Source organism: Lynx rufus, unplaced genomic scaffold, assembly GCF_022079265.1.
Source record: "Lynx rufus isolate CCGP_SWC_20201006 ecotype Redwood Valley unplaced genomic scaffold, mLynRuf1.p SCAF_7, whole genome shotgun sequence".
Lineage (NCBI taxonomy): Eukaryota > Metazoa > Chordata > Mammalia > Carnivora > Felidae > Lynx > Lynx rufus.
Window position 1 is genome coordinate 49,888,516 of NW_025814889.1, and position 144,179 is coordinate 50,032,694.

The window sequence follows — 144,179 nt, forward strand, 5'->3', positions numbered from 1 at the left end:
TTTATTTTTCTGAACCCCAGGATTTTGTTTGTAAAATGGAGATAATAGTACTGTCCTCAGATTTGTTGAGAAGTTTAAATGATATGTTATATATATGAAGGAGCCTAGGACATGTTGGTTACAGAATAAATGTCAAATATATCAGAAATTTGAGATGCAATTGAAAGTTAAAAAGGGACTTTAAATCTTCAAAAGATCTAGGTTGAGTTAAAATGGAAAACAGAAGGATTTAGTTTTACTTACAATACATTTTATTATCTACTTGGAATTAATGAAAATTTGTTTAACCACATCAGCTCTCCCTTTAAAGTGTCAGGGAAGGAGAATCATGCAAACTACTTAATGTTTCACCTAGAAAAAGTCCTTGGAAAGTAGAACCCTCTTTTTAAAAAAGTGCTGTAGATACTTAGTTAATTCTTAGGATTCTATAGAGAGAGAAGGGGAGTGAAAATGAAATGAGTTTTTTTTTTTTTTTAATGGTAAGAAGCTGAAGCATAGAATGCTGTGCAAAATTGAGGCATGCTTTTGCACCATTAATCACACGACTGTGTCAAAGTCAAATTGAGGGAATGAAGTGCGGTAGAATTTATGAACGTTTGTTCTGGAACCACGGTCTGAAACGTCCAGAGAATACTATGGAACATCGGGAACTTTCCTCTCTGAACTGGGTTTGGAAAGGCTCCCCAACAAAGTCCCATTTCTCTAATTCCATTCTACCACCAGACTATTTTATTTTCGTTTAGGGAAAACAATAAAACTTGCTTGTAACTAAAGAGCAGTCCTGGCACACGGTTCCTGCTGAGAAAACAGTATCGGAGCTCATCTACTGGGAAACACTTTCTTGTGCTCACTTCCAACCAAGCACTGGCTACCAGGCTACTAATTAGGATTTCTCAAAGGAGGAAATGGACTCTTTTTTTTTTTTTTGGTTATATATTCTCTACAATAGTACCAGTGTTTCTATGTAGTTAAGCCAAAAAAAAAAAAAAAAAATCCAATAGTATTTCTGGCATTGGCAGCTTAAGTAAAAGTTATTTCAGAGATACTGTCTGATTTGAATGACTGAGAGTAAGATTCAAGGGCTTTTATTAACTTTGGCTTGGTTGAAAGTGCTTCTGAACTGCTGAGAGGTTCGCTAGTTCAGGAGTTAGGCGGATGAAGAAATACTACTACCCAGGGTTTACCGCCAAGATGTAACTTTGTAAATTGGCTTTGTTTAGCCCTTTGAGAGCTTTTACTGACCATATTTATAAAAATCCACCCACAATGTAACTATACGAGATGCTCAAGATCTTTGGACCTAAGCCCCAGACATGAATTAGCCAAGAACTGGGATAAGTCTTACTGATGGTTTTTTTCTTTTTTCTTTTTTGGAAACTATGTCTTGATTATTAGTTAGGCATTGTTACTCATTCACGAAACACCCATGGAAAAAAAATATTGCCCATTGTGAATAAAAATGATGGCCTTGAAATTAGTTTTCCAGTTGGGGTTATAAGCTTGAGGTAGTAAGTTTGGGTAATAATCTATCCAGACTGTTTCCTGTTTCCCCATATTGTTTAGCTGTTTGTAGCTGGGAATTTTTTTATTCAGCTGGAATGCTGACTAAATAAGGAAAGGATAGAAGTAGAACCGCGAAGCAAAGTTGGCTCTTCTCTCTGAGAACTGAACTGCAGTCTAATTAGCTCTAACTAGCTGAGCTAACCAATCATAGATGCCTAAACTAAGCTCGAACTTTTGTATGTATCAGAATCATCTAAGGAGCTGTTTAAAGTACAGCTTTGGGCATCATCCTTCAAAATTGTAATTCAGCGGATCTATGGTAGGACCTAAGAATCTGCATTTTTAGTAACTACCACTGGTGATTCATCCTCAGGTGGCTCTTGGGCCAAACTTCGAGGAACAATGATAAATCATACCCGAATCATTTGAATTCACTGGAAAACTAGTCAGGATGTAATAAAGAAACAAAGCTTTACCTTCCTCCTAAGAGAAGGGAGGTGATAAGGGACATGGCAACTGAGGGAGAAAGGGGGACACGGAGTTAAGGTAGTTGGTTAGATGTCTCTAGTATTGACTGTGAAAATCATACATCTTGGAAATGTATGACTTTCTATGGGGAATGACTACTACCCATTGTCTGGTTAGGACTGTGGACCACACATAGTTTGGATGGTAAAGGGGTCAAAGAGCATGAGCTCTGACACCAGCCTGTCTGAGTTTGACTCTTGGTTCTGCCACGTATTAGCTGTGTGACTTTGAGAAAGTTACTTACTCTCTTAATGTCTCCTTATCTGTAAAGTGGGAATAATAATATCTATGCCATAGAGCTGCTATGAGGAAGACATGGGAGAGTGTAAGTAAAAGTGTTCAGAACAGTGCCCAGAATTAAGGCCTGGCCCTTAGTCAGTGCCAGATAGAAGTTAGCTCTTACTACTCTTACTTCCAACTCAGTGCTTCTTTGGGAAGGAAAGGGGATGCAGGTGGAGCTGGGAAAATGAGGTTACTCAGAATAGAAGAAAAAAGTATAGAGCTTGTGAACTCTTAAATTGTGCCAAACCATTTTGTGACTAGATTTCAGTTATTTTAAGATATCTCTATCTTGTAAACGGTCTGTGTTTGAACTACATTTGAAGTATTTGGGTTTTTTAAATTTTTTATTTTGCTTCTTGGCAAAGTCCGGTATGAAATAATTTTAACATTGATGTAAAGAAATTGATGCCCTACAGCTTTAGTTCTTGGGCTTGAGGGGGTCTCTGAAGTAAAATTTTACCTATATGTACTTATATGCTTTGGTGGATTCCAGGTAAGAAATTTTCCCCTATCAAATTCAGGGAGAGTACTAGGATGCCAGAAAGATTAACAATAATCCTCTGAGAGTCAGCTTACCTGTGACTTCTTCCTCACCCCACTTTCTGTGACCCTAGATGAGTGGTTGTCAACCCAGGGTAGCTTTGCTCCCTCCGCCTGGTGGCAATATCTTGAGATAGTTTTGGTTTTACAAGTAGCGGGTGCTACTAGCCTGCAGTGGGTAGAGACCAGGGATGCTACAAAATATCCTAACTGAATAGGACAGCCACTCACAACAAAGAATTATCCAATCTGAAGTGTCAATAATGTCAAGGTTGAGAAACATTGTCTTAGAGTTAAGATCAACGGAAGCCCAGCTGGGGACTGGAGGCAGATCTGGTGGAGCTGGGTACTTAGTGAGAAGCAGCAGAGTTGAGGACAAGTTCCTTTCCTTTTGGACTGTTCCTTTAACAATAGTATGGGCTTCCTGTCAGCACAATGCTAGATGCCAATGGCAGCTAATATTTGTTTATGTATAGAATACTCCTGTCAACACTGTCTTTGGGTCTTCGGAGACTTGGTGCTATCGGGGTGCACTCCCGCCATGTTGTCTTACTGTTTACTCTGCTCATAGGTCAGGTGTTAGGATCACTAAAAATTTGGATGTTTGATTCAGAAGCAGGAAAGTTTAAATTTCTTTTTATAGCATGGATTTTATCAGGGGAGACATTTCCTCACTTGGGTAATGGAGTCCCTATAATAATTAGCACTAATTGAGATCCAGGTAGGAGCTTTAGTAGAAAGGCTGACAACTCAATCACTCATGGTGGTGACCTGGGGACTAGTCTCACAGGTCCTTGTTTAGTCTTATGAATGAAGAAGAGGGAGGCAGAATTGAATGAGATTATTATTAGTTTTCAGGAAGCATTACATTTGTTGTAAGCAGTTGGAAAACTATTTATCTGGGCTAAATGCCATGAGCCAAACACACACACACACACACACACACACTTAAGGAGAATCTGAGCTCTACCTAATTATACACAGAGATCAGAGGGTCAGCAGGATTATTCTTTGAATAATATATAGGTTCTGTTTAGTAGCCTGGGGACAAGATCACATGTGTCTCAGTTAGGTCCCTAGAGTATTTTTGTGTGACTCTTACTTAACTTTTCTTCAGTTTCTCCATTATTAAAATGACCTAAGCCTTTATTGTTTTCTGTTCTGTGAAAACTCTCCCATACCTCTGCAGAACTACATTTTGAGGGGAGGCTAACATTAGAGAGAACTGTGAAGTTTAAAGAGACATGAGTTCATTAGCTTTCTAGAGTTCTATCCTGGTTTTCTGGGGGAAATAAAGTATGAGAGAGAAAATCATTTAGATGATGAGAACATTCCTTTTAGATGGATCACAGATGAGGAAAAATTCAATGAAAAAAGCTTGAAAGAGCCAGGGTACCTGCTATGGAAAATAAGATGTAAGACTTTGGCTTTGTCATATAAAGCTAGGGAATAGATGCCAATCAAAGTTCACAGAATTTTGACAGTTTCTCTCTAACATTTCTCATGAGAGTACAGAATAAGAAGTCATCTGGATTGTATGAGGGCAATAATCCATAATCTGGGACATAATAATTCCATAATCTGGGACAAATGTGGTAGATGCCAAGGCTATAAGAGTGTCAGTAATCTTTGCCTTGTTGTTTTGTGATTTTTCCATGAGGAGACTAAAGAAAGAATTATCTGGATTCTAGCTCCAGCTTTGCCACTCTCTAGCTGGAAAAAAAAAAAAAAAAAAAGGTTCTTCATATGCCAGGAAGAATCCCAAACAACTTTCTGTGACCGAAATTTCTGTTAGAAATAGAGTAACATTTCTGTAATCCATACCTCTGGGACTCCCCAATTTTGAGCTTGGACCTTCTTTTGGCTGAATTCATCATCAGAATTAATCTACTGCTAGTGAGTTCCAAGCTTAAGTCCAAGCTGCTGTCACTCCAAGACAGTAGGACACATCCGCTCCTTTTGGCAAAACGTAGCCAGTGAGGTCACCCACTCATTAGAAGCCTATTTGCATAGAGACCTGTAAACTCTATGTATTCTCTGTCTAGGGAGAAAATTCTTGGAGAAGAGAGTTCTAGGCACCCACGCTTGTTTTATTAGCCTTGGTAGTTGAAAAGGTTTTGAGTACCTAATGGTGTTCATTATTTTTTCTCTTCTGTTCCCACTAACAACTCCATGAGAACTAAGAATGCCTGACTGCTCTGCTTTGGTATTTGTGTGGCAGAGTGTAACACAAAATGCGCAAGCCCTTTGGTAGGGAACTGAAGTGGGACTTCTGTGAATTGAGGGAGTCAGAATACAGGCTCTAGCAGAGTTACACTCTCAGGAGCTGTCAAGACACCCAGGGGCTCTGACAAGGGGATCTGGCAGTGGTGATACCTGGAGTGATCTTTGGTACTCTGGGAAGGAGGACCTTTGTGGTTGGTGGCCTCACTGTGGGTACATGCTGCAGCTGTGCCAGTGAAATCTTCTTGAGTGGCCTTTTAAGGAGTATGTGTGTATGGAAGAGATGTTACACAACAATGTGTACTCCACATAAGGTGGATAATCTGTGAGGCCCCTTGGCAGGGGGGACTTTGAATAGGGCAGAAGCTCCAACAATCACAGGTCCAGGGGGCGATTGGACAACCTGGTGTATAACTGTAAATGTGCCCCTCGTTTTCATTCTCCCTCCTTTCCCTCCAATAGCACCCCTCCACACCAGCCTCCTCCTTCTAACTACCTCCTATTCTCCGAGCTGAAAACCACTCGGTCGGAAGTCTGAAGAGAACCGACTTAAAGTAGTTGCATTGTTGGTTACTGCATGTATGAGGGCATTTCTTATATAATAGTGAGAAATAGAAATGCTTTTGGGGAGTATAAGATAATTTGATTGTAAGTTTTGGATGATAATGGTAGAATGCAGGGAGAATGCTAAAAGAAGCATCCAAATGGAATATCGTAGAATAGAACTTGTACACATCATAGCTTCTTGGAAAAGAACCATAATATGTGGTGTGCTATACAACCTTACCTGGTGGTCCTAGCTTGCAACAGAAAAATAATCAACCTAGGTTCTGTGACTTCCAGTTTCAAAATCAAGTATGGTTTCTTAACTGCACTGAGCTTTCTACACTGACATCCTAGATCAGGACCACTGGAATGGTCTCTGACCTTTATTTTATTTTTGCTTTCTTGAATCCATTTATCCTTCTTTTGGTGACCGTACCCCAATTTTCCTCTGACAGACTACTCTATTCCTGACTTTCTGTACATGTCCTTCATTCTAATTGAGTGGTCTCAATCTCCAGCTTCAGAGATGGGGAATGGGATAGAGCTCAGGTAATTAGACAATTGTATTACTCTAGTTGCAGTGATTGGCTCAGAAATGGGCATATGATCCAATGGAATCAATGAGATGTACTGAGAAAAATCATTGGCGTATTTGAGAAAGAACTCTATCTGGCTTGTTTTCTGCAGCCGTCTAGTAACCATCAATGAAATAAGAGCCTGGCTGAGAGTAAAGCCAACATGGGGGCAAGTAGAAGCAGATAATGGAAGAAGAGACATTGACTTTTGATGCTATCTTGAGCTTTCCATAGCATCATATCAAAGGACTAGGACTAATTTTATGGGCGTTTGTCCTGTGCAGGTGCACAGGGCCCCATGCTCAGAAGGATGATGAGCTTGATTTAATGCACTGCTGTTGCCTTGAAAAAATTCATTTTATTCTCGAACTTGTATTCTGTGAGTAAAGTCCAGTGGAACAATGGAACATGTGTGTGAACACAGGAGTGCTTGTACACCTGTCTGCTTCCCTTGCCCCCCACTTGCATACAGCATTCACGATGAGCCAGAAGCACAGAGTTCCAGTGAACTCCACAATGTGTAGAGGCTCAGTGAGACTCAAAGTGAGTACAAGGGAAGCCTGACATGTCTCTGACTGAGTAAGCAGGGGCGCTGACCATCTAGGGAGGCCATGTCTTCCCTCTGAATCAGAACTGGCTTGGAATGCAGAAAGTAAACAAGAGCATTCTAAAAAGAAAGAAATAAGGAAGGAAAAGAAAGAAAGAAAGAAAGAAAGAAAGAAAGAAAGAAAGAAAGAAAGAAAGAAAGAAAGAAAGAAAGAAAGAAAAGAAAAGAAAAAAACCACAAATGACCAAACGACTCCATCAGAAATTTTCTTGCTTGTGTTGTTACTTCCCCATATTAGTTAACCACTTTGAAAATAATCACTAGAAGGAAAGGGAAAGAAAGAGCAACTTTTAGTTGCTTTTCCTTTCAGTTCTTCCATACTTATCAATAAATGTAGGATAGAGTGTTGGTAGAATTTATGTGTCTCCAGAAGTGAAATAAAAACAGTTGAGTTAGTTTCTGTCATGTTTCCACTATTCTCCTAAGATTGATGTGTCTATGTGTGTATAGGCTACGAAATAGGAGTTGTGCAATTTTGGTGATCCTGCATGTGAGATAAGTGCTCTTACATTTGCATTTAAAACTGGCATTGCACAATACAGAGATGAATGGTAAAATTCATGCTAATAATTTAACATTTTGATTTTCCTCTGCTTAGAATTACTGAAATAGCAAAAAGTAGGAACAAAAATACCCCCAAAACCTAAACAACAAAATAACTATGCCAAGTCAGAGGGACACTAGAGAAGGGAAAAAAAGCCTCATGTTTAGTATCATTAGTGACACTTTTTTTTTCTTGCTGTTTGAACCGGGGGGCACCACATTTTCTTTTTTCACGAGGATTTGCAAATGATATATCCAGCCCTGCAAGAGACTGGTATTAGTTAGCTAGGGCTGCTGTAACAAAACACCGGATTTGGTGGCTTAAACTACAGAAATTATTTTCTTACAGTTCTGGAGTCTGAAAGTCCAAGGTCAAGGTGTTATTATGGTTGGTTTCCTCTGAGGCCTTTTCCCTTGGTTTGCAGATGGCCACCCTCTTGGTGCCTCTTCATGTGATTGGCCCTCTGTGCATGTGTTGTCCTGGTGTTTCTTTGTGTATCCAAATTTCCTCTTCTTACTGTTAAAAACTGAGAACAAACTGAGGGTTGATGGGGGGTGGGAGGGAGGGGAGGGTGGGTGATGGGTATTGAGGAGGGCACCTTTTGGGATGAGCACTGGGTGTTGTATGGAAACCAATTTGACAATAAACTTCATATATTGAAAAAAAAATTTCCTCTTCTTATAAAGACACCAGTCAAGTTGGATTAAGGCCCATTAACCTAATGACCTCATTTAACCTTAACGACCCCTGTAAAGCACCTCTCCAAATATAGTCACATTCTGAGATGCTGAGGGTCAAGGCTTCAGTGTATGAATTTTGAGAGGCTACAATTCAGTCCAGAGCTAGACTTTTCAATGGCATGAGCAATAAATTCCACCCCCCCTTTTTTTTTTGATGTCAAGTGTGCTGGAGGGTGTTTGGAGCCAGTATATTAAATTAAGAATATGTAGATTATGGCCTGCTGAATGAGGAGACATCGGCTTCACACATGGGGGTCTCAGGTAGCTTCCTCAGCATCTGAGCTCCCACTTAAGGGAAGTAAAAACCCCAGAGTCATTTTGATTAAAGGTGCAGTTTCAGTATACTCACTCAAAAGAAATTAAGTCACAAGATTTGTTATACAGAAATCCCAGAAGAGGAGCAGAGCGCAATGAGCCTGGGGAAGAGCAGGCCTCCATCCCAGGTCATGAGCAAGCAGGGGATAGAGAGCAGAGAAGCAAGCACCCATTACTTCTAAGGTGGTCAGGGCGGAGGTCAACTTTTCGTGGGCTCAACCATAGTGATTATTTGAACAGATGTCCTGGGAAAACCAAAGCAGGAACTTGTGGCGGGAATCCTAAGCTCAGATACTTATCCAAATGTCCAGAATCTGGGTGTGAGCTGGTCATACAGTAAATGCCAAGGCAGCACCTCAAAGTAGCTGTTTTCTCATCACATCAAGTTAGGTTTTGTTGTTGTTGTTGTTTTGTTTTGTTTTTTTTGGTCACTAAGAACTTACGAGAGCCTAATTGAGACTGCTTCCCAGTGTAAACTCTCGGGTCCTTCTCCTCAGTATTCTGTTCTCCGTGGACAAAATAATTTTAGTGTTCTTAAGGGACTTGGAAATGAGGGAGCAGAGACAGATAATGTTGCCATAAAATGCAACCAGCTGTTTATGAAAATACACCTTCACATTTTGTGCCTGAAGCCCAGAAAAGACTAATGGTAGTGGAGATCAGGTATCAGCTCCTTCATTTTCATAGATAGTAGAATCAGAGTTTGTGGAAGTCAAATTAAATCCAGATAGCTTGGTAAGCGAATACTAGAACCCACATCTCCTGATGCCTAGGTCAGGATTCTTTCCATCCTGCTCAGTGATACTCACCTTCAACGTCTATAAACAGAGATGAAGCATATAACTCTGATCCCTGCCTGAATTGGCTCACCTACTTGATAAAAACCTCACCTCCCAGGTGGCCTTTGGAAATTTTTAAAACAATCATTTGAATGAAAAAATGTGTCAAGTGTACAAAAATGTACCAAGATCTCCGGCTAGATTCTAACTAGCTAAATATGTGCAATAAAAGAGTGTTTTCTCATTTTTAAAAAAACAACTTCTTTTATAGAAGTAATGCAAATAAATGCATTTCTCATCGAGGAAAAATCACAAGTGCTACAATCTAAACTGAGATCTTTGTAGATGTGACTTCAATTACAGTATGTGCAAGGTAATCAATAATTATAGAAGGCAACTTCTCTAAGGCAATATTGGGCTTCAGAACTAGGATTGAGATTTGAAATTTAGAACACCCTCTACTCATCCCCTGGAGTTAATTCCACATGCAAGGCATAGACTTTGGTCTCAAGAACGAACAGGGAGCAGAAAAACACTATTTTACTTGCACAAGTTTTAAAGAGGAATCACGTACAGGGTGGATGGATATTTTTTATTTATTGAATGTTCTCAGCATTTCTCATTGGTGTCTCTAAGAAGCAGCACTTAGATCAATAGGAAGGCATAAAGTTGCAAGATGGGAATGAAAAATGAGATTAAGAGTAATGTTTGTAAAAATACTAAGATAGCTGCTTGAGAGACAGTGGAGGCTGCGTGACTGACTCTTTCAAGCTCCCTCACTTCTTGCATGATGGCACTAATGCTGTGGACTCCTTAAAGGAGCTCTTTCTAAAGTACAGAATAATATATGGCATTGTGGAAAGTGAGACAGTGATGGAATGCGATTTCAAGGGAAATGACCATTTGGTCAAAGTTGAGATATTTGTCACTGTCCTAAATACGTCTGACTATAAAGTAATCTTTTCTTTTTTTTTTTTTTTTTTGGCTTAGGTCTGGTTTTCCACAAATATGCTAATACATCCAAATTAATGTTTTCATTCAAAATAGTCACCTTAACAATGTGTGCATGATAACATAGTGGCCATTGCTTAAAACATCTTTGGGATTGTCTTTATTCCTTGAATATATTCAGAACTAATAAACATGTGTCTGTTGATTTCTGGAAACTGCCACAAGCTTACAAATGCCAAGTTTGGTGAATAAAGTCATGATTTAAGCAAATCATATTTTTTCTTGTTTTCTTTATTGTACAATTGCTAATTAAACATGGAAAGTCAATGTAAACTAATGGAATTGATATTCTTATATGGTTCACAAAACGATGCTGAAAGCTTAAGAAAGAGTTGAACACTGACAACAGCAAAAATAGAACTTCTGAAGGTGGCTATTATGAAGGGTCTAATATTCAAGTACATTTGGTTATTTTTGCAAACACACACATATATATACAAATACACACAGAGCTTGCATACAGGTTGTACTATTTTCAATTGTCTTAGTTGTGTAAAAAAATTTAAGTTTATATGATTCAACTAAATATACATTCAAGGACACCATTACTCCCTGGTTATAAACATTACAAGCTAAGTCAATTCTGAGTTTTCTCTATTTCTAGTCTAAGCGCCATCCAGTCATAATTTCTGTTTTTTCCTGGGGCTAATCTAAGCTGTGATGTTTCAACAGTCTGATAGCAATAGAGATGGTATTTACGTGTTGGTCTTTACCTGTCCTGCACTGGTCTCTCCTGAAATATGCAGTTGTCCTATTTGGTCTTCCATGCTGCTTCATACTTCTGTGCCCTACCATCAGACTGCAGGATCCATTTGGGGACACTTGTTCTCTCTCTTTCTCTCTCTCTCACACATTCTCTTCTCTCTTTCAGAGCTAACATCAGTATCCTGAAAAGGTAAGGAAGAAGCAAGAGTCAGTGTACCTCCCACACCTTTTGGAGTGTTGCAGACTTGGAGAAATCTGGGACCCTCTACCCCAGGCATCCCATGAAACCATTTAGCTCCACTGCTGTCTTGCTTTAGTGGTGTGTGGGAGGAAAAAGCCATATAAAGATGTGCCTGCCCCAAAACAAGGATCCCTATGAAACCACTGACTGAATGAATGCAGATGTTGTTTCCCAGAGTTCCAGAAGGGAAGTAGGGAATATGTTTTCTCTTCTTTTGGATTCCCCAAACTAAACACAGGTTCTACTCTTTTCTGCAATCTCTTTGTAACTATTTCTGAAATGGGAATAGAGGGAAGAGGATGAGGGCCCTTCTAAGAAACCTGGAAAGAATAATTCTAGATCTCCAAGGACTCTCTGGATCAATGTAGTCATTTGAGGAGGCTGCCAAGAGTCCCATCTTGTTTGCTTAAATGATACTTACCTTTTAAGGTCTAGATGAGGTCTATCCCTTAGTTCCCCTCTAGACTGTATGTTCCATGAGACTTTTCTGTTATTATCACCTTTGTATTACCAGGTACTGTACTTGGCATATGAGCAGCCAATACATATCTTTGAAATAATTAATGTAAATATGAATAACTGAACTATTTGAACCAGTATATTTGGATATTTCAGAGAGTTGGTGGTATTTTCTAGATTTGGTAGTTCAGTTATATAAGAAGACTGGAATTATTGTCTTAGTCCTGGCTACATCTTTGCAAATCTGGAGATAGTGGATTAAGAGGGAAGTGTTACTATTCCCAAGTTAATACCCCTTATTGAGCTCAAAACTCAGGGACATGATCCGGTTTTAAGATGCCATTTATTTAACTTTTCAGGTAGTTAGTTAACAAATTTATTTTTGCATACATTTAAGGTCTTATTAGAGTGCTCTGGGACAACTTGAGATCTGATAAAGTCAGTAATCATATGTAAATTTTTGGTTATATAACCAACAATCCATTTCTTACAGTCCAGATTCCTCAGTGACAATAAATGACTTTGAAAGGAAGAGTAATCCTCACCAACTAGTACAGGGAAATCTCCAATGGACACTTTGCACAGTGAAGATTAGGAATGGCTGGTAAATCTTTAATGGGCAATTGGCTGCGCTCTTCATGGGTTTATGAAGAACAGCTGCACCACGCTTACTAAATTGAAATGTTCTGCATTTTGCTAAGAAGGGTCAACTTTTGTCTTTCTTCCTTCCTTGGTTTCTTCTTTTCTTTCTCCTTCCCTCCTTTCCTCCCTCTAGTTTTTCTTTCATTTGTTCCTTTCTTCTTTATTTTTATTTTCCCTATCATACTTGTAGCCACTGTGTATTTAGCCTAGCTAACAAGATTTGCACAGAAGTAATTCTACGTGATTGGCATATGATGGGGGAGAGAATAGTGCTTATTTCCACTTGTTTAAACCACATCCATATTCAACTCAGCTATACATGGGAGCTAAATTTTTTTAAGGATAAAGATTATATTTCAAGGAAGATACCTGTTGTCTGGGAATTTCTTCCTTTTATCAGTTACCAAAGTCAGAGAGTTATTATGTATCCTCAGAGTGGGTCAATCACAATGACACAGCACAGTCAACATGAAGGATGGGAATTAGATGTCAGTCCTTTATCTTAGATTTGGGAAAGATTATTGAACTATAGTTTTGAAATCTGGAGCTTCTTTCACTGGGGCAGACATGCATTCAATTTTTTTTTTTTCTTATTTCTTTTCCCTTAGTTTTGACAGAGGATCTACCAAGGAGATGAAAAAAAAAACAAAACCTGGATTATCAAGAAGCACCTTTTAGGCTACTAATTATACATGTCGCTGACATACTGATAATATTTATAGCACACTTTAAACAAAAGTTTTAGTTTGGAATATTTTAAACATACACAAAAATAGCGAGGATGGTATAATGAACTCTTATGCACATAATCTCAGCTCCAATATATATCAACTGATAGCCAAATTTGATCGATCTAAATTCTCACCATTTCCCCTCACCTTAAGTTATTTTGAAGCAAATGCTAGACAATATGGCATTTCATCCATCTGTATTTCTATGTGGATGTTTAAAAAGATAAGAATTATTTTATAAAAATCACATCATGTCAATGTTATACCTAAAAATTAACAATATTTCTTATATTATCAAATATTGTCAGTGTTCAGTTTACCTCATTTCTTTATATTTGTGTATTGAATCGGGATCTAAGTAAGCGCAAACACTGGAATTGATTGATATGATTTTTAACTTTCTTTTTAAAACTTTTATTTTGTTGTAGTAAGAACACTAACACGGGACCTATCCTCTTAACAAATTAAGTGTACAATACATTATTGTTGATAATTGGTGCAGTGTTTGACAGCAGATCTCTAGAGAATATTCATCTGTTTAACTGAAATTTTATGCTGATTAATAACTCCCTGCTTCCACTTCCCTCCGTCCCTGGTAATCACCATTCCATTCTTTGTATTCTATGAGTTTGACTATTTTTGATACTCTATCCCATTCTGTAGGTTGCTTTTTCATTTTGTGTATAGTTTCCTTTGGTGTGTAGAAATTTAGTTTAATATGGTCCCGTTTGTTTATTTTTGTTTTTGTTACCTGTGTTTTTGATGTCATTTCCATAGAATTATTGCCAAAACAAATGTCATTAAACTGTTCCCATGTTTTTTCTTAGGATGTTTCACAGATAGAGGTCTTACATTTAAGTGTTTAATTCATTCTGAGTTGATTTTTGTGTTTACTGTAAGCTAAAAGTCCAACTTCATTCTTTTGCATGTGGATACCCATTTGTTGAAGAGACTATCCTTTTCTCATTGTTTGCTATTGGCACCCTCGTCAAGGATCAGCTGATCCTAGATGTGTGGATTTATTTCTGGGCACTGTACTCAATTTCATGGGTGGGAATACTGTGGTTTTGTGACATATTTTGAAACCAGGAAGTGTGATGCCTCCAGGTTTGTTCTTTCTTTAGTTGGATTTAGCTATTGATGGTATTTTGTGTTCCAGTAAATTTTAGATTTTTTTTTCTATTGCTGTAAAAATTGCTATTGGGATTTTGATAGGCATTACATTCAATAATATTAAGTTTTCCAATCCATGAATATGGTATTTCTTTCCATTTGTTTATTTTTTGTTTAATTTTTTCATCAATGTCTTGTTTTTAGTATACAAGTCTTTCCCTTCCTTAAGTTTATTACTGAAAGTATCTTATTCTTTTTTTGTTATTGTAAATGGGACTGTTTTTCAAATTTCCTTTTCAGATAGTTTGTTGTTAGCATATGGAAACAGAACTAATTTTTGTTTGTTGATTTTGTATCCTGCAAATTTATTGAATTGGTTTATTCTAAAAGTTTTTTTGTGGAGTCTTTGGGATTTTCCATATATAAGAGCATTCCATCTGTAAACAAAAACAGTTTTACATCTTCTTTTTTGATTTAGATAATTTTATTACTCATTCTTTCCTATTTGGTCTGGCTACAATTTCTAATATTACATTGAATAGAAATGGTGAAAGTGAGCATCCTTGTCTCATTCTTGATCTTAGAGGAAAAGTTTTCTGTGTTTCACCATGAATTGATGTTATCTGTGGACTTTTCATATATGGCTTTTATTTTGTTGAAGTAATTCCTTTCTATTCCTAGTTTGTTGAGAATTTTTATCATGAAAGGATGTTGAATTTTTTCAAATGCTTTTGCTGCTTCTTTTGAGACAATCATGTCATTTTCATCCTTTATTATGCTAATGTGATGTATCAAATTAATTCATTTTCATATGTTAAAGTATCCTTGTATCCCAGGGATAAATACCACTTTGTTATGGTGACCTTTTTAATGTTGCTCTTGGATTTGTCTTGCTAGTATTTTACTGAGGATTTTTGCATGTACATTTATTTGGAATATTGGCCCGTAAATTTCTTTTTCTGTGCTCTTTGGTTTTGTTGACAGGGTAATTTGGCTCCATGAAATGAGTTTGACGTATTCTCTCCTCTGCAAGTATTTGAAAGTATAAGAAGCATTGGTGTTAATTCTTTAAATGTTTGGTGGAATTCACCAGTGAAACCATCTGGTCCTGAGCTTTTCTTTGTTGGGAAATTTTTGATTACTGATTCAACCTCCATACCAGTTATAGGTCTCTTCAGACTTTCTGTTTCTGTATGACTTAGTCTTGGTGGGTTGTATGTTTCTAGAAATGTATCCATTTCCTCTAGGTCATCCAGTTTGTTGGTGCATAATTATACATGATAATCTCTTATTTTGCCTTTATTTATGTGACCCCATAGTAATGTGTCGGTGCATAATTATACATGATCATCTCTTATTTTGCCTTTATTTATGTGACCCCATAGTAATGTGTCTTCATTATTTTCCCTGGCAGAGGCATCTGCCTTACTGTAGGCAATTGTTGCTATGAATTCCCCTTTGTGCTGCTTTTGTTGCAATCCCTAAGTTTGGGTATGTTGTGTTTTTACTTTCATTTGTCTCGATATAGTTTCTAATTAAAATTTTTTTTCTTTGACCCAATGGTTGTTCAAGATTGTGTTGTTTGTATAACATGATGTATAAAATTGTCAAATCACTATGTTGCACACCTAAAATTAATGTAACATTGTGTGTCAACTATAGTTTAACAAAAAAAAGACCTTGTTGTTTAATTTTTACATGTTTGTGAGTTTTCCAGTTTTCCTTCAGCTATTGATATCTAGTTTAATTCCATGCAGTCAGAAAACATATGGCAAAACTGTAATCATTTTTAAATTTGTTAAGACTTATTTTGTGACCTAACATGTGATCTATCCTGTAAAAAGATCCACATGTGCACTTGAGAAAAATGTGTATTTTGCTGCTTTTGGGTTCAATGTTCTGTACAGGTCCAGTTAGTCAATAGGGTTACTCAACTACTTTGTTTCCTTATTGATCTTGTGTTTGGATATTCTATCCAGTATTGGAAGTAAGGTATTGAAGTATCCTACTATTATTTTATTGATGTCTGTTTTTCTTTTCAGTTCTGTCATTGTTTGTTTGATATATTTAAGTGCTTTGATGTTGGGTGCATATATATTTATAGTTGTTATATCTCTATGCTGAATTGACCCTTTTTTCACTATGAAATGTCATTCTTTGTTTCTTGCAACAGTTTTTGTCTTAAAATCTATTTTGACTGATATATGTATCGCCATCTCTGTTTTATTTTGCTTACCATTTGCATGTAATATCTTTTTCTAATAGACAGCATACAGTTGCATCTTGTTCTTTATCCATTCAGCTTCTCTATGTCTTCTGTTTGGGGAATTTAATCTATTTACATTTAAAGTAATTATTGAGTAGGAAGGATTTGTTACTGTCATTTTATTTTTTTTTTTCTGTCAGTCTTTTAGTTCTTTGTCTCCTTGTTCTTCTCCTGCCATATTCTTTTGTGTCTTGTTGATTTTTTTATATTGATATCTGTCTTTTGCACAGGACAAATAAGATAGTTGAATGAGGATGTGTTGGTAATCACCACACTGTGTCTTTCAAGTTCTTGATTGTGGCTCTAATTTCTTCAGTTCCTCCAGGAATGTAGTATTGCTTTTGGTTTACTATTTTCCTCCATAGAGGCCATTCTAATGGTTTCCACTTGGCATTTCTCACCATAAGAACCCTTTCTCTCCAAATCATAGACCTAATGTGGGCCTTATGCCAGCTGGTGAGTATGTCTTTTCCAATTATGCATTCTGGTACTGGAGAAATAACCACAGGATGGGCTTGGGGACTCACAGGACCCACTGTGAGATAGACCTGAATTAAAAGCTCCATTGATCATCTGGCATCTGTTAGTCCCTACTCTGTCTTGTGGGCCAAAGTGATATTTTGGGTCTCTTGGAGCAATCAATTCAAAGTCAGTATCCAGTAGTCCCCCTAGCGTGTGAGTATTTCCTTTTCCCCCATGTACAAGTACTCTGGTAAAAGGCAGTAGGTCCCTTTTTGGGAGAGCTGGAAGGGAGGAAAATTAACAGTGTTGCATTTCTGTAGTGTACTGTGGTTCTGTCTCAAGGGGACCTGGACTCCCCTTCATCCAAGTTCTTCTGAGTCCGTAAACTGGCTTAAGCCTGAAAACTGACTGAATGGCTGTGACTCTCTGTTTTACAATCCAGGTTAGATTTTTGTTCACTTGACCTAGAATTATAGAGGTTGAATATGTATTTGGTATTTAATGTATAAGAACATCATGAGATCAGTTACTCAGTGCCCCAATTGTTCAGGCTATTACGATTGTCACTTTGACTCTGCTGTCCGTTATGGTAACTATGCCCCTCTTGTCTTTGGTGGCTGAGTGCTGCCAGTTGGCCCCTGACATGCTGAAACCCAATCACTCCTATCACATTTAGGTTTCCCAATGACAGTTCTCACTGTAGATTTTTACCTCCTGAGAAGAGTGATCACAGAGCCCTTCAAGGATATGGGAGCTCCCTCATAAACTTATTTCTCATAGTATCGGTGAAAAGTATGTATCCTGGATCCTTCCACTGTGTGTGAGTTTGTCTTAAATGACAAATCCACATTAATATTGCAGTCTCCCTAAGCCTTTGAATCCCTTCTTACACATTAAGCCAAAGCAGGCTGTACTTCTCCGGTTTGTTCACTATGGGCCATATTTGGTTTGTGTTTCAGCCAACTAACTGAAGAAACTGTTATAAAGCCTTTTCTAACTTTCTGAGATGCAACTTTCTGAGATGCAACTTTCTGAGATGCATGCAGAATCTTGGCTGAGTGAACCCACATCAATAAATTCTACCTAACCTGACTTTATATTCCTTCTATAATTGTCTCATATCCTTAGTGTCCATAGCCACAGATGTGTCCTGATTTTCTGTCTGTATAAATTAGAAAACTCATGTAGTCCTTCTGGAATGTAGTGCATCTCTTCATGGGATACATATTGTACCTCATCTTAAGGGGTCTACTGGTACTTGATATGCTTATAGACTAGAAGTAGAGAGGGGCAGTAGGGCAGGTCTCGAGGATGCTCAGCATTAGCTTGCAAAGAAACTGCCTCAGGGGAGGCCATTGCAGTTTCTTCAGGCAATGCGGACTGAATGTGAAACGTCAATGCTCTTATGGGTGAAGAGGTTGATTCCACTGAGGGTGGGGAGAAGCCCTCTTCCACTGGCAAAGACTTCAGAATTTGTTTCAATGTCCCCAGTTTCATCAAAGTCTTCCCACATGTCCCCATTTCAGTCTACAGGATCTCATTCTTTCCCAATAAATGCCCTCACATTAATAGTAGACACCCTGTGAGGCTCTGAGTTCCACTTGCTTTGTAACTCAATCATCAAAATCACAGGATGATTCTGCATTTGATTTTCAGCAATTTCAGCTCTGCAGCTACAGAATATAGGGGACTCCTTTCGGGGACATAAAGAAACTCTTAGGTCATTTATTGGATTCTTTAATTGGGAATTCGAACCTCTTAGCTCATCTTTTTCTTGTACTACTTTGTCCAGCAACATTAGGAGTAACCAACCAACATCATTATATTCACTAGTTTTTCAAAAATACTAAAAAATATCGTTACAGAGTTACCTCGCTTCTTGATTCTTATAAGTGGTTGATTAGGTGTATCCTGTGCAGATGTTTTGGGTAGGTCATGCTGTGGACTATCAGTGTTCTCTTTACTATTGGAAACAGAGTCATTTGCATCTTTAAATCTAGTCAGGTTAGAGAGCCAATTCCAGAAAACCTGGGATCAATTCAAGAAACTCATTCTTAAAATTCTGTTTCTCTAGAATCACTTTCAGTACTAAAATCTTTATTAGTCAGAGTTCTGTCGAGAAACAGAGCCAATAAGATATACATATGGAGATTTGTTATGAAGAACTGGCTCGCACAATTATGGAGGCTGAGAAATCCCACAACCTGTTGTCTATAAGTTGGAGACCCATGAAAGCCAGTGGTGTGATTCCAGTCCAAGTCCAAAGGCCCAAGAACCGGAGGTGCAATGGTGTATATCTCAGTCTGAAGGCAGGACCAATGTTCCAGCTCAGTAGGCAAGTAGGAAGGGAAGGAATCCTCCCCTTCTCCTTTTGTGTTTAATGTAGGCCCTCGATGGATTGAATGATGGCTATTCACATCAGGGAAGACAATCTACTTTACTAAGTCCACTGGTTTAAATGTTAATCTCATCTGAAAACATTCTCATAGACACGCCTAGAAATAATGTTCAATCTGGGCATTTTGTGACCCAGTCAAGTTGACACATAAAATTAACCATCACAGTTTCTTTCCATCTTATATACTGATTATCTGTATGACATTCCAACTCCATTTATAATTCAATTATGAGTACTGAGGAAGTGAAGACATGTTAATTGTGTATCTGGAGAAATTCCAAATTCCATGCAGTCTTGTTATGATGAATCAACAGGGCCTTTTTGTTCTGATAAATGAGATTTCTACTTCTCCATCTCTTCTAGCTCCCAAGTTGGAAGAATTCAGGGTCTGGTATCAAGGTGATTGTATTAATAATTTTATTTTCAATAAAATAAATAGGAAAGGTGGAATCCTTTTAATTTTCCTGAAATAATAGTGAGGAATATCATATTAATTAATACATATCTGTGAATGGTTTGGGGAGTATAGGAGATGTCCAGTAAATAATTGCTGGTTAAAGAGGAGGAAAAAATAGTAGGTAACTAATTTTTATTAGTCATAGAAAGTATTGTGAAGTACTGTGAAGAATATGTTCTTACCCTATTATGCAGACGTAGAAGCTAAGGCTCAGGGAGATTAAATGACTTGTCAAAGGCTGCTCAGCTACTTGCATATGGATACTTAGTTCAATTCCAGTCCTAATTTCAAAGTCTATGTATTTTTTACCCTACCAGCATTTCCAATGTATAGAAAAGATCAGTGCTGAGAAGTGTTCTCTGAGTAACAGATTGTGTGGCTACATGAATTTAGAAAACTCTGGATAGAAAACTTGTTTCTTAGCAATTCCCAATGTGCATAATAACGCTTCTGAGAAGTCCTGAAGAAATCAAAGTAAATTGTTTGCTAAATCTAGCATTTGACAATGGACACTTTCGCTCTTTCATAATAATTCTTTGGGGATTCCATACTCTACTGAGCTAGACTGAGAGAAGTCATGGAAGCTTTATATCTATATCTATATCTATATCTATATCTATATCTATATCTATATCTATATCTATCTATATCTATATCATCTATATCTATATTCAATCTACATCATCTATATATCTACATCTATATCTATCTATATGTACATATATCTAGATATAATCTAGATATTATATCTATATATATTATAATTATACCTAGATATAATGTCTATCATCTATCATTTATCTATCATCTATCTATCATCTGTCTATCTCTACAGAGAGAGAGAGAGAATGGGAGAGAAAGAGAGAGTGTTCCAGCTAGCAGTTGATGCTGGCTACTGGCTAGGAGCCTCTGTTCCTCTCTATGTGGACTGTTTCATGCTGTCTCTCTACATGGGCTACTTTGGGCTTCTTTGGAGCTTTGTAGCTGATATCCAAAGGCAAGTATCCTCCCGTCCCAAAAAACAAAGCCAAACATAAATCCTATTGCCTTTTATGACCTAGCCTCAGGGACTACACAACATCACCTACACTGACTTTCTTTGTTGAGGATGTCAGAAAGTCCTGTCTATATTTAAAAAGAGAAGAAATAGGCTCCATCTCTTTATGAGAAGTAGCAAGATCCTAGAAATTCACCTGCAACCAAAAATGTTGTTGTGGACATTTTCGGTTTAAAGTTGAACAGATATGTTTTAGGCAAAGGGCGGTGGCAGGAGCATTTCTGGTAACATGAGAAAGTGGCACAAGAAAATTACTGAAGTGTGAAACAGCACAGCTTATTCTGAAAACTACAAGTAGTTTGGACTTTTGACTGGCACAGTTGTTTGACTGGAGTGCAAGATGCAAGGGCAGAATAATATGACAGATTTGTGATTCAAAAAGAATACTCAGTCAGAAATACAGAGGATAAACTGGTGAGAACTAGACGAGTTAGCCCAGATTGGACTATCTATATCTATACCTATATCTATCTATATTTATCTATATCATCAATTATAGATATACAGAGATAAATGCATATATATAGAAAGAGAGAAAGAGAAATATGTATATGTATAGAGAAAGAGAGATATGATATGCATATATATGTATATCATATATATGTCTGTCTGTCTGTATGTATATATGTGGAGATAATATAGCTCCACAAAAATCTCTGCCTTCATGGACCATATATTCCCCATAGCCTTGTGGCCGTGTATAGGAAATAAGGATATTATAGTAAAAGAGATGTCCTCAATGAAGCAAGAAGAGAGGAAAGTATCCTTTCACATAGATTTACTCATTAATGTGAAAAATCATTTACAGTTTAGCATGAATTAGAAGAGAAAGCTGGAAGGAGAGAAGCCCTTGGATTTTTTCCACCTGCTCATCTAGCCAGTGAACTTCATGGACAGTTATGCATTCAAGCTTCTTTGTAATTTAAGCCTTCTCTCGTGTGCTGCATATGGCGATCTGGGCTAGCCGTATGGGATGTGACTCCTGCTTCAAGAGTAATGCTGAAGTTTGTAGCACTCACTGCCGTTGTGGGAAGCAGACTGTTGTTGAAGTGTTATTATTAATGAGGATTACTGCTGGACAGCTTGAACTAGAGGATAATTTATTCTCCGTGAACTTCTAATTGCAGTAAAATGGTTCATTCACTGCCACACTTGTCCATCTTGTTTGTTCCTGTCTTTCAGGCACGGTTGGCTGCAATGAAATAAGGCAGAGCTGCACAGGCTGCACAAGAAACAAAAGTCTGCATTTCTGGAGACACTGTGGAAACTGGTCAGAGAGGCTTAGCTCATTTAAGAGAGGCATGGGAAAATGATGAAAGGCATGCTGGCATTCTCAAGGGGGTGATAATCAATTCCTGTGAACCAAGGCACCTACTATGTGCAATACATTATGCTAAAATGGGAAATGAGTTTCCAGATGGCCTTCCTCTGATCTCACTGTTGAAGCTCACACTTTCCCTCTGGCATTTCCAATCGAGAGCTCTTTCTCTTATTTTAAAATTTAGCATACCCTTTCCATTCTCTCATTTTGCTTCAAGAGATTGCTTTGGGAAAATGAAAACTGTCCATGATGATGACATGTGTACTTTCTTGGTAGTATCTTTGATGTTATGGTGACTTCCTCCTGATTTGTGCTGAATTTCTGCCTCTCACTGATTCCATTTTTTCTCCATCTTTTATCCCTGGTAGAACTATAGCCTTGCTCTTTGCATAAATGTTGTTAAATGTGCTCCTGGATTGCTGCTACCATGGTAATAGACACTTGTCGTAGACTCATTACTGTATTTATAAAAGATTTGGTCACTGGTGGTTTAGCATGCTTAAGAAACAACTGGATTCCCAGCCAGTAGAAGGAGTCAAACCTGTCTAAGATGGATGAAAGATTAGGGTTTGGGTGCTATTATTATTTTATAGTTAGCAAGCTCTCTGAGTGGACTAGTGACAGTGTATCACCTAGGGAAGTGATCTGGGCTGTCAAATAGCATCTATTCTACTGTAGGCAATCTTACTGGGACACTCAGCTAGAAAGAGACAGAAAAAGACAAGGAATAAGAGACAGAGAAAGACAGAGACAGAGATAGGTAGAGAAAGACAGAGAGATTGAGACTTGCCATCACTATCCTTGATTATCTTTGACAATTTCACACTTACTAGATAACAAGCCTGGAGGAATCCTCAAAATCTATACAGATGCTAAGGAAGTGGAGAGTCTAGTTGACCTCAGGTTCCAATCTTGACCTAGCAAGGGATGTTTTATGTGAGGAACAGATGGCTCACATGTGATTTAAGGATCACTGGGAAAGTAGCCATACAATAGTTATTAGATAGATGTACCAATCCACTGCCACAGTGCATGAAGTTCTTTTTTTTCTTTTTTTCTTTTTAATGTTTATTTATTTTGAGAGAGAGAGAGAGAGAGAGAGCATGCGTGTGCGTGCACAAGCAGGGGAGGGGCAGAGAGAGAGAGAATCCCAAGCAGGCTCCACGCTGACAGCAGGGAGCCTGACTTGGGGCTCGACCTCACCAACCATGAGATCATGACCTGAGTCAAAATCGAGAGTCGAACACTTAACCGACTAAGCCACCCAGTCTCAGTCCCCTAAAATTCTGCCCATAGAATCATGCCTTTGGGTTTAAGCAGAAGGCAGTAATTATTCACAGAGGGGGAGGATGAGAGCACAACTTAGGGGTGTTAAAATTTTCTCCTTAAGAATCAATCTGGCAATTACCTATGGAAGAAGTCATATTCTTATGTGTTGGGACAGAAAAGACTGAGATCCATTAGGCTAAGGCATTGCCTTCCCTGGAATCCCCTTGAGATTATTTAAAAATCTACTACAGACAACAGCTAAACTGAGAGGCAATATACAGAGAAGGCTAGACCCTGGATTTTGTAGCCAGACTCTCCAGGTCCAAATTTTTACTCTGTCCACAGTATATGTATAACCTTTGCAAAGTCATCACCTTCTCTATGCTTCCTATTTCTTATCTGTAAAATGGAGTTAATAATTGTACTTACCTCATAGAGTTATTGTGATGATTAAATGAACTAATATACCCAAAACACCTAGAACAGTGCCTTACCCTTAGCAAGTACTACCGGAGTCTTCACAATTATTAATAATATTTTTGGAGGTAAATTTGTTTTCCTCGAATTGTTTTCTAAGGCAGTTTGGAATGAATTGTAGCACATCCAGAGCATTTTGATGAAAGAAGGAAAGGATGTTTTTGAGCCCAAACCCCTGCCCTCATGGTCACTCTGGGTCTTTTCAGTGGGGTGCTTCTGACACCCTAAGCTCCACATGAAGACAACACATTGCTCCACAGAAGCTGAGTGAGGGGGAAGAGATGTTAGAAAGATTCCTGTTTTTTGTTAACCATTTTGTTAGGGTCTCTAACCCCGCCATGGTCTTTCCTTTCATTCTTGTTTCCTTTTAGATGATGTAGAGAAGTGTTTCGCCTAAGCGGTTGGGGATGTGCCAGTGTTGGTGACATTATGAGTGCTGTTTGTAGAAGGAACTGGCACTTTAGAGACAGATAGACGCAGGTTCAAGTTCTGACTGTGACATCTACTATCTCTGTGAGTCTGGATAAATTACTTAATGTCTCAGAGCTGCAATTTCTCATTTATAAAACAGGCATGCCAAAATGTGCCCACCTCCCAAAGGGGTGGCGCTAAGCAAATGTGATGATATGCGTGACACCAACCTATAAACTGTAAAGGGTGACATAGATGTGAGTTGTCATTAGTCGTGGTTCCTTTAATATCGCTGTTCTCTACAAGCAGACCTACATTTCACACCTGCATTTCAGGTGTGCTGTCATCGCTTGGCTGTTGATTTTATTTGAGGCCTTCACTCAAGTGAGTGAAGTGAGTCTGTGACTGGTAATTGTATGCAGCTTCTCTTGCAGTGGAGATGGTATATGCCCACTGCTGGACCCGTTCAGGGAACTAAGGCTGAAGCTCTGTGTCCATAAAACAATGAATCCTGACAGTGTTCAGAAGGGGTGCTTTTCTTTCCTCAATTTGTGAATCGCATGATATTGATAGGAAACTTTTTGGAATCATGAGCTGTTCTTTTTGGTGGTACTGTTACTCTGATGGTCGATAAAACAAGTTCAGAAACCAAGAGAATCAGAGGTTGGCCGGGGTGGAATGAATGCTATAAATCAACATTACCTGAGGGGATATGAGAGATAAGGGATTAAGTGGAGTAAAGAGATAACAAGGGGGAAATATCCAAGGAGCTTGGAAAAATTTAACAACTTGCAAGAGCAGATTTTTGGGTATTATTAAAAAAAGTCATTCTGGTGGAAACACTTTCACTAGCAAATTCGTGAACTAAGGATATGGTTTTCTTGATGTTGAGTTCAATGTAGTGGCTGCGTTGGACTGAAGTGCTACAAGAAAAAATGGAAGAGGAAAGAGATGTCACTGTTGTGGACAGAATCAGATGGGGTCAGACCTGTGCTCTGCGGGCCACAGAAAACATTTTCAAATACCTTGCCTTTCAGGTCTCACTCATGGACAAAAATAGAGCACAGAAGGTGCTTTTTAGGGAAGACTTCATTTTCTCAATCTTTCACAACTGAAAAATGGAGCAAATGAGTGTCTGGGTACAGACCCTTGGCACCAAGTGACTGGGAGTAAATGGAACACTGCAGGGACCCAGAACTTTGCCCGCCACTGAGCATATTATGGGAGAAATACAGTACAGACCCAGCAGGCTTCTGCAAACAACACATCCCTTTAAGTTAATTGGTGTTATATAGAAGCTGAAATGCTCCGCTTATTTACAAAGCTACAGATTTATGTAAAGCAAAACCAATTACACTTAATGCCTAAACTATTCCAGGTGCTCAATGATAATGTTGCTAGGCTCTAGAGAAGAAACTGCCGTGTGAATGTATCCTGTTCCGAATGGAAGCATGTGTAGTTACCGCAATTTAGCTAATCGCAAGTGTCAACCCCAATGTGAGAATTCTAAGCTCTTTTGGTGTTTGCTTTGGGTCAACTTTATAAGTCTGTAGATCTCTTTTCATCTCTAAGGAGGAGTGAAAGCGTAATGAGCACTTTTTTCTATTACCGTGTAGAAATTGGGGAAATGAAGGCAAATTTTTTGGGGGGGAAAAACACAACATAACAAAATAAAACAGACCCTTTTTTCTAATAGTGGGAGAGACTGCCAGAGCTACTCACTTTGTACTAAGGTGAGGTGTTCAAAGGTTTCTTGATATTTTGGATGTTCATTAAACCCAGATTGCAAACGTGACATTTAACCTTTGCAGCAAAAAAAACCTGTAAGACGTATCCAGGGGTTGGCGTCACTATTTTTTCAGATCACACACACACACACACACACACACACACAAATAGAGAGAGAGAGAGAGAGAGAGAGAGAGATTTGGAAAAGTTACAAGGCAAGAATTTATGTCTGCAAGAGCTAGTCGTTTTATTTGTCCTCCAAACAAACAAGCAAACAAAAAATTGAGTATGAGAAACACCTGGTGCTTTACAGCTGCTCTTTTGCAATTAAAAATGCATATCATATCTAATCAAGATGAATAAATCTTTTATTCTACAGATCTAAAATATTTTAGGTATACACAAGGGAAGGTGGTTAATTGCAGAGTCGTTTGCAATCAGCTGATAAACCCAGCTATCCTATCCGCTGTGAACTGTCCTAGAAAGCAGTGGCACTTATACTTCAGGGAGAATGAGAATGATTGGGGTGTGTTTGTTAAACCCACTGATTCCTGGAAAAAGATTTGGGTTAAAGCAGTCTTTGGTAGGAGCCAGAAAGATTCTCCTAAAGCAGGTGATCCTCAACCAAACTTTGACAAGCATTGCTACAAAGGTAGGGGGCATTAGTTTTGTTTGATATTGGTTTATTATTTTTTATATGAGTTTCCACATTTCTTTGTTTATTCAAAGGATAAATGTTATTTATGTCTTTTGGAAGACGATCTTCTGAATATATCTGAATTGGTAGCATTGAAGACCAAAAGGTGTCATTTGAGTTAGGGATCCTCTTTAAGCTTCTCTATTTGATTCATCAATTACTCTCTCAACACTCATTTAATCTTCCTCAATTTTCTTTTTTCCTTTAATCAGAATAATTCCATCACTTACCTTTATTTTATAATGTCTTCAGGATTGAATATTCTTTCTTTGTTAAGGGCCTCAGTTTTAGTTAACATTGCTTTTTAATTTCGAGAAAATTTCCTTTATATCTTGATAGGATAATATGAAGATCAAATATAGTAAAATCATATATAGATTTATTATTTAGTCAGATATAGATGGCATATGATCACAAGGTCTGGCACTGTAATAAGTGCTCAATAAATGTATAGAAAGGAGGAATGTTAACATACTATTATTTTGATTCTATTGGCACATTAAAACTAAAAATAGCATTTATATTGCTTTTAATGGCTGAACCACCATTGTAAAAAGTTATAAAATATAGTAATGTTTAGGACCTAATCATTTTGTTGTCATGGAGGCAACACAGACTTTGAAATTACTTTATCAATTGTAATGTATAATGTGTTAATGCAAAAGCATAATAGTTCACCAGAAGAGTCATGATTAGTCTTTATAAATAAAGTACACCGATAATATTCCTAAAGTCACTGCCATCCATATTAGTTCTTAAACTAAAATGCATAAGGTGTTCAGGTGAAGAAAACGTGAATACTTTGCTCATAGGATGGGTAGAGCCAAATGTAGTTTCATAGGGCTGTCTCCCAAAGATCAATACTTGAAGAAAATTCTTGTGTACTGCCATAAAATTTCTGAGACTTTTCATGGAGGAGAAGTGTTTCTTCAAGATTACTTCCACTGATGTTCTGGGCATTAAAATGATTTAGATTACAATACCTAAAAAAGAAAGAAAGAAAGCTTTTTTTAGGACCAGATGTAGATGACTTGATAAATCATTTGCTTTCTTCCTGTGCTGTCTACCTTTTATTACGGGTCCATAGATACTGGCACAACAGTGATGATTATTTAAGAGCACTGCGTACCAGAACAGTCTTTATAAAACGACAAAGGGAGTTTCAGGAGATGTTGTCTCATAAGGACCTTTAGATGGCGCTGTTTTACAACTTGCAATGACTCTGACGAGCGAGATGGGGGAAAGTCTGAAACCCTATCAACTTTACAGTTTTCATGGAGACCAGGACTCATGAAATACTTCAGATGCACAAGAGATTTGTAAATTCAGTGTTGAACCCACGTAGAAAACACTGTTGTCAAACAATCCATGAATACATTTCTAGAATGCATACCCTATACTCCTGACCCAAGGAACACGTGGCTTTCCTGAGTGTCTGTCTTCTAAGTGCCAGGCATCATGCTAGGGCACTATACCCACCCTCGCTTAGTGAATTCTCACTACAACCCTAGAAGGATGAAATCATCCCCATTTCACAGATAGGGAAACTAAAATTCTAAGAGGTTAAATGACTTCTTTGGGGTTCATATGAATAGTAGTTGACAGACCCTAGGCTGGGAACTCTCTTATTCAAAATTCTGGCCTTTTCTCCCTGTAGCACACTACTTTTAAAGACACATTATTTTCTTGGGGCACCTGAGTGGCTAAGTCAGTTAAGCGTACGACTCTTGATTTCGGCTCAGGTCACGCTCCCATGGTTTTTGAGTTCAAGCCCCACGTGAGGCTTTTTGCTGTCAGCACAGAGTCTGCTTTGGATCTTCTGTCCCCCCTCTGCTCCCCCCCTGCTCGTGCTCTCTCTCTCTCTTTCTCTTTCTTAAAAATAAATAAATAAACAAACATTACAAAAAAAGACAAACACTTCTGAGAAAGTTTTAGGAGGATAGGAATTTCAAACTGCTTTATTCACTGCTGTGTTCCTAGTGCCTGGTGCATAGCACATGCTCAAAAATATTTGTTAAATGAACGAGTGAATATGGGCTATAAGTTCGGTTTTATCAGATACATGTAAGCTTCTGAGGTCAAACATCTACTTCTGATTTGTGAAAGTTTCCAAAGTGAATTTTACCTGCTTTTCCCTCTCAATATATTGCTAAAAGTAACTGTAAGAGAAGAATAATGCTTGAATAAGTGGTCTTTTGTCTCTGATTTATGTTGCTTTCAATAATTATGACAAGTTATGCACAGAAGACTATGGTATCATTGACAAAGTTGGGGCAATGGTATCAACTTTAAGATGTGTTTTACAGAGGTGCCTTGGTGGCTCAGTTGGTTGAGTGTCTGACTTTGGCTCAGGTCATGATCTTGCAGTTTGTGAGTTTCAGCCCTGCATCAAGCTCTGTGCTAATAGCTCAGAGCCTGCACCCTGCTTTGGATTCTGTGTCTCCCTCTCTTTGCCCCTCCCCTGCTCTCTCTCTCTCTCTCTCTCTCTCTCTCTCTCTCTCTTTCTCTCTCTCTCTCTCAAAAATAAATAAACATTAAAATTTTTTTTTTAAAAGATGTGTTTTACCACACTGGAAGGACAGTGGTGTTGAGATAAAGACAAACACCCTTTTGCCCTCCCTCCCTAAAACATCTGTAATATCTTTTTATTTCAGCATCTAATGTGGGATATATATTTTTATCCAGCACTATAGAGATGTTTATGTAATACTTTTCAGCTAGGGAAAGACATTTCATCTACCTACATCCTTCACCCCCAACCTGAAGAGCCTCAGGTATGACATGTTACCATTCCTACTTTTAGATTTGATTGAGGACGACTCTAAGACAGACAGAGGCAGAGGGCTATTTTTTGTTTTGTTTTGTTTTGTTTTTTTACAAATGAAAAATAAATCTTGCCTGATATTCATATATAATTCCTAATGGTACTCAGGTGGTATCTGAGTGACCCTGGCAAGATTCTTTTTTTTCTAGGACTTAAACTCGGATTGTATCACACTAATATAAAAATCATGGTGGGGGTACCCTCAGGTGCCAACAGAGACCTAAGGTCAGCTGTGTGTTGGTGAAGATGCTGTTTCATAATTAATATGCTGTTCTCAAAACTTTAAGAACAAGAATAACTTGGGACTGTCTTGTTCTTGATAGATTTGTCACTGTTATCTGGCTCTGAACACCATTGGGTTTGGTAAAAATTGAATTGTGATGAAATGTTTATTGCAATCAAACACTGACTCCTAAATAATATGTTTCAATAATACTGTCTCTAGAACACCTGTGTTTTCTCCTGTTTCTTCACATACTTACTGTTTGTTAGTGTTTGACAATCACACAATCAGTATAGAACTAAATCAAAATCATTCATTCCTCACTAGAGACACTGATCTCCTACCATAAGTTCCATATAGTTTCTTGCCTAACTTCTGGCTTGGACCGTCCCACCCCAATGGGCAATAGATACCCAGGGTAATGTGTGACTTTGCACTAATGTAGTTGGTTTTAGCTGCTTGATCTCTGCTGGCAAATTTTCCACTCTCTTTTCTTCTGATATGTGACACCCATTCTTTCCCGGTGGAGTGGCTGATCGGCAGGTGATGGTGGGTATGGTTACTTTAACTGAAGGGATGGGTTTCTTCCCTACCCATCAGAGTCAAGGGGTTGTTATAGAGTAGGTAGAGAGCTCTTCTGTGGCACTTAGTATGCTGGTAGGAGAAAGTGTGTGAGCTTTATAAAGATACACACATGGGTTTGAATCCTAGGTGTGTGAACCTAGTCAATTTACTTACCTAGATTCTCACTTTAGTTTTCGTATTTATAAAAAGTGATAAGATTTCTGTAACAGGGAGGTGGTAGAGATTACATGAGGTTATGTGTGTGTGTGTGTTGCATACTGCCCAAGATAGGAGTGCTTAACACTTGGAAAATTAATTTCCTCCCTTCTTGCTTTGTTTTATCCTGTCTCTATTTTTCCCCCTGTCCTCAAAAAGTAAACAGAAAAAAAGGAAAAGAAAATGTAGGGAAATAGAGGATTTGCTAAGAATCAGATTTATTTCTCAATAAATCTTCTATTATCACTTAGTCCCTTCCCACTTTTGGTTCCTCCAATATTTGGTGCTTTGTACCATTTTATTCTTGTCTCCTTCTCTGCACCCCACTCCACCATCTGTCACTTCTTTGTAGTAACTCACTTGTTCAACAATCACAGAGAAAGAATCACACTTAAATAATTGAATTTGAGTACTAAATAGTAGCTCATATAGACTGGTACTTTGCTGTCTTCAGTTTTTTTTTTTCCTAGTGCCTGGAACAATGCTTAGTATATTGAATGAATGAGTGAATGAATGAATGAATGAATGAGTAAATCCCCGAGCTAATAGAGTCTGGTTCCAGTGCTAGTTCTTCCATGAATTCAGCCCATAATCCTGGTCATTTTTGCCACACCTCTGCATGAGTCTAGAAGAAGAATTAAAAAGGAGGAAGAAGGAGGCATAAGGCAAAGCATGAGGTCATTATTATTACTATTGCTAACACTTTTGAGCATTTACTCATCCTCACAACAATTTTACGGCACAATTGCTATTCTTACTGTTTTCACTTTACAAATGAAAAAAATGGGCTTAACAAAGTTAAATAGCTTGCTGAAGTTTCTACAGCCAAGTAGTGGAAGTGGATTCAACTGGGCTGACTAAAAAAATTACCTTTCAAACTACTTTATGAAAAGACAAAGGTCAGATCTTACAGTGGGAGAAGATGTAAGAAGTGCAGGGTTTATGAGAACTGGAAGATGAGCACCACTTATGTGTTTGGAGGCAACGAATGGAGGGGAAAGAGGCTTTGCCTTCACCTTCGGTTTTCATCGATGACTCTATTTTGCTCCAAAACTGAGGATATTCCCCTTGGATCCTTCTGCAAGACTCTTTGATATTCTAATTTGGCTTTCAATTCAAGAATGAGATAGGTATTTATATTGTGGAGGATCAATTCAACAACTTATATACTTTGGAAGGTAAGAAATATAAAAATTCAGGGAGCCATTAAAACTTTTGATTTTGTCATTAATTCTGCCTTGCATGAAATTTAAGTGCCTCTCTTTTATACTGAACCATAAGCTCCGTGAGAGCAGGAACATAATGGCACTAAACATTTATTGACTTACTGACTTTGTGTCCTTCTAGTTTACTATCACATGTAGTACCTACCGCATGACTGGTGTTCCAACAGAGATTTATTCAATGAATGAAAGAATGATTTAGGCAAGGGAGAAGTGACAGTGATGAGATAAAATATGACTAAATAGATAAGTGAATAGAGGGAAGTGAGAAAAATAAAGATCTCTGTAGTTGACACAACATGACAGGTACTGTGCTCAGCCCTTTACCAAAATTCATATGCCTAAAGCCCACAAGATGTTGGTTTTCTTGATTTTATTTTACAAATATAAGAACAGAGGCTCAGAGAAGTTATACAATTTGCTCAAAACTACACAGTCATCCAAAAATACATCAGTGAGAGAGAGAGGTGGGCTAGCAATGGATGGATGGTAGATGATACATAATAAGCCACTGACTGGTCTCAGGTGACTGACTAAATGATTTTGCAGTTTGTTATTGACCTTGAAATGGTCACTGCTGATTGAAAGGCCTGAATGGAATCCAAATCTTAAGCATCATTAGATTTCTAGCTATTTGTTTAATGATATTTGCTTTTAATGATAATGACTCATTCATTCTTATTATCAATATGGTTATTTCTAATTCTAAAGTGGTGCTATATAGTGGAGAAAACATATCTTCTTTCAGAACATGTTTTAGAATCGAGTAAAGCACTATTTTATTATAAGGATCAATGGCAAAAGTGAAGTCTAAATTGAAATTTCTTGCTCTGAATAATCTGTTAAATTTCTCTAATATGCTAATTTGTCCAGTCATGGCATACAGGATTCCCGTTGGCTCAGTGATAGTTCCCAGATCAATATTTCATGGACTCAGAAATTGCTCATCTTACCACAAACTTACCTTTGTGAAACACTCCAGAATCCCAGGACGTTCAACAACGTTAATGATGCCAAAAAGAAGAAGAAGCTTTCTAAATTGCCTTTGTTTAATGTGTTTGGAAACCAATTGCCTGTTTGGAACAAAAGTAATTGTTATTCAACTGCAGAGTTGTAAGTTTTTGTGAATATTTTATCATTCCACTATTCATAGAGATTTATTCGCTTCAATAATATCTACAAAGCAAAAAAGCTCATCTGAAACTCATTGTCAAGACTCGTTTAATTCTGTAATTAATGGTAAAATAACAAGCAAAGTACCACAAATATTTTGAAGGTCAAAAAAACCTTAATTTGTATAACGCAATATAGGTTCAGAAGAACTGAGCTATAAAAGTAACCCTGATTATGCTAACTTAACTGGAACCGTATACCTATCTTATTCATCCTTATATATCTAGTACCTAGAGTGCCTGACACATAGGAATTATTCAGTAAATATATATTGAATAAATGTAAAATATTTACCACAGCCAGTTCTAGCTGTAAGGTTAGTGACATAATAGACGTAGATGCCAGATGTTACATTATTTTGACATCTTAGATAAATCTAATATTACGTTATTATAATATCACAGAACCTATTTATCAAACTACTTGAAATCTCTAGTTGACATGAAAGTACTTTTTGACCTGATAAGTAATTCCTTCAAATTAATACTTCTAAATCAGATATCCCCCTCTTTCTTATGATGTCAAACTTCTATACACAAAACTATTACATCAGTATATATGAAACTATTTAGGATTCAAGGTAATTGCTCTTACTTTGCTCCTAAGTTTTAACTTTTGTTTTGGATCTTTGCTATAATTCTCTCTCTCTTTCTGTACCCAAATCCATATCTATATCTATATGCATTATCTCTATTTCTACACACACTCAATTTTCCTTCAGTGGGTTTTGATACATTATTATTTAATACATTATACGAAATAATGCATTATATATGCAGCACTTATTTTTTGCAGTACTTTTAAAACAACAATAGAATATTAGTATTAACAAATATGTTATAGATACATAGTATTACAGAATATTAAAAAGATTGTTCAAAAGGCAAAACCTATCACCATGGACAAAACTTAAATTCAGTGGGAGTTCTGAATGGGCAGAGTCTTCCCCCAAAAAGTTATACATTATGAGAACAGGAATTGATCTTCTTTGAGCAGTCAGATGCCAAGGTTTGGGTATTTTCTTGCTTTTTTATAGAAGTTCCTACAGTGGGTTGTAAAGAGAGGTGTGGGACGAGAGCAATCAGTCCATGTGCTGATACACTCGATCTTCAGTAACATCTTTGGCACATGGGTTGTGAGTTGCTTCCTGAGCTAGAAAATGGTTCTTGGCCTCTCCCTTGACAGTGCATACTTTTAAATGAGATTTGAATTAAATGTTCTGTTCAGGGTTGATAGTCAGCAAGTACATAAGTATGACAGCTGTGATTAATTGTGCCACTTCCCATTTAAAGCCGTTTCTCTTCTGTCATTTAACAATGACTATTATTACGGACCAACCATGAAAATTAGCTTGTGTCTTGGACCTATAATTGAAATCTGGTATTGAGTTTAAAGCTGTTTGGCAAGTTCTACTTCCCCATTTTATTAATTTGTGTTCCATTACAATAGAAATGCATGGTGTTATTGCTATATTGACATAATGCCTTCATCTGATAGGAGTAGTTTCACACAACGTTTCCGTCTGTGTCTGTCTATTGGGTATTGTGTAGCCCTCGTGTGTGTGTGTGTGTGTGTGTGTGTGTGTGTGTGTGTGTGTGTAGAAACCAAGCATTTGATTGTACTTGAACGGGGGTAGTTCGGGTGGAAGTCAAGGTAAGGTGAGATAACATCACACATATTTTCAGGAAGAACTAAACCACCCTGCTAACCTTATTCAAACAGTCCTATTTCCTTATTTCTCCTGAATTAATATCCCAATCATATTTCTGTCCTTTTCATTTCACATCAGCACTTTGCATGTGATGCGTTTAGACCATTTTATCACTGTGTTTCTCTGGCTAGAATGAGAGGAGTTTGTACAGAGTATGCGAAGCCTCAGAATTAACATGACATTAATTCTGCTTGGAGCATGAATTTTGGTCCATAATAAGTAATTGAAAAGGCTATCTTTATATTATAACAAAGTCAGATGAGGGAGAAGAATATAAATTTTGTAAGATCTTTAAAGGTAAAACATAACATTTCTAAAAAATTATGCAATTACAGCAAATACCAGCCTATCAGGATAGGCTCCAGCCCATCAGGATAGCACCAGCTCCCCCCGCATGTGCCATTGTATCTGTCACTGGGTAAGGGGAACAATCACCTGAATTGATAGCACAGGACACACACTAGCATCAAGTTGGACAGAGGGATACTTCATGAAATCTAAAATTTGTTTTATTTATATAGAGATTATCAGTCTATGTAAAGAGATAGCTTTGGGTGAAAGCTATCTCTTTACATAGACTGATAGAAAGAGAATGGGCTTGGGGGTGGAGAGATTTTGAAGTCAAATATTGTCTCTGTTATTTAATAGTTTTGTTTTTGGGCATTTGTCCAATTGAACCACTTCAGCCTCAGTTTCTCCTCTCTAAAATGACAGCAACACCTTTCTCACTGAGCTGTTATGAGAAGTAAGGATGTCAAGGGTTGGACACAGAGGAGGCACTCCATAAACTTTAGATTATCACTCCCACCCACACACACTTTAGAAGTAGCTCATACAAAATCATGTAGCCTGAACTTGATCTCGGGCCCATTTCCTGTCAGATATTTCTTCATGTTCTGTGTGCCACTTTTTTTTTTTTTTTATCATTATCCCAGGACTGGTTGTAAAATGTTCCATTTAACATTGTCAGTTGACTCAGCTCTTAGGTACTATAACTTTATTTTAGTAGCTTATAAACTTTTATTGTCGTAATTCACATTTGTGCCATTTTTCACCTGACATTTCTAGTAGCTGATTGAAATCTGGGGCATCCTTGCCAAAGGAGACAAAGAGAAGACTTTAGGTCTAAAATGGAACAAACTAAACTTCTCCAGATCTTAGCTTGGGAAGGTAAGGAAGTTTAACAACATGAGAAAAGAATGTGCTACATAAACAGTGGTAAGTGCCATATGTTAATGCTCACAGTGAACCCAAGTTAAGTACTTTAGTAGAATAACCAGCTAGTTAGTAATGAAAGTTAGACCACTCGGTAATAGAACAGTCACGAAGTATTTAGCATTGCTCAGAAGTTCTCCACATATTTCTTGTTCAGTTAGATTTATTCGTTCATTTGAAAATCATTTGTTAAGAAATTTTCATGTATCATAAAACGGGCATTTCAAGTTGCTTAAGAAAAAGAGCTCATAGATTTGTAGAAGAGACATGCAAATAGGTAATTACTCTGGAGTATTAGACCTTATAGACACTAAGTAAAATGTTTTTATTTATTTTAAATTATCATGGCCATTTTAGAGACAAAAGGACTATAGAATTATCTAGACTAGTTCTTGTATTTTACAGATTAAAGAGTGAAGGTGCAGAGAGGTATGTTGAGGCATTGCTCAGTAGAATCCTCATCTTACAAACTGCACTACTAAAGCCCCAATGATGCTAATAGAATTATGTTACTATAAACAGCACAAAGTCACTAATATGAAAGAAGAAAATGCTTTATTCTTGTCCCATATTATGCCTTGTATTGTAAAGCCCCAAATTTCATATGCTGTCTTTATGTCTTTGAGCCTCACAGGGCCCCAAAGGCCTAACCGCATAGTTCTTTGCCCTTTCAGACACACTCCTCACCCCAGGGGAAGGCCTCCCTCACCTGGTTAGTTCCCCTATTAGTCAGCCCAGCTGCCTGCTACTGGTATTCACCCTAAAGCTCTCACCTCCTTCTCAGACCTCAACATCAAGCAAACAGGAAGTCACATCCTCCTGTGGGATCCAGGAGTCACTCCCTGTTTTGTTACTACCAGGCTCGCCCTCCACAGACCTTTGTTGCTCTATTCTCAAGTTAGTCCCCATATGGCCCTGTGTGACACATTCTCCTCCCCTGACCTGTGAGTGTGTCTGACTAATAAGCTGCTGTCAGCCCATCTCTCCTGTGTCAGGTGTCATATTTTCAGCCACCTTATCCTATTTAGGTTAAGGACCCCTCCCACACTGACCAGGTGAAGAGGAGGTGATGAGAACATGCCCCTACACAGAAATCAAGGTCAGTTCTACACAGAATTCTAGTAGCTTCTGTGGCTCTGATGCATGATTACTGTTTTGGGGAGAAGAAGGAGCAGTTCCATATTCCATTCTAACCAGTACCCAGTACCAAGTAGCTCTGCTTCTAAACTACATCAGGCAATATGACTCCTTTAAAACAGAAGACAGAAAGTAGTGGGTGCATGGCAGTCAAGGCACATTGCTTTCAGGTAGCGTAGCTCCCAAAGAAAAGCATTATAGGTGAATGTGGGCTCTAGGGAGCACTCAATAGTCATGTATGCTTGAGACCAGTTTACAATCACATTATTTGATCAGATTATTGGACAATAAGAAAATGGTGTCAAATTCTCACTCCAGCCCAGCAGTTTGCTTATCACGATTACTTGGGTTTTAATGGGGGCACTTTCACAGAAAACTTCATTAAAAATATGGAAAGGGACATAGGCTAAGGGAATCCATACACATTCTTAGTTGGTAAATACTGCCTGTCAGTAAATTTCTCCTACTGAGGATGACTAAATACAAAAAAGGTCAAAATGAAGAAGGAAAAGGGACTGTATACATATTACAACTTTTGCTTATGAAAAAACACCCCTAACACACAACGACAAAAGTTCAAATAACAATAATGATAATAATAATAATAATATAGGATATCATAGGAAGAGACAAAAATTAAAAAATAAAAAAATACTAATTTCAGGCAAAGTTGAATTCAAAGGAAAAATAGTGTCAAAGAGACACTGAGGATTTTTTTCTATTTATAAAAAGCACAGTCCAAATTGAAGACAGGTCAATGAACATCCTTTAAGTAATGAAAATATAACAAGTCTGTTGGAAACTTGGATAAAAACAGGTAGATCAATTTTTGTGAATGACTGTCACATTTTGGTCAAGTTTTGATAGAAAAAGCAACAAAGAAAATGATGTAGAGGATTAGAATAATGTGATTGATAAGAGTTTAATAAAGATTATACTATTGTTTAGTAAAAAAATACTCTCTTATAGAAGTTTAAATAACATCAATAGCAAACCAAATCTCCTAGAAATTAAGATACTGCCCCTACATAATCATTTGGTCAAAGAGAAAAATGAAACCCACAACCACAAAGTATTTGAAAATGAAGTGATGAGGAAATTGCATTTATAAATTTAGGGATACAGATTTAAATTCTATTCAGAGGTACATTTAAAGGCACATATTTTTTCAGTTTGAAGGAATGCAAATAAATGAACTAAACATTCAGCACAAAAGAACCCTAGAAAATAAATAAGAATTATAAGGAAAGTCAACGAAAAAAATAAAGATGACAGCAGGAAATCAATATATTAAAGAATATTAGATTTAATAATTCTAAGGCCTGATTCATTGCAAGAAAATGTAACAACAACAGAAACCCTGACAAACCCAAAGAGAATAGATAACAAAAGAGGAGCCATAACAATATTTATTTATAAGTGTGCTATATTAGTTTCAAAAATCTTATGGAAGAAGGAAGGTGTGGTGTATACGTGTATGTGTATCTCATTATGTATATGATGGAATATTACTCAGCCATAAAAAAAGAATGAGGAGCACTTGGGTGTCTCAGTGGGTTAAGCATCCAACTTCGGCTCAGGTCATGATCTCACAGTTTGTGAATTTAATTAAGCCTCTGTGCTGACAGTGCGGAGCCTGGAGCCTGCTTTGAGTTCTGTGTCTCCCTTTCCCTCTGTTCCTCTCCCACTCACACTTGGTTTCTTTCTCTCTCTCTCTCTCTCAAAAATAAATAAACATGTTTTAAAAAATGAAATCTTGCCATCTGCCACAGCACGGGTCCATCTAGAGGGTCTAATGCTAAGTGAAATAAGTCAGCCAAAGAAAGACAAATAATATGATTTTACTCATATGTGGAATTTAAGAAACAAAACAAAGGAATAAGGAAAAAGAGAGACAAACTGAAAAACAGACTCCTAACTATAGAGAACAAATAGATGGTTCCCAGAAGGGAGGTCGGAGGGGGATTGGTGAAACAGTTGAAGGGGATTAAGACTACACTTGTCCTAATGAGCACTGAATAATGTATAGAATTGTTGAATCACTATATTGTACACCTAAAACTAATATAACACTGTATGTTAATATAATTGAATAAAAAAATAAAACTAAAAAAGTATATTATGGAAATGGGATGATTATCTAGGAAAACCTTAATTATCTAAATTGAACCAAGAAAAAAGAAAAAATCTTACTGGCAAGAAACAGTGGGGGAAAAGTTACCAGGAAGTATCTTCAAAAGAGATAATGCATCCTGAATGTACCTTTTAATTTTCATGGAAGAGATGACTCTTTCCCCTGGATCTTTCTAGAAAAGAAAAGAACCATCAAATATTGCTACTGCCAGCTGTTGTCTATCTCATGTATGTGAAGATGATTTAATATTGAAAAATCTATTAATTAAATATACTATAATATCAGGAATAGTAAGAAAATCGAGAGGTGATCTCAAGAGCTACTTAAGAAGCATTCAATAAAATTTACTCTGATTTGTTTAGATCTTAGAAAACAAGAAATAGAAATTTTCTTATGGTAAAGAATATCCTTTAACATTATAGACCTACAAATATGTTTAAAAAAATAGAGATTCAAATTAAGATTATGAACAGGGTAAAATGTGACTGTCGTCTGGTATTAACACTGTTCTGAAGTTCTTTGTCCTGATAAAGGTATAAAGCATCAGAGTTAATATTGGAAATAAGGATTTTTAAAAATTATATTTAAGATTAGATAATTTTTCTGTAAACTGAAAAAGATAAATACTCTCATAAATTTACTAAGAAAGTTTAAGAAGTTGGATGTAAGATATAGACATAAATATTAATACTCCCCTATATGATACATAATTATTATCTCAGTGAATTTGGAAGGAGGGAAAGGAGTCAGTTCATAACAGCAAAATGAGAAAGAGCATAAAATGCCTACAATAAGTCCAACAGAAATGTTCAAGACATGGATGAAGAAAAGAAAATCTAACTGAACTGAATTTTTTAACATTGAATAAATAAAAAAGTTATGTTATCTACTTAGAGGGAACACTAAATATTATAAAAGCATTTATTTATTTATTTATTTATTTATTTATTTATATTTATTTATTTTTAAAAAATCTTTTACTTCTTTTTGAGAGAGAGAGAGAGACAGAGTGTGAGCAGGGGAGGAACAGAGAGAGAGGGAGACACAGAATCTGAAGCAGGCTCCAGGCTCTGAGCTGTTAGCACAGAGCCGGACACAGGGACCATGAGATCATAACCTGAGCGGAAGTCAGAGGCTTAACCAACTGAGCCACTCAGGCACCTCGAAAAGCTTTATTGTTTTAATTAACAAGTAGTACTTATTTCATTACCATAAACACGAGATTTGGGGAAAATTGATAAAATGATTCTAAAATTCACCTGGAAATGTACACTATAGGAAATAAGAGCTTTACAAATGAAGAGTAAACCATAAGAAGTATGACTAGCAATAGCTGATATATATCATAAAGTCATAATAATTAAACAGAGGGTGATACTAAGCTAAAATCAAGAGGTAGCTGACAGGAACAAAATAGACAGCTCTAAAATAGCCCTACAATAGCCTAAGAACTAAGAATATATTAAAGTATATATTACTAACTGATTAGTTTCATTCCACTTATCCTATGGCTATGGGGTATTTATGGTTTAAGTAACTTTTTCACAACAAATATCAAGTTATGCTGTGAAATTTGGTTATTTGAAGGAAATGTGTATTTACCTAACATAAAAAAGTCCACATGGATAAAAATATGATTTTCAAAATAGCAAACTACTAAAATTTCCATAACCATAGATAAATGCAATGATATTGCATGTTCACAATGCATGAACATGTTATTCATGTTCACAATGAAAAAGGTTAATAGGTTTGATTACCTATATCAGCAAAACTTGTGCAGACCAAACTCATCTATGAAACTAAAATGTTGAGTTAAAATAGGAAAATATTAGCAATATATTTGACTAAGTGATAATATCCTTAAGGTTTTAAAAACATATAAATCAATAGGAAAAAATGACAAATAGACCAAAAGAAAAATGGGCAAAGAATATGATCAAGCATGTCATGAATGAGTAAAGATAAAAGTGTTCATACATTAAAAATTTCAATTTTCCATTCTGAAAAATACAAATTAAAGTAATAATGGAATATAATTTTTGCCAATCATATTCACAAAGATCAAAATACTATTATGCTCAGGGTTGCAATTAACATCTTGAGACAAGTATTATTCTATCACAATGGTGGTATAATTGATGCAGCCTTTTAGAAAACAATAGTCTTTAAAATATTTATCCTTATTGAATGAGTAATTCCATTCCCAGGATTCTGGAAATAAAAAGAGAGTCTTTTTGTTTGTTTGTTTTAGAAATTCAAATGACACGGAAAGATCCTCATGATATTTTCAAAGGAAAAAAAAGTGGGACTTGATATAATTTTTTATTGAGCATTCCTCAGGAGTTATTCAGACTACAATTTTGTTTAAAATATCTCTGTATATAATTTTTTTAAGTTTATTTCTTTTTGAGAGAGAAAGAGAGAGAGAGAGAGCAAGCAGAGGATGGGCAGCGAGAAGGGGACAGAGGATCTGAAGCAGGCTCTTGGTGGACAACAGTGAGCCTGATGCGGGGCTTAAACCCATGAACTGCAAGATCATGACCTGGCTGAAGTAGGACGCTTGACAAATTGAGCCACCCAGGCGTCCCTCTCTATATAAATTTAATACCCCCTCCCCACATGCACACAAATTAAAAAAAATTGGAAAAAATTTACCCCAATAATAATTGCCATCATCTTTTTGGCCTTTTCCCCTCCTCCTTTACAGTTTGGATTTATCTGGTCATACATTACCTTAGCAGCAAAAAATAATATTTTAAAATGATTTCCTCAAGCATACTTCGGGAAAACTCTGACTTCTAAAAATCATTTCTGGTTTATTATCAAACAACAGAAAAGGGTGGTTTTCTCTCACAACCTACTCTTCTTCAGCAATTGAAGTATTGAATAGCAGCCTGGATGTTGTAACTTGGAAGTTATATGCTATTTATAAAACTGTCCTAAGATATCATTTTGGAAATCATAGTATCCCAAGTAACAATAACCAGTCTATTCTGAAACCTAAGATTCACTCACTTCAGTGATCTGTCACTATATTCCCTACTGAAATCCTAGATTTACCAACTATCTCAAATATACATGGCATTATTTTAAGGGCTACGGCATGTTGCTTTTGATGAGAGGCAGATTTCTGCTATGTCTTTTTGGAGAAAGATTCAATATTTCCCCTTTTTACCAGCTACTGTTTTATTTTGAATGTAGTGGACCTTTGAAAATATTAAATGGTGCCTTTTGGAATCTCTTCAAATTAGAGTTGAGCACAGTAAGCAATTATTTTCCCTGAGACTTTGGCAATATATTTTTAAAGTTATTTTTTGTAACACTGGTGATGTGGTAAACCTCCAAAATTGTTGAGACAAAACTGAAATGGCTTTTATACCTAACTTTATCTTAGGCACATCTATCACTTCACTATGTGCGAAGAAGTATGTAATTAAAGACATGTAACAGTCATTCTCCAGGGTGGATGTACTTCTGTGCCACGGGAAATAAACCCTGTGCAGCAAAAAAGAGCTTGGGAATCAGGAATCCACCACTGTTGTAAGATTTGGACAACTTATATAACTTTCCGAGTTCATTTTCCTTTTACATGTGATGGGGCTACAAATATCCACCCCCAAAGAATTGTTGTGAAGATTTAATGAAATAATATCTTTGTGAAATACATATAGCAAGGTCTGCATATAACTGACACTTAATAAATGTTAATTTCTTTCCTTCCTCTATTCAGTAACCTGATTTAAATGCTTCATTTGAGATTCATAGCTCTCCTACCTGAGTTAATTTTTAAAACACATTAATTTTCATGATACCTGAAGGAAATAATATCTAACAACTATATTCTACTCTGGCTTTTCTACCACCTTTTCCTATTTGTCGAATAAGTACTCAAACTATTATTAGCTTCAATTTACAGACGAGGAAACAGAGGCATGGAGAGGCTAAAGTGTCTGCCTGAAGTCATGTAAAGGAGACAGAATAATTATTTGTTGATCGAATGGGTGAACTGAGGTTGGGCCCCAAATCTGCACGTACTCAGTTCCTGGCTCTCCTAACAATGTCTGCATGGAGACTTTAATTTGCATTTGTTCTTCCTGGGAATTGTGAATAAAAATGAAGTTAGGTTGCTGTTTCCAGGAAGGGATGCCGTGTCTTTCAAAATTGTAGAGAAAGCGCTATGTGCATTGTTCACCTGATCTGCAAAAAGAATGAGCATGGGATGATATTTGGGAAAACACGCTTTCTTATAAGGGTGAGTTCATTCTCTTGAAGAGCACTGGGAGGTAAAAACCCATCAAGATAGTGTGTTCTCATGATGATTTCAATGAATTATCATGGAAATGAGTTTTAGAAGAGAGGTAATGCTTTGTGATAATAGCCCGATAATGCCATTAGCTATGAACTGTAATTGTAATAGCATTAGTCAAATGAATATATCTGATATTAATTTGAGTGTCAAATATTTCTATAAGATTCTTCTTGTTAATTAAACATCAGCCGTGGTATTATTAATTCACTATCTAGCCAGTGCTCGCACATAGTAGGAACCCAATACGTATTTGTGAACTGAATTTATAAGTCAACCTCGAAGTGGAACTGTTTAAAATAGTAAAATACTGAATTTAAATAATATCATGGATATAGCAGGAACTGATTTTTCCCAATATCTGCTTATTTGTACAGTCTGTTCTCTATTGTAACTTCAGTTAGCTAATGATGTAGACTTGTTTATTTCAGAATTTGAAAAGATATCCACCCCCCTCTTGCATATTTGGAGGGAAATCACATGTGAGGTTTACTTCAAATTGCTTTAATTCAAGAGTACGGTTTGTGCCTTTCTTCCTCTCTTGTGGTTTTCAGACCATTTTAAAATCTACCAGACAGCTTCATAACTGCATTGGATACCTGACTATCACTGGACAAAATCATGCTTTAGGTAGTTTGGTATTGCTCTTTGTAATGACCAGTATCAACTGGGCCTTCAACACTGATGGCAATCCTAATTTTCTTCTTCTAAATCATCTCTCGCTCCTGTGACAACACGTTCTTAGCTCCCTGCTCTTCCTATTCCTCATTTTCATCCTAATCCCCCTTTGCTCTCATGAATGGCTTGCTGCATATGTCATAAAGAAAACTGAGAGCCTTGAACAGTAGGAGTCAGCATCTTTCCAATACCAGGACCACACCTCCCCATTCTCTCTTCTGTTTTAGTGCAGGAAAGAAGCATCCACCCTCCAGTAAGAAGTCAATCTCTCTTCTTTCTCTTGCATTTTTAGCTTCTCCATCTACACCAGATGTTCTTATCGGTTAAATATGGCCAAGTATCTCTGGAAATAAAAAAGTATCTTGAACTCACACCTAACGTCCCAGATAAAACACAGGACCCATCATTAAATTTGAATCTCAGAACAACAACGAGTTATTTTCTAGGGTCAGCTCTGTCATAAATATCGTACAAATAATTTTTTGGTGTAAAGTATGCTCACAGTATTGCGTGAGACATGCTTATACTAAAAGCGAAGTATTCATTGTTTACCTGAAAGTTCAAAAGACTCTGTGCTTTTATTTATTAAATCTGGCAAATCTACCCACATGCTCATCTAGCCACCACTTTATCTTTTAAATCTTCTTTAGTGCCAAGTTCCTCAAAAAGGTTGTTAGAATGTGATACCTTTAATGTTTCACTTACTAGATATTCTTCACCCTATTCCAAACTTGTCTTCATTTCCTTCTTACCACTGAAATGACTCTTATAAAGTTTTCAGTGATAATGATGTTGCCAAACCTGCAGATACTTTCCATTCTTCATTTTTATTTGATCTCACAGTAGGATTTTACCCAGTTTACCATTTCCTGTTTGAAACAATCCATATATATATATATATATATATATATATATATGCATATTTATTTATCTATGGTTATGGAAATTTTAGTAGTTTAATATTTTGAAAATATTAGAAATATTGAAGATACAGAACTCAGGAAGGGAGTAAAGAATTTAGCTGTTTGATTCCCATCAAGATCATTTTAAGTTAAAAATGTGATCTTTTAAAATTCTCATTTAAATATCTGTGATTATTGAGACCACTGACAGCCGTGTTGCCATGAAACTCTGAGTCGCTCGTGAAACAGGAATTTGTAGTTGCAGTAAACTTGAAAGAAAATATTTATGCATCTGGAAAACTATTTAACTGGATCCCATAAGTCCATGCCTATTTTCTTAAAGATATGTTTCTTCAAATTCATATCAGTGCCTCAGGTCCAGCTTCATCTGGGTTTTGAAATGAGATTTTTAGACCTAGGAAGGGAAAATGGCCTGCTACCTCATAATTTATCTTTAGCCAGGCCATTCTCTACTTGTCTGTCAACTGGTCTAGTGCCAGCGCTCCCATAGCTTACTTGGTGGGCCCACAATTCTCACAGGCAAATCGTGCTCATGGTGTTCAGTCAGAATTAGGTTCAGAATCCTCCTTGTACAATGGGGGTATGTATCTCAGATATAACTTGTTCTACATCCTCAACCTTTGGCTCCACAGAGACCTTTGAAGCTGCTCAGAGGTCTTAGAGTTCATAACAATATCAGGGCAGAGTTCAAAATATCTCTTAGACGATGGAAAGAACTATCCATTGTTATTGGCTCAAAAGAGATAGAAAGGGCAGATCTTTGAGTCAGACAAATCTGAAATTCAACTCAGTTCTTAATAAGCTGTGAGACCTTGAGCACAATACTTAACTTTTCTGAGTCTCAATTTCTCCTTCTCTAAAATGGTGTCACTAATAACTTAACTTCCAAGATTTCTATGAGAACTAGAGGAAATAGATGTAAAGCACCACACTGATAAAAGTACACAAAAGTAATGGTTTGTATTGTTATTGTACATCTACAATATACAATCAAACGGCTAAATTCCTTACTCCCTTCCTGAATTCTAAGAGGAAGGACTAACAGGGACAAGAAGATGTATTCCTTGACTTCTTGATTCTGTCCAATTATCCTTTTTCCCTTAGACGTTTTGCTTTGGATCTTTCAATCATCTTCACGTCCATAACTAAGATGTCACTTTTCACTGAATTCTATTTTGTTATTTTTTTTTTCAAAAGGTAAGCTTAGACTCATGAGTATGAGAAAATTGATCTGACTGCTAATGGCATATGGTGGAAATAAGCAGTTTGATTGACTTCTTCACTCCCTTATATTAGCATTGCTACTTTTAGATAAACTATTCCTGAAATGATTAGTGTAGGAGGATGGGTTTAGTCTTGTATCTTCTCCTTTAAAGCACTCAGAGTTAGAGATCCCAGAAGGATCAGTTTTCTCACTTGTACTGAAAATGTCACTCTAACAGTTATCTGTCTGCACAGTCAAGTTTTGAGAAATCTTTTGAATTTACCACATTCACACCATTCTCCATCATGGTGCTAAAAATGACTAATGCAGCTTGGAGACTGGGAGACTGTGATAGCTGATCGTCTCTTCCAATCATACACCAACACTCACACACACTCACATGCACACATGCTCAGCTGACATGAATCCTTAAAGGTTTAAAATATCTTATATGCTAAATGGAACGTGGAGGCATGTGGGATGCTTAAACACATAGTTACAGTGTTGGGGTCTTTATGGTCGGCTCTGTCATAAAAATTGGTCTGGCTGTTTGGCTAAAAGACTGATCTTGTTTTAACCAAACAGGCCATGACAACGTACGACTTCCTTTATATTTAAAGTAAGCTCTGGCATTAAAATTATCATCATCTCTGAGAAAAGTGGAGTGCAGCATTCCCTTTTTTAAATAAAGGGAAAGTCTTAGAGAAGATAATGACCTACCCAATGTCATCCATATAGGATCATTCTTTTTTAGGGGCCTTAATTGGTCACATAAGCCAATTTAGGGTCACAAGACCTAATCCTCTAAATAAACTTCACTTCCTTTCTTGATGAATGCTATTCTGATGGCTAAAGGGAGTGTCACAAACACAGATATATCCTGCTCCCAGAAAAACATATGACAGTCTCCTGTGACATCATTCAGGGAATGATGAAATGCATGGGCTGAATGATAGTAATTAGATGAAGTGGGAGCTGATTACATCCAAAAGAGGAAGATTAGTTGATAACTTGCAGTGAGATCTTTAGGAACTTTCCATAAGGTTCTATTTTTGGTCCTGTCCAATTCAACAATTTTTTCAATTACCTGGAAGAAGTCTAGGAACTTGCTTACTAAATTTGCAGATGACACAAAGCTAGTAGAAGAGTAAAGATTAGTAACTCACTGGGTGACAGAATCAAGTTTTAAAATGTCTGTTATTTAAGATGGTGAATTAACATTTATAAAGGATAAAGTCTTGAATTTAATTAGAAAAAAAAATTGTGATACGATGAGTGAAACCGAACTGAGAGCAACTGCTTAAAAAAACAAAACAAAACAAAACAAAACAAAAAAAACACCTCAGGTTTTAATTGACCATAAGCACAATGCAGCTACTAAAAAAGTCAATGCAATCTCTGTTGGCATTCAAAAAGAGAGAGGGTGAGAGAGTCACCAGGTTGATAAAAGTAACAACTTGAGTATTGTGTTTAATCCTAGAAACCGTAATACTAGACCATAACCATCTTTACTGAGCACATATTGTGTGTATTACGAACTTAACCCTGATAACAACACAATGAGCTATGTATTGTTGTTATTGATATGGAAACTGAGGACACATACCTAGATTGCCTGGATTTGAACATTGTACAGCATTATTTCTCCAAATCTTTATCAGATGTTGGAAGAGTTGATATGTGGATAGAAAATCACCTTTATTCTGTGGAACATAGTTGTCAGCAGATGGGCAGACTCAGGTTACATCTCAAAGCAGAGAATTTTTCTGGGTGTTAGATGACGCTGGTCCATTTAGTCTGGGGTACAATGTTAGACTAGATGGGCTCTGACATAATATCCAATTGTAAAATTCTAATTTATTGGGATAAGACTTGATGCAAAACAATATTATTATGAACAACAACAACAAAAACCTTTAAAGAAAAAGTAAATTGAATTAGTGGTAATTTAAATGGTGTTCTCTTGACTGTAAGTTTAGAGAGCACCCCACTCACATTTATGTGGCGAAGACGTCCTCACCATTTGTCCTTGGTAAACCTCCTTTCATGGGCACCAAACTCTGATAAATTTATATCAACTTGTATTTATTCATCTTTTGCTATGTCTAGAATATTATCAGTGATATCCTACATGTAGACCCTTATCCAAGGAGGTTGTATTGCAAAATAACAAATGTCTTTAAAAGGCTTTTACACTGGGTGACCCCTAATAGTTGTTTGGTGTATCAAAAGCAATGTTGATGTTGGTGTTAGAACGCTGAGAGGGTCAGATCTCTGTCATACTAGTTATGACCACTGAACCATTTTGCTTTCGTTTTTCTGTTTCAATTATTACATTTCAAAAATAAGGATAATAATATTGCCTTTATAAAATTCTTGCATTAAATACAATAATATACCATTCTATTCATATTCTCAACAGAAATTTAGGTTTTCAGTGAAATAGATTGCAAGAATAATGGTGTGTAATAAAGAGTTTGCCTGGCCTTTGTCCTCAATTCCTGGTTGGTAAACACCAAACCCTTTGAGTTTTCTGAGTAACTGGAATGTCTTTGTTATTCATGGTGGTTCCCCAGGAGCCCCACCTGAGAGCTTATGCTAATGAGCTGACACCTAAGGGGCCTGGCCAGCCAGGAAGACCCAGCACTGATTAGATGGTTGGGGCTTTGAGCCAAGTAAAAGCCCAACCTCTGGAGGGAAGAGAGGCAGGAGACTGTGTTTAATCATATGGCCAATGGCTCAATCAATCTTGCCTACATAAATAATAAAACTTCAATGAAAATTCTGCATACTGAAGTTTAAGTAAGCTTCCCTGGTTGGCTATATTCTGTATATTGTCACACTGGTGAGCCAGTTGGCCACTGCATCGCTGAGGATGAAGGTGCTTTCACTTTTGGAACCCTCTTAGACCCTGTCCTGATTTGTATTTTTTTTTCTATAATAAAGCTGTAATCATAAGTGTTGTGCTTTCCTGAGTTCTGTGAGTCTCTTTAGCAAACTGTCAAACTGGAGGGGATCTTGGGGACCTCGACATTTATTATAGCCAGCTTATCAGAAGCAATGGCAGTCCTGGGGACCTCTGAACTTGTGGCTGATGACTGAGGTTAGCACAGTCTTGTGAAGTTTGGCCTAACTGGGTAAGTTCCTCAAACATGCGTATGAAAAATGTAGATTTATGTAAAAGATAAACTGATAATAATATTTGACTTTGTAATTCTTCTAGAATATGTCAAGTGTGGTTTGATTATAGACCTTTTTTTAAATGTTTATTTGTTTATTTTGAGAGAGAGAGAGAAAGAGCTCAAGGAGGGGAGGGGCAGAGGGAGAGGAAGAGAGAGAAAGAATCCCAAGCAGGCTCTGTGGTGTCAGCACAGAACCCATGGTGGGGCTTGAATTCACAAACTGAGATCATGACCTGAGAGCCAAAATCAAGAGCTGGACGCTCCACCGACTGCGCCACCCAGGTGCCCCTGATTATAGACATTTTTTAAGCACATTTTCAGAGACATCTTCAATGAGTAATGCTGAAGAAAATAAATATATGCTGAACACATGTGTATGTAAAGATATAGGTAAGACTTTCTCAGGTTATCCTCTAAAACTCTAATACCAGTGCTTTGTTCTGTGTTTATATGTATAAAGAACCTAACCACCAGAGAGGTTAACAGCTTGCTGCCGTGTACACGTGTTGTTATGACTGGTTGGATTTTTGTCCTTTGAGAAATGGAACCAAATCTTTAACTCCATATAGCACAGAGCCTAACACACAGTAAGCATTCAACACACACTTGTTGAACTTTCTCAGTTAACTAAGAAAAAGGCAGGGTTTGATCTTATTAAGAACCAATCAAGGGTTGTACATTTGCTCCCTAGAACTCTACTATACCTATCATCAAATTTATCACTCTTCATTTTATTGCTTTGCTATACCCGTGGAAACACTGAGAATGTGGAAGTGTGTATTTCTTTGCCATGGTGTTCCCAGTGTTCAATATGATGTCTAGAACAGAGTGGGTCACCTATAAATATTTTTGAATAAAAATAGTGTTAAAAGGAGTTTTTCACTCATAGAAATTAATTTTTCCCTAGTTTGAAAGCAAGTAAATTAAATTTGTTTGTTGCAAGCCAATGCTTTCTTTTAAGTGCACAACTGTATTTTTCAAAGTAGAGAAGAATAAGCTTGTCAGATTTTCATAAAATAAGCAAAATTAATTTCAAAAAAAATGTGAAGCCGTATTAACATCTTAGAACAAATAAAGGAAAAAGTCTGTGGATTTAAAATACAGCCAGAGGTATTTCACCATGATATCTAATTACTGTTGTCATCCTGTTGATTTTTCTACCAGCACATATGAGTAGTACTTTTTTGTTGCACGTGAATTTTTCAGATGGGTTGTTTTTCCTAATCAATTTGTATGGGGAAAATTTTCCAAGACCATTTGCTATTCAATTTACAATTTCTCTTTGGTTGCGTAGACATGATTTCTGGCCAATCACAAGGAAAAAAGATCATCCAGATACTCCCCCTCCTCCTACATTTACATAGGACTCACCTTTTCTGAGGATTATGTATGCCAGCTGTGAGACATTATTGAATATGCCCTCATTGAAAGATCTAATAAGAATATAATGACCGATTTGTTTTAAAATACGCTAAAGAAAGACAGCAGAAAGGGTCTCATGAGAAGTGACATTCTGTAATTACCTCCTCCTATCAAAAGAAAAACAATTCCCAGAAATTAATGAATACAGCAAGAGTCTATTTCCTATCTTAATTCTATCTTAATTGCAAAAGTGGATCAATTAAAAAAAAGACTACCCTGGCAAAGCCCTTCTCTTAAGGTTTTGTCTCCCAATTCTCTAGTCATCAAATCAATATATATATATATATATATATATATATATATATATATATAAGCATACCGTGAATCTATTTTTACCTTCTGAGATGAGATATACCAACTCCACCAGCAGTGCCCCCATGAAACAACCAAATCCATTGAACAGTGTCAAAAGATTCATACAGGTTCCTCTGATGGTACTTGGAACAAATCTGTGTATTACAGAGACTGAGAGGAAAAGAGGTCAAAATTTAGAACATTCACTATAAAATACTTTCATAGATATTATTCAAATTCGTGTTGATCATACCTCAGAAAAAGTTTACTGATAAAGACAAAATTTGAGTTAGACTTTGTTAAAGTTACTATAGTAAGGCATTGTGATGTTAGAATTTACGTATGTCTAAAAGGAATAAAATATGGCAAAATATACTCTTGTACAGGTACATGGAAAATTTGATTACTTGGTGGTTTCAGTGTCCCAATATATTCACGCAAATTTTACTCCTTTTTGAATATTTCTTACTAATTTTAGATTGAGGTGAGGATTATACTAGGTAATATGACAATGTAATAATGAGGTCTACCACTCTGTGAGTGTATATACATCATTAGTTTCCGTGCAGAAAACTTGAATTTATCATATAAAATTAGCATGGAGATTAAGAGGATGGGTTCTGGAGTTAAACAAGATTATGCTAAAATCCTAGGTCAACTATTTACTACTTCTGTGATTTTAAGTATGTTACTCAAACTTTCTAAGCCTCAGTGTTCTTCTCTATAAAATGGGAATAATATCATCACCCACTTGCAGAGGTCCTGTGGCTCTTACTTGCTGTACTGTATGTATAATACTATATTAGTAGGAATGGAATCAGATTGGCTATTTTTTAACAGTATTAATCTTACCAAGTCAAATGTCCCGTACTTCCACAAAGCCCCTTACATGCATTTAAATTATCCTATTTAAGGAGAGGTTACCTAAAGAGAGACAATAGCTTAAACTTTGGGTCTCCAAAATGGTTATCTTTTTTCCCCACGTCATTGTTGGGGTAATGGTGGCGAGAGGTTTGGAAACAATCATGGAGAATTTTTTTTTTATTTCAATTACAAATAATATATTTTAACAGACTCTAATTCTAGAGAACACACTGATGGTTACAGAGGGGAGGAGGTGGGAGGTGGGTGAAATAGGTGATGGGGATTAAGAAGGGCACTTGCCATCATGAGCACAGGGTGATGTATGGAAGTGCTGAATCACTATATTGTACACCTGAAACTAATATAACACTGTATGTTAACTAACTGGAATTAAAAACTTAAAAAGCCCCCCCAGTTTTTTTCTGATATCAGAAATAGATGAAAATGAGTATATCTGATTTTGTACATACGATATTAACTATCTTAAAATATGCATCGCATCCTTAGGGATACATGCTAAAATATTTACAACATTTATCATAATAGGGTATCTGGGATTTGCGTCAAAATTATACAAAGAGGAGGAAGAGAGTGTGCAAGTGAGAGTAGAGATGAGACAGGTTTGGCTAGGAGTTGAAAATTATTAAAGCTAGAATGTGAATACAGCAGGAGTTCATTACACTAATCTCTCTCTTTTGCATATGTGTGGCAAAAAATTGGAAGGGAATACATTAAATAACGTGAGCAATGTTAGCTCTGAGTGGTTGAATTATCAGATTTTTAATTTTCCTTCTTCTTACTTTTTCTGTACTTTGCAAATTTTTCTGCAATGAGAGATCATAAATAAACATTAAAAGGAAAGTGGTTATAGAAAACCTATATACTGTAAAGGCTAAACCTTTAGTTTCCTTTTCTATAAAAAGAGATCTTATCATCTCTTCCCTTCTCTCTCAGGAAAATTTCACCCCTGATTTACTTGTACTTTAGCCCAGAAAAACTGTGCATTTGTTCAGCACTTTAAAAAAAATATTTTTGAGAGAGAGAGAGAGAGAGAGAAGGGGAGGGGCAGAGAGACAGGGACAGAGGACCCCAAGCAGACTTTGTGCAGACAGCAGACAGCCAGATGCGGGGCTCGAACACAGGAACCACAAGATCATGACCAGATCCAAAGTTCAACTGAGCCACCAACTGAGGCTGAGCCACCCAGGCAGTCCTTCCTGTTCAGCACTTTGAAATAAACTTACTAATACATAATGTAAATGTATTCATGCTCCTTCCTGCCATTCATTTAATATTTCTCTTTTGTTTTCTGCATGTTTTTATTTATCATCCAATAAACATTTAAACGAATCCCTATCTGTGGTCCAGGAAATGTGCTGAGTGTCGAAGGCATGAGTGGAAAAGGCGCCGGTGCATCTTTCCTAGATTTCCAACTCCAGGCAGGCAGAGAGCAGAGATGTGCACAACAGGAAGGGGAGTGCTAAACAGGCACTTAATACCAAAATACTTATTGGAGGTGAAGATAATGATGGTGATAAATAAAATACTGTGGAGAAGGGCTTCAAATGTTGGCTGCAAGGGGCCATATAGGTACCCTAGCTCTCTTGTGTAGTGCAAATCACCAGCAGGAGCCTGAGGCCAATCTCACAAGTTTCTTTCAGGACGATCCAGAGGAGAGTGGGAGCGAAATGCTGAAGAGGCTTTGGGAAGAAATGATTCACAGTTATAAAAAGGATTTGGCTTATGAACTTTCCTTTCTATAAATATGAGGAGACAAACAATGGGCAGAAAGACTAAGTAGGCCGATTTCTTTCACTGAGAAAAAGCAGAACGTACAAGCCCATTATTACTCTGCTAGTTAATTATTAATCCTATGCTTTTCTCTTGCTAGAACTTCTGGTGCGGTATATAATTCATGAGCACACTTTGCCAGCTCTCTGCCTGCTGGTTAATCTCTCTTTGGTGTCATTTTAGTCGTTTTGAAAGCCTCCGGTTCCCTTTTAGAGGACTTAGCTTTTCAAGCCCTCGGATCTCCATTTTCAGGCATCTTACTTGCATGTTCCGATCTCTTTCGACTTTAGTGATAATCAACCTGATTTTTTAGACTCTGTGGTACTTGTTTTAGCACATAATGGTATAGATAGTAGCAACAAGTCTGCCTCTATTCCAAAATTCTCATTTTACTATGAAGACACAGTAAAAAATATTCAGTGTATGTGAAAGCTGGTCTTGCCAAGGAGAGCTGAAATGTGCCTCCAGGTGGAGGCTGGTTAGTGTTTGCAAAGATGCCCCATCACAGCATCTGCGGAATCTACAAACCGTAGCGTTGTAATCCCCTTCCCGAGGCACCTGGTATTGGGGACTCATTGCTGGAAATTTCTTTTACTCCAATTGTTCTTAAACTGTTAAAGGTGCTTATTATGTCTGGGGAGAAGTTATTTTGTATATGTGCAGCGGAAGCTAGCACAGGGGAGAAGTTATTTTGAACATGTGTAAGAGAAGTACCATAGTCCTAGAAAATGGAACTTTATTCTATTACTGCTTTCAGATCATCATTCCTTCCACATACTGAAAAGCTTCAGCTTATTGTTTCTGATTATATCAAAGTTATCTGATTGTATCATCTAATACTTCTCTTTTGTGATGTCATCTATCAATCTCTAGGACATTTTCCTCTGTTATTCAAAGTCATCAACTCCTCTCTCCTGGTCCTCTGTCCACTTCTATTCCTGCCTTAGTTCCTGGCAATTTTACCATATACATAGATCATCCTTCCAACCTCCCTTCTTCCCAAATCTTGGTTTTTCAGTTCCTTTCTAATATCTAATGTCTCCTAACTCTACATTACCCACTCATACCCGTGGTCACACCCTGAACCTTGTCCCCCAGACCAGGAGTTGGTGAACTACCATTAGGTAAGGTTCAGCTTCCACCCATTTATAAATAAAGTTTTATTGGAACACAGCCACATCCATTCATTATATATACCTATGACTGCTCATACACCACAATGACAGAGTAGTTGTAAGAGAGACGGTATGAAAATCGTAACTATTTACTGTCTACCACTTTTTGGAAAAAGTTAACCCATACCTTAGACCAGTAATGGTAACCACTCCATAATCTCAACTTTGTGCATCCTCTGACTACCACCTTCTGTCTTCCCAGTTTACTGTGTGCTACTCAACCACAAAATGCTTATACTCCTTCAGGACCTCCACTCCATTGCTTTTTTCATTATTCCCACCTCTTTGATGCCCTTTATGTTCTTACGTCTCTTTTAGCCAAGTTCCATAGTCAATTGGTATGATCATATTCTTTTCTATACCTTCATCCCCTTGTCTTTCTCTTGCTTTTCTGGAAGTTCATTGGCCAAATAATTCACTCTCTGCCATCTCTGCTCTTAGATCCATGAAGCCTAGCGTTTCTGGAAGAAAACAGCAACCATGTTGACCAACTCCTTTGAAATTCCTGACCACAAACCTCAAATGGTCTCCTAATACTCCCTGCCATTATTCTATATCTCCTTAGTTCATTCACTCTCTCATCGTTTAGACAACGATTTCATACCTCTCCCCTCTCCTCAAACCCCCAAATATCCTGCTTCACCCTCACTCAGAGTCATGGCCTGGAATCCTACTTTACTGAAAAAAATCAATTACCATAAGAGAATTTCCACAGAAATCTCCACATCATATATATGCACCTATGAATTTCTGTACCCACATACTCAGATCTCTAAACTGTTACCATTGATGAATTATTCTTGCCACATTCTCAACTTGCAAATTAGATCTCAACCTCACTCCCTCCAGTATTTTCCACTCCCAAATACCATCAATTTTCCCTCTTTCGAGTCATTCCCACCAACATGCTATATGATGCCATTATCTTTCCCTCCTTAAATATATATAAACAACTCTTTCTTAGCCCCAGTCTTTTGTCAGCTACCGTCGTTCCATTTGTTTTATCTCTTTTGCAGCAAAATTCTTCAAGTGAATTATCTACAGTTCTCTTCCTATTATCCTTTATTCATTTTTTTTAGTTTATTTATTTAAATTCAAGTTAGTTAATATACAGCATAGTATTGATTTTAGTAGAGCCCAGTGATTTTCACTTAGATATAGCACCCTGTGCTCATCCCAACAAGTCCCCTCCTTAATGCCCATCACCCATTTAGCCCATCCCCCCTGAACTTTCCTCCAGCAACCCTCAGTTTGTTCTCTGTATTTAAGAGTCTCTTATGGTTTGCCTCCCTCTCTGTTTTTATCTTACTTTTGCTTTCCTTCCCCTATGTTCCTTTGTTGTGTCTCCTAAATTCCATATATGAGTGAAATCATATCATATTTCTTTGACTGACTTATTTGGCTTAGCATAATACACTCTAGTTCCATCCACGTTGTTGCAAATAGCAAGATTTCATTCTTTTTGATCACCTAGTAGCATTCCATTGCATGTATATACCACTCCTTTTTTTTTAATTTCATTTTTTTAAAATTTACATCCAAATTAGTTAGCATATAGTGCAACAATGATTTCAGTAGATTCGTTAATACCCCTTACCCATTTAGCCCATCCCCTCCAGTAACCCTCTGTTCTCCATATTTAAGAGTCTCTTATGTTTTGTCCCCCTCCCTGTTTTTATATTATTTTTGTTTCCTTTCCCTTCTGTTCATCTGTTTTCTCTCTTGAAGTCCTCATATGAGTGAAGTCATATGATATTTGTCTTTCTCTGACTAATTTCGCTTAGCATAATACCCCCTAGTTCCATCCATGTAGTTGTGAATGGCAAGATTTCAATCTTTTTGATTGCTGAGTAATACTCCATTGTATATGTATATACCCCATCTTCTTTATCCATTCATCCATCAATGGACATTTGGGCTCTTTCCATACTTTGGCTATTGTTGATAGTGCTGCTATACACATGGGGGTGCACGTGTCCCTTCAAAACAGCACACCTGTATCCCATGGATGAATGCCTAGTAGTGCAATTACTGGGTCGTAGGGTAGTTCTATTTTTAGTTTTTTGAGGAACCTCCATACTGTTTTCCAGAGTGGCTGCACCAGCTTGCATTCCCACCAGCAATGCAAAAGAGATGCTCTTTCTCCGCATCCTCGCCAACATCTGTTGTTGCCTGAGTCCTTAATGTTAGCCATTCTGACAGGTGTGAGGTGGTATCTCATTGTGATTTGATTTGTATTTCTTTGATGATAAGTGACGTCGAGCATATTTTCATGTGTCAGTTGGCCATCTGGATGTCTTCTTTGGGGAAGTGTCTATTCATGTCTTTTGCCCATTTCTTCACTGGATTATTTGTGCAGGGGTGCCGAAACGTCCAACTCTTGATCTCAGCTCAGGTCTTGATCTCAGGGTCATGAGTTCACGCGCCACATTAGGCTCCATGCTGGGTGTGGAGCCTACTTAAAAAAAAAAAAAAGAAACTACACGGACAGAAATTTTCATCTTTTTTTTTTTAATTGATGGATCTTAAGGTTCTAAGTAGTGTCAGGGATATTATAGGCATCCATGCAGTATTTTTTGAATAAATAAAACAAACACAGATTATGAGATAGCTGGCATATACATTGGTATAATCAAAACATAATTTGAAAAGTTTTCTATGTGTTTTTTCTTTCTTGTAGATCATCTCTAAGATATAACATGACTTAGTATGGGAAACAATGTCCACTGAAATTTGGAATGTAATCCACTGTGTTTCCTTGCTCAATGTCATCAATGTAAGACACTGACAGTAATTTGAATATGTTTTATTGTGCTCACATAGAAATAGCTATAGATTTTATTAATTCATTTGTTTATTCAAAATGTAATTACTAATCATCTGCTCTGTACATGCACTTTTAAGGAAGGAAGAACATTAGAACATAAGGATGGATAATGAGGATAAGAATCTTAACTTAAAGACTGCACATTCTTATGGTAAGAGGCAGGCAATAAAGATACACATATAAATAAGATACTTTAGATCCTGACAAGTGCTATTAGAAAAAATGGAACACGGTAATGGTATAAAAGTGATAGCATCACCAGAGAAGCCTCTCTGAAGAGATAATCTTTGAGAAAACTTGATGATGAAGTGAAGCCAGACACTTAAAAACAGAGGAAAGGGGATTCTAGGCAGAGAAAAGAGCAAATACAAAGGCCTTGGGACAAAAATAAGTTTGACACTTTAGAAACACAGAATGAAGGTCATCACATTTCTAGTGAAGTGGTCAAAGAGAAGAATGTTATAATATGTAGATGGAGCAGTACAAGAGGCCCAATCATGTGCAGTCTCATTCACCATTTAAGGAATTTGTCTTCAAAATCCTACTGTGAAATGGTAGAGGAATGGTAGGACTTCTTCTGGAAAGAGTATGATAGCTGTTTTGAAGAGAATGGACTCACGAGGCAAGAGAAGAAACAGCAAGACAAGTTAGGAAGCTCTGAAAGAAATGGCAGTAGAGACAATGGTGACAATGTAGACCAAGTGGGTAGCAAAGAAGATAATGAGACATGGCCAGATTTAGATTCTATTTCAGAGTAAAGACTAAATCTTGCTGTTGGATTAAAAGTGAGAAGTAAGGGCAAAAAAGGGATCTAGGATGATTCATGTGAGAAAGACACAATTTCATTCACACTACCAGATCCCTTGGTGTTCAAGTTGTGGTAGGTTTGGTAGAAAGAGATATGAGCAGGACATTGGTGCGTGAGTCCTGTCTTGCCCTATTAATTCATGTGAAATATTAGAATAATAATAATAGCAGCACACATTATAGCTGCTAATTTTTGAGTGCTGTCTTATACCAGATACCTTGCTTTTTCCTCTACATAAAACATTTCACTTAGTCCTTACAACAACCTTTCCCCAGCTTATAGATGATGAGAAAGGCTCAGAAATGCAGAATAATTGAGAGTCACACATTTAGTCAATGGAAGAACTGGGGTTTAAACTCAGATTTGTTTGATTTTAAGGCCATAGATATTAACCCCTATGCTGTACTGCCTCCTAAAAGAGTAGTTTTTTGTTTTTTTTTAAGTAATTATTGAATTTACAGTTCAAAATACCCTTTCACATGTTGTCATTTAATTCTCAAGGAGTAGTCCCCATTCCCATTGATTCTTACACTGATGTTGTGATATAAAGAAGACTTATAATTATTTCCATCTTAAAGTTCAGGAAGGTGCTTCAAGTTTACTTGAATTATCAAGGTCACAAATATAAATGACAAAGCTGGAAATCAAAACAAAATCTTCTTGTCCCTACCTTATGGTCTATGTAACAGATCATACCATTGACTTAGTTGGTTGTCAGTTTCCTTATCAGTAAATCAGGGAAGGGTAGATTGAGTGGTTTATATTACATGATCCACCTCTTTAATAGTCTGTTGTTTTAAGTAACTTTCTGGCTTTTACATAATGAACCACTATTGTTAAGTTGACTGGGAATTTCCTGACTGCATTCACTCATCATCCACATTCATTACCTTTTTTCACTTCTAACCTACAACATTTTGGCTACCTCCAACAATTTTCTGCCAACATCAGGGAAGTCACAAACGTTTGTGTAGTGGCATTTTTCTTCATGGTTCTTTTGTGTTTCGTATAGTGTCAAACAGTGATATCCACATCTTAGACTCTCATAAAGTAATTTGTTTATATAAAATGTATTGAATGGAATGATTTAAAATTATAAGAAGAAGTGTAATACACATATATGATTATAATTCCACTAACTTACTTACTTTCTTTTTTCTTTCTTTCTTTCTTTCTTTCTTTCTTTCTTTCTTTCTTTCAGGCAGATTACCACATGCAGTGCCTCATTTGGGTGTGTCTGGGGTCTTGGAAGCTTGACTACCCTAAATTCTCCTACAAACGGACCCTGAGACCTTGTTTGGAGGTTCTAGCAGGGGAATGCAGCTACTCATATACCCTTGACCAAAGAATGTCCCTCCTCTATAGGGAAAGTCATCTTCCTTGACCGAGTGTGCAGCTCTGAGAGAGAAGTACATGGAGCAGTGAGGGAGGAAGGGGACATATGCCTAGCCAGCCAGATCAGCTGAATGAACCCTGATGATCAATGGGGTGACACATGTCACAGCCAGATTATTTTCACATCCTACACAAACTTTATTAATTGACTTTATTTTTATTACCTTTTTCAGTGAATTGCTTTGGTATCACATATATATGTGTATGTGTGCATACATATGTATATCTTTATTAAATATGTATATTTAATGAATTTTGAATAACTGAAGATAATAGAATAATTAAAGACTTTAGACAAGTGAAATTATCAGAGATATCATTTAAGATGATTACCCTAAAGGTCATGTGTTGGTTGATTGAATGGGAGAGATAGCGGAGGTAGGAAAGTAGGAAGTTAAAAAAACTAATCTTTGTAAAGTATAATGGGTGTTTGAGTTATAATCATGGCTCCCACTGCAGGGAAATAAAAAGAAGGTAAAAAATAATTGCAATAGATTACACTGATAAATACACACACACACACACACACACACACACACACACTGCTGTATTGCAAGAAGTTACTGAAATAACTTGATGAATTTTAAAGTGGCTAGTTTAATTAATATCAGCAATCTAGATAATCCAGAAAACCCTTGATATTTAATAAAGTTACTCTGAACTCATCTTATGAAACACTAGTGATCACACTTAATTTAGTGAAACTTAATTTAAAGACATTGAGTTATCTGGAAAATTGGCTCAAATTTTCATTTCATTTGCATGTTTATACACTCTCAAAGTACATTATAAGTGTCATTTTTGGGAGGAGTGTATATATGTGAGTTTTCTATGAGTGAGAAGGGAGGAGGTGGGAAGAAGAAGAGGAGAGTTTTCATCTGAATATATTGGACTTCTAGGTTTTAGCAGTTTTTTTTACTCTTGTGTATCTGACCAAATAGTTACTGCCTTTAACAAATTCATAAATCTTTTATTCCATATACATTCAGGAAGAACTAATACTTGTTCTGTATCTGGCAGAGGAATGAAATGAAATTAAACACTTTTTTAAAACATGATAATAAAGGGTATGTGGTGGCTCAGTCGGTTAAATGTAGACTCTTGATTTTGACTCAGGTTACGATCTCCCAGGTCATGAGTTTTAGCCCCTTGTTGGGCTGTGCACTGACAGCCTGGAGCCTGCTTGGGATTCTCTTCTCTCTCTCTCTCTCTCTCTCTCTCTCTCTCTCTCCTTCCCCAGCTTGTGCTCTCTCTCTCTCTCAAAATAAATAAATTAACATTTTAAAAAGAACATTTGTTAAAAAAATGAGTGTAATTAATAGACTTGTCCTCAAGCATTATGGGAAATCTCCATGGAGTAAATAGGTTGCCAACCCCTTGAGGTGATGTGTTCTGTGTAAATACTCAGGGTATTCTTACATGAGGTGATGCAGTCTTTACTCACAGGCTGGGTTGACCAGTGTTTCAGCCACTCCAAGTAAAACGTACTGAAGAACCAGGTGGAAACAGGGCATGGAAGAAACGGTGAGAACTTTGCCTGAAAGAGGCTGCTCCATGGGAGGGAAGTGTTTTCTGTGTATTTCAAAGAAGCCAGCTACCATCACAGACAATGCAGCAGAAAGATTTCCAGTGACTGAAGGAAAATCAGGCAGGCAAAAAAAAAAAAAAAAAAAAAAAAAAAAAAAAGAATGAGTGAGCCCCCAAACCAGTGTATAGGCCATAGTATTTCTTACACATTGACACTAGGAGATGTTTCCTCAACATTTTTTGCCCTGGGAATATCCAGATGCCCACTAACTGTGTTGACTATACTGTGACTATACTCCAGTCTTTCAAAAATAGCTGCTCTGACTCGCTATTTCCTGACTTACTGCTTAGATGGCCTCTGGAAAGTTATTTAACCTCATTATCACTTTCCTCAGCTCTAATATGGGGTTAGTGATGCTGACTTTGTAGGGTGACAATGAGATTTAAAGCAGAGACTATATTGGTATTATTATAACAGTTCCTGGTAGCAATAGGAACCAATTATTAAAAATAAAGCAATAGTTTTGAATTTTTGTCCTCAGATAAGATAGATTGGTTTTGATGATTTTTAAAATTTATATGAATCAAAAATACTTTGGAGAAAATTTAAAATAAAATTATCTCTTCGTAAGGGTTGAATCATTTAAAAAATGGTTTTGAAATAATCTATAAGTATTTTCAGTCCTCAGTTTTCTGACATTTCTGTAATCTTTTCAGACAAAGTAAAGCAGCCATTAGAGAATTAAAATCTAGAAACTTTTGTTTAGAAAAAGAGATAGTAAAGGTGAATTAGCTAGTAAAGAGTGTAAATGGAGGCAATTACTCAAAAAGTAGCCTACCTCTTCTTTTCCTTTTACTCTTGAGGAATTAGCTACAGAAGTTTGGTTGAAAATGAGTAGGGATTTTGTTACAATTTTGTTACAGGTTATATCCACTGCAACCATTCCATTTCTCAATTTATCATTCATATTACTGGACTTAATCCCATCGTTAGAGCAGAGGCAGACTTTAGCTTGATGGAGTTTACTTGAAATTTAGAGATAGTCACATTTTGCTAACTTGCATAAAATTTCAGATAAGGCAAAGCTTTCAATTCAAAAAAATCAATCTAATGTTTAAATAGCTTAGTGTTTGTTTTGGTTGATAGAGAAACTGGTAGGTAAATTTTTTGATTATATCTCAGCATTTAAATGTATCCATAAAGTCTGCTCTTTACTGAGACCCTGAGAAATAGAAGGTGTAAAAGGGGGGGGGGGATCTGAATAACAAAATATTTGAGGAATTTTTAATTCATTTTTATTTTAAATTAGTTCCATAAAGGCCCATTCATAGTGAAGTAGAGATTTTGGTTCTTTAAACAGCTCATATAAAAAGTTTGAATTTCAGATCTACTTTTATACTTTTCAGATTATCTACTTTTCAGATCACATTCACCACACAATTGCATTTATTTAGGTTACTTGGCACATTACAGACTCATCAGAAAAAGAGCTAATATGTCAATTCAATTTAATATTTACTCTCTTCTTGCTATATGCAAGGCAGTATATTAGGCACAGCTGAGGATACAGGATGAGAAAATGTCTGTTCTTAGCCATTTCAGATTCATATTCAATTGGGGAATGTAGGAAAAACTTATTTCTAGTTGGGAAGGTGAGAGAAATAATTTTATGCTTTGAAGAAAGAAAGGCATCCATATGAAGAGGTGATGGCAGCATCATTGGCATGAGCAAAAGCACAGAGTTGTGAAGAGTCAGATTTTCAGAATAGTGAGAAACAAGTTATTTGGGAATCAAGGGACAAGATAGATTGAGGTCAGATCGTAAGAGGCATTAAATATATTTTAAAGGAATTTCTAAATTACTCTGAAGATAATGGAATCATTGAAGATATGAGACACAAGTGAAATGATTATAACTGTCATTTGGGATGATTACTCTAAAGGCTACATGCTAGTTCATAGGATGGGAGACAGAGTGGAGGCAGAAGACAGTTAGGAAGTTTAAAAAATAATCTTGATAAAGTATAGTAGGGGCTTGAGTTATAATCAGGGCTCCCACTTCCAGGAAACATTGCGAATAGAAACGTAAGAATCAGTAGATTCCACTGATAAAACCATAGCAAGAGCAAGAAAGAAGCAGATGTCAACGTTGAATATGAATCCAGTTGACTATAAAGATGATAGTGCCAATAATATAAATAAGATCCATGATAGATAGGCATAACATGAATTTGATTTTGAGTTGAGTTGGAGATACAAAGAAATAATTTAAAGAGGAGTGCTCAGAAAACAATTGAAAATGTGAATCATAGGTCAGAAGCCTGGTTGAGTCAAAAGATAAAGATTAATGAATCATCTACATGGAATTGAAATTTAAGGTCAGGTGAAATTAAAAAATGACTGGGGAGAGAAGAGAACATCTAAGCAATGCCTTCAGACATATTTGCATTTGGGGGCAAGAAAAAGAGCTAAAACCACTGAAAGAAAGGTCAGAAAGATGGGCAATCTCTAAAGGAAGTTTTCAAAGAAGAGGTTACACAAAACAGAACTTTTGATCTTTCCTTACTTCTTCATTCTTCCCCATCTCTTCCAGTACCTTCATGCACTCAAGGCAGAAATTTGGGATCCTCTGTCTTTCCCAAATATATTATTAAGTTATCCAGATTCTATTTGAAAATATACTGTGAATGAACCTGCTTCTCTTCATAGCTACTGTCATCATTGTAGTCCAAGTCATTATTATTTTGAAACCAGACTATGTGCAATAGCATGATTAATGGTCTTCCTATTTTCACTCTTGCCCACCTGTAATCTATTAAGCACCTAACATTCAGGGTGATCTTATATAAATGCAAATTCAATGTTACTCTTCTGCTTCAATTCCTTCTCTAGGTTTCCATACAGTTAAGATGAAATCCCAAATCTTTCACATGGTCTTTATGATCTTTCTTGTACTTATCGCTTCACTCTCATTGCTTGCTACTTTCTCCTCTCGGACCATTTTTCAGCCAATTTTTTTGTTCTTGACTATCTTAAACTCTTTGCCATCTTAGAGATTTTGCTTTGCTCTTCACTCTATCTGAAACATTTTGTCCTACTGTTTACTTTCCCAGTCTCACCATTGATATTCAGTATATTACTGAAAATCCTAGCCAAAACAATTAGGCAAAAAGAAGAAATAAGAGCCATTCAAAGCAGGAAAAAAGTAAACAATTTGTTTGATTTCATATGTAGAAAATACTAAAGAATACATACACACAAATTGTTAGAATTAATCAACAAGTTCAGTAAAGTTTCATGATACAAAATCAACATAAATATCACTTGTGTTTCTACACACTAACAATGAACTATTTGAAAAAGAAATTAAGTGGGGTGCTGGGTGGCTCAGAAGGTTGAACATCTAACTCTTGATTTGGGTTCAGATCATGAACCCAGGGTCGTGGAATTGAGCCTCATGTCAGGCTCTGTGCTGAGCATGGAACCTACTTGGGACTCTCTCTCTCTCTCTCTCTCTCTCTCTCTCTCTCTCTCTCTCCCTCTCTCCCCCCACCGTCCTTCTCCCCCACTCACACATTCTATTCTCTAAAATAAAAAAAAAGAAAGAAAGAAAAGAAATTAAGAGAATGATCCCATTTACAATAACAACAAAAAGAATAAAATACTTTGGAATAAATTTAACCAAAGTGACAAAAGACTTATACACTGAAAGCTCTAAAACATGGATCAAAAAAATTAGAGTTGGTATAAATAAATAGAAAGACATCATATGTTCATGGATTGGAAGAATTAATATTGTTAAAATATCCATATTACCTAAAGTGATCTACAAATTCAATTCAATCTTCATTAAAATCCCAATGACATTTTTTTATAGACACCAAAGTCAACAATTCTAAAATTCATATGTAACCACAAAAGACCCCAAATAGCCAAAGTAATTTTAAGCAAGAACTACCCTGGTGCCCTCACACTTCCTGATTTTGAAATATATTACAAATGTACAAAAATCAAAGCAATATGGTAGTGGTATAAAAACAGACATATAGACCAATGGAACAGAATAGAGAACCCAAAAATAAACCCATGCGTATGTGGTTATCTGATCTTTGACAAAGGTGCCAGAAATATACAATGGGGATAAGATAGTCTCATGTGGTATTGGGAAAACAGAATATCCACCTGCAGAAAAAATGAAATTTGACCTTTATCTTATATCACACAAAAAATTAAATGAAAATGGATTAGACTTAAACATAAGACCTGCAACTGTAAAACTCCTAGAAGAAAATATAGAGGAAAAGCAATGGTCTTGGTGATTTCTTTGACATGATACCAAAAGCACAAGGCACAAAAAAAAAAAAAAAAAAAGCAAAATTGACAAATGGGACTACATCAAAGTAAAAAGCTTTTTCATAACAAAGGAAACAAAATGAAAAGGAAATCTATGAAAAGGGTGAAAGTATTTGCAAACCGCATATCTGATAAAGAGTTAAAACCCAAAATATGTAGAGAACTTCTACAACTCAATGTCAAAAAACTCAAATAATCTGATTTAAAAATGGGCAAAGGAACTGATCAGACACTTATCCAAAGACAGAAAAAGTCAACAGGTATATGAAAAGGTACTCAACATCACTAATCATCAGACAAATGCAAATCAAAACTACAATGAGATATCAGCTTACACCAGTCAAGACAGCTATTATGAAAAACAGAAGATAACAAGTGTTGGTAAGGGTGTGGAGAATAAACTGGTATAGCCACTATGGAAAACAATATGGAGATTCACAAAAATTAAAAAAGGAACTACCGTATGATCTAGCAATCCCAACTCTGGGTATATATCCAAAGGAATTGAAATCAGAATCTTGAGATATCTCCATTTTCGTGTTCACTGCAGCATTATTCACAATAGTCAAGACACGGATGCAAACTAAATGTCCATGAATGGGCAAATGGATAAAGAAAATGTGTCATAGACATGCAACAAAATATTATTCAATCTTAAAAAAGAGAGAAATCCCACCATTTGTGTAATGTGAATGAACCTGGAGATTATTACACTATGTGAAATAAACCAGACACAGAATGACAAATACTACATAATATCACATATATGTGCAATATAAAATAATCATGCTATGAGCTTAAAGAGTCAGAGAGTAGAATGAAGTTGCCATGGTCTGGAATGAGGAAGATATGGGAAAGTATTTGTCAAAGGGTACAAAGTTTCAGTTATTCTAGGTGAGGAAGCCCTGGAGATCTATCATACAGCATAGTGCCTATAGTTTATAATACTCTGTTGCATACTTAAAATTTACTAAGAAGACAGAGCTTGTGTTCTTATCACACACACAAAATTATAATTAGTATCTATATTTTATTTTATAAATATAATTATATTTTATCACCTATAATAAATATTATACATAATAAATAATATATTTTAGAAGTCTAATATATGCTTTATATTATTATTACAAATTAATAAATAAAGAAGGCAGAAGGAAACTTTTAGAGATGATCTACATGTGTATGGCATAGATTATGTGATGGATTCATAGACGTATACTTATCTCCAAACTCATCAAACTGTAACCATTATATATGTACAGCTTCTGTGGGTCAATCGTACCTCAATAAAGTTTTTTTTTTAAAAGAGACTTATTGGATTATTTTAGGAGGATCCAACAATATTGTAATTAATAGGAGTTGAAAACAAAAATACAGAGAAAATGAAGGAGAAGAAATTCTATTTTAAAAATAAAAGAAAATTTCTCTGATTGAGAGAAGAATGAGAATACCTGGTGAATAGTGTGATGGTTGAAAAGACCTTTACCAGGGCACAATAACATGGCAACTTAGAATATCACTTATAGAACACTCCACTTAGGAAAAGAGGTCATAAACACAGGAAAGAGCATCGGAAGGGCACGAGGCCTTTCAACAGTCCTTCAGGTGTGTGGATCACAATAGAGCAATAGCTTTAAAATTCTGAAGAAGGGTGCCTGGGTGGCTCAGTCGGTTGAGCAGTCGACTCTTGATTTCAGCTCAGGTCATGGTCTCATAGTTTGCAGGTTCCAACCCCACATCTGGCTCTGTGCTGAGAGTGTGGAGCCTGCTTGGATTCTCTCTCTGTTGCTCTCTCTCTCCTCTCCCTGACTTTATTTCTCTCTCTGTCTCAAAATAAATAAGTAAACTTAAAAAAATTAAAAATAAATAAAATTTTGAAGAAAAATTCTTTTCAACCCACAATTCTATGTACAGTGAATTAATCAAGGGTAAGGGTAAAAAGAAGGCTTTTCAAGCCATATAAATTCTTGGAAAACTTGCTTCCCATATACCTTTCATAGGAAGTTGCTAAAAGATAAATGGTAATGAAAAAGGAAGTAAGTCAAGAAAGAGGAAGAGGTAATTAGAAATCTAACAAGAAAGAGCACCATGCTGCTGTTCCTAAGGGCCACAGTCAAGACAGAATGAGGACATAGAAGTCTGTGAGAAGATCACCAGAGGAAAAAGAGCCTTTAGTATATTATCTTATATGTTTTAGCACTGGGACAAAGCTGGTGATGGGATGATGAAATTGGTAGAGCAGTTTGAGAATTAACAAAACGATTTTGGGGGCACCTGGGTGGCTTACTCGGTTATGTGTCTGACTTCAGCTCAGGTCATGATCTTGTGGTTTGTGAGTTTGAACCCCATGTTGGGTTCTGTGCTGACAGCTAGGAGCCCAGAGCCTGTCCAGGCTGTTTAAAAAAACAAATAATTAAAAAATTTTTTTTGATGTGTTTTATTTTATTTTTAAGAGAGAGAGAGAGAGAGAGAGGGAGAGAGAGCATGAGCAGGGAAAGGGCAGAGAGAGAGGGAGACACAGGATCTGAAGCAGGTGCTTGACTCTGAACTGTCAGCACAGAGCCCCATGCAGGGCTCGACTCACAAACTGTGAGATCATGACCTGAGCTGAAGTTGGACGCTTAACCAACTGAGCCACCCAGGTGCCCCTCATATACTTTTTAAATATAGAAAATAAATGTTTATATAAGACAATTTAATTCTTTGATTTTGCCATGAGTGTGTGTGTGTGTGTGTGTGTGTGTGTGTAAAACTGATTGCTGATTTAAATAAAAATATTCTATAATCATATTATTTAGCAATATTAACTTATACAAACAACACATAAAGATCTGCCTCTGGGAACCTTGACTGGATGGTGGAGAAAGCCAGAGCTAGAGACCGGTACTTACTATTATAAGGCTTTCAGTATTATTTGTTTACTAACCTACACGTTTCCCTGAATCAAAGATAAATTCAACTCTAAGAAGAAACACTTTTTTATGTATCATTTAGATAGGAAGAAATGCTTATGTAACACAATTTCAGAGATGACTTTATACATATATATGGTATTGCCGTGGAGTGAATTATGTTCCTTCAAAATTCATTTATTGATGTCCTAACCTCCAATGTGACTATTTGAATACAGGTTTTTAGAGAGCTAATTAAGGTTAAAAGAAGTCAGAAGGGTGGGGCCCTAATCCAATAAAACTAGTGTCCTTAGAAGAAGAGGAAAAGACATGATGTCTGTGCATGAGTAGAGGAAAGGCCATATGAAGACATATCGAGAACAGGGCCATCTGCAAGCCAAGAATAGAGGCCTCAGGAAAAATCAAATCTTCCTACACTTTGATCTTGGACTTTTACCATCCAGAACTGTGAGAAAAAAATTTCTGTTAGTTAAGCCACCTTAATAAGCCACCTGTGGTATTTTGTTATGGCAGCTATAGCAAACTAATGCATGTATGTTCAGGCATTACATAAAAATTCAGTTGTTCAAATTGCACGAATTATATTGTCCATGATAATCATGTCAACTGTAAAGAAAGTGTTGAGGTAGGTAAGAATAAGTTTTCAAACTTTCTTGTTTTAGAATTTGAATTCTATGAGAATCTTCTATGATACCCTTCATCCTCACTAATTTAGGATCATCCGAGAAAAAAACATCATGTCCGCCCCCTCACTACTCTTTTTTTGGTTATCTCCTTGTACTATGTAAAAAAGGTTATATTTTATTCAGAAAAGTTTATAACATTAGAGGCAATAGCTTAGACAAGATATTAGCAATTTTTTTTCTCTAAAGGCTCAGTAATAAACATTTTAGATTTTGTAAGGCAAAGGGCAAAATTTTGGAGATACGTCTGCAACAAGAGATAGAATATGTTTCTACAAATTTTCTATTGATGAAATTCAAAGTAATAATTCTTTTGGGGAGGTGATGGAATTTCACTTAATTGGTGTTTAGTTATCATTTCTTAGGGCACCTTGTGACTTAGTCAGTTAAGCGTCTGACTCTTGATTTCAGCTCAGGTCACGATTTCATGGTTTGTGAGTTTGAGCCCTGCTTTGGGCTCTGTGTTGACAGCGTGAAGCCTGCTTGGGATCCTGTCTGTCTGTCTGTCTGTCTGTCTCTCTCTCTCTCTCTCTCTTTCTGCCCCTCCCCTGCTCTCTGTCTCTCTCTCACACAAAATAAATAAATAAACATTAAAATTTTTTTAAATGTTATTGTTTCTTTTCATGAGATGAATAGCAAATGTTCATCTGTGAAAATAATTCTTAGTTTGCAGGCAGTGTAAAAACAAATGGTGGGCCAGATTTGGCCCTGGATTAGTCATCAGCTTTTATTGTCTACTCTGGCCTGATGAGAAATTGGGGCAGTTTTCCCTGGGCTCCTGCTCCCTGTACACAGGCATGAAGCACGACAGAGTGGTCTTTTGGTCTCTTTCTCTGTCCTTGATACTCAAAGAGTAGTCTCTGGCCAGCAGCACTTGGTATTACTTGGGAACTTGCTAGACACACAGAATCTCCAGCTCCACCCTAGAAGGACTGAATCAGATCTGTGTTTAAATAAGAACCTCAGAGATGCCAGTACACATTAAATTTTGAGAAGTATGACTCTAGCATAAAGCACTATGAGACCTAATGTAGCAAAATCCAATGAAAGACGGTTCTCCAGACAATTTTGAGCAAAACACAAATATTTAACTCATTTACCCAGATATTTTAGGGCAAAGCATATTTTTACCTGAAGGATCTAGATAACTACATTTGCTTTTTATTTGCCACTGCTCTCTGATGCTAGTGAAAAATGACTTTCTTAAAATTCAAAACAAAGTTTGATTCTAACCTAAATTTAATCCATTCCATTTTATTCTTAACTTGTATGAGATCATAACTCGTCTGAAGCACAGTGCAGTTTATCAGAATGTACACATTTAAAACTTCTAGCAGATCTGTATTTACAAGATAAAGCACATGGTTCCAAAGGAGATATTATATGCAGATAAATAATGTATGTTTTAATATTGGCTGTGTGGTTGTAGACAAGTCCATAAGAGTCTTGAAGCTCTTATAGTTTATTCTATTATCCTGCCATGTAATAATTTTCCAAATTAGACAACAATGAAATAAAGGAAAGTCAGAATTTATTCAAACATTGCCATTTCACACTGAAGCAAAATCTAATACTAAAAAACAGATATGTTAAGTTTCTTCAGTTATTGGTTAAATTTACTGACTGAGGAAACTATGGGTGTTTTTTTATGGGTAGTCTGATATATGAGTCTCTGATATGTAACACAACTGTGTGTATGAAATTCTATTGAGCCTTGATCCATGATTTTGGCAAATTTCCAGAATAAGAAATTTGCTCATGTGAGGACATACTGGTGTCCATAAACCACTCTCACAGAGACAACTATAATTTTATTGTCATATGTATCTTTTGCCTTTGCAGAAGATATTACTTACCCACTGTAAGAATGGCATGTTTTTTACATTTATTGTTCCTATTACTGGTATGTTCCTATATTTGAATTGAGCTACTCATATTGTGTCTTTTGTTGCTCTGTAGACCACTGGAACTCAATTCAGGAGATTCAGCTTCAGTTTGTGTTTTAATTTCTAAGTATGGAGCAGGTAACTCATTATATAGAGATCAGATATACACATGTATCTATTAAGATATCAATTATCACTTCAGATGGTGTATTAGATGGTCTATGTTACCTCAAATATAATCCATTGTTGATGTCCACTCTAAAGGTAAGAACGTGAGAACATTAATGTGTGTTATTTTTTTTTTTAGAGAGAGAGAAAGAGAGCATGAGTGGGGAAGAGGGGCAGAGAATCTTAAGCAGGCTCCACACCTGATGTGGAGCTTGATCCCACGACCCTGGGTTATTTAAAAAAAAATTTTTTTTAATGTTTATTCATTTTTTGAGAGAGAGAGAGAGAGACAGAGCATGAGTGGGGGAGGGGCAGAGAGAGAGGGAGACACAGAATCTGAAGCAGGCTCCAGGCTCTGAGCTGTCAGCAGAGAGCCTGATGTGGAGCTCGAACTCATGAACCGTGAGATCATGACCTGGCCAAAGTCGGATGCTCAACTGACTGAGCCACCCATTTATGAAACAAATGAACAATCGAATGAATGAATTATTCAGGCTAGATATTTATACATTACTTCTTTTAGTATTTACAGTTCCTCTCATCAGGTATTTTCAATGAGTATGTACTGTGATTGTTTTGAAAAACATGCATCAGTTCTAAAACTACAACAACAAAAATGTGGTTTTGCTAAAATAATCCTACTTTCAATGAAGGTGATTGGACCCCGACTCAATTTTTAATTTATCAAGTGCTTTGGCTCCAGTCAAAAAAGGAGTCTTTTATCACTGCTAATTATTAGAACAAGTAGAGTCACTGGTTATGTAAAAAGTGACCAAAACCTTGGCTGTCCCTACATCATAAAGGACTTGGAGTTAATTTGAATTTTCAAGTTTTTATTTTAAGGAGCAAGGTCTGGGAGATATTTGAATATACTTCATCCACATTTCAAATTAAATGTTATTTAAAAGCCAAGATAATTGCTACCTACTGTGTTGCACACTTCTGCTTTATGTAAGACTTAATAACAATCTTAATTAGGCTAATTTTAGTCAGATTAATACTTGTGTATGTCAGCACTAACTACTAAATACCACATACTGCAGGATTTTAATTAATGCTAAGGAAAGGAAATACTCACAGTGTAAACATTTTTGAACTGAAAAAGGCTAAAATGAAGTACGTCCAATTATGACGAGGATAAATCACAATATCCCTGATTTTAGATTTTAGGTAAATTAAGGTTGACTTTTAAACAGATACATCTGCTCACATGTCGTGTTAGGAAGATACAGAGGAAGATATTAGGAAGATAAAACTCAGAGCATATCAAGCCTTTGCCTTTCACAGTTCCGGAAGGGTTGGAGATTTTTTTTTTTTTTAATTTTTTTTTTCAACGTGTATTTATTTTTGGGACAGAGAGAGACAGAGCATGAACGGGGGAGGGGCAGAGAGAGAGGGAGACACAGAATCGGAAACAGGCTCCAGGCTCTGAGCCATCAGCCCAGAGCCCGACGCGGGGCTCGAACTCACGGAGTGCGAGATCGTGACCTGGCTGAAGTCAGACGCTTAACCGACTGCGCCACCCAGGCGCCCCTGGAGATTTTTTTTATTGTTAGTACTGTGATATACTTTTTGATGGCTGTAGGTGATAAACTCAAGACTGTCGTATCTTGAATCAGAAACCCTTCTTTCGTTGCATTGTTTATGAGCTAGATAGAGAAAGTAAGTTTATTTTTTTCCTTTATTAAATTTCTAGCTTGACCAACTGAGATTTCCCCATCCCTCACCCTTGTCCTGGGCTGTGATGATCCACGTCAAACATGAGGCATCTGCACTGTCTGTACCATCTGCCTCCTTCAGTAGGACAGTCCTTTCAAGGGGAATGACTGGATGTGAAAGAGAGTGGGGTGTCTAAGCAGTAACTGCCCGTTGTAGTGATGAAAGGGTTTTTTTCATTCATATCATAGCCTTAATTAGAAATAGCAGTAAGGATTCCAAATTAACAATGGTAATGTAACTACTATAATCTAGCAGTCATTTATAGCTCGTAAGTAGAATAATAATAATAATAATAATAATAATAATGCAATGGCCTTAGAATTAGAAGACTTGAATTCAAATGGAACTTACTCTCTTTGAGACTCTTGATTTATTAAATGACGGTTTATCATGAGGCTAAATGGGATATGTATAGGAAGTGCCTAGGTTCAAATTAGGAACTCATACACATTTGTTCACAATGGATGTACTTATATATTTCACTCACATTTTCAAGGAACTTGGGTTTAAAGTGAAAGGAAATTTTAATATTAGACTAACTCAGTTATGTACATTACCACAAAAAAATGTACCCAAGACTTGTGCTTGTATGTCCTGATAAAACTTGTTAATCTTCCATAATCATAAGCAGAAATATGGAGAACTTCAGCAAACATCTAGTTTTAAAAATGCATATCATCACACTTTTTTTATACTCCCATAGCAAAATATTATGCAAATAAATGAACAAGTATGTAAATGAACAAATGAATGGAGCCTGGCTTAGAAACAACTGAATTCAGTATGCTGTACTCAAAGGAACATATCTTAGTTGTTTTTTTTTTTTTTTAATGAGTCTAGTTTTTCCTTTTTTCCCATCCAACAAGTCTGCTACCAATCTTGAAGGGGAATATTTAGTTCATATACATGAGATATGTTAGATAACTCTGCCTAACTTTCCTCCATCCATAAAAAACATACCCCTTTTAAAGAATAGACATGATTAAATATGCAAGAGTGGAGAATTGTCCAAGAGAAATTTGCTCATATTTAAAATGAATTTAAGATATCTTATTTTCAGGAAGGACTTCTAACGTAGTTCTTTCAGCCATGTTGCATAGCATATTTTCCTAAAATGGCCCAATTTTTTTTAATTAGTAATTAAGCATAATTTGGGAGCTCAGACTGGTTTTACGTTATACTAGACAAGACTGCCAAAGTTTTTGGCATTTTGCAATATAAATTTATCCCCATTTTGTCCTGTATTCATTCTGTTTTAATAGTGTACTTGCTGAAGGTATGTACAATCTCTTGTTTCTTGTTTTATCTTGAAATAGTGTTGGGCATTCACTAAATATTGGTTTTGGAATTTCTACATTGGCAAACCAAAAAGCACTTTTTAAGATTTAAGGATTGTCAAAACCTATTAAGATGTATAAATAATGTTGGGGTTAGCCTCTTAAGAACTAAATCAAAAAAAAGGTTATTTGCTAAAGGCCTCTATAACTGGAGATAACAAAATAAACCAAGGTAAATTACAAATCTACCTTGACATGTGATCTGAAGTGATCTTGTCGATGGCTTTGGTAAATAACAGGAAGCATGCTCCCTAAAAGTAACTTCTACAAACAGAGAAACAGCTGAAAAATATAGTAACGGATTACTAAAAGGCTGCATGGTCTCCACTGATCTCTAAAGAGGAAGAATTATTAATAAAAATAGGTTAACCAAGAGAAGAGAATCTTCTAGATGCCTGACCCTGAATAGTTCAATGGAGTTATTTCTTAAGTAGACACTGAAACATTAGGTTACCATCATATGATATTTCTTAAGAGTTTAAAGTGCCTTTGCTTTCTGTTTTTGCCCACCAATTAGGCCTGTCCCCTACACATGATGATTCAATACTAGTTAACATTTATAGAACTTTCACTATGTGTCAGGATATGCTTCAGGCACTGATGTCATTCAGAGTGATTCTGAAAGTCTTCCAGAACAAAGGGACCCCAAATTTATGGAGGATATGCCCCTCAGTGAACGAAAGAAGTAAACTAGAGGACAAGAAAGGTTAAGTGGATTTTCAAGGTCGCCCACGTCTAGCTTAGCCACAGAGCACAGGCTGAGACCCAGATCTCCTGTTCTGGGGTTCAGCCTGGTTTTGCTGTACCAATGCCTCTTCCTGTTTCATGGCAGTGCTTGAGGGACAGGAGCAAGGCAGAGGAGAGTGTGATCCGAACGGTCTTCATCTCCTTCTCTCCCACTGCAGTCGGAGAAATTTTGTTTTATGGTTCTACTGATTGTGTTCTGGGTAAGATAACCTAATTTTTTTTCACTTTAAAAAATGAGAGTAGAACTTTAATGTTCTCACCATAACAACAAGAAAGCAGCAGTAATGTGAGGTAAAGGATGAGTTAACTAACCTTATTGCGGTAAACGCTTTGCAATATATCGATGTATCAAATCATTACATTGCGCACCTCAAATTTACACAATCTTATATGTCAAGTGAGCTGGAAGATTAATAAAACTGGAAAAAATGTTTGAAAATTATTGCTATATACCTTACTATTTGAATAAGTGTTATGAGAAGCTGTGAGTCACAGTACTAATCTTTAGGAAATTTTGCTACTGGTTCACAGGCTAATGCCTCCCAAGTTCAGCCAGACATTATTTTTGGGTTTCATTACCTGTGTTATTTTTTTTAAAGCTTGTTTGTTAATTAATTAAATAATTTTAACTATTTAGTTTTGAGAGAGAGAGTGAGAGAGAGACAGCATGAATGAGCATGAGGGGGGAGGGGAATGAGAGAGGGAGACAGAAGACCCAAAGCAGGCTCTGTGCTGACAGCAGAGAGCCCAGTGCAGGGCTTGAACTCACAAACTGTGAGATCATGACCTGACCCAAAGTCAAGAGTTGCACACTTAACTGACTGAGCCACCCAGGCACCCCTTCCTGTGTTGAGTTTTAAAAACATAGTCAGCACTGATTTAGAAATAAAGACCGCCTCAATTGAGGAAAGATTGGCCATTCGGTGGTCTTGGAAGTTTCATCATGCCTTTATATCAGCTGTGTCCTCTGAGGAGGTATAAAAGGATGGGAAGAAAATGGGGCACTGATGTCCGCAGAGAGACTTGAGAAGCTGCATGTTATGACTCTTGCATTCACTTTCCTCCCAATTTGTCAAAATCAGTCTCTACTCCACAACATATAGCTAGCTTAGACCTTAGCAGAGTGTTGTTTATTTTACAAAGTTGCAAACAATTCACCTGAGATGGTCAGTTGTACTTACTAATGCATGCCAACAGAAATGATCCATCTCTCTTAGACGGAAAGAGGTAGGTACTGAAATACTCCATAAAAGGAGCCAGAACTAGTAGTGGGAGAATGCTGACGACATTCATTGCTGCAATTGGCAGGAGAAATCCATCCAAATTCAGGTTAGAATTCATGGTCTGCACATAATATCCTGAAGGAATCTGTATTTGAGGGGGAAAGGAACTGGCATCAAGATAGTGATTTAACTTTGCAGACAGCATCCTGCAGATGATGTCCCTGCCCCTTGCACATACTCTGGGGCAGATGAGCTGGATGTTCCCCAGATCTTCAACGTCCCAACTATGAGCTGAGAAAAGGCAGCATGAGTTCTATTTAGTCTTTGGCAATACCACTGATTCTTTATGGAGGAAGCTTTTGTCCTTCAGTCTAACTTCTTACTTCTCCTATGGAAAGTGCTTAGGATGACACATAAGAAATCAAATGACGTATAAAAAATATATAACTTTGCATATAAACAAATAGACTTTTTTTCCCAAACAACAAACTAAAAACCAGTAGAAAGTATTAAGGATGTTTCTTTTTAACCTGATGAAAAAAATTGGGGGCTAGAAAAAAAATCCTTCAAATAGCATGTAGTTTGGTGACAAAATAGATAGGAATGATTTTTACTAAGAAGAGGGGCCCAGGGTAGAAACACAGCACTCGTAGCAGGTTGTCTTTGTGGGTTCCTTGGATTGGTTTCACTTCTACAATGAGAAGAGAACACAAAAAAAAGAGAAAAAATATATACTTGTGTTTACACTCTCGTTTTAAACTAAGTATGTGACACTGGAGGACCACAAAGGGGGCTGCATGAAAAAGATCTGCATAATAAACTAGCAGATAAGAAATGAAAACACAAACAAAAACCCCCAAAAACCAAAAAGCAAAAACAAAGAAAACTTCTACCCCATCCCAAACACTCAGTGTAGTGTCCGAATTTCTTCATTTTTAAAATAACCCTGGGACACCTGGGTGGCTCAGTTGGTTAAGTGTCCGATTTCAGCTGGGGTCATGATCTCACGGTTCATGAGTTCGAGCCCCGCGTCGGACTCTGTGCTGGCAGCTCGGAGCCTGGAGCCTGCTTCGGATTCTGTGTCTCCCTCTCTCTCTGCCCCTCCCCTGCTCATGCTCTGTCTCTGTCTCTCTCTGAAAAATAAATAAACACTAAAAAAAATTTAAATAACCCTAATAATTTTCACTGAAAGCCTAACCCTAACTTGGAGCCTGTTCACGTGTTCCAAACCTCTTGTTAATAAGCACAGTGTCACAGGAAAGAGGGCGTCTCTTCACTTTTCTAGTTTGTGAACTTTGTTGCAATCACTCACTATTATCATTCATAGTGCATAGTATTTCTTTAATTCCCACTGGAACACAAAGCTGCTAAGTGGCTTGGAGAGGAAGTCACCCCAAATCTTGTCCTTAAGAAATGGATTCTCCAAACCTTTTTTCTGGCCGTGCATTCACTGCAGTAAGAGTTCTGCCTCATCGCTGTATTGGGAGAACAGCACTACTCAAATACCCGAATGATAACTTCCTGTTTGAAACTTTCACTGACTCCTTCTCTGTTATCAATTGCACTATTTCAGAGGGCAGAAGAGTCAGAGTCATAAGTGCAGCTGTTAACGAGCCCACCGCTTGTAAAATGAGCCTATTGCAACGTTAACTGCCTAAACCCAGGAATGGACCGTATTTTCAGGGACATTCTTTCTATCTCTATAAAATTTGTCCTGGTGATAATTTATCTTCCAATCTTTAATTTGACCTTTAGGATTATAAACAAAGATTGCTTTGGTTGAATTCAGATGGCAAGACTGAAGGGAAAAATTAGCTAGCTCTGCCCTAGTTTAATAAAATTATTAAGCACGTATCCCCCAATCAGAGGAAAATGAAAGATGTTTTTTAAAAAAAATGCTGGCAGCAGATCGGCTCTAAGACTGAAAGGCTCCCAGCATAACTTGGAAGTTTCTGTTACTGATTTCAAATGAGAATTATTGTTAATAGGAATAAAGTTATTATCGGCATGAATCACAGACACAGAAACCTGTTAACTTAATAATGTGGTGAATGTACTATTAATCTTTAGTGAAGCAATATTAATATATTGCCTAATTTAAGAAAAGGCTCCAGTGTCTTGAAAGCTTGAAATCATTTCTGCTTCTGCCTCAAGTTCTGAAATCATCCCCTTTTAAAATTTTAAATACTTTTATTTCATACAAGCCTCTGAGTATTCAGAAATAATTGCTGTCAATAGAGATTCATTTTCACCTTTGAGTGGCCAGTAATGTCAAATGGCAACATCATGAGCCTTAATATCAACATATTTTAAATGTATGTCTTGGAACTGAAGGTCAATAATGGCTACTAAATTTAAAATATGGAATTTGAGGATGTTTTATTCTTGGTGCTTTGATCGCCTTTATGCTGGTGATTATTTCATCTGAAGGTAAAAATCTAATTTCAGCCTGTCCCATTGGAAGTTTCCTCTGCCTCCCTTGAGAAATACATTCTAAACTTTTTTGAAAAAACTTTCTGGCATAATATTACTGTGTATAATTTTGGCACCTGTACGTCTGTGTCAGGGATTTTTAACCCGGCTGCAAGGGAGGCATTGTGGGGAACAGCAAAGCGTGGTTGTTGATCCCAGCCCTGAGTTGAAATGCCATTTTTAGTAGGGTGACTGTAAGCAAGGTGCAAGTTACTTAATGTCTCTGAGCCTCAGATTTAACATCATAATATCAGCCATCGTAAACTTGCTGTGGGAATTAAATGAGATACTATGATGTCATCTTTTAGGAGCTGTGACACATATAGGTGATCAATAACTGGGCCTCTAGATTTAGTAAGATAGTTAAAAGTTGGTTTATTGAAATATATGGTAATTTTTGTCAGATTAAAAAATTATGTCAGTTTGCAAAAAAGGCTTGAATTTAATAAAAAAAAATCAAGTGTCGCTGCGTTATGAAGATAAATTTGTGCTGATTGCATAGAAGGTTTGAGGCTAGCTATGGACCACTTAGTAATTTTGTACTTATTATTAATTTTATCATTTTAAGATGTATATGATATTAATGATCATTTATATTGGTAATATTTTTGTCTTTTTGTGCTAGTTCCTACTGTGGAGTCAGGAGGGAGGCTGAATCTACTAAATCAACTTAGCTTTCATGTATTGTTTACAGCAAGGGTTCTTGGGAAACTTTTTGCAAAGGGCCAGACAGAAAAAATTTCCACATACTGATTCTATTGAAACCACTGGACCCTGCTGCTTCATACATAAGGAGACATAGAATGGCTGTGTTCAAATAAAACTTTATTTATTGACCCTGAATCTTGAATTTGATAGAATTTTCATGAGCCATAAAATAGTTTTTTATTTTGATTTTTTTCAAGCATATGAAAATATAAAAACCATTTTATCTTGCATATAAAAAAATTTTATCTTGCAAAAAAAAAAAAAAGCGGTGGGCTGGATTTGGCCTGCAGGCAGTAATTTGCTGACCCCTAGTCTATTAGAGCAAGCATTATACTAAGAGCCAGCAGGTAGATTTGTTTTTCCTTTCATAATTGTGTGACTTAGCCATCCCTTCCAAAAATCGCTTAATTTTACTGAGCGTCAGTTTCTTCTTCAACAAACGAAGTAGTTGAGTAAATTAGTCTCTAAGTTTCTTTTCAGCTCTATTGCTCTAGGATTTATGAATATAACTCAGATCATTACCCATTTAAATTTCAAGTTGTGGGCTGACAGCAAATATAGTCCTGAATTTCTTCAAAGACTTTATAATCATTTATATTTCTTCCTAAGAAAGTTAGTCTTTGACCATTATCACATTGGAATTATTTTTTATCACATATATTTATAAAAGTTACTTTGGCCTTGCTGTTTTTCCCTTTCATTTCTCCACCGCATAGGGACTGAATCACCAAGGAACTAAGGGTGGGTGGGGAAAGAATCACTTGTTCATTAGCACATGTACTTAAGAGTACAGTGGAGGTGGTACTTCAATCAGTCAAGTTAGCTACATGTGAGTACTGGCTTTTAAAGGTTTAATGAAGGAGGAAGGCAAAACCTTTGGTTAAAAAAAGGTGGGGGAATTGCCCATAGATTTCATTTTTTCATGCATTGCTCTTATGCCTTGTGACTATGCACTCCGAAATATCGTCCACAATTTCTGGAAGACATTTCTAGTTTTACATACTAGGTTCTCCTCAGGTATACCTCTGCCTGACCCCACTTGTCTCTTCAAATTAGAGCCTGTAATGATGAGAAGCATTTATGCGATAACTGCCTGACAAAGTATATGAGAAGAGCTTGTTGGGATGAAAATAGTTACTGGTAAGGTTCACATGCAATCATTTTATTGTTTTGGGGGCAATATTAATTACCCCTCCTTACCTGCATGATGCATATTCTGTAAAGGAGCTGAAAAATGAGGAGAGGGAGACAGGTGAAGAAAAATTTTGTATCTTCCACGTGAAGCTCACTGTAGCAACCACCATTTTTTTTCTTGGCGTGGTCTAACCAGCTGGTCACATCTCTGGCAAGACGGCAATATTGCAGACAGCATGTTTTCAGTGCATTAACAAACACCCCAAAGGTTGTCAGGAGGGAGTAGCCTGCAATGAATTTGAAATGTTATGTATTAGTAAAGGAATTGTTCTTCAATTTTCCAAGATGTCAATCAGAAAGATGACAATTGCAAGGATGAAGGGCAGTAAAGTGAGCGAGAAGGTTTTAGCACTCAAGGGGCTGAATTCAAAGGAACAAGCTTCTGACAAGGGTTCTGGCATCCTGGTGACCAGCCCAAGGTGGTGCTTGACAGCTGATGTAAAAAATGAAAAAGGTAAGATCAATGGGAACATACTAAAAAGGGAAGAAAGGTGACAAAATAAAACACCAAAGTAAGAAATTCCACAATCTCTTAGAAGTCTAACTCATTAATGAATAAGACAACCAGAACTTTCTTTTACAGCCTTAACACAAAGAACTATTACTATTTTTTTAATATAAACTCTTATATAAATAATCCTCACTTGTCAGGTAGAGGGTGGTTTCTTATTTTGACATGGAAATGAAGCAAAATGTATTCTCTGCTTTGACTTTATCCTTGAATTTCAGATGTAAGGTTAAACTTTGAACCCTTCAAATGACTTTATACATGTTGATAGTGTCACTAAAAGTTCAGATTGGATTAGCTGGCTTTTGACTTTTCCAGTAGTTTCCTCTGGGTTTATATGGCTGTCACTTTGGCATCAGAAGCATTTTATTGCTTCAGATGTTAGCAGTCACTTACTGCTCGTGATTTGCAACCTCATTGTTGCTTTTTTTTTTTTTTATGATCTTTCAGATTCCACCTTTTCTTTGACTCCATTAGGACTTCCTGATACAAAACAGATAAGAGACTACTCCCCCTCCCCTCTGTTTAGTTAGCAATTCAGTGCGCCATCATAATTGTTACAATTTTTCATAGTACTCCCTTGACCAAATAAACCCTTCCACAAATTACATAGACACCAAACCATGGTTGAGCGATAAATGATATAATAAATGTAAAAATGTTTGAGTTTCTCCCAAGAAGTCCACTGTAAAAACTCAGAGTATAGTTTGATTGTCATTTTGTTTATGTTCAAGTTTCCCACAATGAAATGCTAGATGAAATACATTCTAACCAAATTCATTTAAATGCCATAGACTATTGGTTTTTACATTTAAATAAAGAATATTTATTAATATTTCTTTTTATGGTTATAGAGTGATTATATTGATTTGATCTCTTTTAAGAGTTGTAATAGACCTATTATGTCAGGCTTTGATTAATTGAGGAAGCTGGGGGCCTGGTAATTGAATATGGAACCTTTAACCTCTAAGTCACTGAATCAAATCCAGCCCAAATTGGTAGTGACCAAGAATGATTACAGCAGTGGCTCTATGGTGGCCTCTGTGAAGTGTGTTGAGGTCAAGTGGAAGTATGTCGGAATAATTGCATCTCCTATGAGCTCATATCTGTAGTCACTATTGCCAGACACAGATGAAAGCCCAGGGACTGAGAGGGCCAAGGGGACAGAAGCACCTGTGAGTGGTTGTGTCTCTTAGGAAAGAACAGGGACATCTTTTTATTATTGCAGGAAGAACTGCTCTATTATGAGACTTTCCTAGCTATTTCAATTAGTTGAGTTAAGATTTTAGTAAGACGAGAGCTGAGAATGTCTTGATGAACAGCCTGGAGACTGAATTTGAACAGTTCTGGGTGAGGAGGCTTAACTCCCTGACATTCCCTTGTGATCTCGCCTCTGTTGCTCATCAACCTGTTCTCTGCTCACCTTTTACAAAACAGTGCTGTGCAGATAGTAGGGTTATTACTGGCATTAATCCAACATGTTCTATGCTTTCAAATAGGCTTTATGATGAAATGATAACTATTCACAAGAAGAAAGAGTATTTCCAAAAATATTCTCCCTAATTTTCTATTTTTTAAATTCAGGAAATTACATTAAATACGTTTTGAACTCATTATTCCTTTTTTGCTTAAGTAAGTCACTATTTGTTGCAAGATAAGCTTGCATCTGCTCTTAATGCATGGTAAGTTGATACCTGCAGTATTATTAAACAGTTAAATATCTTTATCATTTCTATTTTTTTTCATTTTTAAGAGTTAGAGAGTGCAAGTGAGGGAAAGGCAGAAAAAGAGGGGAGCAGAGCATCTGAAGCAGGCTCTGTGCTGACAGCAGCCCTCCCGATGTGGGGCTTGAACTCATGAACTACAAGATCATGACCTGAGCTGAAGTCGAATGGTCAACCGATTGAGCCACCCAGGTACCCCGCATATTATTTCTAAGGAGAAGTAGTTTAGATTATTGCTTCTTAAACTAGTTGTGTTAAAAAAGGTTTTTAAAAAAAGTCTCAACTATTATGGTCAATACATTTTTAAAATATAATGAAATGGAATACCTAAAGAATAAAACAAAGACATATAAAATATAAATCCTGATATTTTTATTATTACCTTCAACAGACATAAAATCTAACTTTCTGTAAATATTCCTACATGTTTTCTCTCAGTGTCTATATTTATTTTGTTGCACTCCAGTAACAAACAGTTCATTGATCAGCACTTCTCCGCGGGCAAGGCTTTGAGTAGCACTGGCTTCAACTGAATACGCACTTTGAAAAATGAATTTATTTAAACAAGTAAAATTATATCTGATAGGGTGATATGAAACAACAAAAACAAAATGGTTAAGAACAAGAAATGACTGGGGCTCCCGGGTGACTCAGTTGGTTAAGCATCCAACTTTGGCTCCGGTCATGATCTCACAGTTTGTGGGTTCGAGCCCCGCGTCAGTCTCTGTGCTGACAGCTCAGAGCCTGGAGCCTGCTAGGGATTCTGTGTCTCCCTCTCTCTCTGCCCCTGCCCCGCTCATGCTCTGTCTCTGTCTCAAAAATAAATAAAACATTAAAAAATTAAAAAAAAAAAAGAACAAGAAATGATCGATAATGAATGAGGTCTAAAATTTTAGCTAGGTCAGCAAGGGCACATAATTGATTCCAAACAAATGTGAATGCAATAATTCATTCATTCAACATATTAAGTACCTACTATGTGCCCAGGGCTTTCATTCTTGAGAATATAGTGGTGAACAAGACTCACAAATCCCTCAGTTATCTTTCTGGTGGGGGAGACACTAGCCAAGCAGAAAAATATCAGGTGAATTCAATGATGAAACCAAAATGGACTGATAAGACAGACACTCATTATGAGATACAGAGACAACCAAAAGAGTGGAAATTTGAACTGAGGATTGAATGACTGGAAGTAGGGAAAAGACATGGAGGAAGCATATGCCAGGCATGTCATAGGGTAGAAATGAGCTAAGAGAGATTCAGGAATGGTACAGGTCGATGAGGCAATAGCTCAGTTAGTAAGAAGATTGGAAGGAAGTGAGGCCCAAGAGTTGGTCAGAGATCAGACTTTACAGGCTAAAGTATGGAGCTTGGAGTTTCCCCGCCTCAGTGTTATGAGAAACCATTAAGAAATTTTATGCAGAGAGGGGCGCCTGGGTGGCGCAGTCGGTTAAGCGTCCGACTTCAGCCAGGTCACGATCTCGCGGTCCGGGAGTTCGAGCCCCGCGTCGGGCTCTGGGCTGATGGCTCAGAGCCTGGAGCCTGTTTCCGATTCTGTGTCTCCCTCTCTCTCTGCCCCTCCCCAGTTCATGCTCTGTCTCTCTCTGTCCCAAAATGAATAAACGTTGAAAAAAAAATTAAAAAAAAAAAAAAGAGATTTTATGCAGAGAGATATTATAGGATGTGTACTTGGATAATACATTTTGGAAAACAAGAAGGGAAGCTGAGAGAGGGCGAGAGGTAGTGGTGACTTGGATGTAGTGATAGCAAAGAAGAGAAGCAGACAGAATAGGATGTATGTTTGAACAACTGGCAGTATTTTCTGATGTGGGGGGAGTTTGAACAAAAGAGAAAATTTGAGGATGACTACTTATTTTTCTCCTAAAAAACTGGGTGTGGGTGACTTACACTGAGACAGAGAACACAAGAAAGGGGCTCGGTTGCAGTTGAATGAATCAGGAGTTGAATTTTGGTCAGGTTAGTTAAGTTTGAGAGGGCCATTAAAAAAACAAGTTAAAATGTTGAGCCTTGTCTTCAAGAAATGTACGAAAATCTCTTATCTTCTAATGACTTATTTTCTATTCATTTTTGAGAGCTCATATCTTTTTGTTTCTGTATTTGATTTTATTATTATCTATTTTTATTTTTTTTAAGTAAGCTTCATGCCCAGAGTGGAGCCCAACACAGGGCTTGAACTCACAACCCTGAGATCAAAACCTGAGCTGAGATCAACAGTCGGATGCTTAACCATCTGAGCCACCCAGGAGCCCCCTTTGTATTTTTATTTTGATGAGGTTTTGAGAGATAGCAATAAATGCATGGTCAATCTACAATTTGATTAGAAGTCTTATTTCTGAATTTCACAATACATACATATGAATGGAAAAGGGAGAGAAACTGTGTAGGAATGTATTAAATTGAAAAAAAAAAAGTTTTCCACCATAAAAAAAAAGGTCAAATAGAAGTTGGATATGTGAGTTTCAAGGTGAGGTCAATATGAACTTGAGTGTTTTGGTGTATAGTTGGTATTACAAGCTGTGGGATTAGCGATCACTTAAGAAAAGAGTGTGGGAAGACATGGGGTCCCTGGAATGCATCCTAGGGCTCCACATCAGTTAGAAGACTATCATGGGAGAAAAGTTAGCCTAGGCAATCGAGAAGGAGTAGATAAGGTACTATACAGGTTTTAAGTCAGAGGGAAAGAAGGCAGGGATGTAGCAAGCCTAAATTGATCAGCTGGACTGGGAGGGAGTCACAAGGTAGCTAGAGAAGGCAAGGGAAGGAACTGTACAGCAATCTGTCTGCCCAAGGAGAGCAGCGGTTGTCCCATCAAACCGTGGAGTTATCCCCGAATGTTAGGGATATCCTGTTGAAAACATCTACGTCTAGATATCACACCATCTTCTTGGATTCATCCATTAGATTTAATAGAAAATTCAAGCCTTCTGTACAAATAATTTTGGGTGTCGTGTAGACTCAGCTTTTTAAAAAAATCCATTGTCATTATAATTTTCAAATTGCTTTTCTGCACCAGGAGCAGAAATGGGAAGTTGAAAAAAAAAACTGGAATGAAAATACAATGGAGACTTCAAGCTCTGGTTCAAATGTGCATGGCAAACACACCAGGCGTGCACATTTTAAAATAAAACAGATGAGCTATTTTAAATGTTTTATTGCAAAACTTAAAGATTGTAGCTATTACTATTTTAAAAAAACTTTAGAAAGCAATTTTTCTATTCTTTGTACCTTTAAGTCCTTGGCTCTGATGTTCTGCTCCTCTGACCTTGATCTAATCATGAATATCTATGCTACTTAATTATAATAAAAAAAGCCTACATTGCACTCTGATGGTAGATGCACATTTTTTCTTCTTTGGTCACCTGCCAGTTCTCAAAATTATAGCAGTGGGAAGAAATGCAAATGAAGGCCGTGCTTGACAGCTAAACATAATGGAATGCATGGTCCACATTTGAAAAGTTACCTTAAAATAAAAGGTAGCATATAAAAAATCATTTCTTTAAGGTCACCTATGGCTTTGAATTACAGCTTTGAGGAATTTCCAATTTAGTCATCAGAGAAGAAGAAGCCAAAATAAGGATTATATACTTTTCTAAGAGGGAAGACAGAGTTTTACCACATCATAGTTGGGTGATCTTATAACTCGAAAATAGAAAACAAAACAAAACTAAAAACAACGAGGTATTCACTTTATAGAGTATTGTGTAAAGTAAACTACCCGCGAACATTTTCTATTATACTTTTGGTTGCTGGTAATAAAATTTTTCCTTGTAAATTTCCAAAGAAGGGTTACTTTATCATATGTTAAAATATGTAACATATGGACTACAAATAGATTGGCGGTGAACAGTTGATTATATGTATCTGTTCTTACTTGAAGAATTGCATTTCTTAATTCAAATAAGTATATTCTCAAATAAGAAATCAGGAAGCAAATGGATGGATGGTGTATCGTTATTTAGAAAATTTTGAATCTAAAAATGTTATGTATAAATAAAGTTTTAAAAATTGTAAAGATATATATTCACAAAAATCCAGAAGTATTTGATAATTATTCCAAAAACGGCTAACATTGTCTTTCAATAAAACTCTATACTTTCCATTTTTCTCTTTTTTGCTATCTGGGGCTGACAAAGACTGTCTCTCAGCTTTTTTGCACATTGAACCCTTTCCACAGATCATTAGGAGGATGTGCACTGCTTAGCTGTGATCCACAGACCATAGGACTCTGACAAACAGGGGCAGGGGCTTCTGTGTATGATATTTTCCATGCTCCCATATGTAGTATACTAAAGTGGGCTCCGGTCTGAGAAAAATAAGCCTTGGGTTCTGGTTCCACTTCAGCTATTTTCCACGAGGTCCTTGGTAAGTCATTTTATTTAATTATGCCTCAGTTTCTGCACTCAGTTTAACGATAATAGACACTGAACATTTACCATATTCCAAGCATTTATCAGACACGGGAATACCCAATTATAATCATAAGTAGATAGTTTCAAAATAATATGGTAGATAGGGGCGCCTGGGTGGCTCAGTCGTTAGCCAACGTCCGCTCAGGTCGTGATCTCGCAGCCTGTGAGTTTGAGCCCCACTCGGGCTCTGTGTTGACAGCTCAGAGCCTGGAGCCTGCTTGGGATTCTGTGTGTGTCCCTCTCTCTGACCCTCCACCCACTCATGCTCTGTCTCTCTCTCGGTGTCAAAAATAAATAAACATTAGAAAAAATTTAAAAACAAAATAATATGGTAGATAAAATGGTAAAGATACGAAGAGGTGCCACTTCATATACTGCAGAGCAAAGCATATGGAGTCTGAGCTATGAGAGGATACATGGTACCCACTCTGCCCACGTCACAGGTATGGGGGAGGGGAGGATGAAGTAACATTGGTGAATGTATTTAATTTTTAAAAATACAACTCACTGCATCATTCTTAGTGATAGCAGCTGTATAGACAACTATACAGTAAAAAAAAATGTTAGAAATTAAGGCCACAGTTAGACAAGATAGATAAATAAATTGTCAGACTGACCAAAGGAACAGAATAGAAACTTCAGCAATGCAAGTGGCTGTATACAATGAAGGTGACATCTCAAATTAGTGGGGAAAATGTAGACTTTTAAATAAGTGAGGCTGGATAAATTGAGAGTTACAAAGAAAAGTGATAAAGTTGAGTTCACTCTTAAAACCTATTTTAATATACTTTGAAATGGGTCAGAGATACAAAGGTAAAAAAAAAAGAATATGAAAACTGAAATAAAACATGAGAGCATTTCTTTATAATCTGAAAGTAAGGAAAACTTTTCCAACATGATTCAAAATATAGAAGCAATTAGGGAGAAGATTGATAAATTTTGTTATAAACATAACCACTCCCCCCAAAGAAAAGACAAAACAGACTTAAAAATCTTGTGCATGGAAAATAACACAAGAATGAAAGTTAAAAGATATTTGATAAATGGGGAATAATATTTATAACTTTTATCATATACAAAGAGTTAACATCTCCACTATAGAAAAATCTTCTAAAAAATCAAAAGTGCACAATCCTATAGGAAAAAAAATGGACTAGATGTATGAAAAGATAGTTGACTGAAAGAAATACAAATTATTCTAAGCATTGAAAAGACGTTGGTTCAACTTTTCTCATAATAAAGGAAATGTCAATTAAGACTTTAGTGAGATACCATTTTCCACACTCAAATTAGTAAAAATTGAAGAGTTTGACATTACTCTGTTGTAGAGACTGTGGGGAAATGGGCATTCTCATGCATTTTGGTGGAAACACATATGGTACAACCACCATGGAAGGGAATTTGCCAAAATATAGCAAAATTGTATGTAAATTTACTTTTTTGGCTTAACAGTCCTTCTAAGTTAAGCTAGGGAACAAATGCAAAGAGAGGATTGCATCAAGCTATTCATTAGATTCTACTTAACAGCAAAAGCAAAAAAAAGAAACCAAAAACAACCCAATGTCCGTCAACATGAGATTGGTAAAATAAACAATGGCTTACTACACCATGGAGTGCCAGGCAGCTATAAAAAGGAATGGGGCATATTTTCATATACAATTATGACACGATCCCTAGGTCATATTAACTAAGAAATCAGATGAGAAAAGTGAGTAGTAATACACTACTGCTTATATAAAGAGGGGAAAATACATACATGGAGACATACACACGCATATAAAATTTTAATATTTTCCCTTATTGCAAAAATGGAGGATAATTCTTTTAAAATGTGTAAACAGGGGCACCTGGGTGGCTCAGTTGGTTAAGCGTGAGACTTTGGCTTAGGTCATTATCTCATGGCTCATGGGTTTGAGCCTGTGTTGGGCTCCGTGCTGACAGCTCAGAGCCTGGAGCCTGCTTCGGATTCTGTGTCTTCCTCTCTCTCTGCCCCTCCCCTGCTCCTGCTCTGTCTCTGTCTCTCAAAAATAAATACAAAAACATTAAAAAAATTTTTTTAAATGTAAACAAACACCTAAGGGAATAGGAAGGGATATAGGAATATAAATAGACCTTGTTTTGTACATGAATTTAAGATACATGAAACTATTTCCATGACTTAAAACAAAATTAAATTTCAAAAATATGTCTAAGTATGAAGAAAAATGGAACAAATACAGTTAATTGTGTATAAAGTTAGTGACATAACCAGATGGAGAGAAACTATAATAAGTAACTTTAAAAATAATAATTTTGGTGTACATTCCTAGGGTTTATAACAAAGAAAAAAACCTGCAAGAGTATTGAAACTGTTCTCAACAACCATACTGGTGGTGGTAGTGTCAGTCTAAGATTACTAAGGGGGCACCTGGGTGGCTCAGTTGGTTGAGCATCTGACTTCAGCTCAGGTCATGATCTCACCATTTGTCAGTCTGAACCCTGTGTCAGGCTCTGCGCTGACAGCTTGGAGCCTGGAGCCTCCCTTTGGATTCTCCCTTTCCCTCTCTCTGTCCTTTGGATTCTCCCTTTCCCTCTCTCTGTCCTTCCCCTTCTCTCTCTCTCCCTCTCTCTCTCTCTCTGTCTCTCTCTGTCTCTCTCTCAGAATAAATAAATAAACTTAAAAATAAAAACAACTAACAGATCACCTATGGAAGATATTGAAGCTCAACTCATTGATTTGAAAGTCTAAAAATAGAGGAAAAAATTGAACGTTTGCTTTCTTTTTCTTATATAAACTGTACTTATGTATAATTAGTTAATGAGGAGACATTTCTCTTTATAGAATTATTTCAGCTAATAAAGGAGGAAACAGAATATCACCACCTTGCAACCTACAGTGGAGTATGGACTTGAGCAGAAATTTTCAGTGGGGACTGTTACTGCAAAAGCAGAGATAATCAGACATCACGCCTCTTGGCCAAAGTACATAACACCATCTATGAAGGAATTTTGCCCCCACTCCCAAATCTTAATGTGATCAAGCATCTAGGTCTTTCAGACAATTTACAGGAAATAAGAAGGAGAAACGTCTGTGACATGTGGATGTAATGAGAGAAATCGAGACTATGAGAAATGCTCCGTGGAATGTTTAGATTTCTTTAATAAATTGAAAAGAGACAGAAATGAAAGAGGAAGAGACAAATGAAAGGTGATATAGTAGATTTAAGGAACGTATTTGCCATTTGGAATGTACAAACCTTATTTGGATTTGATTTGAACAAAACAAAATATAAACAAATTTTTAAAATGGAAACAGAGGGGTTCCTGGGGCTCAGTTGGTTAAGCGTCCAACTTTGGCTCAGCTCATGATCTCAAAGTTATCAAGTTCAAGTCCCGCATAGGCTCTGTGCTGACAGCTCAGAGCCTGGAGTCTGCTTCTGATTCTGTCTCCCTCTCTCTCTCTCTCTCTCTCTCTCTCTCTCTGCTCTTCCCCTGCTGTGTTCTGATTCTCTCTCTATCAAAAATAATTTAAAACATTTTAAAAAATGAAAAATAAATAAAAATTAAAAAATGACAACAGAGATTTTTAACAGTGACCAGATATTCAATGGTGTTAAATTCTTTCTGTGTGTCTTTTATTGTGTGTGTATGTAATAATGACATCGTGAATATTTTTTAAAGTATGTAATTTACACACATATGCACAAATGAAATGCTATAATGTTTCATTATTGCTTCAAAATTACCAGGAGGGATGGGGAAAAGAGTGAGTGGAGTTGATAATAATTGAAGCTGAGAGCTCAATAGAGTGGTTACATGATTTTTTTCTACTTTTGTTTATGTTTAAAAATAACCCATTAGTAAACCTTTTTTAACAAGGGAAAAGTAAAAGAAATTAGAGATTGTTGATATTCTTGGAGACTTTGTTGCTCTCAAGTGTAGTAATTGGTAGAATCTACAAATTCTGTGGTTGAAAGAGAAGTTACCGGGGATCAAAGAGGAAGAAATGAGTCGAGAAAACCATGAAAACCAAAAAATTAATGTAGAATGTGGTTTACTTACATTTTTCTGGCTGATGAATCAGGTTACAGTGCATCATATGAAGAGTTATCATAGCCATAAGTGTAGACATAGAAGGAATGAGTAAAACCAGGGTCCAGGCCCCTGAGTGCTGAATGTAAGATATTCCCAGAAAGACAATGGTTGCTTTCAGGTTCATGATCCAACAAAACCTGGGGTGCACAGATGGAATTAAGAATACCATTCAGTTACCTCAGACAACCATCACAAATTTTAATGCTTTTATATATATTTCTTTTTAATTTAACTTTTTATTTTTCTTAAATTTACTTCCAAATTAGTTAGCATACAGTGTAACAATGATTTCAGGAGTAGATTCCTTAGTGCCCCTTACCCATTTAGCCCATCCACCCTCCCACAACCCCTTCCGTAACCCTCAGTTTGTTCTCCATATTTATGAGTCTCTTCTGTTTTGTCCCCCTCCCTGTTTTTATATTATTTTTATTTCCCTTCCCTTATGTTCATCTGTTTTCTCCCTTAAAGTCCTCGTATGAGTGAAGTCATATGATTTTTGTCTTTCTTTGACTGACTAATTTCACTTAGCAAAAAACCCTCCAGATCCATCAATGTAGTTGCAAATGGCAAGACTTCATTCTTTTTGATTGCCGAGTAACACTCCATTGTATATATATACCACATCTTCTTTGTCCATTCATCCATCAATGGACATTTGGGCTCTTCCCATACTTTGACTATTGTTGATAGTGCTGCTATATACATGGCACACCTTTGAAACAGCACACCTGTATCCTGTGGATAAATGCCTAGTAGTGCAATTGCTGGGTCGTAGGGTAGTTCTATTTTTAGTTTTTTGAGGAAATTCCATATTGTTTTCCAGAGTGGCTGCACAAGCTTGCATTGCCACCAACAATGCAAAAGAGATGCTCTTTCTCTGCATCCTCGCCAACATCTGTTGTTGCCTGAGTTGTTAATGTTAGCCATTCTGACGGGTGTAAGGTGGTATCTCATTGTGGTTTTGATTTGTATTTCCCTGATGATGAGGGATGTTGAACATTTTTTCATGTGTCAGTTGACCATCTGGATGTCTTCTTGGAGAAGTGTCTATTCATGTCTTTCACCCATTTCTTCACTGGATTATGTTTTTTGGGTTCTGAGTTTGAGAAGTTCTTGATAGATTTTGGATACTAACCCTTTATCTGATATGTCATTTGCAAATATCTTGTCCCATTCCTTTGGTTGCCTTTTAGTTTTGCTGATTGTTTCTTCTGCTGTGCAGAAGCTTTTTATTTTGATGAGGTCCCAGTAGTTCATTTTTGCTTTTGTTTTCCTTGCCTCTGGAAACATGTTGAGTAAGAAGTTGCTGAGGCCAAGATCAAAGAGGTTTTTGCCTGCTTTCTCCTCAAGGATTTTGATGGCTTCCTGTCTTACATTGAGGTCTTTCATTCATTTTGAGTTTATTTTTGTGTATGGTGTAAGAAAGTGGTCCAGGTTCATTCTTCTGCATGTCGCTGTCCAGTTTTCCCAGCACCACTTACTGAAGAGACTATCTTTATTCCATTGGCTATTCTTTCCTGCTTTGTCAAAGATTAGTTGGCCATATGTTTGTGGGTCCATTTGTGTGTTCTCTATTCTGTTCCATTAATCTGAGTGTCTGTTCTTGTGCCAGTACCATACTGTCTTGATGATTACAGCTTTGTAGTATAGCTTGAAGTCTGGGATTGTGATGCCTCCTGCTTTGGTTTTCTTTTTCAAGATTGCTTTGGCTATTTGGGGTCTTTTCTGGTTTCATACAGATTTTAGGATTATTTGTTCTAGCTCTGTGAAGAATGCTGGTGTTAGTTTGATAGGGATTACATTGAATATGTAGATTGCTTTGGGTAATATCGACATTTTAACAATATTTGTTCTTCCTAACCAGGAGCATGGAATCTTTTTTCATTTTTTTTGGTGTGTGTCTTCTTCAATTTCTTTCATAAGCTTTCTATAGTTTTCAGTGTATAGATTTTTTACCTCTTTGGTTCGATTTATTCCTAGGTATTTTATGTTTTTTTGTGCAACTGTAAATGGGATCAATTGCTTGATTTCTCTTTCTGTTGCTTCATTGTTGGTGTATAGGAATGCAACGGATTTCTGTGTGTTGATTTTATATCCTACAACTTTGCTGAATTCATGAATCAATTCTAGCAGTTTTTTGGTGGAATCTTTTGGGTTTTCCATATAGACTATCATGTCATCTGTGAAGAGTGAAAGCTTGACCTCCTCCAGCCGATTTGGATGCCTTTTATTTCTTTGTGTTGTCTGATTGCAGAGGCTAAGACTTCCAATACTATGTTGAATAACAGTGGTGAGAGTGGACATCCCTGTCTTGTTCCTGACCATAGGGGGAAAGCTGTCAGTTTTTTCCCATTGAGGATGATATTAGCGTTGAGTCATTCACATATGGCTTTTATGATCTCGAGGTAAGCTCCTTCTATCCCTACTTCTTGAGGGTTTTTTCAAGAAAGGATGTGGTATTTTGTCAAATGTTTTCTCTGTATCTATTGAGAGGATCATATGGTTCTTGTCCTTTCTTTTATTGATGTGATGAATCACGTTAATTGTTTTGTGGGTATTGAACCAGCCCTGCATCCCAGGTATAAATCCCACTTGATCGTGGTGAATAATTTTCTTTCTCCAACAATACATTTATTGTTGGAGCCGGTTGGCTAATATCTTGTTAAGGATTTTTGCATCCATGTTCATCAGGGAAATTGGTCTATAGTTTTCCTTTTTAGTGGGGTCTCTGTCTGGTTTTGGAATCAAGGTAATGCTGGCTTCAAAGAAAGAGTTTGGAAGTTTTCCTTCCGTTTCTATTTTTGGAGTAGCTTCAAGAGAATAGGTGTTAACTCTTCCTTAAATGTTTGGTAGAATTCCCCTGGAAAGCCATCTGGCCCTGGACTCTTGTTTTTTGGCAGATTTTTGATTACTAATTCGATTTCCTTACTGGTTACGGGTCTGTTCAAATTTTCTATTTCTTCCTGTTTCAGTGTTGGTAGTGTATATGTCTCTAGGAACTTGTCCATTTCTTCCAGATTGCCCATTTCATTGGCATATAATTGCTCATAATATTCTGTTGTTATTGTTTTTATTTCTGCTGTGTTGTTTGTGATCTCTCCTCTTTCATTCTTGAATTTATTTATTTGGGTCCTTTCCTTTTTCTTTTTGATCAGACTGTCTAGTGCTTTATCAATTTTGTTAATTCTTTCAGAGAACAAGCTTCTGGTTTCATTGATCTTTTCTACTGTTTTGTTTTGTTTTTTTTTGGTTTTGATAGCATTAATTTCTGCTCTAATCTTTATTATTTCCTGTCTTCTGCTGGTTTGGGGTTTAATTTGCTGTTCTTTTTACGCCAGCTCCTTAAGGCATAAGGTTAGGTTGTGTATCTGAAATCTTTCTTCCTTCTTCAGGAAGGCCTGGATTGCTATATACTTTCCTTTTATGGCTGCCTTTGCTGCGTCCCAGAGGTTTTGGATTGTGGTGTTATCATTTTCATTGGCTTCCATATACTTTTTAACTTCCTCTTTAACTGCTTGTTTAGTCCATTCATTCTGTAGCAGGATGTTCTTCAGTCTGCAAGTATTTGTTACCTTTCTAAATTTTTTCTTGTGGTTGATTTCGAGTTTCATAGCATTGTGGTCTGAAAATATGCATGGTATGATCTCGATCTTTTTGTACTTACTTAGGGCTGATTTGTGTCCCAGTATATGGTCTATTCTGGAGAACGTTCCATGTGCACTGGAGAAGAATGTATATTCTGCTGCTTTAGGATGAAATGTTCTGAATATATCTGTTAAGTCCATCTGGTCCAGTGTGTCATTCAAAGCCATTGTTTCCTTGTTGATTTTTTGATTATGATCTGTCCATTGCTGTGAGTGGGGTGTTGAAGTCTCCTACTATTATGGTATTACTATCAATGAGTTTCTTTATGTTTGTGATTAATTGATTTATATATTTGGGTGCTTTCACATTTGGCACATAAATGTCTACAATTGTTAGGTCTTCTTGGTGGATAGACTCCTCGATTATGATATAATGCCTTTCTGCATCTCTTAATATGGTTTTTATTTTAAAGTCTAGATTGTCTGATATAAGTATGGCTACTCCAGCTTTCTTTTCTGGCCATTAGCATGATAGATGGTTCTCCATCCCCTTATTTTCAATCTGTAGGTGTCTTTAGGTCTAATGTGGGTCTCTTGTAAACAGCATATAGATGGATCTTGTTTTCTTATCCATTCTATTACCCTATGTGTTTTGATTGGAGCATTGAGTCTGTTGACATTTAGAGTGAATACTGAAAGATATGAATTTATTGCCATTATGATGCTTATAGAGTTGGAGTTTCTGATGGTGTTCTCTGGTCCTTTCTGATCTTTGTTGCTTTTGAGATATATATATATATATATTATATATATATAATATATATATTAAATATATATTTATATGTAATATAATATGTATAATATATATAATATATACTATAATATATATATTTATATAAATATATATATAAATTTTTTTTCATCTTTTCTCCCCTCATTGAGTCCCCCTTAAAATTTCTTGCAGGGCTGGTTTAGTGGTCACAAACTCCTTTAATTTTTGTTTGTCTGGGAAACTTTTATCTCTCGTTCATATTTTGAATGACAGCCTTGCTGGATAAAGAATTCTCGGCTGCATATTTTTCTGATTCAGCACATTGAATATATCCTGCCACTCCTTTCTGGCCTGCCAATTTTCTGTGCATAGGTCTGCTGCAAACCTGATCTGTCTTCCCTTGTAGGTTAGGGACTTTTTTTTCCTTGCTGCTTTCATGATTCTCTCCTTGCCTTAATATTTTGTGAATTTGACTATGATATGCCTTGTTGATGGTCTGTTTTTTTGAATCTAATCGGGGTCCTCTGTGATTCCTGGATTTTGATATCTGTGTCTTTCCCCAGGTTAGGAAACTTTTCCGCTATGATTTGCTCACATAACCCTTCTACCCCTATTTCTGTCTTTTCCTCTTCTGGGACCCCTATGATTCTGATGTTGTTCCCTTTTAATGAGTCACTGATTTCTCTAATTCTTAAATCGTGCTCTTTTGCCTTAATATCCCTCTGTTTTTCTGCTTCATTATTATCTATAAGTTTGTCCTTATATCGCTGATTCTCTGTTCTGCTCATCCATCCTTGCTGCCGCTGCATCCATCCGTAATTGCAGCTTAGTTATAGCATTTTTAATTTCATTCTTACTATTTTTTACTTCTTTTATCTCTGCAGAAATGGTTTCTGATCTATTTTCAACTCCAGCTAGTATTCTTATTATCGTGATTCTAAATTCTGGTTCAGACATCTTGCTTGTATCTGTGTTGGTTAAATCCCTGGCTGTCGTTCCTTTGTGCTCTTTCTTTTGGGGTGAATTCCTTCATTTGTCATTTTGAAGGGAGAAAAGGAATTAATGAGGTAGAAAAATTAAAATTAAAAAATTAAAATTAAAAAATATTAAAATTAAGTAATTAAACACACACACACAAATCGAATAAATGATGCTAGATCTTAGGTGTTTTTTTGTCTGGGTGTTGAAAGTGGTTTGACAGATTAGAGAAAAAAAGTGGGGCGGGGGGGAAGAAAGAGAAAAAAAAAAGGAAACCATTTGAGAATTTGAAAAAATGAATACACTGAAGTAGACTAAAATGAGAGAATGGAGGTAAAATAGCATTTGAAAAAATATGCACAGAAGTAGAGAATACATAGAAAAAAATTAAAGAAAAATATTTTTATCAAAAATTAAACATAAAAATAAAACAAAAAAATAAAAAGAAAAAAGAGAAAAAAGAAAAAAGAAAAAAAAGGAAAAAAAGAAATCGTTTGAAAATTTGAAAAAGTGAATACACTGTAGTAGACCAAAATAAAATGATGGAAGTAAAATAGAATTTTAAAAAAATTTACATAAAAGCAAAAAATATAGTAAAAAATTAAAAAATATTTTTAATAGAAATTGAAGGTAAAAATGAAGTTTTTCTCTTTCTGCATTCAAGCAAAAAAAAGGAAAGAAAAAGAGAAAAAAAGAAAAAGAAAAAAAGGCGATTGTTTGAAAATTTGAAAAGGTGAATAAGTGAAGTAGACTAAAATAAAATGATGGATTTAAAATAGAAATAAAAAAATTTATACAAAAGTAAAAAATATAGTAATGAAAATTAAAGAAAAATATCTTTAATAAAAATTGAAAATAAAAATGAATTTTTTCTCTTTCTGTTTTCAAGAAAAAGAAGTGTAAAGAGAAAAAAAAAAGAATGAAAATTGAATAGATGGACCTGCTAACAGATTTAAGTAGGACTGAAATTACTTATTTTTCCCCTAAAAGTCAGTCTAGGTATCGCTTTATAGTCCATATACTAAGTAGGTGGTGAGACTTGTGTTCTTGAAGAGCAAGGTTGGCCCAGTTGGGCGGGGCTCAGTGTAACGGCTCTGCTTTCCACTAGATGGCGCTGCTAGCCTACTGAGGTGGATTATTGAAGTGCCTGTAGGTGCGTATGTGCATGTGCCAGAGGGGTGAAAATGGTGCCACCCAGCTACCCAGTCTGTTCTCCCAGATCAGCAATCACGCACCTGTCATCTGTCTTCAGCTTTCGTCCACTCCCTGCTTTTTCACTCTCTGTGACCAGGCCCCAGGCAGTACCTCTCTCCAGAGTTTTGTCTCATATGTGGCTGCTTTCCCAAGCCCCCTACTTCTGAAGGACTGCAGCTTTGACCCATTCTGCCCCTCTGTGGAGGCTCTTACTGAGCAATGGCCAAATGAGCAATGGCCGAGTGTCAGCTGCACCCTGGAATGCTTGCTGGACCCTGCTGCTGCCAGTGCCCCGAGACTGCAGCCAGGTGCCAGCCTGACCCCAAAAATGTTCATGAGATGGTGTAGCAGCAGCTTTTCAGGGATTATGGAAGATCACAACACACATCTGGCACCAGGCTTCACCCTTAATGACATTGTTCCAGCACCAGAGAATGTGGCTGCCTTCTGGGGTCTGCTGGGACCAGGTGGCTTCAACAGTCTCTACCAAATGTCCTTCCAGCAGTGAACCATTTTTCCCCATGTGGCCCGAGATCCTCCTGGGTCCCACTCTGTTCCTGGTGATTCTCCCTTCCCACCAGAGCACCACCACGTATGGAGCTGTGGAGTTGCAGACTCTGCACTCCCCTTGTTTACAGTCTTAATGGAATTTAAACCTTCTCCTTTCTCCTTTTTTTAGTTTAGTCCCTGCAGCTGTTTCCAATTTTCTACTTTCTCTCCAGCTGCTTTGGGGAGGGGTGCTTTTCCCGTATTCTCGCCCCCCCCCAGTCTCCGTCCTCTCTCCACTGGCAAAAGCACCTCCCTTCCTGCGCCTCTCGCTCCCCATGTTCACTTCTCCGCGCCGTGTACCTACTGAATTCTGTGGTTCAGGTTGTGCAGATCGTTGTGTTAATCCTCCAGTCAGTTTTCTAGGTGTGTAGGATGGTTTAGTGTTGGTCTGGCTGTATTTCATGGATGCGAAACACACAAAAAACTTCCATGCTGTTCTGCCATCTTCACTCCTCCCACTTGTATATACATTTAAGCTATAAAATTGTGGCATGTTGGCTAAACTAGAATTTTCTTTTTTTTTTTTGAATTTTTTTTTTAACGTTTATTTACTTTTGAGACAGAGAGAGACAGAGGATGAACGGGGGAGGGTCAGAGAATGAGGGGAGACACAGAATCGGAAACAGGCTCCAGGCTCTGAGCTGTCTGCACAGAGCCCGATGCGGGGCTCGAACTCACGAGCCGTGAGATCATGACCTGAGTCGAAGTCGGACGCTTAACCCACTGAGCCACCCAGGCGCCCCTGAGCTAGAATTTTCAAATATTGTTTATCAGATTTCTTAGTAAGTGTATACATATCAGCTATGGAGTCTTAACCAATTTTGTCATCTGTGTTTCATTCCTTTTGAGATTACATGTGGAAAGAATGTGTTCTCTTATCTAAAGTAGAAGTTGACAAACTTTTTCTACAAAGGGCCTCATAGTAAATATTTTAGGCTTTGCAGGCCATATAGTCTCTACAGCAACCGCTCATCTATGTGTTGTGGTGTTAGAGAAGCCATACACAACACTTCACTGAATATGCCTAATGAATCCGGAAAAGGCTGCATGGTTAAAGAGTTGAATCTTCCTATTTATTCCACTTTTCAAAGTATGGGCAAACTCAGGTTATATCTGGACAATGCATTAAACCAAAGACACGACTGTCATTTGAATAAAAGTTTCGGTATTTCTTCCCAATGAATAGTATTACAAATAAGTACCTAAACTAGCAGTCTGGTTTGCTAGTTAATCTCTGCCTGTCAACCTTCCATTGGGTCTAATGAATTATTAGAATACATTGTTAGAATCACATTGAAGAGGGGGGGTCTTAACATTAAATTAAAACATTTACTGAGGTAGAATTAAATACAGTAAAATACCTGTTTAAATATATAGTTTTATGAGTTTGGGTAAATGTTTCAATTGGGCAAACACTAATAGATCTAAGTTTTAGAACACTTAACATTATCATTAAGATTTAAAGGGCCTCCCTGATTAGATCAGGCCTATGCAGGATTCCGGGATAATCTCTTCTTTGATTAATTTAAAATCAAATGATTAGAAACTTTAATTACACCACACAATCCCTTCACTTTTGCCATATAGCAACATAATCAAGGATTTATACCCTGTCATCTCTGCCATATTCTGTTGGGTGGAGTCAGGTCACAGGTTGTGCCCAAACTCTGGGGGATGGGTCTGTCAAGAGTATGACCACTATGGGTCATCCTTTGGCATTTCCTCTACTTGTTCTAATTGATCCACTCTTCCTTCCTTTTCCCTCCCTCCCTGTCTCCCTCCTGTTTTCCTCCCCTCCCCCCGCTCTTCCCTCGCCTCTCCTCTACTTCCTTTTTATCCCCTCTAAGTGAAAAGAGAGTCACCAGGCAGGACTGGCTACGGGAAAGGGATATTAAAGGTCTGAGGAGAAAGGAAAATGTTAGAACTAATCTAAAGGAGGAGGAGAGAGAGAAGACTGGATACTGGATACTTGCTATAGGTAATGCCAAGGGGGCCACACAGCTCTAGGCCCACAATAAAAGACTAGTAAATAAGTATTTGATGAATAACACAGCATCTCATAAAAAAATCAACTGATCAAACAACAACATAGAACAATAAACTGAATAATTGACCTGGGAAAGTAATCGAACATGAAACATGGCCATGCTGAGGAAACTGGTTCACTATCGTCCACTAATAGAAACTTGTCACGATGCAGGTGAGACACACAGAGTTTTGTAGGACAACTGAGGAGAGTCCCTAGGCTCAGCCTCCGGTCATCCTTTCACGCTGCACACTTGAGCTGTGGCTGTCAGCAACCGAGAGAAGCTGGAGCCGCAAGCAGTGTTATATTTCTTTCAATCTTTAGGAAACCCCCCCTTTTTTTAAATGTTAAATGTTGCTGAGAAAATCCAAGAAGACATCGTGTGGCTCTTCTAAACACCACATGGTGATGTAAACGAAATTACTCTAAAGAAGGTCAAAGAAAATTACAATTATTCCAAGACTTAAATCTTGTGAAAGGTAGTTAGAAACAAAAGAATTATAGTGCTGAATATCTAGGCATAGGAAGAGATTTCACATAAAGTACTCCATGTATTTTAACAGATGCCATCCGACCTATTTGATTGTGTAATTTTCTGAAAGAATTACCTAGTACAGGCATGTTTTATATATGTCTTTATTGATCCATGGACAGGATAAGCCATAGATAATTAAGGGGGAAATTGTATATGTATCAACTGTAAAAAAAATAAGAGAAATAAAAATCTACCGTCTTCAAACTCACCATTAAGACTCCTTTCATCTCATAGCTCACTAGCAAATTGAGTATATAAAGCACCTCTCACACAGAAAGTCAGAGAGCAAAGCACTAAAGCAAAATAAATACCAGTGATTAAGGAAAATTGAAAGCAGCAGTAAAAATATGTTTCTTTAGTCTACTTTTAAATACAGACTGGGAACTGCAAATAATGGGGAGTACGTAGAAATCTGATTTTTTTTGTCTTCATGATCCTATGGTATTGAATACAAATAAGGGGGGAAAAACTTGTTGCTAAAACTTCAGCAATCCTTTGGAGATTATTTCTTTTAAATATTTGCCTTACCTTATTTAGTAATCATTATTAGAGTCGCTCGAATATTTTGTCATGTCTTAGACGGACCAAGTTTCACCTACTTCAGAGTTATTGTAAGTGATTTTAGGGGAAATGGTTTGAAATGGTTTTTCTTAACCTGAGAATATACCAAGAGGGGAGGAAAGCTTTCAGGTGTTCATGGTGGTAGTGGACAATTTACGGAGTTCAGGGAGAACATTTTATTCTGTACTGAACAATATTGAGATAATTCACCAGGGGATTGGTGGCTCTTCAATGGGATAGAATTGAACTGTTCAGAAGCGTCAAGGAAACACTTGGGCACTGAAACCCTGGTGGATGGCTGTTGTCAAAGTTTGCTTCTTTTAGTAGAAACATTGGCCCATTGAAGTACTTCAGAGAACACTCTGGTAGCCATGAATTTGGGGAAAGAAGGATCAAATGGAATTTTTACAGGTCTTATTGTTTATCCATACTTTTTTTTCAACGCTGCAGTTAAAGAAGAGGAAATTTAATAAAGGAAGATATTGATTTTGGTGAAGAGATAGTATGATTAAAGTAAAAGGTATATTTTTAAATAAGAAATTTAGGAGAATATTTCACTCTTTCTCTCCCTGCCTCTCTTTCTTTTAACTTACTCTCATTCACAGTTGCTCCTGTGTATCATTTTCTTATTTCCTTAAAAACTTTAGACTATCGCATATTTACTGATGGAAATAAGTCCCTAGTCATGTACCTACTAATTTTAAATGCGACCACTCAGGCTTTAAGAGAAAGCAGGAGCAGTAAGTCATGTAAGAAATTTATCTTTCTTTTCCTCAATATTCTTTGGTTTCCACAATTGTATGTTGGAGAGGAATTCTGAGTGTATTTCCTGAAAGCTTACAACTTTGGCAAAGATAAAGGCTGTGCCTATTGTTATAAGAGTAGGTGGGTAGCATTTGTTAAACTTGAGTAGGACCCGTGCAAATAGAAGTTTGGAAGATTTCTTTTGTATATTTTTTAAAAACTTTATTTATTTATTTTGAGAGAGAGAGCATGCAAGTGTGCAGGGAAGGGTCAGAGAGAGAATCCCAAGCAGGCTCCACTCCGTCAGCGTGAAGCCTGATGCAGGGCTCAAACACAGGAGAACTGTGAGATCATGACTTGATCCAAAGCTGGATGCCTAACCAACTGAGCCATCCAGGCACCCAGTGATTCTCTTAAAGCTATTTACAGGCTATTTCTCAGTATGTAACTCACATGATATTTTGAATATTAATACAGTTATTCCACAAACTGCTTTGATTTTGATGGCTGAAATGTACTTCATAAATTATGATTTTACTACTGCAGAATTCAGTAGATTCATATTTTGTTCCTCTTCTCAAGGATCATGTGGATTTTCTCACTCAGATAGATTTTTAGGTGTGGTGAAAAATTGCTATGAATCATCAAAACTTTCCAAAGCCGCGTGGCATCCAGTGTGTGTGCTCAATGTTTAGTTTCATATCTTTGCAAGGTATCCCTAGACCACATTGGAATTCCTTTCCCTCAAACTTCTGGAATTGTTTTCACAATTCCGAAGCACTTGATAAATGTGTACATTCCCTAGCGATGCTTTCAGGAAATTCTGATCTAAGTGGTTGTGGGTGGGGTCTGGAAAACATTTTTAAATAAAGCCCTTAAGTGATTCTTAAAAGTAGGCAATTGCTTGAGAGCAGTTGTTCTTAAACCTGACTACTTAGGCAGCTTAAAAAAAAAAAAATTCTGGTCTCTCAGTCTCACCTCAAACCAATATATTTGTAACCTTTGATGTCAAGGCCCAGGAATCAGTATTTCTTTTTTTTTAAGTTTATTTTTGAGAGAGAGAGAGAGAGAGAGAGAGAGAGAGAGAGAGACAGAGTATGAGTGGGAGAGGGGCAGAGAGAGAGGGAGACACAGACTCCAGGCTCTGAGCTGATAGCACAGAACCCAATGTGGGGCTCAAACTGGTAACGGTGAGATCATGACCTAGGCTAACGTCAGAGACTTAACCAATTGAGCCACCCAGGCGCCCCAGGAATCAGTATTTTTAAGATTCCTCAGGTGACTTTTATGTACATCTAGGATTGAGAATCGCTGCTTTCAAACAACACTCAAGTAAATATTAAACAGCTTCCGAAAAAACATTCCGTGGGATAACAAATTTTTACCTCTGGTGTTTCCCTAAGATAAAAGTTATTAAATTCAAGTAAGTATTAACATCAGAATATTTTAGTGGGAAACAAATATTATATAGAATCAATTTGAGTACTAGATATTCAAAATTTCTGGGATGGAGTAAGTCAGTCTCTAGACTTTTTGAAGAACTCCACCAATATTCTATTTGGACTTTCAAATCATGTATAATTCACTCTGGTAACTGGTTAGCAACAGACTATGATATGCAGATAGGATGCAAATTATCAGGTGAAGTAACTAGAGAAATGTGGAAGCAAGATTTGAAGTTAATTGCAGTAGAATTTAAAATTATGGTTATAGACAGACTTAATTATCCACCTTTCTTTTTGCTTCCAGAAAAGATTCTGCACAGGTGTATTTACCTAGATGATCTCCAGTGTGGTAACTCTTAATTGCACACCTCAGATTTTGGAAAATGCTGGAAGAGCCAGGTTCTAATCTAGATAACAGCACAAGAATGTTGGCAGATTAGTATGCCTCTTGATTTCAGGGAGTTTAGCTATATTCTTTCAATAAGGTACATAGTTGAGGAAGATCCAGTACCAGATGGTGATGTTGGCTGGGAGTGGTTTTCTCACCTACACTTGGCAGCTCCACTCGGAAGTGGGGCTTTCAGTGCTCGAGACTTCCAGTCTATACTATTTAACATGATCATTGGGAAGCTTTAGGTGGTATAGATGCAATGACACGTCTCATTAAAGGTCCTGTAACTAGGAACATCTGACATCTGTGCTGAAAATAGAACTGGATGCAGCCTTCAAGTGGTTACAGATTCAAGTGGTATGCTGGTTTTTAAAGATACTACTGAAATTCATTATATTAACCAAGCTTGTAATTTCTCGACACACTTTTGACTTGGAGAAATAGATTTTAAATTAATGTGCTGCCCATTTAAAGATGGCCTCCTCCTAAACAGGTTCCCTCTTACCCAGAATTTAGACAACGATTTTAGCTGAGGACTTACTCGTCATTTAATTATAGTAACAGCTACCCTAATTTGAATACCTGTGATGTGCTAGGGTACTTTCTATCAAATAAGCTATAAAACAGCCCTCCAAGGTAACCCCATTTTGTGGATGAGGGACTGGTGCTCTGAGAGGTTAAGGGACCCGCTGAAAAGCATAAAACTCCTCTGACAGAGCCAGGATCCCATCAGTTTGCCGGCTGCCCAGTTGGATCCCTGTCCATCTTGCCACCAGCCCCCGCAGTATATACAGCAATAGAGTTAACATTCTTTTCTATGAATTACAAAAAGCAGTTGCTCCTAGTTTTCCCGTAGCTTGGTTTTAGGAACTTAAAACCAAAAAACTGAAACAACCAGATTCAGCCTTCAAGAAGCTTACCTTCCAGGGGGGTCCTTTATAACATGAAAGAGTAACACCTTGATTCCTCATGCACATTTCTAGGTGCTTTAACTTTAGGTTTTAAAGATTCTGCATGATTCTTTCTATTAGAGATTTTAGTGAAATTAGGAAATAATAAGAAGCCAAATTGAAATGTGTTCATCCTAAATTTGGCCTTGCTCCTCCCGGCTGCAGAAATTCATTTTCACCCTGCTCCCCATCCCCCTTTTAAAGGCCTAAAGTACAAACCCATTGGGAGTCCCCCCCTTTCCCAAAGGAAATATTTCATTCATATAATGTCTCCTTTGTAATCAACACTGAGAAATGTCACTTTGATTAAACACAACTCTGAATGACTAAGACCACAGTACAATAAATTCTCCAGAGCTATCTTTCAGAACAACTGATTGCTCTCCAGTCTTAATCCTCCAGAGTCTTATTTAATCAAAATGATGTTGCTAATTAAGGATTAAAACCTCCGAATAGAATAAAAAAGAAGGATTTTTCTTTCTCCTTTGGGCAGGTCAAGGAGGCAGAATTTGCTATAAGGAAGTAAAGAGTCCCTTCCACCCTTGGTAAAACTGCATTTTTTTCTGACGTTTGGACTGAATCCAAAACAGGCCTGAGTGCTTTGTAATATTAATATAACTGGGAAGAAAGAAAGAAAGAAAGAAAGAAAGAAAGAAAGAGGGAGGGAAGGAGGAAAGGAGGGAGGAGAAAGAGAGAAAGAAAGGAGGGAGAGAAAGAGAGGGAGGAAGGAAGGAAGAAACTGCCTTGGATAGTTACATGGTTGTATATACCTAGATTATTGATTCTAAATTTTTTCATTTAATGATTTTAATATGAATTTTCTTTAAATGTTTTGTCTGATTCTATCTGTACATTGCTTTTTCCCCTTGCTAACATTGATGGAAAGACAGAATATTTAGAAAAAATGTTGGCAAATCATTTCACAGAAACAGGAGAACAAAAGAATGTATCTCAGATCTACTTGATATTCCACTGATGAGTAATAATAACAACAAAATTTGCTAGTAAACGCTGAAATGCTCTACCTTAAGATCCAAATTTTATTTTTTTGAATCTGTATTCGATAACAAAAATTGATTCTAAAACCACATAAAGCTGTGTAAGAACTCACTGAAAGAGAAAAAGATTTACAGAAAGTAGTTAGATTTTCATGGAATCCAAACTCTTTTAGGTGTTAGGGGTGAAGTGGATGCAAGACAGAGGTACTGGTTGATGTTTCAACAAGTTGTAAAATATAATTCAACAAATTGTATTCAAATTGTGTTCAACACATTTAAAAAATTTACAATTTGTAAAATACAAAAATTGTAAACTGCAATTCAACAAATTGTAAAATACTTTTTATCTTCTCTGCACTAACCTGTGCATTTATAACCTCTGCCACATTAGTCTGCTACAGTGTAGACATAACTAACAACAGCTACCATTTATTGACCACCTATGATGTGCCAGGTTCTCTGCCCACAATGCACACATTATTACCTCTAATAAAAACCCAAGAAGAGGTATCATTATAACCCTCCATAAATGATTAAACTGAAACTTATAACGAATAAATGACTTGACCAAGGTCAGATAGCTTGTGTTAAGTAGAGTTGAGACTTCTACCCAGGCCTGTTTGGCTCCAAAGCCACCTTGTATTTAATATGATAAGCCACTTGTTTATTTGGAAGATTAATTTATCATTGCATTTCAGGAAGATGCTGGTAAGCTGTGGTGGTCTGTACCTGACTCATAGGCTCCCATAGTGCCTGGCTGAATCATTGTCACAGGCATTGTCACGTCCTCACTTACCCAACCCAGTCAATGACAAAACTGAATTACTACCATCAACAGGGTACCAGAGAGCAAACAATGAGAAATCCCAGGAGGGAGAGGAACATCATAAACCTTGTTTCTCTTCTAGCCAGTGCTACTTACCAGTTAAAAAAAGACATTTGTTTCTGGGATCCATACTCCTGAAGGCTATAAGCATCCGGGGGACAAATGATGGCTCGCATTGCTCCTGTGCCAAGGCAGATGAACAATAGTGCCATGTAAAACAGCCTGTTCTGCTCCTTTGTTGGTATATTGTTAATCATATGGTGTGTGCCTATATAGAAATCTTCCAAGGGAAAAGCAACCACAGATAATAAAACAGTGCCTGTAGAGAGAGAAAAAAGGAGAAAAAATATGGCACAGACCAACTGAATCACCAGACCATGTTATAAATAAGGCTTTAACTCTGAAAGTAGCATCATTATGTGATTGTCTTATCAAAATATTTGTTAGTCACTGCGATTCTGGAGATAGCATGATTTTTCTAAATGTGAAAACTCCCTTCAATATGTCTTTTAATGAATCCAGAGGCCTAGTTCTTTCCCCTCTCAAATTTGACGTATCTTTTCTCTCAGATGTATAAGCAAATCATGTCCATTTTAACAGAATTTGGAAATATGTCATATGAGAAGCTAGAGATGGCTGTAATCTCACGCCCCAGAGCCAACCACTGTTAGTAAGGGTTATTTGTTCTCGGTCACTAGAGTGATAGAAAACTCGAAGATCTCAGACATGTCAAAAGCCTGCTAAAGAAAATGTTTTAAGGAGAACATTATCAGAATTGTAAGAAGAACAGAGTCTTTTTTCCTTTTCTACTCTCTTTATCCTTTTAATGCCCTTAGGCAGCTGGGCAGAGCCATCTCGGCACACACAGAGAGGTAAGAAGGTGAGGTGGGTGAAGCAGTGCAAGCCTAGAGGAGGGAAAGACAGGAAGTGACAGGGCTGGGGGCCAGTCAAGCCTTCTCACTTCCATCTCTCAGGGACCACACTTGAGCACTTTCCTTGTTTGATAGAAATTTCATACTTTTGCTAAGCTCTTTAAATTCTGCAAAGCAATTATATGTATTATATTGTTTCATCCTGGAAAAGCTTTGTGATGTCAGAGGTAGATTTTCTCTTATTCCAATTTTTCAAAAAAAATAGATCAGATTTAGTGAGGTTAAGTGACTTGCCCAATGTTACAGAGTAACCGTGATGTTATCTGCCTCTTTTTGTAAGTGGTCAAATCATCTTATTTATTTATTCATTTACTTATCAATTTGATTAGTGAAAAATGCTTCTCCCTGTTACTTTTGTCTTCCATTTTTTAGATTAATTTGGCTTTCGTATTTTTGGTATAAATTTTTACATGGTGGTTTTGTGTGGTTAATTTTCTCAATTAGACTATAAGCTCCTAAAGGCAAAACTTAGGTCTAATATTTTATCTCCCTCTTACAATGGCTTTTATAATGTGAAGAAAAATGCACTCAATAGCTGCTTGGTAACAAATTGATTTATCATGAGAATGGGCCCTTTAGATTACTGAGGTTGAGATGTTTCCTGTCAAGTTTGGCCAGATGTGATACCAACTGCTTTTTCTCTGCCACTCAGTCCACTTGTCTCTGGAAGGGTGATGTGAGGCCTGGCTAGGCTAAGGGCACCCAAAGGGGATGGGCAGAGAAGTTACTTCTTGCAGCAACTATATATTTAAAGACAAACACTTTTAAAAATATACATTTGTTTACTTATTTTGAGAGAGAGAGAGAGCGAGAGAGCACTCACAAGCAGGGGAGGGGCAGAGAGAAAGGAGAGAGAGAATCCTATGCTGTCAGTGCAGAGCCTGACCCGGGGCTCAAGCTCACAAAGCATGAAATCATCGCCTGAACTGAAATCAAGAGTTGGATGCTTAGCCAACTGAGCCACCCAGGCGTCCCTAAAGACAAAACACTTTTACCTTTGTGTACATTAGAAAGATGCTTTGCTTCCATCTTTTGAGAAAATGTAATATGTTGATTTCATTGTATCAAAACTTTATTTTTATCTGTGGTAAAATTGATGTAATAAAAATACAAGTCTATTACACATATGATAGAAAGTCTCCTCTTTGATGTGTGCTATTGTGCACTACATAATCAGCACACATACTTCACAGGTCTTTGTAAAACACCAAGATGTGGTATCTCCTCTGCTAGGTCGTGGGGCCCCACTGGATTTCCTCTCCAGAAGCTAATGAGTCCATCAGAGAAGACAGACATACAGGTGGAAATTATATTATAATGTGCTAAATGAAATTATAGAGGTTTGATTAGAGTATGGGTGAGCACAGAGAAGTGAACAACATGGGTCTTGAAGGAAGGACAGGATTTTTCAAGTCTTGGATATGGGGCAGAAACATAAAGGAAGGTTGAAAATTTCAGACATACAAAAAAGCATATGTAAAATTTTTAAAGAAGGGTAGTAGACAAGAAGTTCAGCATGGTTGAGGTCACACATTGACACAAAAGCCTGGAGAGGTAAATTTGGGACAGATTGTAAAGGTTCTTTTGTACTAAGTTGGATTTTGTTTTTTTAGATAATACAGCCAATATATAGATTTATTGGCTGAGGAAGTCAATGTTGTTAGTAGAAAGGTATATGGATTGGAGTCATACTGATAGACCAGTAAGTAGGCCATTGTAATGATCAAGAAAAAGCAATCTACAGTTTTGAGCTAATGTTTAACATTGGAAATAAAAGACACATTTTTGATAGAACCTCTGATATTCAGTGACTGGTTGGAATTTGATGGCAGCTGTGAGTGGGGGCCGAGGAAATAGCTTTTAGTAAGAAAATGAATGGTTATGGAGTTGACGTAGGTCTTTTGTTGGTCAAAATCTAAAATTGGGACTTCAGTCCTAGTCTGATGGCTTACACAAGAATTTAGACTGATAGGAATTACCATGTTAAATAAGAAGTTACCAAAATCTATGGGTGTGGTCTCTTACCAAATTCAGAAGAGAAACCATTCAGATGCTTGCCTAAATGTCTCCTTATCAGAAAACATTCCCAGATACAGAATAGTAACCATGTCACTGTTTAGTCTCCCCTGTCCCCTTACTGAGCCATATTTTTCATCATAACAATACTGAGCACCTGGCATAATGTCATTTGCTTGTTTACATTTCTCTTTCTTTGGAAAGTCAACTCCAACAGAGAAGAGACTGCATTCCTCCTCTGTTGCATTCCCAGATCCTGGGACAATGCCTGGCACAAAGTGGTCACTGAGGAATGTTTATTGAATGTTGACTGAATATTTGCCATGCAGTGGCTTTGTTTTTATTTAACAAAACTGGAGAAGTGAAGAAGTTATGTTTAAATCACACTCTATTGGATGAATGGTGAAGGTAATTGATCACCTGCTGGAAATTGGGTGATATGTTGGATACCTGATATCTACCCCTTCCTCATTTATCTCCTCCCCTGTTCCCCCAAACCTGCATTTCTGCTACACTTCTCAGTAATGGTGAATTGCATACTACCTTCCTAAGTTCCTCAGCTCAGAAACTTGGAGTTAATGTTTGTTTTTCCATCATATTTGTTCTCTTATTTAGTAGCCAAGTTTTAATGTTTTTTTCCATGTTCTCTCCTGGATTGACACTTCTCCTAGACTGTCCTCTGAGGTGTTCTGGTCTCTCTGTATAAAACCTGTCACTGTGGTTGTCTATCCTTTTTATTGAAGAAAAACATTTCCCAACTGTTTTAATTATATTTTCAGTGACTCTGTTGTCCAGAAGAACAACATAACTTTCAGCCCCAAGTTCCAGACTGTTCATCAACTTATTCTCTATACCGTATCAAACAATCTTGATATCTCCCCAACATTTGTCACAATCTCTTGACTCCCAAACTTGTGTAGATTATTTATTTTTCTCTATATAAAGAAGCACAGTGTAGTGCTTGAATTCATTCATTTGTTTAGCATATAGCCATAGTTCATAATATAGAAATCATGCCTGCATATGCAATCTTAATTACTATATGGCTAATTAAAAACCACCTTTTGATGAAAACATCCTCAATTATTCTACGTGAACTTCAAAACCCTTCTTAGCACATTTCATTGTAGTTGTGAAGCAAGTGAACTTCAGGTTTCACATAGAATTTGTCACGAATTTGGGCTTGGGGCAGGAAGGGGGAAAGGAGCGCATTTGAAGCACAGAAGACAGACACATAAAGAGGTAATTATTATAAAAGATAATCAGTGCAACGATATAGGTATCAAAGCATCCACACATCCACACTCACACATACGCACAGATGTTTACTAGCATCCCTCAAATAATACAAAGAATAGTATAAATTGAAACAATACTCTTCATTTATCACATTTTAGGCTAACAGCAAGATAAGGATAATAGAAAGTGAAAACTCTACCAAAAAGCTATTCAATTAAGTTGCAAAACAATCCAGTCAGAAGAGGACACTCACCTAGAAAATGTAGACATAAGCAAACATATACCAGTTTGTTTCTTCTTAGACGGACATCAGCAAGCCATCCCACAAACACAGGGGTAAGTATTGAAGTTCCAATAAAACACAAGTTCAAAATGGCTGCCTGGTAATTGAGGTAGCCAAGCTTGACAGTGCAAAAGGGGATCATATTGCAGACGACTTCAAAGAAAATGAACCTCTCACACAGCTCCACCAGAAACAAACAGATTCTAACCCGAATTTTTTTCCCAGAGTATGATGAAGAGAAATAACCAATATGTCTTATAGTTTTCTCCTTCTCAGTGCGGTGATTTAAGGATATTTCTTCATCCGTTATTTCAAAGTCTGTAACAGGCATGACTACCCTCCTTGAATACAACTTTTGTTAGTGTTTTGAACTTGGTGATTTTTTTTTACTCCCAACCCTCTAATGAAAAAATAAATAAGATCTTTGCTTTGAATTTCACAACTCCACGCTGAAGTTTCATACTCTTTTTGCACATTAATGTTGTTCATTTTGATGATCCGGGAGCATGGGAGAGGAGACACAAGTATTTAAATGTTCATGGTAGACCAGCGTAGCCAAATCTGATTTGTTTGTCTAATTATTTAGAGGCTAATTAGGCTTTTCCTCCAAACTTATATTGTATGACATGAATCCTGTTGCATACATGTAGAAACTCATCTGCCTCACACTGATAAAGGTTTAAATACTGAGGCAAAAGAAGCAGTTTTTCAGGAGAATTTGAGTACTAGATCAAGAAATAATTTGAGTCTAATAATTTCTGATACTTTAATTAAACAAGCCAGAACAGCACCAAGAGATAAAGCGCGAAAGGAAATCTATTTTTGAGGGGGCAGAATACCTTATCATTATTACATTTCTTGTTATTTTTGGTTGAAATTCTGATAAGAAAGCTAATTAGGTAACAAAAGTGCTGGTACATTTAGGTAACAAGCAGAGTTTGCAAGAAAGTAATTTAAGTGCTCTAATGAAAGGAGAAAATATTAAACAAAAACCCTTTTCCTTTAAGTTGACCCCATGCTTGTAGAACAGCCTCTCGGAGGAAATCAGAATCAAAAGGTGCTTTTTGACTCCTTATTATTAGTCAGCAGCAGGGATACAGCAACCATCCTACACATGCTTTGGGGAATATTGGATCTGGTATCACCCTGACCCTCCTCCAGCTGGGTGAATGGATGTTAGCATTCTATGTTGGAAAGCAGGAGGGCACCAATTAAGCGAAAAAAGCAGCAGTAAAATAGAACACTTGAACATGTAGGGATTTAGCTGCAAGGACATAGGAAGACAAGGAGATGGAACTATTGGGTTAAAGTCATAATAATTCAACACATAGGCAATGAGTATAAGAATGTTAATTTTATGGTGGAGTCAGAAGCAAAAGACTGATAAGGGCTTTTGACTCTGATTCTTATCTTCCGACCTGAGAGATTGGGAGCAAACATTTTGCTTCAGCTCTTTCTAATAGTTTCATTCTAATGGTAACTATTTTCATCTGTTCAGCATCGCTTCGTCTTCTTTGGTAACAATGCCCTACTTTTCCTTTGTGTAGGGTGATCATGCAATTTATTATCCAAACTTGGCCTCTTCGGTGAGTGAAAATGAAGCTATTTATAGTTATTCCCCAAAACAGATATAAACTAGACCATCTAGGGCAAGGCCCAACATACATCTTACCTTTGGGAAATAGCTCCCATCTATTATGTGAGATCTGGTGGAGTTTTCTTCTGGCTAAAGGAATCAGCACATGGTCTCAGGCAGCCCTTTCATATTTTCCCCCCAAGAATTTTAATCACGAGTGAAATGACTGAAATTTGGACATGGAAGCTGAGTCATTCAGATGGCAGTTCTCAAAAAAAGGGATTGTTCAAGAGGTTCTGATGGAAAATTCAGGGCCATCCTGGTTGTTATCCTTCAGGAGGCATGATTAGCTTTTCTTCTGTAAAGGACTCACTTTCCAATCAATTTTGGTTGTTTGGTTCCTGTGGTTTACAAAGAACCCTGAGTGATCTTTATCTTTTTGTTTACCCCAGATGCAAGGGAAGAGTCTTTCCCCAGCCACTGGGTGTATATTTAACCAGCACCTGACAAAGGACTCCTGCAGGATTATATCATAAGAAGGGTAGCACTAATGATAATCATGTTTGAATTCTTTGGCTAAAATGTGTATCCTTGCCCCAAAACAGGCTACAGGTATTAGAAACCTGTGTTGCAGATGGTTGACTCAGGGAGAGCAACAGCATTTGCTGGCGAGAGTTAGAGCAATAGGAAAACACCTCTTTTTCGTTATTATTTCTCGATACCAAGCTCAGAGGGAGCTTAAAGGACAAGTACAAATTCCACTTGAGAATAACACTTGGCAGGGAATATTGAATGCCATCCTCTCTGTCAACAGACTTGAGCCCTTGAGTGGGGGCCGATGCATACTTGAGCTTCATTCAAATTTCCCCCCACCCAAACCTTGGGCTTGTTCTCTTTCTTCCCCCACCTCCCTTAATAACATGATATTTTCCCTCCATTTTAAGAGCAATGTGTGTACAGTGGATGCAATGTGGAAAATATCTAGAAATAGAAAAAAGTGAAAATTGATGCAGAATTTATTTTGCTGTTTTCCCTCATGACTATTTTTTATTAATAGGCTTTAAATATTTAAATTACATAATTATATACAACTACTGTATAATGCATTTTCCATTCCTTTTTTAGGTAATTTAACATTCCATTATGAAGTCTTTGTGAACATAAATTTTTATGGTTGTACTCATAGATACATCATTCCTTTAACTATTCCTCCAGTTTTGGTTAGTTACTTTTGTCTCAGATCAGTTATAAGCCAAATTTTCTTTAACTTTTGATTACAAATCCACATCTAAAAGAAAAAAACACCTTTATAAATAATGCTGGAATGATTATATATAAAAATTCCCTCAGTCCCACATTATATTATTTTTTAAGTTTTTATTTAAGGGACAACTGGGTGGCTCAGTTGGTCAAGCGTCCAACTCTTGATTTCAGCTCAGGTCATGATCTCGTGGTCATGACATGGAGCCCTCGGTTGGGCTCAGCACTGACAAGGTGGAGACTGCTTGCGATTTTCTCTCCTCTCTCTTTGCCCCTCTCCTGCTTGTGCACGCATGCACACACTCTCTTTCTCAAAATAAATAAGTAAACTTAAAAAGAAAGTTTTTATTTAAATTCCAGTTAGCATACAGTTAATATTCATTTCAGGTGTACAATTTAGTGTTTCAACCCTTACGTACAACACCCGGTGCTCATCACAAGTGCCCTCCTTTATCCCCATCCCCTATATAGCCCCTACCCATGCCCACCTCCCCTCTGGTAACCCTTAGTTTGTTCTCTATAGTTAAGAGCCTTTTCTTGGTTTTCATTCTCCCCCCGCCCCGATGATTGTTTTGTGAACAAAAGCCAAGTTATAGAAAGAGCCCAAATGTCCATCGACAGATGAATGTATAAAGAAGATATGCTGTATATATTACACACACACACACACACACACACACACACATGCACGCACACACACACAATGGAATATTAGTCATAAAAAAGAATGAAATCTTGCCATTTGCAACTATGTGGATGGAGCTACAGAGTATTATGCTAAATGAAATAAGCCCATCAAAGAAAGACAAATACCATATGATTTCACTCATATTTAAGAAACCCATGATATATTCTTAGACCAGTATTTAACAGTATTACTGAGTTAAAATGTGGGAAAATTTTCAGACATGTTGACATATGTCAAATTGCAGTACAAACTTCAGGCATTTTTTTTTAATTGAAAAGCCCATGTTGTTTTTGGAATGCAAAGACTATACTTAACACTAGAATTCTTCACTGGAAAAACAGAAGTCATAAGTCATTGTGTGGGGTAACAGTGTTGACCATACTTACAGGTATTGGAAAATGTATCTTACGTAAGATGGAATTAGTCAGAAGCTCATTTGAGGAACCAATGATCCTTCATGGTTTTTTTTTTCGTTTTTTATTTATTTTCCCTTCATGGTTTTTACTAAGCATCCAGGGCCTTAATGCATCAGATCTCATGAGGACTGCATTGGGAATGTACCAGAAACAGAAGCCCTGCTTTAAGGAGACTATTTTTAGCAATGCAAGATTATAAAGTATTTTTATAATCTCCAAGTTGATTATAAATTTTGAGAAAACTGTAGTATTTTCTAAAGTGGTTTTACAATGTGTTACTGTAACACTTTCAAATTTTATGTGCATTTGCAGAATGAGTTTTCATAGGTCTTCTACACTCTTAATAAGCATTTTTTAATGGAAGAGCTTTTCTAGCTCAATAATTGTCTGTATGTGGTAAGGACAAAGGCCATTTGAAGATATTTATTCTTTTAGGTCTATCAATTCTGCTTTATTTCATTGACTATGAAGTTTGGTATAAAACCTGGTTTGACCGTTATCAAGAACATAGAAGATTGGTCTTAAATATAATTTAATTACTAAAAATTGTGCACCAAAGACTTGTTGGAGTGAAATTTCTGCTCCATTGTTCAAGCTGTAAAGTGGAAATGGAAAGGGACGTATTGGGCTGTAGTTTTGTTTTGGGAAAGACATTCTCTGTATTAATCCTTACTACTCCATTATACAGAGGCTTTGGCAATTTGTATGTATTTCTATCCTGATCCTTCTGTCTAGTGTGAAGGAGAATTACTTCCAACTCCAGCAGGTAATAGCTCAAGTAGTCCCAAGAACACAGAAAATGTTCCATTCTTCTTTTTCTGAGGACAACTAAGAATGAAGGCCATTGCACTCCTAAGGGGATTTTCTTCCATACCACTAATGACTATTATGAATTTTGCTACTACATTGAGCTCTACATGCAAGATATATTTGTATAAAGTAAGACAAGAGTATGCACACACATACACTGTAATAATTTTGTGTGTCAACTTGGCTGGGCCACCGTGCCCAGATATTTGGCAAAACAATATTCTGGAATGTTTCTGTGAAGGCATTTTTGGATGAGATTTACATTTCAATCACTGACTTTGAGCAAAGCAGATTGCTTCATCCAATCAATTGAAAGCTAGAATAGAACAAAAAGCTCACTCCCCTGAGCAAAGGGGATCCTCTAACAGATTGCCTTTGGACCTACATCATCAGCTCTTCCTGGTTTTCCAGCAGACTGCCTTTGATCCAGAACTGTAACTCTTTCCTGAATCTTGAGCCTCCCAGCCTCCTTGATGAGATTTTGGACTCACAAAGCCTCCACAGTCAGGTGAGCCAATTCCTTAAAATAACTCTCTTACTGTATAAATCCATACCTTGTTGATTCTGTTTCTTTGGAGAATTCTGACTGATAGAGACACTATCTAAACCATCCCTATTTTTCTTTCTTTTCTTCCTGTTTCGTTCATGAAGGAAAAACAGACATGCTTAAGAACATGGAATTGAGACGTGCCTGGATGCCTCAGTTGGTTAAGCGCATGACTTCAGCTCATGTCATGATCTCGGAGTCCCTGAGTTTGAGCCCCATGTTGGGCTCTGTGCTGACAGCTCAGAGCCTGGAGCCTGTTTCAGATTCTGTGTTTCCCTCTCTCTCTGCCCCTTCCCCACTCATGTTCTGTCTCTCTCAAAAAAATAAATAAAACTTTTAAAAAATTAAAAAAATAATAAAAACATTAAGAAATTTTTTTTTAATTTAAAAAAGGAACATGGAATTAAAGATTGATAGCTTCCAAATCTCTATGTGTACCCAAGACATTTGTCCTGAGTTGCTGGTAAATTAATAGACATGTCCGTCTAGATTTTTACTGAAAAATTCAAACTCCTCACATCCTATGCTAACTCATTATCATCTTTCTGGGTCCTACTTCTCTTGCTCTACTTTCTTTAACATCACCATCTACCCAAATATTCAAACTAGAAAACTATGAGATATCTTAGACTTTTTCTTTGTTGTTTCCTTACCTGTTTTATTTACCTTTTCATAGAAAATATTTGTTGAGTTCTTACCACATGCCAGGTGCTATCCTAGATGTGGGGATCAAGGAAGTATTGTCAATTCAACCTTCTTAATATTTCATAAATCCTTTTCCTTCTTCACCTTTTCTACTCTGATCTTAATTTGAACTCTTAACCTTTCTCCCTTTCTCAATGCCTGCATCTAATATCGCTTCTTTTTATCTCAATCCTTCATATATATATTATTTTCACCGATTTGCCATACCTGTGTATTCTCTGAATTTTTTGAAGTTTTCATGTTATATTATTTCCTTAGGAGTATTGTTTAGAATAATTTGCTCTTTAAAGTCAAGTAAGTCTATTTAACAGGAAGTTTTTTTTTTAATGTTTATTTATTATTGAGAGACAGAGCATGAGCAGGGGAGGGGCAGAGAGAGGGGGAGACACAGACACAGCTCAGGCTCTGAGCTGTCAGCAGAGGGCCCGACATGGGGCTCGAACTCAGTAACTGTGAGATCATGACCTGAGCCGAAGTCGGAGGCTTAACTGACTGAGCCACCCAGATGCCCCTTAACAGGAAGTTTTAAATTATTACTATACGTGGTTTCATTTGCCATAATAGAAGGTAAAAAAAAGGGGGGGCACCTGGGTGGCTTAGTCATTAAAGTGTCTGACTTTTGATTTATGCTCAGGTCATGATCTCATGGTTCATGGGATAAAGCCCCTCATTGGGCTCTGCACTGACGGTAAAGAGCCTGCTTGAGTGTCTCTCTCTTCCTCTCTCTCTGCTTCTCCTCTGCTCGTGCACACTCTTTCTTTCTCTCAAAATAAGCAAATCAACTTTAAAAAAATCAGTATAATAATACTAGTTAAAAATAATAGCTAACATTTATTAAATGCTTTTCTGGTCAGGTTCTGTTCTAAAATTTAATTCATTTATCTTTGTAACCATCTGATGAGGTAGATACTATTTTTATGAACCTCATCTTACAGTTATGGAAACTCAGGCACAGACTACAAATAACTTATTCAAGATAATTAATAATAGAGCAAAGACTTAAACCTAGCTCTGACTCCAGAACCTACACTTAACAGATGCTTTTTCTTTTATTAATAAAAACATGGAAAGAGAATATGTAAAAAACAAACAAAGCAAAAACATCTCCCCCCCCAGAATTCTACATCATTCAATGCCCAAACTACATATCACTTGAAATAATTTCCAGTTCCAAGATATTGGGAAACACTCTTCTATTTAAGTCTCCTTAAACCTTCCAGAGACTTTTTTTTTAATTTGAATTTGATTAATTTACTCCCATGTTTAAAGTCTGTGAAAAACTCCTTTAGACTAAGAGATTAAATTAAAAATTCCTTGCTGGCACATAAGGCCTCTGATGATCAAGTTGCTGCCTTGTGACAAGAATCTTCCCTTGCCAGTCTGCCATGGGGCTGGTTAACACACTCACAGTTTCATGACTATGCTATGCTCTTTTATCTTTTCATGCTTTTCACATGCTATTGCTTCTGCCTGGAACCCTTTTGCACTCAGGGAGTCTTTTCTCATTCCTTAAAACTCCGCACAAGTATCACATCCTCAGTGAAGGCTCCTCTGATTCTCACATAGTCTTTTCTATGCTCTTAAAACACTATGTTTCTCTCTCTTTCTTTTAATACATATGCTATGTTATATTAATTAGTTTGCCTGACTGTTTTCCTCACGAACTATGAGATCTTGGAGAACAGGAGCAGTTTCCTACTTATCTTTATCCCCCCACTGCCTAGCACCCTGCCTGGAGTGTATTAGTTGTTTTGGTCTGTGTCTAGTGACTGAGGGTGGCTGTGCCACGTGCTATACTCAGTCATAAATAACATTTATTCAAAGTTCTGCAAGAAGTGCTATTTGTGTAGTTTTCCCCAATATGTTACCAGGATCTTGACTCTAATAACTGGGTAAAATCTACTTGATATCTATATATTAAAACATTTTAAATGGATAAATGGGTAGTTGACTTCCTGAATGAATAAATGAAAAAGATATGGTTTAAGATTAGGTGTTCTCAGGACATTATGAAGGAAACAAAAGCATTCATATGCACCAGTGGACTTTATCTGACTATGACCAAATATTTATTAAACACCTAGTAGAAGCCAGGCTCTGAGGATCCCGTAATGACAAAATACCAGCCTTGGCTTTCTGGGGCTTACAATGTGGTAAGGAATATCAACAATAAAGCAAGAGCTAAGGTCCAGTGAGCGATGCGCCATGATGGAAGAAGAAGAAAGTCCCTCAGAGCATACAGCAGTGCTTGTATCACAACCTCAGCAAGTTCACAAAAAGGTTTCCATTGAGGCAATAGCTATGCTTGGGTGTCCTTTACAGGGATAGAATTCAGCTTGGGGAGAATATGTAAGGTAAGCGGTGTTCCTAACAGAGAGCATATTCTCTGTCATATAGAACATTTACTCTTAAAGGACCGAAGATGTTGTTTTTAATGGTTCTATGCAGGAGCAGATTCAGCAGGTCTGGATCAGGGAGTGACAAGGATCTGGGGAGAAATGAGCACTGGCGGTGAAAAGATAAGAAAAAAACAGATCATAAATGACTTTATGAGACAGAATTTTGACCGTTTCTCAAAGTCATTTTTCTTCTATATGCCAGACTTATCTAAGTAGAATGAATTTCTACCATAAAGCAAAGTACAAAGGACTAGGTATTTTCATACCAAATCATTTTTTGTTCCTACTCAAGATCAGAGGTATGGGCATCAGTTAAGAGGTGCTGGCAAGACTCAGTAATTTCTAGCTACTTTTTTTCTCCATCACCACCGCCATCAAGGATGATGTGTAGGTTTCTAGTGTAGACATCTCAGTGGATAATGGTGTTATTCGGCACAAAGGAACAGCTCTGGGGTAAAGGAAGATAACTTTACAATGTGACAGACTGAGTTCGAGACACCAATGGCATATTCAATAGGTGAGGAAACAGGGGAGTCAAATTCCCTCTTTTGGGGGGTGTGGAAAGAGTCACTTCTTACTCTGAACTGAGGTGAAACATATCTTCCAATGAAACTTAGTGTAACAATATTAAACATTCCAGAAGCAAAGAAAGCTTAGAACATTGCTTACTATTTAAACCACCTCTACTGAATACCATTCAAATTTCATGAGAATTTATGGGGCACTATGCCATTCCTATGGCAAGTGCCTAGAGAAGGTGTAGGAGACTGCAGCCAATGCTAAATATAAACTGTAGAACAATCATCTTTTTTGAGAGAAAGTTTTTATTAAAATAGGAAAATGGGTATGCTTGTTTTAAAATTAATTACAAAATACAAATCTAATTTACTTTTAATACTTTGAGTGACTTCCTTTTATTTCTTGAGGTAATCTAAACAATGTGGATGTTATTTTAACACTAGATTATATTTCATTAAAAGAAAAATGCAAGCAGTTGGATCACATACTATGTTAATCAATAAGGAAGTAAAACTAATTCCCCGTCCTTGATCTCAGATTTGGGTTTTGCCTGCACCAATTTGGGGGAAAATATACAGGAAGAAATAATTAACCTCTATAGCACTGGTCTTGAAAACTTAAAATAATGATGAATGTTAAAGCCATCTATGCCCTTTTAAGCCAATCATTTGCTTAGGGACTCCTGGGTGGCTTTAGTCAGTTAAACATACAACTTCGGCTCAGGTCATGATCTTGAGGTTCCTGAGTTCCAGCCCCACATTGGGGTCTGTGCTGACAGCTTGGAGCCTGGAGCCTGCTTCAGATTCTGTGTCTCCCTCACTCTCTGCCCCTCCCCCACTCGACTTCTGTCTCTCTCTGTCTCTCTCAAAAATAAATAAACATTAAAAAAAGTGCTTTAAAAAACCAATCATTTGCTTAGAATATGAGCTTGGCCATAAGTTAACAGACATGTAAAGGAATGATGGCTCCTTTAAGGAAGATAACTTGCTATAGGGAGGGGGGAGGATTAGAGATTGTGGATACGCAGATAGGACTGGTGGTATATCATTTTAGAAACCCACAATTTTAGGGGTGCCTGTGTGGCTCAGTCAGTTAGGCATCTGACTCTTGATTTCAGCTCAGGTTATGATCTCATGAACCGTGAGATCAAGTCCTTTGTTGGTCTCTGTGCTGACAGCAGGAAGTCTGCTTGGGATTCTCGGTCTCCCTCTCTCCCTGCCCCTCCCCTGCTTATGTGTGCCCCTTCTCTCTCTGAAAATTAAATAAATAAACTAAAATATAAAAAGAAAAGAAACCCCATAATTTTAGACTATCCCCTAATTTCAAAATTGTATAATTTTAGATTTGGAAGAGGGTATTTTGGCTAAGCTCCTTGTTTTACAGTGTTTTACAACTGAAGGTCTGAGAGGTGAAATGACTGGTCTAAGCTATTTTAACTAACTAATAGCCTGTCCTGCCATAAATTCATGTCCTTTTGCTGCCAGTCTAATTGTATTTTTATAACATTGTATTTGGGTAAAGTTTTCCCTTAGAGCTTTGAAGTTTGAGTACTTTGAAAATTAGAAATTGACCTGGAACAATCAATAGAGCTTATGCTTAATCAAATCTATAATATTGTAGAAATGCTTTTAGACTCAGTTCTTCCACTATCTACACAAATTTGTACAATAAAATTTTTAGGGCCCCAGTTTTCTTAAACAGTGACTAAGGGCCTTGGATTAGATATTTAAGATCCTTTCTGGTTCTCTGATTCTCATTTCCCTTGTTAAAGACCTTGAAAATTTACAAGAAATATATCCCCTTCAGAATGGTAATAGAATTGTCTTCCTATAAATTTTTCTTTTTGTATATGTAAACTATGCAGAAGGCGTAAGTAAGATTTAACTATTTTAAAAGATGCAATTACCTTGGTTATGGCTAGATTTCTATCTTTGTAGTACAGTCCCTGTGGATCCAATTTGACAGGTGGGGAAGATGGAAAGCAAAGGAAGAGCTACTCCATCGCTCTCTTTCTCTGGACCCCAGAGTTAAAAATTATTATCCCTGCCCTTTCAAAATTTATACAGGAGAAAAAAACCCAGAAAATTTAAAAATATATAGCTATAAATAGCACTTGGGTCCTGATTTTATTGTTTTTTCAAACTCTGCAAATTTTATTCTGGGAACTTTATTTGAACACATGTAATTACCTAAGCTAAGCAGTTTTTCATACTTTGAAAGCTCTTGCATTATTGCACCTGTACGACGGCTTTATAATTCAGTAGTAATTGAACAGCAATTATTTTTCATGATGCATGTACGTTTTTATATCAGATTGTTGGCAGATATTCTTTATGATGATGTCGTTTTCACTAATGAGGAAATTAGAGCGAGTTATCTCATAGAGTGAAATGTCTTTCTCTGACTCATTTCCTAGCTCTTGATACGGATTTCAGAAAAGTTTTTGTATTGTAAAGCAGCATCCACAAATGGGAACAATGTTATCTTTGAATGCATGGAGGGCAGAGGGAGTGTTGAACTATTTTATAGGACTCGTGAGATCTTACCTGTCTTGTTCATGTGATGGACTCTGATACTGAACTTATATATGCAGCTATGTGTATATTTAGATTATAAAGTTCCAAAAGAACAAAGACCAAACCTTTTAAGGTTTTCACGGTATCTTGCCCAATTTTGGTCCTCAAATGACAGACTGACAGACGAACTTACTGATAGTTTGGCATAGAACAAAAGAGCAGAGGGCTGGCATGGTTTTCTAATGAATTCAGGCACCAAATCAACTCAATCTAGAGCATTTAGGACCAACAAAAAATTAACATTTGTTGAATACTTTTTGTATGTCAGGCATTTTTCTTGATGTTAGGCATTCAAAGGTGAATATGATCTGACGGTTAACTTTCAATTTCTTCCAATGAGTATATATTTTAGATATGACATATATACATATAACTATGACAAAATTACTTCATTCAACCAAGATATATTTACTTAATATTTGTCGTGTGCTAGAAAACTATAATAAGTAGAAAGGACCCAGGGGGGAAAAACATAGATCTGGCCTTCAAGGAATTCATAGTCTGATGGTACAGACTGAAATAAAAATAAAATTAGAAAACAGTGGCAATTGTTCTCAAAGAAGTGTGCACAGGACACTATGGGGTAACAAATAAAATACACCTTAACGAGACTATATAGAAAAAACTTTGTGGAAGAGGTAGGCTTGAATGAAATCTCAGTGAGGGGCAATGGGATATCCAGGCTAAGAAGGAAGGGAAGTGTATTCTGGGAGGAGGGAGGAGTGAGCCACAGGCAATGAATAGTATGTGAAACCAAACAGAGTGAGAACTGCAGGAATTTTGATAGTACGAGAGCACAATGTAAAGAGAAGGGGTGGTGAGAGATGAGTTAGATGAGGTGAAATTGTGGAAAGTCTTTTGTCATGATAAAGAGTATAGATTTTATTCGGAACTGCGTAAAATGCCATCAAAAGTGTCCACCTGTGGATTGAATGTAGTCAGAACTACATTCTAGGGAACAATGAGGATCACTTTTCTAGCAGCAACGGGGAGAATGGACAGGAGGCCATAGAAACTGGCTAGCATAGAAACAATCTGGGTGATAAGTAATGGGAGTGTTTAAGGGTTTTAAAAAAAAATCTTTTTATACCAAGATGCCTTTTATTTCAGCAAAGCAGTTTTATTCATCTGATATTAATATGTATAGTAATAGAAGTGGCTGGGTAGGGTTGGTGCATCCTGCGCTGCCCTTGACAGATGGCAGGGGGTGCGTGTCCAATCAAACACTGAATCCTGAACTCCCTGGTGCTGAGAGCCCAAAAGCCAACAGGTGACTGGCAAACTCACCATTACCGAGCTATATAGAGCACATGTGCATTCATGCAGGGGACTCCAGGGTGTGCTCAGTACAGAAAGAGCTTCATTTCCTCAGGACCTACCAGGGGGGTGCCGCAGTGGCTACTGGACAAGGTGAAGAAGCATCCAGTGTGGGAAATTCTCCCTGTCCCCATCCTAACCGATGGGAATGCTTCCTCCTCGTTGTTTTGAGGTTTCTAGGACTTTTTTGTTGTATTGAAGTATAATTAATGTACAGGTTTATATCGGTTTCAGGTGTACAGTATAATGATCCCACATTTCTGTACATTACTTGGGGCTCATCACCAGTGTACTCTTAATCTCCTTTATCTATTTCACCCATCCCCCCCCCCCACTCACCTCCCCTTTGATAACTACCAGTTTGTTCTCTGCATTTAAGAGTCTGGGTTTTTTTTGTTTGTTTCTTTCTTTCTTTCTTTCTTTCTTTCTTTCTTTCTTTCTTTTTTAAACACATGAGTGAAATCATATGGCATTTGTCTTTCTCTGTCTGACTTCTTTCACTTAACATTATACTCTTCAAGATCATCCATATTGTTACAAATGGCAAGGTCTCATTTTTTTTTTATGGCTAAGTAATAGTCCATTTCATATATGTGTGGTGTCTGTATCGTATAGTAATAGTCCATGATACATCTTCTTTATTCATTCAGAATAAAGGATGGATGGACAGTTGGGTTGCTTCCATATCTTGGCTGTTGCAAATAATGTTGCACTAACTATAGGGCAGCATATATCTTTTTAAATTAGTATTTTTGTTTTCTTGGGGTAAATAGTAGTAGAATTACAGATCATATGGTAATTCTATTTTTAATTTTTTAAGAAATCTTTATCTGTTTTCCAGAGTGGCTGCACCAATTTGCATTTCTACCAATGGTGCACAAGAGTTCCGTTTTCTCCACATCCTTGACAATACTTATTTGTCTTTTTTGATTTTAGCCATTCTGACAAGTGTAAGGTGATACCTCATTGTAGTTTTTATTTGCATTTCCCTGATGATTGGCGATGTTGAGCATCTTATCATGTGTCTATTTAAGAGTGGTTTTAAAAAAATTTTTTTTAATGTTTATTTTTGAGAGAGAGAGAGGCAGAGCATGAGCGGGGGAGGGGCAGAGAGAGAGGGAGACACAGAATCTGAAGCAGGCTCCAGGCTCTGAGCTGTCAGCACAGAACCCGACACAGGGCTCGAACTCACAAACCGTGAGATCATGACCCAAGCCGAAGCCAGACGCTTAACCAACTGAGCCATCCAGGCGCCCCTATTTAAGTGTTTTAATGAGAACAGAAAATGGGTTATAGATTAGTGAGTCATTAAAGAGGGAAAAGTTACAAATATTTTTGGCTGATTTAAATATTCGTACTAGGGGAGGAGAATTTGACTTCCAGGCTTCTGGCTGGAGAAATTTCACACTGATACTCCCTGAGACACAGGTTGGTGGAGGCAATTTGTGGTGGGAAACTTGATGGGATTGAGAAAGGTAGTGAACTAAATTTGTTATGATGCCTTTGGGAAGCCCATGGATCAGGCAGAAAGAGATATCCAGAATATTCTTATCTGAAGTTAAGAAGGCAAACAAGGACCAAAGATACAGATTGAGTCATCTACTTACTGATGCTAGATGGAAACATAAAAGTAGTTGAAGCCATTCAAGATGGGTGGGGAGAGAAAAACAAAGGCAATACAAAGCACCTTGGAGAATTCTAATATTTAAGACAGAAAAGGAGTTGTGTACGTGGAAATGTAGAAAGAAAATGGGAATAGCGGCAGGGGTGGAATTGCCCAGCAGATTTAGAAAGACATATGTCTTTTGAACGTCTCTTTGAATGACAAATGTCAAGTTAGATAAGAAATAAAATGTACCTATGTGACTTAATAATATCTTTGATAAGGGACAATTTCATGGTTACCATGAGTGCTATACTGCAGTTGTTTTCAAAATGCTCAAAGTATGTTGTTGATGCCTATATTAGGTGTTTCCATAAGGGGTGAGGTGAGGAGACGATTTGATGGTATTTGAGTTGGGCCTGAAGAAAGTGGGAACTTGCTTTGTGGGAAAAAAAATGGAAAAGAATTCTATTCAGAGTATGAGCAAAACCCTGAAGTCTGATAAACATGGAATATTTGGGTCCCCGTGTTTCTGGGAATAACCTGATCCTCCCTCTTCTCCAGGCTTCCAATCTTCTACATGTGACACTTACCTTGATCAGATTGAAGCAGAAGACAATTGGTAAGGAAGCTTCAGAAACAGACATTTCAGAGGGCAGTCCCCAGTGATGCAGAGCAAAGTAGACGAAAAGTTAGGAATGAGCGAGGAATAATAGAGATGGACAGAAAGAGAAACTCAAAAGGTATGTCTTAGGTATTGATGCCTAAATATGCTGACTGGTTGGGTTGGGCCAGGGATACTGGTCCCAGAGGGATGCATAAAAAGTGACTTCATTCCCCCTGTCCTGGGTCCCCACATGCATTTGGGTGAATGATGTTTAACTGGGATGGAAATACAGAAGAAACAGCAGATTGGGGCCAGATATTTAGTTTGAATATAGGCATATTGTTGAAGTTACTGGGAAACATTCAGATACTGATAGAAGAAATACAGGCCTGGGGCACAAAAATATGAGCCATAATGATGTTGATTTGGGAATCATCAATGTATAGATTATCTTTAGAGCCAACAGAATAGACAAGGTCATCCAGGAAAGGTGTGTTTAGGAAGAAAAGAAGATCACCAAGGACACTTCCTTGGGGGGCTTGACAATTCTGGATTAGATATTTGTAATATCTGTTTCCATCCATCATCCTTTTAGATACTGATGTCTTTGTTGCCACGGGTAGCCACTGTAAGTGGGTTAGTGAAGTGTAAAGCTGAGGTTATTATAATATTGCTAAGTATTCTAATATTTCTTTTAAAAAAGAACTTCTAGTCCTGAGAGAAAGAAAATTTGGGTTGTTGAATTCTTTATCTGTTTGTGTTTTTATCATTTTTAACATTAATAACCACATAGATGATTTGGGTTGACTCACTTGATTTCATCCTCCAATTTCCAAATACCTCCTTTTTTTGGCTTGTGTATTTAGAGTCATACCCAGTTAATCGGCTTTAAAAAAAAATCTAGTTTGGGCCTTACTCTGGCCACCTCTACTGAGAGAAATCAATGACTATTTCCTGAATCTCTTTGTGCTGTGCTGACAGTCTCCATTTAACACCCAGAGAGCACAGAACATTTAGTTGTTGCATTCCCTTACATTTGCAATTCATTTTCTGTGTCAATTCATGTGGCTGATATTATAAAAATCATTTTAAACCTAGTTTAACTTTTCTTTTTTAACGTTTGGCTTATTCATAATTTTATGAGCTATAAATTTTATTGCATTGTGAATTGCCTTTCCCATCTGCAGATAACTCTGAGGAAGTCCTTGGAGGAATTGCTTAGGATGTGGTAAAAGATGAAAAGAAAGAGACTTCTGTTGTGATTTGGTTCATGTTAGGCCAAAATGTATCCTTGAGTAGAAAATGACCAAGAAGGAAAGATTTGGGCTCTGTAAATCTAGTTTTATTTGAAGTATTCACTCTAGCTGAACAGGTAAATGCTGTCCACAACATGCAAAATGAATATGAAATTTAATACAATTGCATGGTTTACTGAAAACAATAGCTCTAACTAATTCATATAAAGTCCTTTTCAGTGAAAGATTTTCTTCAGTGTGAATTATCCAGACAGGCTGTCAACCAGAAGTAAAATGATGATAAAACGCAAATTTTTAGGATTTGTGTGTGTGTATGTGTGTGTGAAATACTGACCTAGGCTTGGTATGGGTTAAGCTGGGATTATAATGATCATACCAAATATTTGTGGAACATTTTGGGACTTCCACACCTATATTTTAGTATTAAGGTAAAGGCAGAAATATGTAGGAGGAAAATTATATTGATTGGGTTAATGTTCAGTTTATGTTGGGTTTATTTATACTGACAGGGGTTAAGTGACTCAAAAGATATTAAAAAAACAGCTACAATGAATTTGGGGTCCAAGTTCTTTTGGTTTGTTGATTAAGCACAAATGTAATTTTATATGATCACTAACTATTTAAACCTATTGTTTTTATATTTCCAATAATTTATAACTGTTCCTCTAGAGAGTCTGGAGAGGTCCAATATCAGAGCACTAAGAAGTAGTAGATTCTGGAGTCGCCTGGGTGACTCAGTGGTTGAAGTGTCTGACTTTGGCTCAGGTCATGATCTCGCAGGTTGTGGGTTTGAGCCCTGTATCAGCTCTGTGCTGACAACTCAGAGCCTGGAGCCTGTTTTGGATTGTGTGTGTGTGTGTGTGTGTGTGTTTCTGTCCCTCCCCTGCTGTGCTCTGTCTCTCTCCTTCTCAAAAATAAATAAACAAAAATCAATCAATCAATCAATCAATAAAAGTAGTAGATGCCGGATTTGAATATTGCTCTTTGGGCTCAGTCCTCAGTCTTATAATTTTGCTGCCTTGTCGACATTGTCTGCCCATAATATATATTTTCACTATGTCCATAAACGCTAAACATGTCACCACTGTAGGACCTTTTCAGTTTTTTCCTCTGTCTAGAATGCTTTTCCCTTAGATGTCTACATGTCTAACTTCCTCGCTTCCATCAAGACTTTGCTCAGATACCATCTTTTCAATTAGGCATATACTAAGCTTGCTCATTAAAATTGCTTTCTGTTTCTCCACTCCCACATTAGGGTGATCAACTTGTCCTGGTATGCCTGGGATTTTTCTGGTTTTAACACTGCAAGTCCCACATCCTAGGAAACCCCTTCAGCTCAATATGCCTTACTCTGCCTAAGTTTTTAACCTATCATCCATCCATCCATCCATCCATCCACCCATTTATCTATCTATACACACAGATAGGACACACACACACTCACACACATATTTAATTGAATATTTCCCTATTGTAACATAACAGCAGGATGTTTTGCTGTTTTCCTCCACTACTGAAACATCCAGTGGCCTCAAAGTAGTGCTCAAAATACTTGTTCAATGAATGAAAAAATTTATATGTCAGGGCAGATTAGTAAAAATTAGAATAGAAAGGCCATGTTGATATTCCATCTGTCCAAATAGCTACCAGAATTATGTTTTGATTTTTATCATTTTCCTAGCTCACACTTACAGGTAAACTCTGAATGAGTCAGAATTTCCAAATGGCAGGAAATGTAATGCCTTAAATACTGGTAGTTTGAACTGAAAATTGAGATTTATATAATGAAAATGCTGATTCATATCAGAATTGTGCTACAGGATAATCAGATTGGATAGAAACTTTCAGTGTGTCTCAGTCTGTTGGAGACACTGATAGAAAAATAAAGAAAAGAGAAGGAAATAATGGGCCTAAAAGAACATTATAGAACTAGCTTGGCATCTGACTTTAAAGAAGGCACGGAACAGTAAGTATGAGCAGATTTAGATTCAAATTCAATCAACCAAAATGTGCTTAGGCATTTTTATATGTAGCATACAGATATATGTTATCTTGTAAAAATACAAAACAAAAAACCAGAAAACAAATATAATAAACCCAGATGTGTTATTAGATGGTGTTGGGGAGAAAAATTTTCATTTACCCTTCAAAGACTCTTCCCACTTGTCTAAGAATTAAGTTGAGCCAGACTAACAGAAAAAAAAAATCAAATTTAATTTCATGTGTGGGAATCCCACATACATTAAGGGTTCAAAAACAGAAAGGCAAAATGAGGTATATATACTATCCTGACCTAAGGAATGGGACAGGGGACTGGGGCTTCAAAGGGGAGAAGGGCAATTCACAGGGCAATAAGAAGACCAGATGTTCGGTAATTAGATGTTCACTCTGCCTTACAGATGGCTTGCTCAGATAAAATTTATTTCTGGTAATAACTCTAATTCTGAAAAAGATGTCCAATTTATATTATTTTAGGTAGTGAAGGGAGGGGCAAAAATTTCTCTTGAGACTGCAAAGTCTCCATATTTGAGGCTTCAGGTCAAAATAATCCACATTTTTGGATATTTTTGCTCAGAATCCCTTCAATGGCATCAATGCAAATACTAAAAGTAAAAACGAAGGCATCAGCCCAGGAAAATGGCATGATTTACCAGGATTAATCAGAGAGTCTCACTCTATATGTCTTTATCTTGTTTTCTTTTTAGCTTATGTTCCTGGCTCTGTGGCTAAGCATTGTTACTTTTCATTATTCCCCTTCCCCTTATTTAAACTTCTGTGGTTTGGGGTATTTCTCCTCTTTCACTATCTTTCATATCAAATCAATCATCAGGCTGTATCCATATTACCTTCAGATATTTCAAATTGCTCTTTTTTATCCTTAATTGTTGCTTAATCAGGTCTTTATTATCCCTTGCCATAATTATTGTAAGAGATTTCCTATTGATTACCTTGTCTCTACTTTGATTACGTTGCAATCCTTTCTCTATTCAGTTGCCATGGTCCTCTCCTTACCATGTCACTAAGATAAAGACCTTGCTCCTTAAGAAGACTCACATTACTCACCATAATCTGGCCTCTCTCCGTGTTTCATCCTTCAAGACTCTCTCTGCTTCAACCTTGAACTACTCATAGTTCCCAGCACAACTATGGCCTTAGTTTCTTTCCTTTGGCTTAAGCCATTTCCTATTTTGTGAATACTATCCTCTCGAGCTGGCTAAGTTTTCTTCATATTTCAAGATTTATTTCAGCCTTCCTGTCCTCTAGGAAGATGTCCCTATGCTTCAGCCCATGGCAGGTGACATGTTCTTTCTCCATTCTTCTGTATCACTGTACTTCAGGATATTACATTGATTATTATCTATTTATATCTCTTCCCCCCTCCCCCGCACTTTGTCCTTCTGTCTTGAAGGCATGGATGGAGTCCTATTCCTCTTCAAATTGGAGTCCTAGCAAAGTACTTGGTGATAAGACAACTGTTTATTGACCTATTGAATAAATGAATGAATGAATGTTTATATGACTTCATTGTTATCAGCATGACATCTATGGGCACACCTGAGTCATTCATCGATCAGCAAAGGACTTCCTTTTAACTCTCTTTTCAAAAGAATCTCTTTTGTTTCTCTTATGGAGAATCCTCTTTTACTTCGACACCTGACAAATGTGTCACACCTCAGCTGTAATGAAATTTTCCTTCTACTGCCAATTCTCTGTTCCTCATGGAAGGATCCATGTTAAAACTTTTTACTTTATTCCCTTCAGACTGTTGTAATAGTTTTTTGGCTGGTGTCCCGGCACACATAATTAACAGACTTCAGTCGGTATGAAATGTTGCTGCTAAAATCCAATCCAACACTGGATCAAATAAGCACATAACTCTGGTTTTTGTGTCATCAGAATTAGAGATGGAAAATTATTATTAGTTCCACATAGACCCATTCCTCTGGGGAATTAAGGCAAAATTATTCCCCTCTGGTGTTTTGTCCACTGAATTTAAGCGAAGCAAGCAACAGGTCCTCTACTATTTCCCTTGGGAGACTCTTTCGCTGTCAAATAGAAGTGATTAAAAAGAAGAAGAAGAAAAAGCAGGAAAAAAACCCTTTAACTTATATTAGATTTTCTTAACTTTTTTCTTTCTAGCCACTGCTCAGTTGAATTGTGAAGCATCTATACAGGATAGAGTATATCTTTTGGCCAAAAGGTTTATTTTCCTTTGTGACGCTCATTGAAGGCATTGCCTTTATAATGACCCATTTAATCCCAGTCACTTGGAAATGAGTTAAATACTGCCTCCTTCACACAATCTAAATTGGTTTAACATCTTTCAATGCAAGTTATTTGTGTAATTCTCTGCACATGCTAATGTGTATACCTCCATCTCACTACATAGACATCAGGTCCAAACAAATGATTTCAGGGGCCCAGGAGTGAATTACTGTATTGATCTATTAAATAGACCTAAAATGCTTGTTTGGATTTGGAAGTCACTTGCAATCAGCAGCATTTTATTGAAAGGCTTAGGCTGGGAATGACTTAGTAGTAGGATGCAAAGCCATGTTGCCTAACTAGCTATAGGGATTAGTATTGCAGAAGTTTCCCTAAAGGTTTTCACTACTAGCAAGCATTGCTATGAGATTTGATGTCAATTTTATCCATTAAAATAATGCTTGAAATTAGGTTACGGTAACATGGGAGAATTTTCCCATTCTATCTCTTCAGAGTTATATACTACATTCATTAGGGAGGATTTTAACACAGGGGAAAGGAAGCTTGCTAGAATTTGAAGCCAGATGGACTTCCATTCAAATACCAGTTCTTCCACGTCCTAGTGAATCATTAAAAATGTTATTTGCCTTTCTAAATCTCTGATTTCTCATTTAAAAATTGGGAATGGCAATATAATACTCCTATGATTGTTGTGGGGATTAAATGAAATAATATATGTAGTATATCTTGGCACACGGTAGACATTCAATAAAATTTTTATTTCTTCCTCCTCTTCCATTTTGTCAAGACTATTCTACTACACAAATCAATGAGGATGTGTTGGAAAATGTAGATAAACATCTGGGATAAATTTAATATGTATTTTATAGAACTAGGAAATCAAAGTACAGTTTATGTTTAATTATTAATAAACTACCACAAATGACATTAAATAGAAAGTTCCAGGTAGGTTCAAGATACTACTGCTACTACTAATATTATCCACTTGGTGATTTGTCACATCCCTTACTAGCTTCCTCTTCACCAACAGAGGCCTTTAAACTTTTTTTCCAATGTATCTTTCTGTATCCTCAAATATTATTTGGGGCAACTCAGACTTGCCTGTTGTCAATAGTATGTAAATGTGTTGTACTAAAAAGTCATCTCGTGTTCTGGAGGACTTTTTTTCCCCTCTTGTTTATGATCCATTGGTCGATAATATTAATTCAGTTCTTGGAGCAAGCAAAGCATGTGTGTGTGTATGTGTGTGTGTGTGTGTGTGTGTGTGTGTGTGTGTGTGTTTGTGTGTGTGTGTGTATTGTTTTGAGGAGGGTTGAGCAAAAAGTGAAAGAAATATGCCATTTAACTGGATCCTGTTTCCAAAGCTTCCATCATCCTCCAGGCTGATTTTTGGGGCCCTTGAAGCTTTATTATTTGTTTTGTATTACTGTATATCTTACTTTGTTGCTTAAATAAAAGGCAGTGGATTCTTTGGATTTAGGATGTCAGTGCGGTATGGGGATCCAGCATGAGTGTCCCAGCCTCAAACTACCGGATGGATTTCTTGTTAGTCTGGGCCAAGACTGCAGAAAGCCAATTTGGTGGAGGTCCTATAGAACCTGTGTGGATTGTGGTCTTGAGTGCATTAGCTGTGAAAAAGCTAGTGGTGTCGAGGATTTCTAGATTGTGTTTCAAGCTAAGTTATGATTCATTAAAGAGAATCCATCTTATATTTTGCTCTCTGATTTGTTTTCCCAAAATCAACCCTGGTTGATTTTGAAGAAAAATAATTCCTAAAGACAGATGTTTACTTTACTTGTTTTTATCTAGAAACCAGCTCTGATCCCATTAAGAGAAGTGCCACAGCAGTATTAATTTGGTTATTTTTACATAAACCTGCATTAATATCCAAGACCCTACTCCAGGTGTGCAAAATAAAGTAGCATTAATTAATTAACGTTACTTCTGTCAACTATATTCAAGCCCAATATTCAAAGCATGAAAGTGGCTGAAACACACAACAGGTATATAAACAAACCAATTAGAGCTTACTCATGCTTAGAGGAGACACACAAAGAAAGTTTGTACACACACACACACACACACAAAAGGAGGATGTCACGAATAGATACCCTCATATGTGTAATTGGAACCATGGCCACTCCCTTTCAACTCCTCTCTGCCTCCCCTACCCCAAAAGGACATGTCACAAATAACAATAAACACCCACAAGCTGGAGGGACAAAGAGCCTTAGTCAAGAACTTGATAAAGCCTCCATATACAGGTTTTCAAATTCTCTTATTATTTCAGCATATCTAAAAAGATATGACCTGCTCTCAAAAAAATCGGTGCAGAATTAAATGATGTCGGGGTAGGAAGCTGAGCTTCTCTCCGTTAGCATATTGTGGGTGTGGGGGAGTGGTTTGAGAGGGAGGTAGAGGGAAGAGAAGGGCATGGAGGGAAGGAGAGAGTAACGAGCAGGTCTAAACAATAAGAGAGACTGAAGTTGCTGCAACGGCTGACTATGTACTTTGATTCACTGGAGTAGAGAATATTACACAGGGAGAGATTATGGAAGAAGAAGAGGGTAGAACTTTTGGGAGACATGGTAATGTATGAAAAAGAGGAAGAAAAAAAAACCCATGGGAGAGATTAAAAGCAAGTTTTCTTTTTCCCAAATAAGCTCCATCTTCTTAACTTTCATAGTACAGACATAGCACATAGCTCATAGTGTGGTTACCTCCATCCTGGACTATCACTAACACCTTTTCTCTGGACTTTGGAGAAAAATTGAAAGCAGTCTAATTTTTACCAATTTTTGTATTACATTCACATATGAACATCATGCAGCAAGTAAACCGAGTGAACTAGAGCCACATGCATTAACAAGGAAAAATCTCAAAAACACGAGGATGAATGGGAAAAATATGCGAAATGATATATCCAGTGTGACATCATGTATATAAAGGTTAAAAACTAAAAAAAAAACAATAATTGTCATGGATACACACATATGAACGGGAATGATAAACAGCAAATTCAGTAGAGGTTATGTTCAGAGAGAAGGTAAAGTGAATGGGATTGGGCAGATGTTGATACAGGGGCAACATCTGTATCTGCAATATCATATTACACCCTTTCCTTTCTATAGGAATACAACTTCCCCTCGAGTTTAAAAGGCCACATGGCTGCCTGGCTAGAGATTACGTTTTCCAGTCATATGCTGTTGTATGCTCATATGACTAAATTTTTGGTAGTGTGATTAGAAGTGATGTGTGTGATTTCGCAGTCACTTCCCTAGAGGAAATTGCTGTTTCTTCTCCTTTCCCAAGTATGGGAATATGGGCGTCATGCTGGCAATCTAGTCTTACCCCTGAGGATGTGGACAGTACTCTGTGGCAGGTGTCCTTGGGCCAATGGCCTCATTTGATTCCTATAGTAGTAATTCATTAGCCTTCACTCCTGTCTTATTTTAGTGTGTGAATACACCATGGTTTATCCTGTTGATTGATATTTAGATCATTTCCTGTTTGGGGCTTTTAAGAATATCTTTCTAGGGGTGCCTGGTTGGCTCAGTTGGTTGAGGGTCCGACTTCAGCTCAGGTCATGATCTCACTGTCTGTGAGTTCGAGCCCCGCGTCGGGATCTGTGCAGACAGCTCAGAGCCTGGAGCCTGCTTCAGATTCTGTGTCTCCTTCTCTCTCTGACCCTCCCCCGTTCATGTTCTGTCTCTCTGTCTCAAAAATAAATAAACATTAAAAAAATTAAAAAAAAAAGAATATCTTTCTATAAGTCTCCTTCCTGATAGATTAGGGTTTCTCTGTGATATTTTCTGTCTTTGTCTGCTGGGGCTACTATAACAAAAATAGAATAATCTGGGTGGCTTTTAGACATATATTTATTTCTCACAGTTCTGGAGGCTGGGAAGTCCAAGATCAAGGTATCAGCAGAGTCAGTATCTGATGAGCACCCAGCTTCTAGATGACCACCTTTTCTCTGTGTCCTCACATGGCAGAAGGGGCAAGGGAGCTTTTTCTAGTAGCTTTCAAAAGGGTATTAATCACTGATAGCTCCAGCCTCATGACCTAAATCACCTCTCAAAGGCCCTGCCTCCTAATGTTATCACCTTGGGAATTAGGTTTCAACATATGAATTTGCAGGAGGCACAAACATTCAGACCATAGCATATATATTTAGGAATGGAATTGATGAATCCTAGGATAGGTCTATGGTCAATTTTCCTTAGTACCATCAGAATAAACTTTTTTCCAAGTGGCTGTGAATCTATCATCTATCTATCTATCATCTATCTATTTAAAAAAAATTTAAGTTTATTTATTTTGAGAGAGACAGAGATAGCATGAGTAGGGGAGTGGTAGAGAGAGAGTGGGAGAGAGAGAATCCCAAGCAGGCTCTGCACCACCAGCACAGAGCCCAACACAGGGCCCAAACCCACAAAATGGTGAGATCGTGACCTGAGCTGAAACCGAGAGTCACACACTTAACTGACTTAGTCACCCAGGCACCCCAAAGTGGCTATAATAATTTAAATCATCACCAGCAATGTGTTAGAGACTCTTACCTTGTTTTTGGTTGAATTTAAAATTTTTAATTTATCATCATTATAATTTTCACAAAATTATTCATTTTTTTCCCTGTGTTTTTAATTTACTAATAAGGATAGGCATCTTGCATGTGCTTTGGGCTCTTTGCCTTTGCTGTGAAATGCCCATTCACATTTTTGCCCATTTTGCTATTGCATTGTCTTTTTCTTATTTGTTCTGCATATAAATGCTTTGTTACAAATATGTGTAGCAAAAGTCTCCTGCTCTGTGATTTGTCTTTTTAACTCCTTATGTCTTTTGATCAATGCAAGTTTTTAGATTCAATTTAACAATATAACTATCTTTTATATTGTGTTTTTTTTTAAATTTTTTAGCATTGATTTATTATTGAGAGACAGAGTGTGAGTTGGGGAGGGGCAGGGAGAGAGGGAGACACAGAATCCGAAGCAGGCTCCAGGCTCTGAGCTGTCAGCACAGAGCCCGATGCGGGGCTCAAACCCACAAATGCGAGATTGTGACCTGAGCCGAAGTCCAACGCTTAACCCACTGAGTCACCCAGGTACCCCATCAGTTTTATAATTGTTTAAGAAATCCTCACACTCTGAGGTTGCAAAGATATTCTATATTTTATTCTATAATTTCTATAGTTTTACCTTTCATATTTGCCTTAAATCTACAACTAGTAATTTTTTGGGTATGGGTTAAGAATCAAATTTAATTAATTTCCATATAGATAACCAATTGTCCTAGACCCACTGATTTAATAACTATTATTTCCCCCACTGATCTCTTCCTGCTCCATGTTATTTGTGTGGGATTATTTTAGGACTCTATCTTCTCCATTATTCCACTTATCTAACACCATGCAAATGTTACATGTTCTTATTATAACTTTAATAGAAGTAAGTGTTGGTGGCAGATAGGCCAAATCTCCCTCTCCTCTTCTAATGGAAGATTATCTTGAAAAGTCTTGTTTCTCTGCTATTCTATCTTACCTTAGAGTCAGATTGTCGGCTTCTTCCACTGTATCTGTAGATTCCATTGTTCCTACAGATTAACCTGGGGGATAATTTTGACTTCTGGTTTTTTTTTTTTAATTTTTTTTAACGTTTATTTATTTTTGAGACAGAGAGAGACAGAGCATGAACGGGGGAGGGTCAGAGAGAGGGAGACACAGAATCTGAAACAGGCTCCAGGCTCTGAGCTGTCAGCACAGAGCCTGACGCGGGGCTCGAACTCACGGACCGCGAGATCATGACCTGAGCCGAAGTCGGCCGCCCAACCGACTGAGCCACCCAGGCGCCCCTGCCTTCTGTTTTTAATTTGTTTTTAAGTTTACTTAAACATACTTCTTTTGCATAACTTTATCATAAGCATGACTTTTATACTTTTTTGTTTTATATAGGTTTTATGTAGGTTGTTTCAAAATTAGAGAAAGTAAAGAGGTAGTTGGGAAAGAATTGTTTAAAAAAGAAGAAGAAAGCAAAAGAGTTTTGGTTATTGCTTAAAGGAAAAATTTGTACATTCAGGGGAAAAAACACCTTAGATGGAAACAATGGAAGTGCGGGTCGTAAAGGATAAACATGAGGCGCAAAGCATGTGCTTGATCTTGAAGCATGAGATAAGGAAGTAGGGGCCATGCTGGCTACCAGCTGGCCCAGATTGGTGTAGGATGGCTCAGCTGCATTTTGGAGCGCTCCCTGAGGGAGAGAGCAGAGGATCCTGAGGTAAATAGTGAGGGTGGGAAAGAATGAGTTCATTATGTAAATAATAGTTGCAAGCCAGATGTTCATAGCTTGGGTATACCTTACTTGCCTAAGGCAGTTGTACAATGCATTTTGAGCAAGTTTTCATATCCTCAGGGGTCGTGCTATCAAATTCCAAAATTACTCCCTCTCCTCAGACAGTTTTCCTCGCAACTGCTGAAAAAAGAAACTGTTAGGAGGGCTTCACATTGAGGAGATGTTGGTAAAGTGTGTTGCATGCAAACAGGAACATAGTGGGAATTAAACAATTCAGATAATTATTGTCATGAATGCTGGACTGTGTGAAAAGAAAAAGACTTTGCTTTTCAGTGTTTATATACTGAAGTACATAAAATGAAAAAAGAATGCCACGAACCTAATTTTTTAAAAAAACTGAGTAGGCTTTTAGCTGTTCAGATCCCATAAAAATCAAAAGGACGAATGTGACTTAAACTTGCTTTACTGAAGCAAATTTTCACAACCTGGCATTTAAATTGAGCTTTGGGGCCCTCAAATAATCCCACAGACATGTAAAATCTGATACTATATCTGCATCTAACTGTTCTGCTCTGGGATTTGGAATCCCAATTGGCAACCTGGGAAAACCATATTACTTACACTTGCTCAAATAGTCTCTAATTAGTTCTTCTGACCCTCTTGTATACTAATAAATGGCCCATTACGGAACATTAAAACTGAATTCTTTCCATTAAAAATGATTTCCTTGCTAGTGAACATGATCTAGGCTTAATGTACAATGTTGGGTAACATTAGATTGTTCTAATGTACAGTGAATGCTTTCTAGTATGAAGTGATTGTAGTACTAATTAGGCTTTCTGGTTCAGTCAATTAGCTGAGAGGGGGATGAGTCTTCCTACAGTGGTCTAAATATTGCTTGTATTCTTAGTTTGTTTTTGGTCTATTACGTTTTGATCTAAAGAGCTGAAAACTCTAATGTGAAATTGTATAATGAGCCTTGGAAAATTATGAGCCTAAAGAGACTTTTAGATCACCTCATCAGGTCAATTTTCAAGTTTTATTTGGTTAGTGGTACAAACAGGCTGATGTAATAAGAACTCCTTATTCTGGCACATTCCTCAGACCATCCAAGGCCCTGTTGGCGCCTAGTGCAGTGTCCAATGACTACATGTTAGGTTAATGTTGTTAAATGCTTCTAAGTACTATTAATTAATATTTCTGACATTCTTATCTAATCAAGCAATATACAAATATTAATTGAGCACCTATATGTGGCAAGAATTGTGCCAGACAAGCCCTAAGGAAAATTTGAAAGATGCGTTAAATTTGGCTCTGTGAAACAATATCATAGGGATTATATTATATTTTATTCTTTTAGATAATTATAATGATCTTAGATTAGGAGTATCCCCCCAAAAAACTGGGCCATAGGCTTAAGTTAGAATGTTGAGTAGGAGGTCAGGGAAGATTTTAATGCAACAAGCCCATTTTTTTTTTCTTTCTGAGTTAATACATTGGGAGTTTCACTCACTGAACTAATATTTATTGAGTACCTGGCATGTGCCCGGTGCCCTGCTAGGTTCTAGGTACATAGATGAAGCGTTATATCTGCCTTTCAGGAGAGAACGGTCAAACGGAAAAGAGGGAGACATGCAAACAAATATTACAGTTAAATGGAGTGAGCATGGCGATAGTTGTGATGGCAGTTTTGGACTGACGGACGCTACCTCCGTGCTGAGCTGGTCTTTGCTTATCCAGATCGAGAGGCAAGAATCCTGACTGGATAGGGATAGCAGGTGGAGCCAAAGGAATTGCTCAAGGGTGTTAGATAACTAGGACTGTACAGGAAATAGGAAGTTGATGAGGAAGGAGGAGATACTTGTTGAATGGCATGGAGTCGGCTAGAGCTTTGGGGACTTAGTTGGCACCCAGCATTGCAAGTGCTTCCTGACTGCTCTTCCTGTTTTCAGCCCGAGCTCATAATTATCAAGTGCATTTTTCTCAGTATATAGCACATTTATGACCCCCTTCAAAGGTCTCCCTATGTTTAAAAAAATTTTTAATGTTTATTTATTTTTAAGAGAGAGAGAGAGAGAGAGAGAGAGAGAGAGAGAGAGAGAGAGAGAATGAGTGGGGGAGGGGCAGAAAGAGAGGGAGACATAGAATCCAAAGCAGCCTCCAGGCTCTGAGCTGTCAGCACAGAGCTCGATGTGGGGCTTGAACTCACAGACCTCGAGATCATGACCTAAGTTCCAGTTGGACACTTAATCGACTGAGCCACCCAAGTGCCCCGAAAGTCTCCCAATTTTTTAAGAAAATAAGCCCAATCTGCTTATTTTGGCTTTTGAGGTTATCTGCAGTTTGACTGCAACATGCAATTTTGACCTACAAAAATAGTATGTTTATACATTTCAACCACATACCTTTGTCTCTACCTTCTCAAAAACATGCTTAACTTCAGTCAACCTTGACTCCTTTATTGTCTCTGTGCCTTTTAAAAAATTTGCTCATTGCTAACAGCCCTTTGCTAATACTGCTCTTCGATGGTGCTCTTCCTGGTCCTCCTTCACTGCCATCCGCAGGGAGATTCTTCTTCACTTGAATACATACTGTGATCGATTTCTCTCTGTGGTATCTTCTGTTTTGTATTACAATTATTTATGTACATGTATGTTTTCAATCTGTTTGATTATAAGAGAATCTTACTGTACTCAACTTCTGGTCTTTCTTCTCACTCTGCTTATGAAGCCAATGTTCACCTCGTCATTTCAGATGAAAGAATAAACACTAGAGATCATATCACCCCAGGCACAGCTGGACCAACCAAGAAACCTATAGGAACGCAGCTCCACCAGCTTACAAGTTGCTAATCAGTCCCTAAAGATGTAGTCACCAGATATACCTAATGAAATCTCTAATGTAATGAATAAAGGTCTTTTTCAGATTCCAAGTCTCCTGAGATGCAAAACACTTCTGGGGACCAGATGAAGTAGCACCAGAGCATCTGCTGACATGACCTTATGGGCCTCCAATCAGTGGTGTCCACCTTCTCAGAAGACTCCTGCCCCAAATTTTGCCCTTAAAAACCCTCATTTCCAAGTCATTAGAGAGTTCGGGACTTTTGGGCATTAGCTCCCCGTTCTCCTGGGTGGCGCCACGCCAGTAAATAGCCTATCTTTCTTCATTGCAAAAGATCAGCATCAGTTTCTATTGGCTTGCTGTGCAAGGGGTAGAGGAACTCTCGTTTGATTCAGTTACACTCACAGCAATGTGCATAATGTAAGACCGTGCATAACAGTTACAAAAGAAAAAATTGAGTGCCAGACAGAGTTGATAGCGAGAGACTTCAAAATCCCTGGCAGAAGATAGGAGAGATGGGAGAGATGTTGTGTTGTGCTCTGCCAGAGGACTGGTGGAAGAATCTTTCTTGTTCTTGCTCTCTCATTCTCTCTGTCACACGTGTGTGTGTGTGTGTGTGTGTGTGTGTGTGTGTGTGTTTGAGGGTCTTCTAAATATTTAAATCAAGATTAGGAAATCTCTACTAAAAGCATTAATAGCTGCAACTATGCAAAACCATTATAACCTCCTTATTTATTGTGTAATGAGATTGACAGCCTCATTTAAACGTTGTGAATAATGCAAAATGCCTTTGTTGAGGATTCTAATGTACAATTTTCCAACAGTTTCAATTAATGAATACAAATTATTTTCAATGCCAGCAATTTCTGAGAATGATTTGACCCTAAAGATTTTTGTCCCTTACTTGCATAATAATTTTATAAAGACATATTATATATATACATATACATATGTATATGTGTATATATATATATATATATATTAAGAAAATTATTTAGAAGTGCAGCAGAATATTTGTGGATACAGACAGGAAATCTGGATTCAGTACTTGTATGATGAAATATATGTATGAAAAAAGTAAAAGGAAACATAAGGGAGAAATAGAACAGCATATTCAAATAAATAGTGCTAATCTATATCTGCTAACATTATTTCCAGATATAGCTAGCTTACAACTTATGGTGCTCTTTTCATACCTGAAGGAGATAAGCATTTTTTCAGATTTGGAAATAGTCCTAGAAAGATCAAGTAATATGTTTTTTGTTATTAAAATTTTTTTCTAAACTTACATCCAAGTAAGTGCATATAGTGCAATAATATATATAGTGTATATAGTGCAATATAGTGCAATATGCACTATAATATATATAATAGTGCAATAATGATTTAAGGAGTAGAATCCAGTGATTCATCCCCTACATATAACAGCCAGTGCTCATCCCAGCGAGCGTCCTTCTTAATGTCCCTTGCCCATTTAGCCCATTCCTCAACCCACAACCCATTCAACAACCCTCAGTTTGTTCTCTATATTTAAGAGTCTCTTATGGGGGCGCCTGGGTGGCTCAGTCGGTTGAGTGTCCGACTTCGGCTCAGGTCACGATCTCACGGTCCGTGAGTTCGAGCCCCGCGTCAGGCTCTGTGCTGACCGCTCAGAGCCTGGAGCCTGTTTCAGATTCTGTGTCTCCCTCTCTCTCTGACCCTCCCCCGTTCATGCTCTGTCTCTCTCTGTCTCATAAATAAATAAACGTTAGACAAAAAAAAAGAGTCTCTTACGTTTTGTCCCCCTACTTGTTTTTATATTGTTTTTGCTTCACTTCACTTATGTTTCTCTGTTTTGTATCTTAAATTACATGTATGAGTGAAGTCATGATATTTGTCTTTCTCTGACTGACTAATTTTGCTTAGCATAATACCCCCTAGTTCCATCCACATTGTTGCAAATGACAAGATTTCATTCTTTCTGATTGCTGAGTAATACTCCATTGTATATACATAGCACATCTTGTTTATCATGTAATGCGTTCTAATTTCCTTTCTCTCTTGCTCTAGCTTTTGCTCTTGATTTCCTCACCATTTAAAGAAAAACTCATCATGACTGAAGAACTCATTACTCTATGCTCATACTCTATACTCTTGCTCTATTCTATTTGCTGGCCAACATTTTAACCCCAGATTCTATTCTAAAATAGCAAATTGTTCATGAGTGACCGGGTGGCTCAGTTTTTAAGCATGTGACTCTTGATCTCAGATCTTGTCTCGGGGTCATGAGTTCAAACCCCACATTGGGCTCTGCTGGGTGTGAAGCCTACTTAAAAAAAATAGCAAATTGTTCAGATGAGGACACTGTTACTGAAGTTAGGCAAAATTTCTTTGGTTTTAATCCCTTCTCTTTCTCTGCCATTCCACCTAGCAGCTCTAAAATGCAGTTTTTATCTTCATTTAATCTAGGCTTTATATCTGTATTATTATTCCTGTTTTTCTGATAAGTAGAATGAGGCCAGAAAATTTAGGAGTCTTCCCCAAAGTCACCGGGATTCTGGGATTATAGGTTGAATTGTATCTCCCACCTCCTGCCCCTACACCCTTGCCTCCATCCATATGCTGCAGTCCTAACTAACTACTAATACTTCAGAACGTGACTTTATTTGGAAATAAGGTTGTTGCAGATGTAGTTGGTTAAATTGAGATGTGGTCATACTGGAGTAGGATGTGACTATGACTGGTATCCTTGTAAAGGAGGACGCAGACACACGTACAGGGAAATCACTATGTGAAGATGAAGAGAGATTAGGGTGATACTTGTATTAGCCAAGGAATTCCAAAGATTGACAGCAAACCTCCAAAAGTGAGGGGAGGCACAGATTCTTCCCCATAGTTCTCAGAAGGAACCAACCATGCCAACACCTAGAGTTTGTACTTGAAGCTTCTGGAGCT

At 37.1% G+C, this 144,179-nt stretch overlaps 1 protein-coding gene across 1 annotated transcript; it reads right to left on the reverse strand.

Annotated features, from left to right (window-relative positions):
• Positions 1 to 27,462: 27,462 nt before the first annotated feature.
• SLC15A5 (solute carrier family 15 member 5) lies at positions 27,463 to 111,942 on the reverse strand. Its single transcript, XM_047065543.1, has 9 exons — positions 111,582 to 111,942; positions 107,238 to 107,460; positions 91,556 to 91,725; positions 80,859 to 81,079; positions 76,437 to 76,623; positions 61,364 to 61,552; positions 51,102 to 51,230; positions 32,642 to 32,750; positions 27,463 to 27,610 (listed from the first exon to the last, which is right to left on the reverse strand). Exons 1-9 carry the CDS (start codon positions 111,940 to 111,942, stop codon positions 27,463 to 27,465), a joined length of 1,737 nt encoding a protein of 578 aa, XP_046921499.1.
• Positions 111,943 to 144,179: the final 32,237 nt, after the last annotated feature.

Excerpts from the sequence above, each read along its gene's own strand:
- SLC15A5 (XM_047065543.1), bottom strand. The coding sequence starts at position 111,942 with ATGCCTGTTACAGACTTTGAAATAACGGATGAAGAAATATCCTTAAAT. Across the intron at positions 91,726-107,237 it reads CAAATGTCTTTTTTTAACTG|GTTTTGTTGGATCATGAACC; the intron begins GTAAGTAGCACT and ends TGTGCACCCCAG. Across the intron at positions 76,624-80,858 it reads ACAGAATATGCATCATGCAG|ATTCCTTCAGGATATTATGT; the intron begins GTAAGGAGGGGT and ends CCTCAAATACAG.